General features: G+C 44.9%; 1 protein-coding gene across 1 annotated transcript; it reads right to left on the bottom strand.

Moving 5' to 3' along the window:
• Positions 1-224: 224 nt before the first annotated feature.
• MARCHF11 (membrane associated ring-CH-type finger 11) lies at positions 225-96214 on the bottom strand. Its single transcript, XM_072757298.1, has 4 exons — positions 95834-96214; positions 94258-94413; positions 21892-22084; positions 225-684 (listed from the first exon to the last, which is right to left on the bottom strand). The coding sequence occupies exons 1-4, from the start codon at positions 96212-96214 to the stop codon at positions 362-364; spliced, it is 1053 nt and encodes a 350-aa protein (XP_072613399.1). The 3' UTR covers positions 225-361.
• Between the last annotated feature and the right edge of the window lie 25682 nt (positions 96215-121896).

The raw sequence follows: 121896 nt of genomic DNA, 5'->3' as shown, positions 1-121896 counted from the left end.
GCCTAAAAAACTACACATGGAGCAAAAAGTTTGATAAAAATATATTTAAAACAAGCAAGAAAAAATAGTTTCAGCCTTAAGGATAACTTTCATCATTCTTTTAACCAAGTAGAGAGTTAAATTATATGTAAAATGATTCCAAGTACCAACTTATAAAAGATGTGATAAATCAGAAAACAAAGAACCAGAGAACTTTTTTTTTTCAGAAAAATGTATTTGCAATTCAAATGTTCATATAAAAAGCATAAATTTTAAAAAGTTCATAGATGTATGTTTTTAGAAGTGCTATGGTTTCGCCATTCATTGCAATTACATTCCAACATGTGCAGGGTGGTCTACACCAAGCCGCCTTACGCTTTTGTCACACAGAAGTCACTCTCATCACAACCTCCCCTGAGCTATTATCTTCTGACAAATCTTCACGGGGCCTCATCCGATTGAACAGATGCAATAACACATAGCCACACTGAAACCTCGGGGAGGTCAACTGGGTTGGGTGGACCAAGTTCCTGTTCCGTAGAGCCGTCAATGGCAACCATAAAGTCCTGCTTGTGGAAGACTCTCCCCGGCTACTTTCTTCGATGTCTGTGGCTTTATCATAATTTAATACATCCCAGTGTAAGTTAACAGCTCGCCAGCGCTTAAATACTCTGTAAACTGCAGCTCCTTCGTGGACAATGAGACCTAAAATTCAAGGGGAAAAAAAGGGGGGAGCTGATCATAATCAATAAAGTGAAGAATATTATTCTGTATACAAGTGATTAAAGAAATAGTCAATTCTCACTTACTCATCATCATCAAAAAATATGGTATCCTGATTTCTCAAATATTATGGCTAACTTTCCAGATTATACAGGAATAATCAACATCCAAAGAATGAGAATACATTGACACGCACAGAGCAAGATTCTCAAGGACAAATTAACTTGCTCCATCATGGTGGAGGACATACATCGGGCACTTACATTGCCTTAAGAGAATCATTAGGTTTATTGATTCATTCACCATCTAATTGAGGACCTACTGTGGGCCAAGCAATATGTTGGCGGCTTAGTCTCAACTGGTAGTTAATTGGGAAAGAGACATATTAAAGTCACTACCATCTTCCCAGTTCTTCAAAGTGTCTGACACGCAGGAGGTATGCTACAACTTTTTCTTATTTTTATCTCTTCAACAGTTCAACAAAAATGTATTTAGCACCTACTTGTTTCATGTATATGACCTTGTTCAGTTTTCACCGCAGCCTTACGAAATAAGTTTGAGCACGTCCCTCCCATTTAGAAACAAGGAATGAGCTCAGGAGCAGACAACTAGTGACAGTGGAGGAGGGATTCCAACCCAGGTAGCCTGGCACCAGAGTGCTTGATCTTTGCTGATACAGTAGATTGGATGATTACACATTTCTGAGACAGACTCTCAGGAAAATAAGCAAGGTAACGCAAGAACCCCTGGGACCATTAGCTGGCAGCCTGTAAGTAGGATGCAGCACGATGACACATGGCTCCATCTCTGCCATCCAACCCAGATCACCACACCATGCGTTTTTCATACATTCATATTTGAGCATGTGGCCCAAGAGCTTTTGAATTGGTGACGCCTCACAAGAAGAAATTCCTTGGGGAGGTCCCTCCAGATTGAGATGTGAGAAGGAGCTCTTCTCCTTCAGGAGCTGAAATGCCATTGAAATTTGGTAGACAGGGGTACCTGGGTGGCTCAGCAGTTGAGCGTCTGCCTTTGGCTCAGGTCATGATCCTAGGGTCCTGGGATTTAGCCCTGCATCAGGCTCCCTGCAGGGAGCCTGCTTCTCTCTCTGCCTGTGTCTCTGCCTCTCTCTCTGTGTCTCTCATGAATAAATAAAATCTTATAAAAAAAAAAGAAAATTGATAGAGAGATCAATGAAGAGCCTTTTCTCAGATGGAAAATGGCATGCAAGTACAATATGTCAGTCGGCCACAAGCACTGTTTAATGATAAAATGGGAAGTGAGCAGATCCTACCTCCCACTACTTAGACCTTGAGTAATGGCTTAGAGAAACTCACAAATGTGAACAAGGAATCGTGTACAAAAATGTTTATTATGTAGGGGCGCTTGGGTGGTGCAGTCCGTTGGGTGCCCTACTCTTGTTTCAGCTCAGGTCATGATCTCAGGGTCGTGAGATTGAGCTCTGCATGAGACTCCACGCTCAGTGGTGGGGTGGGGGACGCTTGAGATTCTCTGTCACCCTCTCCCTCTGCCCCTACCTTCCTTTTCTCTTTTTTTCTTTCTAAAAGATATAATCTTTTAAAAAGATGTTTATTATGTAATTGTTCGTATTTGATGGGGAAAATCCCAAACAATACCCAAGTGCATTCGGAGAAGAAGGAATAAACTGCATTGTGTGGATGAATGGACACAGCAACGCCACCTAAGAGAACAAAGTCACTCACACTAACATGGAGAAATCTTACAAGAGCAGAAATCTCAAAGTTACGTGAAGAAAAAAGTGCAAGTGTCAGAAATAAATGACTCCGGTAAAAATATGCTACACATTTTTATATATTCAGATATGTATGTAAATCATATAAAAACATGCATAAAAATAATAACCATGAAAGACACGATAGTGGGGAGCAAAGAAACAGGTCCAGGAGAGGCTTCAAATAGGCCTTTCGACTGTATCTCTAATGTCACATTTTTTTATGCTGGGTGGTGGAGATGTGGCTGTTCAACATACTCTGCTTACTTCCTTGTGCCTGAATAATTCATACTTTCAACAATTATAGAGAATTTATCAGGAAAATTTATCTCAGATGTATTGAGGCATAGACAACTAAAGTTGTGGAGACAAATAGGGAGGTTAGCACATTGCTTGTGGGGAGCAAAGTAGAAATAGTGAGGAGACTATAGAAGAAGAGAGTAACACAATGTCAGATTTTAAAAAATTGATAGAACAGTAATGCAAGAAGCAGTAAGAATCAGAGTCTTATATTTTTAAGGCTGGGTGAATGGGTGATTGAAAGCATGATAGTAACTTTCCCTTAGGTACAATAAGTGTTTTGAACATGGTGTTGGGGGGGGGGGGATTACTTCAATTTTTTTGTCAGCTAAAACAATGAGAGGTCGGTGATGGAGATACCCAGTTTTTAAAAAATCACAACTACCAAATACCAGAATTTAAGTTTTACATCATCTCTTACTAAAAGATAAACTTCCGGATACACATAACTTAAGAACATTCCAAGGATGTGAACATAGATCACTAAAACACGCATGCAGTCTAATAAACAAAAATAGCTAAATAATAATTATGGAATGCCACCAAAATAATGAGAAGAAATGTAAACTTCTGTTAATCGCAGCAATTGCAAATAATTGTTTTGATCGATTCATTTTCCTAAGGAATAACTGACACGACTGATAGATATTTTTGGGAAACATCCAGAATTAGAAGTAAAGACTACCAGATATTAATTGATGATTCTATTATTAGCCTTCCGAAATCTCCGTGGGAGATGATTTAACTTTTCTGGCTCTATTTTTCCTCATTAAAACACAATCAGAGTACCTAATCTATACTTTCAGTAGGATAGTATGAAGACAAATTGAAATTCATCAATTATAAAGCACTCAAATTTCCTCAAGATGGTAGCTCTATAAACACAAGACATTATTATTAATTAAAAAGTCAATAGTGGATCTATGTGGTGAGAAACATTCATTCACACTAATCACATAACCATTATAGCTTGTAACAGGTTCATTCTGGAGAAGTGCAGTGATGCGGGATGGCTTCACCCCAGGAAACCACTCATTTTGCAGGATCCTATTCTTTTTTTATTGATTTCCTTTGAGAGGCCAGAAATCAGATCATTTACTAGAGCTTAAAGCCACTTTCTGGGAATACATTTCTGGTAGCCCTTTTCTAAATACATAAATCTACCCAGTGTGCAGAAATAAATCCCACAGGTCTTTATGGTACATTCTGAACTGAATTTAGAGAGGGAGCTACTTGAAGTTTTCGTGAAGACATAGTCCTCTTGAATTTCCAGCTCCATGTGCTGCTTCTTAATCGCATTTCAAGTTATGAATGATGCTTAGATTTTGTTTTATTTCCCATAAGCGCTCAGAATTACTCCATGCCCTTTAGAAGCTTCAATTTTCCTGAAATAGGAGGAATGCCACCCCACTCCCAAGGTTGTCCTTTGTAATGTGCATTTTCCTCTTTCTTCTTTAAATCTTCTAGAATTACAGCAAATGCCGTTTTCACTTGAGGTAATGAGAACATAGGACAATTGCTGAAATCCAAGAGTAAGGATTCATTCAACTTTAGCCCATATGCTGAAAATCCAACTATTAAAAATCATACTGCCATACTTTTCTTACTGATGCTCTTGTTTCCTCTTGTTTCACAACTGAGAAACTCCCTTTCTCCAGTCACTCTGCTGAGTAATATCTCAAGTTAAGTCTTAAAATGAATTTGTCACCTTGACATTTCAGGTCACATAAGAACAGGCTTAGATTTATTTTTGCATCTGAGTCACTAGACCTAAAAGGAAAAGCAATGATAATGTCTATAAAATGTAAATATTAAATATTTCAGGATACTTGTTATATTAATAGCATGAACGTCAACAAAGTGTGATTCATAGGAACTTGGGAGTTTTGAGAGGTGTGTGTGTGTGTGTGTGTGTGTGTGTGTGTTTGGTTCTTTCTCTATCATTTTCCTTCCAGTAGCATCTAATTGGAGCATCCCCTTATTGATGTCAAAGGAACATTTTTGTTAGGGAATAATCTTCTTAAAAAAACGTAAGTTTAAATGTTTCTGGTTTCACTGGAATAAAAGCACAGTGTTTATGTATAGACAAAATATATCCCAAATCTGTGAGTGTTGTATTGGTTGAAATTCTCATATTGTAGTAGAAAATGAATTAATTACCCAAAGAAATGATGGGGGAGGCTATCAAGGTACATATGCTCATATGCACACACAAGTGCATGCACACGCACACACACACACACACACACACCACCACCACCACCACCACTTGTGTTTATTTCAACACAAACCAATGATGTGTTATAATTAACAGAGGCTTGAAAAATGTATAATCAAATACTAAAACATTTTTGATATTAACAACCGAACTACTGATCAAATCATTTAATTATTTGTATTACCAGTATCAGCTCTTGTTCAAATAATAGGTTTGGTTGTTTTCAAAACTTAAATTTTTATCAAGGATCTATTTTGTGCCAAACACCGCACTAGGTGCTTTATGTGCAAGATTTCCATTTAATCTTGACAGCAACTCTACAAATAGATACCATGACTGAACAATTTCATGGCTGAGGAAATTGCGACTCAGGGATTCAATAACTGTCCAACATCAGGAAGATATGAGAATAAGAGAAGAGATTGGAGCTCAGATGTGTCTACATATAAACCTTGAGTATTACAGCCCTATTCTTGATAGATTTCACTGTAAGGCAGTCTCTCTTAGTCATAGAATTAAAAGCAACTAATTGCCATGGACTGACTGTCTCTCCAAAATTCATACATTGAAGCCCTAATCCCTAATGTGATGGTATTTGGAGGCGGGACCTTTGGGAGGATAATTCGGGCTATTTTAAGTCATGAGGGGGAGACTCTCATGATAGGATTAATGTCTTTATATAAAGTAGAAGAAACACCAAGGAAAGGCCACTGTTACATCTGTAAGAGGGCCAATGAAACAGCCCCTCCTCCTCACCACCTGCAACAAGAAAGTTGTTGAAGGCAACACTACAAGTGGTGATAGCCTCATCTGGGGAGCTGCACCCACCCTGAGCTTTCCCAAGAAGTGCAAGGTCCACAAAGGAATAAAGGCTAAAGCCCTGTGTGTTGTTCAATCAAAACGACCTTTGAGAGCACTAAAGGACTTGCAACACACAGCAGATATCTGGCCAGAAATGGCTCTTGACTGTGAAGATGTCCGAGATTTCTAGATTAAGTTTCACCACCGTCCATTGCTAAGATTTCTGTCTCTCTCCCTCTCTCCCCACCTTGCTCAGTGAAATCTACACATATTCTATAAAACATAACCAATGTCATTCTGAGGAATCATTTGTACTTTGGAGACTTTGGGTCCCATTTAATCCCACTTAAGAACAATTTAGAGTCAATCTCATAAAGTGGACCCAACTTTGGCTCCTTAATTTCTATTAGCTGAAGACCAGAGCATGGCTGCTCAAGAAACATTTATAATTAAGACTGGGGTCCAAGAGACCCCTTGTTGCATGATCTTTGCTAGAGTGTCTTAAAATATATTAATCTTCCTGGAGTATTTTCCCGATTGACACCCAATTTAAATGCCCAACAGTTATGGAAACTTGGATGTGACGGTAGAGGTAAACGGTTTAAAAGTCACTCCCTCATTGTTCAATCGTGTTAATATGAATCCGGAAGAAATAAACATGGGTGAATCCTTCTTTGTCTACTGAATACTTTTTGTTGAACTGAACATGTATGGAGCTTAAAGAAAAAAACAAAAATTCAAAAATATAAAACTTACAGAGATGAAAACTGAAAGACTATATATATATATATATATATATATATAGAGAGAGAGAGAGAGAGAGAGAGAGAGAGAGAGGGAGGGAGGGAGAGAGACAGGCACATATTTGATGACCAGGCCAACAAGACCACGGAGGAATCAGCTGCAGTTAACTGGGACCAAAAATAAGCCCTTGTAAAGAATTTTAGCTCTTCGCCCCATATATATATATGCTGAAGTTACTAGATTCACAAAACAAAGCCATCATAAATTGGTATCTTAAAAGCCAGGTCTTTGGGAACTACAATGTCCTGATTATATGGGGATTTTTGTGAAAATGTATTTCCAGTGCTGTTCATATCAGAACAAATAATGTAAAGAAATATCCCACATAAAAATGCACTTTCATCTATAAAAGATGAGTTGATTTTTTCATTGTTGAATATAAATTATATACATATATATACGTATATATGTATGTATGTATTAATTCACAGATTCAACTCGAGATTGGCAGGTTGATCACGATGGCAAAAAGTTCAGAGGCTCAAACACTCAAACTACTGGTAATAAAATCTTCTGTTCAAGAAATGTAATAAGAATAAGAATTATTCACAAACTTCCCACAGCATGAAAACCCTTGCAGCTAGAGGCTGGGTGATTTCCCAGTACTGATGACCTGATCCTCCCAGCCCCACGGTAGAGGACATAACAGTACCCTCGGCCACCCTGCCACTCTCTCTGTCCTCCTGCCTGCTCAGGGAAGTCTGCAGCCATCAGCCTGGATGCCAAGAGCACATCGGTGCTGGATCTTCAATGTTGATGACATCACTGCCTGGCGATGGAACAAGACGGCAGAGCCAAATTTTAATAAGGAGCGTGATAGCTTACTAATTGGCAGGGAGGGAAGCATACTCTTTTCTGAAAGGTCCCGACATAGGTTGAATTTGCTTCTTGACCTACCATCCCCGTTGCAGTTAATGACCATCTTCCAAGTCAATTAAGCTAAAACCTTGGAATCACCTAGACTCCTCTATCCTCTCGCACAAAATTCTGCTAATTCTATCTTCTCAGCAGCCGTAAGACAGACTTCTCTGGAATGATCGCTCCTACATTTTCACAATGAACTATTATAAAACGTGCTTCAAGACCCACATTCTCTTGTGATTTCTTCTCTGACCCATTCAAAATTAGTCCTTCCCTCCCGCCTTCTACCACCACATAGGAATTACCTGCATCGTTCTACTCGTTACCCGTTGTGGAATAATTTGTGTGTATGCCCGTGACCTCAATCAGCTGTGTGCTCCCTGAGGACAGGAGCCCTATGCCTACTTTGACGCTTCAGAGTAGAAGCTCAACAAATCTTCACTAAATGAGAGAGAACGAGAAAGAGGAGAGTAGTCGTTCCTGGAATCTAAAGGATAACAAGGGTCAACTTAAGTCTAGTTGTGATGGTGCCACAAACACAAAGGTCTCAAGTATTGTTCTTTAAAATGGTAGAGAACTAGCTTAAGATACCAGATGGAGACATGCACTCCAAAGGGTTTAGGAATCAGGGCCCACGTTTCATACATATATGAGCATACGTATGTGTACACACACAGACACACACACAGCCTGGCAGGGGATGGAAGAGCTCAAATTCTTTACAAGGACTTATTTTTGGTCCCAGTTAACTGGGACTCCTCCGTGGTCTCGTCGGCCTGGTCATCTGATATGTGCCTGTGTCTAACACTCATGAGCCGAGGTAGTCACAGAATGACTGCGCTTAGGCCTAAAGCCTAAGAGGCGGATATGGAGTCTTTTCTGCCATTTCCCGGCAAAACAGGAAGAATCAAAGAGATGCTGCCCGTTCATCTGACTACTTGCTTCTCTAAGAAGCCAATCCATCAATCAATTATTTTAATGATTTCTTTTATTCCTTAGTAGATATGAGACTCCTGATCTTTCAATCACTAGCCCTGCCTCTCAAATCTACCTTTGGCATAGCCGCAGAACCTTCCTCGAAAGTTGCAAGCTTTGTTACACGTTATAAAACACGCGATGCATTAATTTTTTAAATGGATTAAGAGGATTCACCAGAGAGAACTGTTACATCATCTAAGCTTCTACCCAAAGGGCCTGTGAAAAGAGTGACCTATGGATAGGATTATTTCGACAAAAGGAATAAGTAAGCCCAATGCCCTTGATGATGACAAAGATATCCTGGAGTCCTCCTATGACTGGGAGTGTGGATTAGAACTAGTTTAATTTCAGCCGAATATAACTTGAAGTCTCTCCTTCGATTCGTGAACTGATGAAACACCTTTTGGCAAAGGGGTGACATCATAAACAGTGATCGGCAGTGGACATAGTCACTTAATTTCAAAATTAAAAATTGTCGGGTGTGATTTAATCTAACTCCTTTTGGGGATGAGGACTCTGAGGCCCAAAGAAGTGACACGGCTCGCCCCAGGGTTCACCGCTAGTGCTAGAGCCCAGGATCAGAGCCAGACCTTTGAGGCCTGGTCCAGTGTGTTTTCCTCTGCAAGAACTCAGACCTCAGGAGCCATCCTTGGCCAAAGCCAGTCCACCCTAGTGTCTCGTTGCCCCAAGGGATGTTATATTATGAAGCAGATAGAATCACAGTCCCTTCCGAGGCTGGGATGGCACGTTCTTCTCTGGTCTTTATCTTGAAGGGTACGCTGCAGCGTTGGGAAGGATTACAGTGACCCTCACAATTTATAAAAGTAACTCCGTAAACCCCAGTGTAACAGTATTGGGTGAAAAAAAGACCCTATCAACGTCCATTTTCTGTGCTAAAGTTTTCCGAATGGAGACTCTACTTTGGTAGATTTCTACTTGTTTTCCACGTTTTGGTATATGGACTAAAAACAGTTCTTTTTTTTCCCCCCCTTAAGTAAGCTCCATCCCAGCACGGAGCTCAATGCAGGGCCCAAACTCACATCACTGAGAACAAGACCCAAGCTGAGATCGAGAGTAAGATGCTGAGCTGACGGAGCCACCCAGGCGCTCCAGACCAGACACGGTTCTTAGAAGGAAAGTGTCAGTGGGCTCTTCCCAGCGGCGGGCAGAAACAAGCACAGCTAATTTTCCTCCTTTTCCAATGGACGAACAGTCTACGGCAAACTCACAGAGCACCATTTTATTAATCTCTAGAGTAAAGCAAACGTGTATTGGTTGTTCTATTTTTTTCAGGGTGAGAATGATACGTAAAAAGATCTAAACTGAAATATCTAATTAAAACCCGTTCATCTTTGCATCTGTAATAGGCTACTGCATCTTTGTTGGCTTTGTTTCTCATTTCTCTTAAATCGTATAGGCGGTGGGTGGAAATTCCACACAAAAGCAACCACCTAAACGTAAATAAGATTTCTAACTCTTTGGGATCCCTGGGTGGTGCAGCGGTTTAGCGCCTGCCTTCGGCCCAGGGCGCGATCCTGGAGACCCGGGATCAAATCCCACGTCGGGCTCCCTGCATGGAGCCTGCTTCTCCCTCTGCCTCTCTCTCTCTCTCTCTCTCTCTCTCTCTCTCTGTGTGTGACTATCATAAATTTAAAAAAAAAATTAAAAAAAAGAATTCTAACTCTTTGATTTCACTCACATGACATCAGTAAGATTTTTTTTAATTGAAAATACTAATGGGATTTTTTAACCTGAATATTAAAATGCTCAGACCTTCAGTTTCCTTAATATTCTATACTGTGATCCAGCAACAAAATTCAAGGTTTAGATGCGATTCTTTACATACAAATTCTTATTAGAAAATTGTTTCACTCACATCATTGGAAAGAGATTGGTCTTGGGACGCTGTGTTAGACGTTGCCCGTCCTCTACTAATGTTTCAGCATGTTCTACAGGCTCTGTTGGCTTAGAGAAGTGAGCAAAGACTTCACAAAATGGCTACATTGCTTTGGATTGGGGGGGGGGACAATTTTCCCTCTATTTCTGATCTAAAATCAGCTCCCCCATACCTCAAAAATCTTCATTTCTATCGTTACGCCCTAGATGTTTGTGACTGCAACTAGCATGGTTTTGCCTCATGAACAAACATCATCCTGTAAATGAATCATTCGAGCTCAGAGTATAAGGAGGGGCATTTGCTAAATAATAAATAGAATTAACTGAATCACGTAAATATTCGGACACAGACTCTGGAGCCACAAGGTCTGAATTCCAGTATCAGGTCCCTCTTCCAATCTGTGTGACCTTGGGTGGGGGGGTGGGGACTACTTACTGGAGCCTTAGGTGTTCTCGTTTCTGAGATTAGAAGAGCAACAGTACCTACGCCTCGTCGAGTGTTGGGAGGATTAAATGGGGAATTTGAAGAAAATTGCTTTGAATAATACCTGGATTAGAAAACATAACCTGAGATAGCACTGCAGGTATGGTCTTTAAAACCTTATTTCTATGTATTTGGAAGCAGCTGAAAACACGTACAGGCTTCAGTTCTGTGCTCATATCTGTGCTTCCTCGTGCCCTGAGTTCGTGTCCTGCTCCCTGCCGGTCCCCCCACACCCCCAGGCCTCTGTGTTGTGCAGTGAAGCATCATCTAGCAGAGGGGTCGTGCTCACATTCTCTTCAGTAAATAAAGTTCTTGGCTGCAAAATAGTTCAAAGCCAGGAGATTGCCCCAAAGAGGCAGGAGCCAGTTTGGAAGAACAATCCCCCGGATTCTAGGTTAAGGGGCTGCGTCTTCGAGCCGGGGTTCCCACCGCCACGCAACCTACTGCGATCTCTGCCCCCAGGAAACTTCCCATTGCGAGCGCGGTGGCCTCGGGACGAAGCCGCTGTCCAGGTGGCCGGGGACACGCTCCAACCTGTCTGGGCTGCTCGGTGTGCAGGGCCCGTGCCCTCTGGCTCCCACCACCGTCTCCCAGGAAGCAGTAGCGGCGCACGGAGGGAGGAGTGAAGTCGCACAGACGGTACGCGGTGCAGCCCTACAGATGCCCCTTCCCGCCCCGCCACTCTCGGCCATCACCGGTGACTGTCCCCGGCTCCCGCGAGGCACACACGGCTGCAGGCCGGTGCGGACGGGCCCCCCGGAACCTGCTGTGCACCCCGGCCTCCACTGCCTCCGGCCCCCGGTGCTCTTGCCCTGGGGACAAGCACCCCGTCCGGGCTCCTCACCCACTGTCGCAGGCTCAGCCCCCCGCACCTCCCCTTCACTCCCCAGAGCCCAGGACTCACACCCCACCCTGTGGTGGCTCTCGGGGTGCTGGAGGCAGAGGTGGGTCCCTGGGCCCCCCGCTCCAGCCTGGGTGCCAGCTGTGCCAGCGCTCGGTTGACCCCCCCACAGCCTGCTGCACGTCAGGGCCCCTCGCTCCCCCACGGTGCCTGGGCCCGCAGCCCGGAGGTCGTGGGCCACCCCTTGCCGCAGCCCAGCTCCGCTCCCACGGGCACCCAGCCGCCGTCCGGGGCCTGGTCCCTCACTTCTCCCGGGGTGTCTTCCCGGGCCACCAAGCATGGCTCTACCATTAGAACAGGCACCTGCCCGGCTCCATGCCCAGCGTCAGCTTCTGCCTTGGGCGCCCTGGTGCCCCCCCCGGCCCTCCCCAGTGCCCCCAGCCTGCCTTCCCGCAGCCTGGCCCACAGGGTCCTGCACCGTAACCCTCCTCCGCCGGCTGCCGGGTCCCCCTGGCCTCGCCTGGTCGCGGCGCCCTGCACACCCTGCCCCACCCGACAGACTCTCGGGCTCCGAGCCGGTGCGGAGCTGCAGACCCTGCACAGAGCCCCCCGGCCGCACCCCTGGGCCCTGCAGACATACGGTGAAGATGTTCCCACAGACCTACCGCCCCCCCAGCTGCCCGTGGGCCTCCCACACTCCCGTCCTGTGCCCCCCATCCCACTCTGCCTCCATGACTCCCACTGCCTACCCGGGATCAGCGCCCTGGGCCCAGCGGCCGCCTGGTCCCCCTAAGGCAGGGCCCGGGCTGCCCGGATGGCCACCCCTCGGCCTCGCACACGCCCTGTGCGCCCGCGCCCCCGCTCCTTCAAGCCCCCGCTGCCAACGCTCTTTCTTCAGTACCAGGCTGACCGGCCACCCGCAGCGGCCGCCCTCCCGGGGTCCCCACCCGTGCCCCGCCCACAGGCCCCTCTACACGGTCAGACCCTATCCCCGCTGTGGCTCCCCAGCGAGCATCTCTTGCTCTCGTCACGCCGAATTACGTGAGTCCTCAGAAATACACGATCTCGTTGCTGACGGGCTTGGGCGGCCCCTTTCACGCTCTTTGGCCCCTTTCACGCTCTTCAAAATTTAGCTCAAGATTTCTCCCTCCCCACAGATGCTGCTGCCCCCAAGGACGCTAACCAGGCTCCCACCTGCTCTCACATACGTTTGTCTCCTGGAACCTTCCATTTTCCACTTGAATCGCTCATCCCCCTGTCTCCCTCCAGCAGCTGGAGAGCAGGGAAACATGCTATATTCTGGGCTCCACAAACCTTTTCTGGAAAGGGCCAGACGGCAAATGTTTTAGGCTATGAACACTCCGGTGTCTCGGCGACGAGGCTGTAACTACTCGTGTCTGGGTTCCAAGGAAGCTTTACCGATGGGCCCCGAACTCTGCACGTGGCCTAATGACCGCATGTCCCGAAGTACTACTCTTCTCTCGATATTTTTTAAAGACATTTTTCGGGATGTTAACAAGCATCTTTGATCACGGGCTGTTCGAGAAGAGTCGGCGGGCCCTGTGCTTCCTAACACGTCTGTCCTGCTCTCTAGGCTTGTAACTACATGGTCAACACTCGGACAACCTCGGTTCCGGAGACGACTGGTTCCCTCTGGCTCACGTGCCGCCAGCTGAGAGAGACACGGCTGAGGGGACCACGTTTTCTCTGCAGACGATGGAAGTCGACAATGTGCGCGGTTTTGGTCTTTGCTCCGCTGACTGTATCCACGTTTCTCCAAAAGAGCTTGAACTTCACAAGGTCCAAGGCGAGGAGGGCAGTGGGTCGTCTTCTCCGGCGTGCGGAGGCCCAGAGGGTCGGTCTGCAGGGAGAGCCCATCTCAGGGCCGGCTCTGAGGGAAGGCCCGGTGGCGAGACCCAGTCCCTCCGGTCTAGGCCCTGGGCTTTGAGGGCAGCAACCCCTCCGGAGACTCACCTTGAGGATAATCTCTAGAGAAATCGGCCAACGCCCGTATGGTTAAGGCGTGAGAAAAGCACCTAATCCTGCCTTCAGACGGAGAGCCAGGGACGGAGCCCTTCGGAGCACGTGCGAGGTGAGGACGTGCTCCTGCTCCGACGCTTCCGACCTAGAGGCCCCTCGGGCCGCCCTCTGGGAGCCCACAGGGGTGTGCTCTGGAGCCAGAAATGCAGTGATCGTGCGGCCTCCTGCTTCAGACTCTTGCTAAGTGAGGCCGAGCCATGTCCGGGCCTGACGCCTGCTTAGACCCTGACGCGGCCCGCACGAGCCAGCCCCGGCCGGGGACAAGTGTGGACGGAAGCCCAGGAGGGCTCGGGCCCGGGAGACGCGGCCTTGCGGCCTCCCTGCCTTAGCGCCTGGGCCCCAGCTCCCAGCCAGTCCCCGTCACTCTGCCAAACAGCGAGGGGCTTTGTCACCCGCCTGACGCACCCCCGTTACAGCCTCCCGGGCCTGCGCGGACGCCTCCAGGGGCACCCCAGAGCCCTGCCCGTGGCTCCCAGCGGCCTCTGCTTCCCTACGTCTGCGCTGAAGGCCGACGACGGACCTTCAAGCTCTGTTCTCTGAAACGGCTTCAGTAGCTCAGCTCCCAGGCGTGGTGCTGGTGACCGGGGTGGGAGAGCCTACGGGCCCAGGGAAGGCCGGAAATGGGTTCCCAGCATTTTGTGATTAAAAAAAAAAAATAGGGCAGCTCAGGTGGTCCAGCATTTTAGTACCACCTTCAGCCCAGGGCACGACCCTGGAGACCCGGGATCGAGTCCCACGCTGGGCTCCCTGCATGGAGCCTGCTTCTCCCTCTGCCTGGGTCTCTGCCTCTCTCTCTCCCATAAATAAAAAATCTTTAAAAAAAAAATAAAAATTTTTACATATATTTGGAGTCTTCTGATCAAACTTGCTGACCGTGTTGAGTGGGGTGGGCTGCCCTGCTCATGCGGACCTGAGAAGAGGTGTGGGGGCGTCGCTGGCTGACATCCATCCTCCCCGCTTTCCAGAGAGGAGGCCCACCCAGATCACCCTGGGGTCTAGGGTCGTGGCTCTCCGGCTCCACCAGACGTCCTCAGTCCCTTTGAGCAAGACGGTGCCTACCCAGGCCCGGGAGAATGTGCTGAGCAGGACTGTTCTCTTGCACATTTTTCACCCGGACAGATTTTTGCATTTACCCATAAATATTGTGTCTCTCTACAATGACCCAAGGGCTGCACACTTTATCAACTTTGCCTAAATTTCTCTTTTAGACACTTTCATTCGCATGGTTGACCACCTCCCCCCCGGGACAGTGTAGAACCCAAGGCTCTCCTGTAGTCTCCAGAAAACTTCTTTTCTTTCTGCTCTAAATCACGGCATATTCCAACCTCCAATGCTAATCTCTTTCAAACTCCCTGAGTAAATATGTTGTTTTTCACCGAAAATACTTCAGGAAATATTGTCAATTTCTGAATCACGCTGAGAAGCGCCAGAGAGCATGGAAAATTTTAAACAAGAGATAGTCCAAAAGTCATTTATATTTTGCTTGGAATGCATTTAGGATTCCTTCTCCTTAGTTGATTTACTTTCTTAATCATGCTTTGCTTATGCTAATTGGCTTGTATTTGTTGAAAGCAAGCCACAGGGAGGAAGACAACCTAAAAGCATCATTTTAGGAAGAAACAACCCTGGCACATGAAATAGACCACTGGCCATCCTCAATGAGAAGAACTCATCTGTGATTACCAGGAGTTGGATTATCCTGAAATTCTTGGCCAAAATTCTTCACGTTCCCTCATAAAATATCACAGAATTAGAAAAGGTGCATTTTTAAGTTTCATGTCAGTAAAAGGTTCGATCACATGTGTAACTTTTAGCTGCTCTGCCTGGGGGAAGAAAAACCCAGCACAGGGAAACAGTATGGAACGCGAGAGAGAAATATTACCTTGGCTTTCCAACATGTAAGCATATGTCTGATATTACCAAAGACCACAGGGATATGTGGTATTTATTTATTTGAACTTCTATAATGAAATGGGAATATATTACCAACTGGGTTCTCTACATTGTTTATCTGTGTGTGCCCAGGAACCTTGAGCTCCTAGATCATCAACTATGGAAAACAGATTTTTCAAAACTAAATAGCTGTAAGAATCCACATGATTTTTAAAATTAATTAGATTTAGAATAGAGGAAAATAAAACCTGACGTTGGAGAGGATGGAATTTCTGCAAAAGGAGCATTTTTTTTTTTTACAGTATTGACTATAATTGGTACATTAAGGAGAAGTTACTTTGATCTGATCCTCATCCAAGCCTCTATCAGGTTCTTTTAAAAAAAAAAAAATTCCCCAATATCCACAGTCTTCAAAAGCAGGACAACATAAGCAATCAGGTTATACTTAATTTCATTATTCCACAACGGCCCCGGAGAGACGTGTGGCTCCGGGTGGGTCCGCGTGCCTGTCCTCTAAGCTGAGGCGCGGCGTAACCCAGAGACGGGCAGGAGCAGACTCAGTACTTCAGCCACAGACCCAAGTGCCAGAGGAGGCAATTTTCCTAAAAGCAATTTCTGGGAGCACTTCCCACGTGGAAAAAGAGACAGACTGAGAAGTGAAACCCCTTGAGCGTTTGATGGTATCACAGATACAAGACGCTGGTCCTGCGCTCCTGACCTGTGCGGGGAGGGGCGGGGGGAGGGGAGAGGCAGGAGCCTTGACCTGGATCCCATCTTTGGGCTTCACCTACAGGAAGAAGAGGGGGAGTGTTTACAGGGCACAGCTGGTGTGCGCCCCTCCGACCGCACCCCCAAAGACGCCAGGCAGGACAGGCCACACCCTGTGAGCCCAAACAGTCATGAGACAGACTTTCGGGAGAGCAGGCTACAGGGAGACTACCAAGGAGAATGGCAGGAAAGCGGGGGCCCCTGTGTCCAAGCGTGGGGAAGTGGGGTTCTTGGCTGCCCGGGGCAGTGCGAACCTAGGGCCCTCGGAGAGCAGTGCGCGCGCACTTACTGCTGAGCCACTCGCCCCCTTGCCTGCCTGTGCCTGCCCACACCTGCCCCCTGCACCTGCCCCCACCTACCCTCGCCTGCCCGCACCTGCCCGCACCTGCCCCAACTGCTCCCGCCTGCCTACACCCGCCTGCCTGCGCCTGCCCTCGCCTGCCTGCACCTGCCCTCACCTGCCACGCCTGACCCCGCCTGCCCGTACCTCCCCGCACCTGCCCGTGCCTGCCCTCGCCTGCCCGTGCCTGACCACACCTGCCTGCACCTGCCCCCGCCTGCCTGCGCCTGCCCCCGCCTGCCCTTGCCTGCCCGCACCTGCCCCACCTGCCCGTGCCTGCCCGTGCCTGCCCTCGCCTGCCTGCACCTCCCTGTGCCTGCCCGCATCTGCCCGCATCTGCCCGCCCAAGGAAACACTCCCAGGCCGTGGGTTTCTACCTGTGCAGGTGCTGAGCCTGAACACCCACCAGGACGAGGACGGTAAGCAGTCACCCGTGGGCCCCGACGGGGAAGACCTCTATGTCAGGCCGCACAAGGTGACCGTGTTTCCAACGAGCTGAGCAGCACGATCTGCTTGCACCGAGACACCCACATATCTGGGCCCGTGCACACCCGGTGAGAGTGAACGCCTCCCCCTCCCCCCCCCCCCGTGGACCGGTGGAGGCTGCAGGGCTGGTCTCCCTGGAGGCCTCCTGTGCTCACAGGACGGGTTGTTCAAACATGGTCATGTTGATGCCACGCGGACAATTAAGGACAATGTTTTTAAAAGAACAAGCGTGATCTAAGTTTTTAAGTTTTAGACGCGCAACTGGTCTCTTTTCGGGCATCTCAGGGAAGACCGAGCCATCCTGCGGGCACGCGGTTGGCCCCGATGTGCCGCGTCAGCGCCGCGAGGCCCGGGCTCCGCTGTCCCTGCTCGGGAGGCCGCTCACGCAACGGGCTTGCGGTCTGGCTTCGCCGCTGGGCCGTGGTCACCGGGTCCTCCTGGACGCGGACGCCACCCGCGACGCCACTGTCCCGTGTCAGAAGCCTGGTAGGGAGCGGCCCCTGGTGCCCGTGGCTGGCTCCGTCCCCCGCCTTCCGTTCACCACGACGGGTACTGTCCTCGTGGAACGAGCTTCCTCCGAATCCGGCGCCAGCGCAGGGGCCGCCTGCCCTTCTCTCCATGTGCAAAGGCCGGGGCCAGGGGCCAGCCCCAAGCCCCCCAGCCCCACGCCTTCCGCCGGGCACCTGCCGCCGACTCAGCGTTTGGAACCTTCCTTGGTCCGCCGTGCACATCTCAGGAGGGAGCCAACCCGGCCTGCTTCGGTCACTCTCCGTAAATTACTGCCCCGGGCTCAGGGATGTCAATCCTGGATTGCGGGTTTCCTGGGGACAAGCACAGCTGCGTGCCGCTGTCTAAGTGTTGAGAGGGCTCAGGTGTAATGACGCGTGATCGCTCCACACTCCGACCTCCTTAAGGCACACACGCCCCCTCCCCGCCCCTCCGACCGCCCCCGGCCACCGCCTGCTCAGCTTTACCAGCTCTCCCTCAACCCTCTTCAGTCCTAGTCTTACTTTCTTCACCTGTCTCGGCACAGAGCTTCTTGGTCATTTAGGAAATACCACCTGTTTATCCAGGTGAGGGGACCGGTGTGACTCGAAACCCTTACACGTTTCATTGCGATCATCGTCTAGGCTCTGCGCTGTCCAGGGTGATAGCCACTAGCCACGTGTGGCTACTTTATTGAAATTTAAGTTAATTTAAAGAAAATTAGATCGGAAGTTCAGTTCCTCCTTTTCACTAACCACATTCAAGTGCTCCAGAGCCAAATGTAGCTCGGCGCTGGCGTCTGCAGTGCTGGACACCGGATATACATTTTTATCATCACGGTAAGTTCTACTGAGCAACCAGAGCCCGGGCATCTCAACTCTCATAGAACCCAGACCCCTGCGACAATTCGACACTTGAAAATGAGAAAAAAACTGAATCTTGGGAAAGGAGAAAAAGGCATGAATTAACAATAAGGAATAAAAGCAAAAACACAATTTCACTGTGTGTGGAAATAAGTAAACAAATTTCCCCCAAGTAAATACGTTTTCGACAAATCTTTGCATTTTCCATTCAACAGTCCAATAATAATAATGTCTTCCTAAGCGTTTACAACCCCTGGCTGGATTATACCATTTCTTCACCCAGGAACAATCTTCTCTAGATTTTCAGAACTATTTTTTTTTTAAACAGAACGCTTATGAAGCCATCAGTCTGCTCCTTCTCATTTAGGTATAAACAAGCTTGAAAAGCTTGAGCAAATGGGGATGTGGGAACGTCTCCATGCACTCGAAGGCCCTCGGAACGGGGGGAGCCAATCTTACATCCTCCAACGGTGACAAGGGAGCCGCCTCCCCACTGGCTAAGCATCTATTCACCTGTCAGCCTGCTTGGCCGTCCCTTCCCCTTGGACTCTGCCTGGAACCACCCCCACCTCACATCAACACCCCGGCACTCACGTCTCCCTGCTTGTCCAGCTACCACCCCCTGCACATCCTTCCAGAACTGCACATCCCACCGTCTTCCCATCACCTACTGACGTGCCTGCCCCCCTGCATGCCCGGGAGCTGCTTGGGGGCAAGCCAGTGACCGACCCTGATTTGTGTCCCCGGCACCTCGCCCCGTGTCCAACACAAAGAAACTTCTCATTGAGAACTGAGAACTGAGCTGAGCAAACTGGACCCAAAGCTATAGACGTGCTTTCCACCCTAACTCAGACCCTAAGTCCTGCAGGGAGGGGTATCTGAGGTATAAGCAATGCAGTCTACTTTGTTACCGTCTACATTTAATTTAACAGACATTGGAATTAATCTGAAATGTCAGCAGGAGCGATTACTGGCTCGGATCCAGTTGGCTATGGATGGTCCACGTGTATTCGCTAACTTGACTAAAGTAGTTTCCCAACTTCTTGAGAAAAAAAAAAAAAGAGAGAGAGATTTTCTCTGGGCCCAAACAGGCTAGTTAATGTGATTACCAAGTGAGAGGAACAATGCTGTTCAATCTGAATTCTTTGACGTTTTTCAAAAATACAAATAAACCCTTAGGTGATGAGATGTGGATTTAATGAGTCAAAATGTAATGAAAGGTATTGTCAATATTTAAAACTTCAATAAAAATTCACCCTCCAAAGTGCAAGCCAGGAAAATATCAACTGGTTCTTGTTCCCAAGAAACGTAACGTTATAAAATGGGCAGATACCCAGATTTCAAAAGGGGGAGCCCAAGTGGGTCATATTCTGCCAAAAAATCTTTAGCTCATATATGCATGTGCTTTTAAAACCAGAATGTAATGATTTTGATTAAAAGACTGGCATTCGCAATCAAAATTTAAGACACGGTGACTCAGCACTAAAGGCAAGCTGTGAAAACCAGGAAAGTGATTTCCTAATCAGGACGTGGGTCTGCGGGTGTGTCCTCTTTCGTGCCTTAACGATGTCAAAAGTCACCGGGGCCCTTTCCCTCCAGCTTGGCCTGGGAGCCTGATGGTTCCTTTGTGTTTTCTTTTTTCTTTTCTTTTTTTTTTTTAAATTTATTTAAATTTATTTTATTTTTCCCTTGTGTTTTCATCTCTCCTTTTCGTAGCAACGGGATATATCACATTTCATATGACATTTATGTTGGAAGACCAAATACACATATGATCTATCTCTGAACCGACTGAGGAATTAATTTGTAGGACAATTTTGCGACTCTCCTTTATTTGGAGCAATACCCCGGAGAGTATATTTGTCTAGAGACTTAGCATTTTCAAATGCTTACAAGTGCATTACCACATTTAATGCAAACTGTTCGTATACATGATTAGCTCAATTATTCAGGCAACATCTGCTCAGTTTACATATTATTCATGACATTTCCCACCTCCCCCCCTTTCTTTTTTCCTTCCTGGCCTGAAATGTGATCATTTTCCTTCCTATTAGTCTTGTACGAGTGGCAAGGGAGGAAGGAAAGGAGAGGAAATTCAGGCTAATCCTATTTTAAAATTTATAGAGTTCTTTTAGGAAAAGAAGTCACTGAGAATATTTAAAACTTCTGGTTAAATTAAGGCTCTGGTGAGTAGAGGCATTAATTTAAATGATTCAAACTATTTTAACATTTGTGACTTATTCAAATTTATAACTTCCAATTAATAACGTAATTGTTTATGATCCTGATTTCCTTTATTTAGGCCTCTGTGCTAGAGATGATTACTTCCGCCTTCATGGGTGAGAAAACAGGACACAGAGAAACCGCGGCCCCGCCCCGGGGAGGCCAGGACTGGGAGCCGGGCGCGGGGTCCCCGGTCGCGCCACTCCCCGAAAGCAGTGGTTCGGGCGGCAGCATGGCAGTGGGCTTGGGAGGCACAGACGCCAGGGGGCCCTAACCTGAATCTCCTACCTGGGCGGATGGCTGGGGCCCGAGAATGAGCATTGCTTAAACAGCAGCAGCGGGACCGCACTTTGGGAACCGCTGTAAAGCAGGGCTGCCTCCCTGCAACCTCCACGCCCCGCAAAGACACCTGCACCCCGAGAGGACAGCGAGCGCCCCTCTGTGTCCCCGGCCCTGCCGCCAAGCAGCCACCACCCGGCGCTGGGGCAGCACCTCACACGCCACGTGGCGCTGCGTGGATCGGCTTCCGTTACCTCCTGGGACGGGGACCCGCAGGTCGGCCAAGAGGAGCGTGTAAGCAACCTTTTTGGTAGGATCTGTTTAAAATATTTGATCCTTTTCCTCTTCTAAGCCACTGAAGTTATTAAGCAAAAAAAAAGGAGCCCAAGACAGAGAGGAAAGCTGACCCCTGGTCCCCACCGCTCAGAGAGCACTTCATGCCCCCAAGGAACCGAGGCGCCCGGCCAAGAGGTGAGGCCTGCAGGTGCCCCTCCGTCCTCTCCCCAGATGCCCGGAGCACCCAGCGTCCCTCGATGCTTCCTTCCCGGGCTTGCGGGAGGGCGGCTGGTTGGCTCTCACGCCGTAGAAACAAATGACTCTCCTTATCTCGCCCCCCCACCCCGTCCTTCCTTCCACTCCTCCTTCCTTTAAATCACTTTAAATGGGCGTCATCCCGTTAATTTTTCAGACTCCTTGGGAAGAGAGATATTACGCTTTTGGAGGGAGGCGGGCAGATTGTGACACCCCAACAGTCAGGTAACTGGAGAACCAAGGTCACGTGAACCACGACATGCTATGTCAGATCCCCCCGGTGGCGACACGGCAGCTGCAAGAAATGCGTTACTGACAGTTAATGTTTAACGTCATGGTCTTACCTATGCACACTAGATCCATAAAACCATACATTCCATAGCAGATTTGAAAAAGGATGTCCTTCCTCTGCCACACTGCATAGGGGCTGAACGCTGACCAGAGGAGCCAGGTCACACTCGCTATTAAGAACAGGGATCCTAGGATTACAGCAATCATCTGAACTTTCTCAACCAGTGTTATAGAAATGCTTTGCCACTAAAAGAAAAACAGAGGCATGTGAGAAAAAGGTGCTGTGTTTAATTTAAAAAGAAAAAAAAAAAAAGAAAACATTTTCAGCCCCATGTTTCTCTTCATAACATTAGACCCTTTTCAATCTGATCAGCCCCCAAATGATTTTTTTTTTCCATTTCATCCAGGCTATAAAAAATAGACAAGCAGATAAAGATTAATGAATTGCCTTAGCTTCGTTGTTTTCAGTAATTCACCGTTCTGCAAATTTAATCTAGTTTTATTCCAGATAACAGGGCTGAGAGTGAACGGCTGAAGAATATTTAGTGCCCGGGATCACATTATTATCTTTCACGCATGCACAAAATTAAATACACTCTGAAGATACGTGTGGAAGACTCCTTTATTCGGAAACTTATTTTGCTCTTCAACACATTTGGCAAGTGCAAAAAGGGGAACTGTCTCTTATTTTTGCAAAACAAAAAATGCAAGAAACAAATATATAAGTTACATAGAACCGTTAAGGCAACACACTAGAATCATAAGGGAACTAGAAGATCGTTCATTATCCGTCATTGGTACATTTCATATACTCAGATATTGCTGAATTTTAATTATCTAAAGGGTAATCTGTAAAGCCATTTTGTCGAGATTTAGAACTTGAAAACAAACGGACTATCTTTCAAATTCACAAATGCGTAAGTAGCACACTATTCAATGGGGAGAATAATTTGGTGTCCTAAGTATCAGTGTTTGTGAGGATTTTACAGTACAGATGATCAAAAGTCTTTCAAGGGTGTTATCAACTTGAAAGAATTAATTAGTCATGTTCTCCCTTTTGCATAATTGAGACAGAAAGAAAACTAGAATTGCTATTATGGTTTGTCAGTAAACAATGAAACTCAAAACAACCTGCACAATTTCATTCTGTGTGAAAGAGCTCTGGCTGGTGCAACATATGGCTTGTCAGAAGAATTCCTAAACAGTTTAAATGAGCCTTAAACACAAATGAGCTTGAACAACCAGTATCCGTTGGGCAAATCGGACATTTCCTTAAACTCTTTACTTACCTGAGGTCTGAACATGTGCATCCCAAATGGCAAGTCGATCGCGACCCATAACCCCCCTCTCTCCCTCACTGCTTCTCTCACCATAGATAATTTGCACATTGTATTTAAATGTGCGCCTTACCTGGCATATGCATGGGAGTTACTAAATTCTACATTTGTTAAAGATTAAATACAAAAATGGACTTGAAATATTTAATTCTCTGAAGTCATTTATTTTTCCTTTAAAAATTTCAGAACCAGAACAGACTGGGTGGCTCAGTTTGTTGGGCATCTGCCTTCAGCTCAGGTCCTGATCTCAGGATCCTGGGATCGAGCCCGGCATCGGGCGCCCTGCTCAGTGGGGAGTCTGCTTTTCTCTCTCTCTCTCCCTCCCTCTCCCCGACTTCCCATCACTCATGTTCCCTCTCTCTTTCATAAAATAAAATAAAATAAAATAAAATAAAATAAAATAAAATAAAATATAAAATAAAATAAATAAAATAAAATATAAATAAAATAAAATAAAATAAAATAAAATATAAAATAAATAACATAAAATAAAACATAAAATAAATAAAATAAAATATAAATAAAATAAAATAAATAAAATAAAATATAAAATAAATAAAATAAAACAAAATATAAAATAAAATAAAATAAAACAAAATATAAAATAAAATAAAATAAAATGAAAATTTCAGAGCCAAATGAGAGTTTGGTGGCATTCTACAACAAGGGTTTAATATGCAGATTCCTTTACTGAAAAATGGATTTTACTTTTACAATTCTGGATGAGTAATAATTAAATTTGTTGACATTATTTTATCATTTCAACCGAATCAACTTATTTCTAGCATGTATTTGAAGTTATTTTTCTTCTACTAGTTTCCTGTCATGATTTTAAACACACTGATTTCAAACTGCCAGGCATTTGAATTTAAAGCCGTTTTTTAACTTTGGTGTCATCGAACAAGTATGAAGTGTCACTGTTTGTTGGTTTTGTTTAGTGTCAGGGCTCACTAAAATGTGCATTGAAATTCAACAACATGGTAAGCAACGCAGAAAGCTACTTCCAACTAGCAGTCATTCCAGAGGGATCCTACCATGTCTGTACGCATTACAATACTCTTTATCAATTTATTAATCACATCAGATACATGAGAACAAAGCATACTTTTAAATCCACGAGGCAAAGATACACAGTCGTGTATATGTGTGTGTGAAAGAGATTTTCACATGCTGAGCCTTATGTTCCAAAATACGTTAAGTCTGAATCACAGGAGTCTTGGCTGAGCAGTGGTGAGTAAGGAGGATTTATCAAGAATGGTATTGGGCACCTGACTGGCTCAATTGCTTACACATCTGCCTTTGGCTCAGCTCATGATCTCGGGGTCCTGGGACTGAGCCCCACATCTCACTCTGCTCAGCAGGGAATCTGTTTCTTTCTGGCTCTCTCTCAAGTAAATAAATAAAAATCTTAAAAAAAAAAAAAAAGAGAGAGAGAGAGAATGGTCTTACGGAGATCTACTTTCCTTTTCTAGAAATCCTTTATGTTCCAGGTTCATACTGTAATTTCAGTGGAGTTAACTTTGGACAGCTCAATATTGTACAATTAATTATATTTAGCTTCAATTAAGCTTACTAATTAATGGATCCATGACTCCCTGCATGACAATTTAGAAAAACCTGGTAGCCACAGGCCTATGTGGTGAGGTCCTACTAACCGCTTAGAGTTTGGTGAGCTGCTCGGGACGGAGGGATGAGGCTGAGGTGTCTCCGGGGACACGGGAAACTGTGGTGGTTTATACCTGAGTCGGCATGACGGCAGGCCACACTGGGCCTGGAAGCTTCTGATGCATGAGGCTTAGCTGTTCCTCGGCTGGGAAGGAGAATGAGCCAAGGAACAGACTTACCGGGAATAAGAAACATTGTGTTTCACACTTGTTTGATGACACCAAATTTAAAACGGCTTAAAATTCAAATACCTGTCAGGTTGGAATTAATGTGTCTTAAAGTTATGTCCAGAAAGCTAGGGGATAAAAAAAGAGAACAATTCTCAATTTCAGCTCACCGAGATGCTTATTTATTATTACCATAGAAATTGTTTTTTTTTTTTTTTTGTGGTAAAGATAGGAAATAATTTGAGATTTCTGAAGCTTATTTCTCAAGAAGGATAAACCGCTCAATCTATAATAAGCTCCCTGAAATTTTTGGTTTTATATCACTCCGGTAATAATGCAAATATGCCAGCATGTCTGAAAGTGCATCGATGTTCTTCATACACTGATGAACCTTAAAATTAGCACCACTTCACTGCATAGCTAATGAGGGCAAATCATTATTGAGACCAAAATCATTAAACTGATTATGAACACAGGGATTTTCCCTTTGAACGCTGATATCATCTTGGTAATTTCTTTGCCCATTACATAATGCTCTTTCTTACTGTTACCACCATGTGCAAAGAGTGGGATTCTTCACATTCTTCCCCTAGGAAAAATAATGCTGCTTTCCACCACTAAGAAACACCCACCTGGCGTCTTTGCCCTGGAAGCCACGCATGATCTAAGGGGCTCAGCCTCAAGAAGCTGTGTTAATGGACCATTAGCTTAGACAATAAAAATAGAAAATGAGTCTCTCGGGGCTTCTCTCTCTATCCCAATGGTATCCAAGGACTGGATTTCAGTCTGTAAGATATTCCGGAATCTTCAACAGAATTTGTCAGCTGTGGAATGTATTTTTCACTCCTAAAACTTACTACATATGGTTGTATGTATATATGTATGTGTGTCTGTATCTGTGTGCGTATGTAGTTATTTAAATTTCTTTCCAAGTTTAGAAAGGTAAGCACTGTACCAACAAGCAGATTGACTCTAAATAATTGCTATTATTTCTTTCTTTCCATAACATTTGAATGTATTTAACTTTTATATTCCTGAAAAGATGTTCACTTCTACACCAACTATTGGATGTATTGTTTCTAGCAAATGTGGGACCAAGTGGTTCCTCTTCTGAAAGTTCATCCTCATTTGGTGTATAGAAGCAGTTGAATAATCAGTCTATATTTATATACGGCCAATATGTCCCAGGCACTTTTCTAAGAGGTTATGCATACTAATTCATTTAATCCCACAACAACTCTGTGAGGAAGGTACTATTATAATCTCTGTTTTAAAGATAAGTAACCTGAGGCAGAGAGAGGACAAACAAGCCAGGCAGTCTGGCTCCTAGGTTCATGCTCTTACATTATAGGGCTGATCCTTGAACAACACAGGGGCTAGGGGTGCCAACCCCCCGCCACAGCCAAAAATCCATATATACCTTCTGAATCCCCCCAAAACTTTACTAATAGCCCACTCTTGACCAGAAGCCTTAGCAATGACAGGGGTGCCTGGATGTCTCAGTCGTTGAGCGTGTGGCTCTTGATTTTTGCTCAGGTCGTGATCTCAGGGTCGTTAGGTCCAGGATCCACGCTCAACAAGGATTCTGCCTGGCGAGTCTTGCCCTCTGCCCCTGCCCCCCTTCACCATGCGTGTCTGCATACTCTCTTAAATAAATAAATAAATCTATAAAAATAAAAAAGAGACCTTAGCGATGACATAAACAGTTGACTAACTCCTGTTTTGTAAGTTATATGTATTATATGCTCCATTCTTACCATAAAATAAGCTAGAGGGGGAAAATGCTAAGAAAATCATAAGGAAGAGAAAATACATTTGCAATATTAAACTGGATTTATCCACAAACATCCACGTATAAGTGACCTCACGCAGTTCAAACCTGTGTCGTCCAAGGGTCAACGGTACTATATAATAGTTCTACTGAGCTCTGATGACAATTAACTACATATACCCCATCTTTGTGGTGACACCACAGTTTTCCTGGTAAACAGCTTCAAGGCTGTCTTCTCTGGCCTCCTGAAACAGCTATCCAGCTGGACTGCTAGCCACGAGTCATTTCCCGATCCCCCATGGCACCCCCAAGTCTACACTCCTAATGAAAGGAGCCCCCTGAAAGAAGGCTATGTATGCAGCTCAGTAGATACCCCCAGTATCTACTATATATGCATATAACTGTTGCAGGAGGGAAGGAAGGGATAGAGGGATATGACGAGGAAGAGAAGAAAAGAAGACAGAAGGGAGGAAGAAGGAAAGAAAGGAGGAAGGGACGGAGGGAGGTGGAGAGGGACTTGTACATTCCCCAGTTCTGCTTGATCGGCCTCCCTGTGTTGTCCCGAATGCCATGTACTCCTCATTTTGGTCCCTCTCTGCCTTTGGGCACTTTCCTTTCTCAGCGGGCCATGCCCTTCTCCCCTCTCTCCTGGGTGGAAATCTCTCACCCACCCATAACTGGCTCTCATGCCCCAATCTCTCCTCGTGCAGAATCCCTCTATCGGGACCCCATAAACCACTGTTTATACTTCTGCTTAGTGTGGATTTCTCTTGCATCCCAGACGATTCTCTCCCTGTTGTCTACAGACTGCAAGACTCATGAAGGCAGAAGCTGAGTCTCAGAAAATGCTTGACTGCTTGGTGTCCTGACTTCGGTTTCCATCATCCGACTGCTGCAACGTCATTCTCTGCACGTCCATTCTATCCTCACTAGAGGATCAAGTTCCAGCTCTGGCCAAACCACCAGCAAGTAGACAAGCAAGAATTTAAATTCTGATCAGTTTTCAAAGCCCAAGTACTTTCTAAAATGCTCTTCTCTCCACCTACATAAACTGACACATCCTACATCTGAAAGCAAAAACAAACTGGGCATAATTATACCTCTCTAAAAGGTGGTTGTACAGTTAGGGAAAAGTCAACAAATGCAAAAAGCAGTTGAGCAGAGCAGAGTGCCAACGAAATGGGACCAATCATTTTCTAAATGGCGTTCTCAAATACTTCCTCAGTCTGAAAGCTGCAATTTGTTAAATGAATATTAACATAAAGAAGACAATCTCAAGCAGAGAGACCTCTTTCATTTTACTAAAGTTTGAGAGGAATTAAATAAATTCACTTTGGAAATTACTTAATATTCTCACTATACAAGCTGTTCAGAGATGCACCAAGCTAGGTCCACCAGGCCTAAAAAGACACAGACAACGCACATGGCCTGGAATTGGGTATCACTGTGTGTGACGGTCCATGTCAGTGTGAGATTCTTCATGGGAAATTAAATAACTACCCCAGTAATTACCACAGACTTCTTTGAAACCACGGCAAAATGGTTGCCTTTCCCAATGAAATCTAACTAAGTAACACAGATTTATAACTTCCACAGAGAAAGAAGGATGAAAGAATAAGCTGGGAATTTTCTGTTAAGAAATGACAGGAGCCCAAGCCAAGGTAAGACCAAGTCATCTCCTCATATAAATCACTTCCAGCCAGTAAGATAAGAACTGGAGAAAGGCATATACTCCATCAGGTCTCCAGGAAGCTATTTAGAAAGATGTACCTGTCATTCCATTGTCTGAAATAGTTAATGTACCTTCTCAATTTAGAACCCAATTTCCTCCCCGAAAATAACACGTGCTCAGAGGGAATGAAATTGAACTCAAAGAAAGTAGATTCGTTCAGTGTGCATTAAATCCTTCATTCTAAAGTACTGTTTCACCTTTGTTTTTAAAAGGCAGGCCAGATATGAATCATAAGCTAATAGTTTTGTGGTGTGATGACTTATAGCATGCAATATGACAGGTGGGATTACTTACCAGTGTCACAGGAGAGAACACCTGCTCTTAAGAAATGTCCTCTTCAGAAAAATGAATTTAGCTAAAACCTATTTTCAATCATTTTTAGATGGTGTTTAAATTGAACCACTATAAGTTGGGATTTGAAATACTGGCAGAAACATCTCTATGTGTAATCAACCTGACATGTGGATACAACACTCAGTTAATTATATGCCCATTCTTTGTAGAGTTGTATTTATAAGCTGCATATTAAACATGATTTCATGCTTTGGTGTGGGTCTTCTCTGCTAGAAAAGCATCTTCATAAACTTATCAGAACTGAAATAAAAATCAGACAAAAAAATTTTGCTTTGCCTGAAAAAGGTGAAATTTTTTTTTTTTTTTGAGAAAGGTGAAATCTAAACAACTCAGGGAAAATAAATAGGAAAACATGAAATTGCTTCTTTAAAATAATTATAAAAACTGATAAAACTCTAGCAAGGCTAATGAATAAATGCAAAAGGAGGTATAAAAAAACTGCTCCTTATGCCAATTCATTCAATAACATAAATGAAATAGATAAAACATAACTTATCAAAACTGACTCAAGAAGAAATAGAATTTATAACTAATCCTTTACAAAATAATTGAACTTATAATTAAAAGCCTTCCACAAACAAATGAACAAACACCTCAAGGACCAGATGGTTTTATTGGAGAATTTTATCAAACATTTGAAAAAAAATAATATCAAAGTTATATATACTCTATCAGAAATAAAAGAGGGCAAAATATTCCCAACTTATTTTATAAGGTCATGCAAAATCCTCATACCAAAACCCAAAAAAGAAAAAGAAAAAGGTTATAAAAAAATTAAGGGCTAATATTCACTATGAGAATAAATGAAAATTAATCCTCTACAAAATATAAGCAAATCAAATCCAGCAGTATATAAAAAGAATAGTGCATCCTGAATAAGTAGGATTTATCCTAGGCTTGAAATGTTGATATAACAGAATGTCAATCAATGTTAATTAATGATATTAAGAAACTAAAAAAAGAAAAAGATCCTCTTAAAAGATGCAGTAAAATTATATGGCAAACATTCATGATGAAAACTAGGAACAGAAAGAAAACTTCTTTACCCAAAAAGGGCATCTACAAAATACTTAAAGCTAGGATCATAGTTAATGGGGAGAAAAAAAATGCTTTTCACCCTAAGATCAGGAACTGGGCAGACATGTCCACCCTTATTATTCCTATTCACTAGGGAACTAGAAGTCTTAGTCAAGGGAATAATTCAAGAAAATAAAAATGGTATAAAGACTGTAAAGGAAGAAATATAAAATTATTTCTATTTGAAGATGACATGATTCTCTATGTAGAAAATCCTAGGGAATCTACCAGAAAACCTAACAGAATTAGGAAATTAATTTAGTAAAGCCTCCAAATACAAGGTCAATAAACAAAGGCCAATTGTACAAAACACCAACAGCAAAGAGTTGGAAAATGAAATTACAAAAAACAATACTATGTAAAAAATATCATAAATCATAAATTACTTAGGACTAAAATGTTTTAAAGATAATCTACAAATCGCTACTAAAAGAAATGAAAGAAGACCTAAATAAATGGTCATTATGAAGACTCACTATTATTCAGATAATTATTCTCCCCAAATAATTTAGGTTCTACAGTTAACCTAAATTAACTCATTAATTTAACTTTAACTCAGAAGCAGAAGAAAAACAGTTAAAGCAGAAGAAAAGCAGTATCAGAAAAATAAGATTCTTTGTTACTGCTTACATTTTCAAAACAGAGGCCACTGGTTTAGAACGATCACTAATCAGAGTTGACATTATCAATCTAATTTTAACTCACAGTGATTAAAAATGAAAAGCAAATCTCCAAAGCATTGGTTGCAATTTCTGCAAGAGTTCAGCAGAAAACCCTCCAGACTCTCTCGTAGGGAACAATCTTTCCCGCCATTCCCTTGGCTGGTGGGAGTGTCTCTCCTGCGAGGTACCGTGTCTTGGCCACAGAACATCACTTTGTTTAGTTAAAGTGCTTGGGACTAGATCACGTGACCAACAGAAAAGCAGAGAAGTGGGTGGGCAGCTCCCCATGTGTCCTAAGGGATGTCATGAGGGTTTCATTTTATTGTACAGACCTCAGAGCACCGATGAAGTTTTTTTCTTCTGGAAACCTGGAGATACCAAGAGGTTTGACAAGCAATGTTCCAGGACCACAGAGATCGTGCTCAACACGGTTTGCAGCTCAAGAAGAAACTGAGCACCTCATGGGGAGGGCCACCTTGGGGGTTCCTGGGATGAGTGTCAAGGACTATGGGTCTGGGTCCTGAGATGGAATGAAGTAGGAGAGAAATGTTCTTTCCCCAGAATAAAGCCCCTGGGAGAAGACGGCCTCTAAGACTTTCCTCTGGTAGGAAGGTTCTTCCCACTTTTCCTCATGACAATTGGGCTCAACTGCGCTAGATGCAGAAATAGGCAAGGCTGCACTTTGACTTTGGGGTCAGGAGAATAAAGTCCCGGATGAATTGGGACAAAGGTAAAACTGGTCCAAGGCCACAGAAGGCAGCAGCGGGATCACCCACCCAGAGTCAGGGAGGCCAAAGTGACCAGAAAGTCTGCAAAGTTTGAAAATGTAGTTCTGGCAGAGGGGCTGGGGGAGGAAATGAATGTAAAGTAAAGGTTTGGTTACTGGGAAGCAAAACTAGCAGAGCCCAGAGGTGTGGGGTGGGAAGGGATGCTGCATGGGAGGGGGGCACCCGTGAACGTCCGGGGACCAGGACACTAACTACACAAGGGAGACAAGCCTTCTAAAGAAATGTGTGCCCAGAAAAGGCCCTCGAATAAAGGCTACCCTGTATCCCAATGCCAAATCTCCAGAATAGGAGACGAAGTCCTGGTGAAGACCCTATCTGGCTGTCTCCAGACTCACAGGACGATGGTAGATCAAAGGGGTGGACGCTGTGAAACGTTTTCTTACAAGAGATGAGTGTCCTTAATTGCAAGGGTCTGTCTGGGAAACATCTCTCAAGTGACCATTAGCAGACGCAATGACGCTTGAGCTAACAAGCATCACTTTAGCAACTACAGGGCACAGGGTCCACAGCAGAGACACCAAAGATTCCAGGTCTCATGTAACCAAGAGCACATGGAGTCTCCCCTTTTTTTCCCTCTTAATTCTTCCAGAACTGTCCCCCATCTCATCTCTCAATGTTCTCTCTTGTTCAGTTGCTGTGATTGTTATAGAATATGCCATCATTGTCGGAGGCTTGTTAATCCTCACTTCAAAGTTCGAAAGTTAAGGTGGAAATACGCTTTAGCTCTTCGGTGTTCAAGAGCTTATATTGCTTTCTCCCTTTCTGCTAATTCTTTCTATAACAAAAGCAGGTGCAGGTCTATTATTTCCAATCAGGGAAACCTGCTCCAAGTCCCAACTGCCTTATAGAGTTTCGTCTTAGTAACTAGATTTCGTCCCATATGAATCAAGAGTGCGCCTGGTTATAATCCATTTTTAGCTCATTATTCTTCTCAATATTCAATATTGTGTTTGAAACCAGATTCCCTGGGAGACGTCTATCCAAGTAATTAGTAGGTGGCCATAACCACATTTAGGTGTTTTTCTCCACAAAGAGTTGAAAGCTACCTTTGCTAAAGTTTACTTAAACTCTCAGTGGACTGTTGCTGTTTTCAGTCTTGATTTTGGAGAATTGTCATGGCAAGCAACTATCCTCCCATTTGAGATACCTGAGCTCAAGTTCCCCAGGCTCTGGGTACTCTGGTGGTGAGAACAGTGCCCTTGGGAATTAGGGACCATCACACCTGTGCATCACCTCTTCCATGGAGTTTGTGCAGACTCTTTACCAAGTGGCTTTCTCTTAGCTACGGGAGACAGCGTAATGTGCTGGGACAAACACAGCTGTGAACCGGCTCTAATAACAGGTGGAACTATCCTCGTAAGGATCTCAGTGTTCTTCTCTACAAAATGACATTTGACGTGGTCTCTCAGACACTCCATGTAGCGACACTCCATGCTTTGCTCTCCTTCTTCACTGGGTTCTGGGGACTGAAGGAGTGGCTGCAAGCCCATGAGGCCAGGAAGTGGCATCCGTAATAGGAGGCCAGCCCGTCACACTGAGTATTAAACGCACAGTGTCTACTCCATGGCCCTGGGCTTCGCCTCAGTTCCCTCTAGCCCCAGACCCTCCTCATCACCATGAGATGACACCACCACCATCAAGGTGTGCACAGACCAGAACCCGCTTTAAATTTATGATATGTCTAAATGTATCCCTTCAACATATACGTACCAGCTGCCTATTATATGCCAGGCCCTACAGCAGTTAAGTAGGCTGAGGAGAAACCCTATTCTCAAAGGAATCACTATCTAAGTATTAAAAAGAAACACAAGGGGCGCCTGGGGGGCTCAGTTGGTTAAGCATCTGCCTTGGGCTCAGCTCATGAGCCCATGTTGGGCTCCCTGCTCAGCATGGATCTGCTTCTCCCTCTCCCTCTGCTGCTCCCCCTGCTTGTGCTTTCTCTCTGTCAAATCAATAAATAAAATCTTTTAAACAATGTTTTAAAATAAATTAATTTTTAAAAGTTAAAAGAAACACAAAAGGCTTTTAAGACAAGGCAATGGGTGACCTGAGTTAGAAAAGATGGGCAGGAAGCATCTGTTCAGTGGAGAGTACGCTGAAGACTTGGGGGGGGGGATGGGAAAGGCAGGCAGGAAGAAGCATGTGCAAAGGAGCTGATGAGTCTGGAAAATAATGAGATTTTTTATTGTTGCTGGAGAGAGGAACCCGTATGGGCAAGCGCTGGGAGCCAGCTCCTGAGGGGCTTCCAGGACTGGCTGTGGAGTTTGAGCTTTGTGCTATCAGGCAATGCCGACCAGACAATCACAAGGAAGAACCAGGTCTGAATATGGCAGGATGACCCTGAGGGGTTTACCTGCCCGGTTCTGCTCTTGCTCCTGGTGTTTCCCAAGGAGGGACACAACACGGCCCACCCCACATGCTCTTCCACCACGTGGCCTTGCCTTGCCAATCCCCGTCAAGGAGAACCGCTTTCTCTGCTCCCTGAGTAATGGAGGCTTTAAGCAGCAGATTATGTCAGAAATGACCCTAAATCAATTCCAAGTACAAAAAAAAAAAAATTCCAAGCACAGACGGTACCTGTCAGGGCAGCTTTTACTTGGGAGGGATGTGGCCACCTCAAGGCCGCCACGCTGTAAGGATCTCGAGCCCCGAGAAGCCCTGGGTAAGGACGATGCCACGTGAAGAGGGAGACCAAAGGGCGCTGGGGTACCAGACATGTGAATGAGAAGCTATCTTGGAAGTGGCTCCTCCAGCCCCAGACCCTCCTCGGAAACCACAGCGATCACAGCCACCCAGCTGAAGCCTTTCCAACCACAAGGTCACGAGCAAAAGAAAATGATTATTTTAAACCACTATCGGGATAGCTCTTTCAACACAAGACACTAGTGGAGCCGCTCCCTCCACTGATGATTCTTTGCATCGTGGCAACTGCAGGAGCAACAGGCTGAGGATCAGAAAATCAGACTCTCGATGTGCCACCAACTCACTCTCGGGTTCCCCAACTTCTCAACCCTTCTCACCCTCACTTTTAAAATGAAGATTTCAATTAAAGCGCCTGTAAAGGTCCTTCCTGCTCTATAATTCTCTCAGATACCCCTTTTTATTATGTAACCTTACCTTCCCACTGTGCCTCTAACCCTCCCCCATATCCTCGCCATGACACCGAGGGGTCCCAAAACAAATTGTCCTTAAAAGCATGAGGAAAAATAAATAAATAAATAAATAAAATAATAAAAGCATGAGGACTTCTTGGGGCAATGGAAATTATCTAAAATTGGAATGTGTGGATGGTTGCCCAAGCCAATGTGTTTACTAAAAATCATTGAATTGTGCACAAAAAAAATGGGTTATTTTAGTGGTATGTAAGCTATAGTTTAAAATTTTTTTTAAAGATTTATTTATTTATTTTAGAGAGAGAACGCTAGCAGGAGGCGTGGCTGAGGGAGAGGGAGAGAAGCTCAAGCAGATTCCCTGCTAAACGTGGAGCCCGGCATGGGGGCTCGATCCCAGGACCCCAAGGTCAGGACCTAAGCCAAAGCCACCCAGGTGCCCCTCAGTGAACTATTTTCAACTCCTCAAAAAATCCTTAAGATAGCAAAATGAGTGAAAATTTTTCAGCAATACTTGCTTGGTTGGTGTGTGCTATCTTTTATCATAAAATACTTGAAATGTGTTTAATTTGTTCATCAAACATAATTCCTAGTGCAACCTGGGACAGAGCCCGTAAGGAGGCCTTCTACCCAAATTCACTCTGCTTAGCTTTCCAATGCCCACGAAGGTACACGCTGGAGAAGAGTTTGGGCCCTGGGATGAGATTTGAATACAGGGTCCCATATTTCTACCTCTCTGCTGTGTGGCTTGGGACACGAAGAACCTTTTTTTTTTTTTTTTTCATTTAAATAGAGGTAATAGTAGCTATGTCAAAGGTCGTGGTAAGGATGAAATGAGAGTACACGGACAGACAAGCAGACGGGCAGACAGAGGGCACAGGACCACTGCCTACTTGGTTCTGATTATTATCACAAAGGCCAAAGAGCCCTAATTGAGAACTTCTCTGAGAGAGGGAAATCCCCGAGCTGCCTGCTTCTAGATGCTTCTAGATGAAGTCTGATGGGAGAATGATCACCGGAGTGTGTGTGTGTGTGTGTGTGTGGGCAAGGCTGCTCTGCCCAATCCCCAGTTACACCCCAAACCACGTCCCGCTGCCTCACATGCTGCCATCACCAGCACACCCCTCTGCTTGACTGTGAAGAAATCCTGTCCACGGACGTAGGAAATCTCTTAAGTGAGATTCGGCAAGAGGGGAAGAGGGGGGAGGGGGGGCATAGCTAGGACAGCTTCTCAGATTTATTTATTATTTTGAGTGAAACTTGAATAAAACACACAAATGCCTTCCCCCTGATTCCAGGAATTCCTCACTCGCCCTTAGTTTTCCATTAATAGGGGCTTTATAGGAATAACAAAGAAGAAGCCTTTCCTCACTACCGAGATCCTCCCCTCACTCACATTCTGATGGGGAATCCATCACGCCACGCACAGCGACGCCACGCACAGCGAGGCCAGGGCGCTCCCACGAGATGCACCCGCCCCTGCTCCACCGCCTGCCCGTCCAGTGAGGGGCCTGACCCACGGCCAGGGGCCGCCGGGGACCGCCCCGCAGTCACGGCTTGCACACGACGCTGTCACAGCAGAGACACTCTGCAAAACTGGAAGCGACGGAAAGCACAGAGGAGGAGGTGACCTGTGCGCTGGGGTTTTGAAGCGTCGGGGGAAGTTCATCAGGTGGAAAAGAAGGTGCCGCACAGGGGACCAGGTGCCTGTCATTCTCTAGCTTCAGGTCGGCCTCAACCACTGCCCTTTCCTAATGGTTTTGAGTTCTCCTCCCGCACCAGCTTTTGCGAGCCGACGGCAGTCAAATAGTGACTCGCTTGGCCGCTCGTGCGAATAATCTAGGCTCACCTCTGGCTTGCACCTCAGGTAGCCCACGCCCTCCCGAGCCATTAGACCGATGCCTGGCAGGCAGGGGGCCACACGCGGTACAAAGGGCACTGCCTGTCCTCACGCCACAAGCTGCGTGCAGGGGTTGTGTCCTGGAGGGGGTTTGGTGGACCGTCATGGGCCTAAGCCAAAGCAATCGGGAAGGGCTTCCTGGGAGAGACAGGGAGGCCTGCCAATGGCGGGAGAATGCAGAGATGGGAGAGTCTGAGCGAAAGCCTAAGCAAGAGCAACGTGAACAAGGCTCTAAGGTGGGAGGACGAGCAAGAGATGTTTCTGTGGAACAGGCCTGGGGAGGCAGGAAGCTGGGAAAGTCATCTGAGAAGGGGAAAGCGGGGTCGGTGAGAGTCGGCTTCGTAGGACTTGGCAGAATGACTGTCTTCTCCCCGTACGTCCTGTTGCGCGTGACCCGTTACACACCGGTCCCCCGACGACCTCACTGAGCTCTCTGCACACGGGGCCGGGCCTCACTGACGTCGAGTCTCGGTTCCCGGGCAGCGCGGTGGCGCGTGGCGGCCACTCGAGAGACACTGGGTCAGTAACCGCCGCTTGGGTTTTGCTTTGTCTCTGTATGTGACTGACTTGTTGCGGCGGCATGGAAGGATCCCGAAGTCCCGTCAGCTTTCTGCTTCAAGTCTGGCGGTTCTCAACCAAGGATGGTTTTGCCGCACCCACTCCCCGGTATCTGGGCACGGTTTTGCTTGTCGTTCCTGGAGATGGAGCTCCCGGCATCTGGGGCCCAGGAGCCAGAGCCACTGCTCAACACCCTACAATCTCCAAGTCAGCCCCCGCCGCAGAACAGTATCTGGCCCAAAACACCGCAGGTGCCGAGGTCCTGAAGCCCTCTTCTAGCCTATCGCACTGAAGACTAGAACAGACGCTGTGCCCGGACTGTTGGCATTTTAGTTGTATTCTCTTCTGAACATAAAGCAAAAGAAAGGAGCGTGTGGGAAGGAGCTTGATTCTTTTCAAGATAATTGAACTTAGTTTCCTGGGAAACTTAACAGCGGAGACATGCAGGATGGGCCATGGGTCATCTCCTCGGCCAGCAAACTACATTACATGGTCGCTGAGTCTGGAAAACGTGGGAGACACGGTGCAGAGAGGACGGTGTCAGAGGGTGGCTCAGGTGTCCGGCCCACACAAGCTCACATTCCCTACGAGCCGGCGCAGCCAGCTCCACGGATCTGTGCTGAGCTTTACAGTCCGTGAGACGTGATTCAGCAGAGCATGGACGAGGGAGGGAAAGGCAGGCTGCTTAAGGGGAGATTTCTTTGTACCATAGGAGACGTGGACGGGGACGGACGGACGGAAGAAAGCGAGCGGAGTTGGGGGGGGGTGGATGGATGGATGGATGGATGGACGGACGGGTGCCGGAGGGACAGACGGGAGCCAGGCCGCTGTCGCGGGAACAGCGTGCTGCTGCTCGGCCTCCTGCCTGCTGTCCCCGGGGTCCCCCGAGGCCCGTCCGCCGCAGCCCGGGAGGAACGCACACGATTCACAGCGTCTCCTGCGAGCACCTGCAGGAGGCAGGTAGGTCCTCGGCGCTTTCCCTTAGGCAGAGAAGCGGCCCGGCGCCAGGTGCGTGGTCCCTAAGCAGCCCCCGTGCTTCCTGCACCAGCTCTACCTGGAAAACATTCCCACGTAGAGAGTGAAACCTCCTCTGACAGCTGCACCGGCTTCGAAGCAACTTTACTGATGAGCAAGATTTATCTGATGGAAGCAAATTTTCTAGGGTTTTCCCTCCCCGGAAAGATGTTTAGAGTGAAAAAAAAAATCAACAAAGTGGTTTGAAGATAAGAAGAGGGCTCGAGGGAAGCACTATTGATATTTTTGGAAATCGTATTACCATATTGTTGCTTTTTAGGAGGTTACGTCCCTAGCGAAGGATAATTTATTCTTCAACAAATTTCTTTGACGAGTTTTGCAACAGAAGGACCAGAGCTAAGCGCGCTTTGCAAACAGCAGGATGAGGCAACTTGTGCCTCCACGTACCTCCTCCAAGTATTAAATGGCTGGAGTGACGCTCGATGCCCCTCCCGCCACACGCACGAGGAGAAATGAAGCGTGTCCCTGGGCACTGCGGGCAAAGCCGAAGTGAGAGGAGAGGGTGGGCAGGCCTTGGCTGGCCGCGGTGGCCTCGGAACCTGGACCATCCTGAGCATCTGCCAGGGATGGGGCGGGGCCTGCTGGTGGCAGAGCTGTGCCCAGGGAAGGACAAGCTCCGGGGGGCGGGGGGAGGAAGGAGCCAGGAGGCCAGATGCGGTCACCTGCACAAGCCCCGGGGGCCGAGGCCAGGGGAGGCGGGTGGGGGGACTTCCAAGTCAGAGACTCAGAGGAGGCTCCGAGGCCAGCCGCTATCACCGCGGGTGACCCCTAAAGCTGCCCCCCCCCCCCGACGTTAAGAGGCTGGGAAGGGGGAGAGTGGGCGACGCCAAACGGGGCGAGTGTATTCCCAGGCAGCTGTGCTGGGTGGGAGGTGTCCCTCCTGCAGGGCCCTGTGCGAACAGCCCGATGGAGACGACACTCGTGCAGTGTGCGCGTGTGCCCTCATGGCCACAGGCCTGTGTCCTCCGACGGGCGCTCGTGGCGCTCAGCGTCAGAAGCCTCAGTGTAGCCGGGCCTCAGTGACAGTCCCGACGGCATTTTCTGTATAACCTGGGAAATCGGTGGGACATTTCAGAGCCTCATTTTGCAAAATAGGGATGATAATACCGACGTGCACAACTGCTGTGAGCATCACAAGAGATAATTTGTATAAAATGCTTAGCAGCATCCCCGGCACATAAGGGCTCAGGGAGCAACATCTCGCTATCAGCTGTTAGGAGGACGGACTTCCCAGAAACTCACCAGCTGGGCTCTGAGGGAGGGCAGGCCCAGGATGGTTTATCACATGCACAGAGACACAACTACCCCCTCATAACTTATCAGCGGAGGCCCGTTTTGGAGAATATATTTTCTCTCTGGTTCTCTAGAAAAACTGGGCAGATTATATTCATATATTTTGTTACTAATTTAGAAAATTTTAGAACATATGCAATTTCGAAGGTCTCCTTTAAAAGACAAGAAAGACAGTGCATAGATTTTTTGATTAGGACACCAAGTGAGACCAAGATCATATAATTCAGTTTCAGTATCTGTAAGATCATTTTTTTAAGGTGGGGAGGGACAGTGGGGGAAAGAGAGAGAGAGAGAATCTCAAGCAGGCTCATGCCCAGCCCAACACAGGGCTCAATCTCAAACGAAGACATCATGATCTGAACCGAAACAAAGAGTGGGATGCCCAACAGACTGAGCCGCCCCGGGCACCCCCGTAAGATCGATTTCCACAAGTGAATCCTTAAATCGTGTCACTGACTCAGCGGGGATCAGATGTAATGAAGGCGACCATTCATCCCATATGCTCTTGCACTTTCCCACCAGTGACATATGGGCCAGTAGTTGTAGGGAAGAGCACAATCATAATACACTATGATAGAACCATAGCATATACAGTGGGTATTTGTTTGGACTAGAGAATATTAAAGGTTAAGAAAAGGTACTTTAGAAACAATCTAGTCCAAATCCCCATTTTACGTAAACTGAGAACAAAGGTAAAGCCACTCGCCCAGGATCACACAGCTAGTTAATGGCCAATGTAAGTCACAGATCTTTCTCTGTTAGTATTACAGGTCTCGTTTATTATTATAATTAATGATAAATAGCAGACTCAAAATGATGCGATTTTATATTTCTAATCTCCAGCCTCTAGAGTAATGGTTACTGCTCCCCTTCAGGTCCAACAAGAAGACGATTCATTCCATATCAAAAGCAGAGGAATCAAAGAAAGACCCAACCAGAAAGCATGGCGGTTACAGTATCCACGGTAGGAAACTGCTCGTCGTACCGTGGCCAACACCCCTAGGAAACTAAAGTCTTTGCAATATGTTGAATATCTAAAATAGATTTGTCTCTGGCAGACATACTCTTTTTTCCTTAAAATTATTAGTAGCTTCACATAACTTATAGAAAGCTCTTTATATATTCAAGGTGCCTCATTCATGCTTTCTTTTCCTTTCGGTGGTGGTGGGGGCGGGGGGGGGGAGTTGAGACTTCCCATCCGAAGGAGGTCACCTCTATCTAACCTATAGCTACACATTTCAATGCAACAACCATAACTGATGTTAAGTAGTAACCAGATGAAAAATATGACTAAAATCTGGAATATTCCTGAGCATAGTGAAGAAATTCACTATGGTATTATTGCTCCATTTTTAAAAAGATAGGATTTATTTTATTTTTTTTAAGGATTTTATTTTTAACATGGGGCTCAAACTCACCACCCTGAGATCAAGAGCCATAGGCTCTACTGACTGAGCCAGCCAAATACCCCTAAAAGATAGAATTTTAGAAAGATAGTTTTTAGATCAGAGTCTATCTTCCCCAGTCAAAAAACAAAACAAAACAAAACAAAACATGTATCTGAGTGAGGGTTAAAAAAAAGGGCATAATTAATGATTGACACGGTATTAGAATCTCAACACCACACGGTCTTTGAGAAATTGTTAACAATACAATCCATTCTCCTACTTCCAATATTTTATATCAGGGGAGTATTTTTATTTTCAAAGGAAGGTCATTATCTTACTTTCTCAACAGAGTCACAGAGACCTTGGTTTTAAGATGAAAACAGAAATTAAACAACTAAAGAAAAATGGTATAGAAAGAGTTTAGAATCTGAAAGAGATTCCTTTGTGTTCTGTTTTTGTGCTGATTATGTTTGCCATCATTTCCAAAATGCCCTTTTTTGCTTACTTCTCATTTGTTCCTCACCCAGAAAGCATCCTTACTCTTGGGAGAGTGGCAGGCTCCCCTTCGCATCCACAGTTGCTAAGTTGCACAACCAGGAGACGTGGAGGACCGACTGGCATGAGTACCAGGGCTGACAGTCCTGGAAGTCTTTCTTTTATAATCAAGAAGCAATGGCTGCCTTAATTATTCATATGAAGATGAACTACAACATGACTTCTCATATTTTTTTTTGCCAAGATTTAATTTACTTCCATTATTTGGATTATTGTTCTTAAGAATAAAACACTTGAGTTGTGAGATGAGAACTGAGCTTTGCAGGTTGACAATATCCACCCACAGCATTTAACTGCACACCCCGGCTCACACCGTTGCGACTGTTTCACCCTTTTCCAGTAAATAAATTCCCGTCACCGGTGAAGTTCGTGAATAGGACTATGAGCCTTGACTTGGCAGTGACATTTTTAACGAAGACTGAGGTAGAACTCTGCAAAGGGCATTTTGCACTAAGAATCACGGAAAATTAAATATTTAGTCAATCTACTCATTAAGAGAAAATTTGTGAGTCTGATTTAGAACATTACTTTGTAGTGAGTGCCCTCTCCTTCCCGAATCCATCCATTTCGGTCATAACGCTCACACTGGATATGCACTTGGATTCTCTCCCCGCGTGTCCCCCAACGGCGTATTGGGCGACGCTGGCTTTCTCCTCAGCTGGGGAGCACCGTCAAGAGCAGCCTGATGCCATAGCCACATTGGTTTATGAGAAAAGAATGAAGTCTTCAGGAAGGCTGAATCAGGAGCTCTGGAATGTGGACCACAGCTCGGAAACAAGAGCACGGAAGGAGAATGCTTTCCTTGGAAAGAGCTTTCCTTGAAAGTTCTCCATGAAGGGAGAATCACTTTTATGATTCGCTCTAACAACCCCAAATATCTCGAATGGCTTAGTTCAGTGAGACCCCTACCTACCCCTAAACTGCAGAGAACTGCCGTCATAGGTAAGACAGAAAAGTTTCTGCCACCGTATGAATTTTGGGGGAAAATAAAAAAAGAAAGCACTGTTGAGCTACTGGTTACACTTTGCCTACCTTCATACAGTAAAGAGATCCTATAACGATGTTAGAGAAATTAATCCTACTGGAATCGCCAGCAACACCTGCTATCCTGTTGTGTATGATGACAAATATGTTGGAATATTTTGAGATAATTTGAAAATATATCCTCATGCGCTGATGAACAGTTGCACAAAGCTGTCTCACGTAGGTTTAGATATCTTAGCTGAATGTTTAAGAAATTGGAATTGGGTAAAGTTCCCGAAGAACACCTCTGTAACAGAAGTTGTTTTCTCAGAAATAACGTCATCACCTCACGCGGGGGCAGCAGAGGGACGAAGGCTTTCGGAGCGTGGGGGCTGCCCAGCGAGGACATTTGAGAAGGGCGGGGACAACGGAAGAGAACTCAAGTCTAATGCAAAATGTCGTTCTGGCGATCAGAAGCGCAGAGCCATCGTCAATCACACAGAGGGGCGTCTGGGTGCTTCAGGCGGTTAAGCATCCGCTTTGCCTCCGGCTCAGGCCATGATCTCGGGGTCGTGAGATCAAGCCCCGCGTTGGGCTCTGCACTGAGCAAGGAGTCTGCTTACGGTTCTCTCCCTTTCCCTCTGCACCCCCCGCCCCGCCCAGTGCTCGTTCTCATTCTTTCCAAAATAAATAAATAGAAAAATACCAGCAAGCCGGAAACACACTGAAGAGGACCCGAGAGCAAGTCCTGCAGAGTAACCGCAGCGGGGATCCTCCAGGAGTCGGCCCAGCACGACGAAGGATGAGTTAGCAGCTGCTCGGTCGAAAGAGAATCACCTGACTTTACGTGTGGAGGCGGGCGGGGGGGGTCAGCTCAGCACCAGGATTGCCCTGGAAAGTTTCTCAAATTGATTTTCTTCAACACAGAGATTAATAAAATATGACCGGATCGGCTGTGCTCTCATACGGCTCATTCGGGAGGCCGTGCATTATTTATTCCCGCCCGTACCCACTCGGCATGTTTATTCACGAACCTCTAAAGGCCATCCGATAAAGGGATGCAAAGCTCTTCTTAAGCTGATTTATTTGGGCAGGATGCCGCAGGACTAGCTTCTTTCTTTGCTCTCTGGAAGAGTTTCCTCGGAAGCCTCCGGAAAAAAAAAAAAAAAAAAAAACCACAACACAACACAAGCTCATGTGTCTGGGAGGCGGGCCACACAGGCCAGCAGGGCACAGTCCTGGGCCACTTGGACTGGCCGGTCCCTCGAGGAGGGCGCAGGCCCACAGACGCGAGGGCCGCTTCCTTCCAGCTCCGCTGTCTTCCAAAACAAACGAGGAAACAAAAGTCACTGTTCACCCAAGAACAATGTTCACACTGCACCTGGTGCCCGCAGAAGAGCAGAGGCCCAGACACCAGGCCCAGGGCCCCCGAGGGCTCCCGAGGGCCCCGCACGCGAGGGCCAATGGCCACCAGGGCCCGGGGCCCGCACGGTTGCCCCGACGGAGGAGGGCGCCAGGGCTCCCGTGGCTTTGGGTGTGAGGGGTGGGCAAGAGGCCGTCCTTAGCAGGAGAGGGGCCCGGGGCCTGGACACCTGCGCGCCCCGAGGTGGCGGGAGGAGCTTGGTGCCTCGGGCGCCCATGGCCGGAGGTTCTCCCCCACTTCGCTGGGGCACCAGCCACTGCCGGGCTTTCAGGCAGAAGGCGACGCTTCTGGGGGCCCGCGTAGACAGAGGCTCGGGCAGGGCAGAGATGGGAGCCCAGGTACAGGCCATCCGCTGTGCCACTGAGAGGCGGCCGTGGTCCTGGCCCCGCGGCTCCAGAGGCGGGTGTGTGGGGGGCACACGCAGGCACGGGGAGCCGCCGGGGGCCAGGGGGCCAGGGGCAAGGTGCCGATGGCCAGTCAAGGTTCCCACAAACACTCAAGTGGGACGTTGAGTACATGGTTCGACTTTGAAGCACGAGACAATCACCGTAGTTGAGGGAGAAGGAAGATCGAGAACCAGAACGAAACAGAGCAGCGGGTAGGTCAGGGAAGCAGGAAGGGGGGACATGTGAGCAGGAGGGGGCATCTGAGCTGGGGGGGCATCTGAGCGGGAGGGGGCCATGTGAGCAGGAGGGGGGGCATCTGAGCGGGAGGGGGGGCATCTGAGCGGGGGGGGGCCATGTGAGCAGGAAGGGGGCATCTGAGCAGGAAGGGGGCATCTGAGCAGGAGGGGGGCATCTGAGCAGGAGGGGGGCATCTGAGCGGGGGGACATCTGAGTGGGAGGGGGGCATCTAGGTGGGAGGGGGGGCATGTGAGCGGGAGGGGGGCATGTGAGCGGGAGGGGGGCACGGCCACGGCGGCGGGCCCTGCACAGTCGGGGACTCCTGGGCCTCTGCGAGCACAGCTCGGGCCGCAGCTTAGAGGGGGCAGAAGAGGGATGGGGGTGGGAATGGCCTCAAGTGGGGGCCCAGGGAAGGAAAGGAGGGCAAGTGGCCCGACGGTGCGCCCTCCGGCCATGGCCCACACCCCCCCACCCCCCGCACCCACTGCGGGCCGGCTTCACGGGCGGGACACACAGAGGCCTCCGGGCAGAGAGCACGGCCGGGTGCGGGCCGAGCCCCGGGGAGGAGGCGCCGGGCTGGAGGGGGGGGCTCTCCAGGGGTGCGGGGCGGCCAGCCCCGGGAGGCAGCACCCCACAGTCCCTGCCCGCACGACTTGAAGGAAGATGGACCAGAATTTTTCCCAGGTCCTGCAGCCCCGTGATCGGCAGCCTTGCGACGTTAGGCTGTTAGGGGACGTCTGCGGAGTCCCGATCGGCCCACAGAACCGTGTTACCACCGAGCGCCCAGCACCGCTTAAGGACGCCCCAATTCCGAGTTCACCCCACCAGGTATCCCTCTGAGGCAAAGACCCCCAGGCTCTGTGTTTTACTACTTCTCCTGGTAGTAATAAAACGCGCCCGCAGACGCGAGTAAACATGCAGAATGCAGCAGATGAAGTAGCTCAGCACGCGCTGCCGACTAACCCCTCACGGGAAGACCCCCGAGGCCTCCTGTGCACGCGTCGCCTGCGCTCAGTCCCCGGGGACGACAGGAAGGGGCCCGCGTCCGCACCAGCCGCCCAGAGCCCGTGGGGCCCCGCGGAGCTTCCCGGAACGGGGTTCTATTTCTCCCTGCAGGTTCACCTTGGAAGTCAGAAGTTCGACAGACTCATTCACTCAGTGAAGAGGTGCTGAACGTGTGCGATGTGCCAGGCCTGGCCCTGGGCGCTGAGGGCGCTATGAGAAATAAGGCATCCTTTGCCCACAAAGAGCTTTCGACCAAGGTGACAAAAAAAAAAAAAAAAAAAGCCACAGCAGCAGCAGCAGCAGGAGACGGTACCCAGTGTGCATGTAGACTGCGGTCACCTCTCCCCACCTTCACCAGTACCCTCGGGTGCAAGCTGCTACCAGGCTGCTGAGGTCATCACAACAGCCCCCTCGCTGCTCATGCGTCCTGGCCCCGACGGGCTCCCGTCCACAGAGCAGCAGACAGAGAGCTTCCAATCACGAAGTCACATCGCGTTAAAGCTCCCTCCAGACTCCCAGATGGCTTTCCGACCCACATTGTGAATGAAATCTAAGCTTACACCGTCCGAGGCTGCCCCACTCTCTGGCCTCCTGGGGGGGCAGACGGTAAAGACGGCTCCGAGGCTTTGCGGGTCTTCCCACCCAGGGGTGGAGCCGATTCCCCACCCTTGGAATCTGGGATTGGCTGTGAGGTTCGCTTTACCCGAAACAACATGGCACAAGTGACTTGGCCTCGTGGGCCAGCATCCAATGTGGACCAGGGACGAAGCATCCGGCCAGAGATCCCCAGTCAGTACTCAGCTTCCTGGCAGCAGGCAGAGAGACACACAAGGGCCTAGTCAAGACCAACGGAACTGCCCAGGTGAGCCTGGCCAACTGCCAACACGTGAGTCACTAAGTTTATGAGCTTCTGGGGCACCTGGGGTCTCAGCAGTTGAGCATCTGCCTTTGGCCCAGGGCGTGGCGCTGGGGTCCCGGGATCGAGTCCCACATCGGGCTCCCTGCATGGAGCCTGCTTCTCCCTCTGCCTCTGTCTCTGCCTCTGTCTCTCTCTCTCTCTCTCTATGGCTCTCATGAATAAATAAATAAAATCTTAAAAAAAAAAAAAGAAAGGAATGTGGCAGGGATAATGGACTCACTCAAAGGCAAGTCTCGGTAGTGTGAACAACACCGACCCTTCCTCTATTAATCGAGGAGAGGGCAAAACCGTGAGTCCGGGGGCAAACTGTGGCCAAAGAAGTTCGACGTGAGATAGAGCGTTGGATCTGGAGTGTCATCCAGCATAACGGATGACAGGGGACACACGGGGAAGACGAGAGTTTCTTCCTTTAGGAGCGGAGCCAAAACTAGAGTCCTGGCCTGTTACCTTCTATGCTCCATTAGGAAAGATTTCTACCCCCACGGGGACGGTGACACACGCTGCCCCAGGGAGCCTCGCATGTGGCCACTGTGGTGCCAGCCACGGGGCCCGGGGCCTTTCCTCTCGGTGGCACAATCAAATCAAAATCCAAGGCGGCCAAGACTCTGGGAAACGCAGTCACCAATCCGGGGCAGTGAGAGATGAGAGCCGTCTGATGCACGTTTGCAGACATGGTGAGAACAATCAGCTTTTGTAAAACCTCCAAAAAGTTTCCAAGCTTGTGAACAAAACTGGTCTGCGCTGCTCAAATGGGATTTGAAACTATCTTTGTAGAAACAACGTAAGAGGCTTGTCTCCCTCTCCTGCGTATCAGACTCTGAAAGAGTCTTGGTAAGTGTCACGGGTTTACAACTCAGGTTCCCAGATTTTCCAGATTCATGAAACCTTTTTTTTTTTTTTAATTTTTCTTTTTAAGATTTTATTTATTCCTGAGAGACGCAGAGAGAGAGAGAGGCAGAGACCCAGGCAGAGGGAGAAGCAGGCTCCCTGCGGGGGAGCCCGATGCGGGACTCGATTCCGGGACCCCGGGGTCACGCCCTGAGCCCAAGGCAGATGCCCAACCGCTGAGCCATACAGGGGCCCCGGTTCATGGAGCCTTTAGTGTGACAGTAAATTTTCTTACAACACTCTGAGCCTAAAAGAAATAGCTTATAGTTCTTTTTATTAAGTAGTTGGATCCAGACAGCTTAATAAGTATTTATTCCTTAACTTAGTAGCCGTTTGAAAAAGAAAAATTTTGTAAGTGTCACTATTAAATGACTATGACCACGTGTAACAGGCCCTGTGACCCTGCACGTCTTCTCCATCTCGGGGCTCAAATAAGACACCGCCACTTCCATTCCCTGTTCTACTTGGATTGCCGAGGGGCACCTGCGTTTTGTCACAGCAAATGTTGAAAATTTAGCTTCACAGATGTGCGATATCGTCAAACAGGATGGGCACGATCTGAGGTTAAAATCCGAAACCCCCGAGCTGCCTCGCACGCGTAATCCAGCCAGCGCCCGGCGGGTGACGCCGAATTTTCCTTGACATCTTCTAGTAGCTGGTGGCGCCCCTGGGAAGTCCTGGCGGTAAGTTTCCCAGCCAGGGATTGGTGTTTATCTAGTGCACGACGCTGCACTTAGCGCAAGGTTTGCAATTAACAGTGGAAGGTGCAAATCCACATTCGTAAAAAACCTCTTACTTGGTTCTCGGATTTTGGCGTTTTGTCAGGTATGATTAGATTTGTCTTTTTTTCTTTTTTTTTTTTTTTTTTCCTAGAAATATGACTACACCGGTACGAGGAATGCCCGTTTGGCCATGTTCTTACTGTTTGCTTAGGTCTGCATTATGATAGTTTCCTTCAACCCAAAGTTTCTTTGCAGGAGTATTTTTCAGCCTCTTGCCAGTTAGGTGATGAGAAAGTGCAGTTTAGAGCTTGCACTGTGATGTGCAATATCAGCCTCAGGGGGCCCTGATAATTGAGATATTACGTGAAGTGCAGGCGGTGTACGGCGGTGAACGCCAACAGCTCCCCCGCAACGCGGCCGGGCCACCTTCATGACCCTCTCGGGTCTGAACTGAGCACTGGCACAGACGCCCGCCGTAGACTAAGCGTTGGTACTGCTGTGGCTGCGTGCACTGGGATGACGCACGGAACTAAGAACCAGGATGGCATGTGGCTCAAGTTCAATAAATCCCAATATTATCATTATCCTAGAGCCCTCGGTGCTAACAGAGTCCCCAAAATAGCCCCCTGCCTTGTGGCTTTAAAATGGTTGTTTAAGGACTTATTCACTCATCAGAGAGAGAGAGAGAGAGAGAGAGAGAGAGAGCAGGAGCAGGGGGAAGGGCGGAGGGAGAGAGAGAGAATCCCAAGCAGGCTCCCCATCAGCGTGGAGCTTGACGCGGGCTCCATCCTACAGTCCTGAGATCAGGGCCTGAGCTGAAACCGAGAGTTGGTCACTCAACCAACTGAGACACCCAGCGCCCCTGCCGTGTGGCTTTTGAAGCGTGGAATCGCTGCCCGGCAATTCTTGGGCTGCCACGAAGACTCTTTCCATCATCCCAAGTCTGGCGTCCAGGGATGGATTTGGAGCTTGAATAATGAGTAGCCAAGGTCTCACGGTGGGGGGGGGGGGATCATCCATGGTCAGCTCTCAGCTGGTGGGCCCTGGCTGTCCGACCACTGCTTCATTTCAACCCTTGTCAAGAAACCCAGAATACGTGGCCTGGTTATGAGGAAATCTAGCCATAGTTGCTGTGCGAGAGAAAAGCCACCTAAATAAGCCAGCAGAAACGGAGTACAAATCCTTTTCAGGTTCGGTTGATAAACACCAGTAGGCCTGAGGTAACCTACATTTTTACTTATCTCAGGAGAAGAAAGTTACAGCAAAGACATGATGCCCCTGAAATCTACAGATACTAAGTCAACGTGATGAGAATTTCCTCGTTCTGGTTTGTGGGCATAACTTCTTGCTTGCAAATCTTTAGAAAAATAATCATTCTGAGTGTTCATTGTGAAGATTCAGATGAATCCCTTAGCTTCATAGTTGTTAGTCAGGATTTCTTAAATAACATCACTCTGCCTAGCAGCTACTATGCACACTAAGCACTGCAGGCTGGTGCAGTCAAGGAGAAACCGTTAACGAGCAAAGAGCGTCATGTAAACCATGGATGGTCTTACATCGGGGTGGTGGATGGAAGGGGCACACGAGGATCTTGACATCTAATAAAAGGAGAATCAGAAATTCAGATAAATTATTTTCTCATTTGCACGGTGCTCACCAATTCCATGAATTCACATGCCAAGAATGTACCATATAAATGCTGCTAATTAACAACTAAAGCATTTACAAGAAAATGTTGGCAGATAGACTAATTTTTAACACATGAATTATTTTGTAATTTATTTCAAATTATAATACTTTGCATCTGGATTTAAAGTTCTTAATTGCAAAGCCCCCATTTGATAGCATTCTTATTGTTACAACAGCTCCCTTTTTTAGTGCCTTACGTAGACATTTTACAAATAAGAACTAGCAGCTTGTAAGAATGGAAAAAATAGCATCAGATGGTGGTCCTATATTTTCCATGTCAAGGAAAGCTAAATAATATGGTCTTCCTCTGGATTTCTCTATGGTCCTAAATATTTAGTTTCAAATATTTCAAAATCTCTCATGTAGTAGATATGTAGAGTTAAGATTCCAATTGCAGAGTTAAGATTCTAAAAGTACTGACATTAAATCAATTTGCCATATTAACTGTTCCCATAATACCATTCATTGTTCTAACCTTAAGAAATGGCATCTACGATAGTCCTGCTTTGGTTAGCACCTACTTGTAGCAGGTATGGACATTTTATTAGAAGTCCAATTAAAATCTTGATTAAAGCATTAATATTTGCTTTAATTAATACTTGTAGGAATATTTTAAAGGACTATAAATCTTTAATAGCATAAATCTACCTACTTATGTCATCTCAACCCAGTCCAAAAAAAAAAAAAAAAAAAAGCACCTTCCATGGTTCTTCCAAATAACGAATGGTGTATATAATTAAAGTTGCGTAGCACTTAAAACTTAGATAACTAAAGTAGCACATCTAGAGTAACTGGTCAAACATTTCACAGGGCATGGTGCAAATTCGTAGGTCAACAGGAATTAACGGATATGTGCACACATGGGGGCCGAGTATTCGGTTATCACGTGTCAAGGAGAAGCAGCTCACTCTGGATTATGCTCATTGTTGGGATTCGGGCCAAAACAGGGACTGTCATGCTCTTCAAACGTCCTGCCTTTCTTTGGATTTAGGTTGAAGCCATGTGACTACATACATAGTCAATAGGATGTGAGTGACCAGATCAGCCACATCAGGCCAGGCCATATAGTCACCTTCTATGTTCGTCTCTGCTTCTTCCTTCTCTTCCTTTGCAAATTTCTGCTTGGACCGAGCTCCTAGGATCCATAGCTGGTGGGCACGGGACGGGGAAGAGGGAGGAGGGCCGTGCGCCAAACACTTTTCATTTACCCCATATCCATCCTTCTCTGCCCTGATCTTTATGAGACCATATTAGCCCCCTACCCTCTGGTCCCTGGAGGGATGGGGAAGGCGGAGTACCTGCCCCCACTCCCCGGATGACTATGGGGTGGCTCCAGCCTCACTCATCACTAAGTCCCCACCCTCGGCCACCCCTCCACACACAGCCCGGGGGCTGTCACCTGCCCTTCCCCTGCCGGGTAGATCTGCCATCTTCTTGGTTCTCCTAACCGGCTCATCCCACCCACGGAACCCACTGAACTATCCGGCCTTTCCCCACGGGGGGCTGATGCGGTCTACATGTAGCGAGCAAGGCTACTGTCTTCACCGGGGCTCAGGAAGAGCCGAGGCCCTCCAGGGCGGCACCACCACGCCAAGGGACCCAACTGAGGAACTGAGGGTCTCCTCCGGCTCAGGCTCCAGGCAGGGGCAGCCCACCTGCTGGCTGGCAGAAGTGCCCTTGCCCAGCCCCCCAGGGCCCCAGGGCGTCTGCAGGCCAAGGGGCCCCCGGGATAGGAGGGGGGACGAGGCTCAGATGAACAGAAGTCAGCGCTCTTGACGCCTCGCACCACCTAGGTAATGCTGAGCCTGGAAGATACTCTCCCCTAGTCAGGTGGTGTGGGAAAAGTCTCTGAGTAAGGAATGTGCCCTGACAAAAGAAATAACCACCTTGAAATGGATGTTAGAGTTCGCTGGTCATATGCCAAACTGTGCACATGTGCGTGTGCGTGTGTGTAAGAACACCACTTTCAAATGCATATTTCAGAGCTCATAAAAAAATAACTGATCCAATATTCAAAAATTTAGGAAAAAAAATGTGAGCAAGCTTGGCCATCTGTTCATACAAGTAATTCATAAAACATCAATTCCAGATGGATATTTAAACCCTAGACATTCACTTTTTCTACCCTTTTGTGCTTCATTGTTTTCATTTTACCAAATAGTCTTTTAGTTTGGATGTAAAACCACTCCCCCTCTCAACATTTATTTTTTTTTTATACAAAGAAGTCCCGTTAACCCTTGATTCGCAAGGGTTGACTAGAAGATGCGCTTTACTACCATCGTTTAGTCCTTTACATGGTGACGCAGAATGTGTAAGCTGCTCGCCGCGGTTCACACTGGCCAGGTGATTGCCGCAAGCCAGTACTCTGCGGCTTATCTAGGCACGCTACTTTTTTTTAATTTTTATTTCTAAAGAGTCATATGTCTTGCAAATATAACAGTGTATGCTGGACTGTCCAAAGACATGTATAGGTTTAAAGTTGCGGAACAGGTAGGTATGTTTTCCATCGTCTTCACACTTTTACCAGTGTTTCTTTGGTTATATTTTCACGGCACTGTTCAGGAAAGCTTTTACTAGCAGATAGTTTGCACCCTTCTTTTATATATATATATATATATATATATATATATATATATACATATAAAGCAATGTATTAAAATAAACAAATTTTAAAGTCATAGTTTACTAAGGGAAAAATTTATTTTCTAATTCAAGTGTTTTATATTGAAATAGCTATGTCGAATTTAACTTTACTTAATATGAAGATGTCCAAATAAAGACATTTGAAAGATTTATCTTAGGGTTATTTTACATTCCCAGTATGCCGTAAGTAAATTATTTCTCCAACAACTTGCTGGCTTAGCAATACTTCATTATTACACTAAGGTTTAGTCACCCAGAAAAGATTTTACAGAATTTAATGTAGAATTGAATAAGATATTTGTAATACCCTGCTTGAGTTTGTCTTTGGTATTTCAGTAGAGAAACAGTGATTTCCAAATGACATTCATTTCAATGAGCTACAGAATTCTTTTGCTTAAGGTCATTTTATGACACCTGTCCCAACCTACTTTTATCTGTCCATGGCGCTGTGGGGATGTTACCCGAGTGAAGCATACTTATCAGTGAGACAAGGACCTGTCCCCCAAAAAAATAAAAAATAAAAAAAAAGTACACAATCAAATTTGTGCTATGAAATCCAAAATAGCTAAGATTTTCATGCCTTCTCTTTTTTGGCACTTTAAGGATACATTTTTCTCTGAAATTAATACAAAAAAAATACTTCATCAGTTACAGAGAAAATGGGAGGTGATTATTTGCTGCTCCTAAGATTTTGTCTAACTGCATTATGTAAATACACATAAAATTTCATGTTAATAAATTCAATAATTATATCTAGATTCGATTTTAGAAATTTGGTCTACCTCTCAGCTAACAATTCATATTAACTGTGGTACAGATGAAAATACCATAAATTCTAGGTGATCAACACACACACACATATAAATAGGTGTGTTCATATCTTCATCAAACAATGATTAACCATTAGCCCATGTTTCTAACCAATGAAGATCACAAACTCTGCAGGGAGACTGAGTGTGCACAAACCCTGAACTTAATTACTTCTGCTATGCTAAATATGCTTGCAAATTAGAATATTCTGACACAAAATGTTGTGCTTGTGAGATCTGGGCATTAGAAGTGGTTTTGTTGTTATATGGGCTTCTGCAGAGCTGTGGGCTGTTAACAGAACATAATCAATGCAGGGTGCTACTAAACACAGGACAAATCCCTCTTTGGAAAACAAAACACCCTTGGTTCTGGTTTAAAAAATATATATATCTTGATACATTCATGAAAGGAGCAGACATAAAAGGGCAAAAGGCAATAACAATTTCATAGATGGAAACAATAAAGAAAACACTAGTAAAGGACATTAGGGGTGTTGAAAATATGCTCCCCACTTGTAGTTACTAGCGTAGAAGACAATCGTCATCACCCACAAATCAATCCAGTGTCACATCACTGCCAGGGTTGGAAGCTGTCAGCCTATCTCTAGATATGTTTAGGAGGCACCACATTTTCCCCTTCTCATTGAAATTCACTTCCTAAATCTTTTCCTATCTGGCAAAATTTATTTTAATCCATATGCCCGAAGCCTCATGTTAATTCACCATGCAAATATGATCTGATGGAGCCTTCGTTTTAAATACACGAAATAATGTTGAATATTTACACAGGCCTTGAAATACACATTTTAAAGCCAGCAGTACCTTGATTATTCCACTTAACAGAGGATAGCCTGAGGAAGTAAATAGAAGGGAGGGGCAAATTAACACGAATCCACATGTAATATTGGGGCCGGGGTTATAACAGTTAAAAGTAATTCTTTTAAAAAAAGTTCAAAATACTCTGGGCACCTGGCTGACTCGGTAAAGCATGCGACTCCTGGTCTCCAGGTTGTGAGTTTGAGCCCCAGGTTGGGCGTAGAAATTACTTAAAAATAAAATTAAAAAGAAAAAAGTTCAAAATTCTAACCCCAATGGTGATAACTCCGAATTCATCTGTAAGGAAGAACTCAGACAGCCAGCATGAAAGACAGAGCATTTGGTTTGATATGTAGGAATATAATCCCCATCAGAATTACCTTGTATGGAGAAATGGAAGCGGAAAATTACAGTTTGTTATTTATTATTTTCTAGACAATAAGAGAAGACTGGAAATGTTTTCAGTTTTGAAATATAATAAACAGACAAATGTGTAATTATACTAGGACAAGGGTGAAGAACTTGTACTGTGGTAGCAGAAAGAGAAGGGGAAATACAATAGAAGATGAAATGCGACATTATCAGCAAAGCAGTGTGAAGACCTGGGGGGTGTGGACAAGGAATAAAAGGCAGCAGACTGAGGGGACCGGGGTGCACTCACATATTCTGGGAATACGGCCATTTCACAGAGGACGACTTAAACAGAGAGCTCATTTTACTTTGTGCTCAGGAATTCGAATACATGTCCTTTTATCCCCCTAGAATTCCTAATTTCTGCCAACTTCTGACGTGGGATAGTAAATGGTGGTGACGTGGCACCGTTTAAAAGAGAGGCTCAGTAGTTAGGCCACAGATGCTCTGAGGTGGGGTCAAGTTCACGGGCAGAGAGAAGGGAACAGGAAAGAGAAGCGGAGCTGAAGCCACCACCTGCAGTCCGTGGGCAGAGCCCAAGGCCACCGAGGACTCCTTTCACCCCTGAGAGGAAAAGCCCCACGGCCAAGGCCAAAGCACCCGATGGGCTGGAGAAGGCACCTGGGCGGCTCTCCCTCTGCCTGCAGAGCATGTATGCTGCCTTGTTGAGAACCAAGAATAAAATGAGTTATTCTCAAGGTGTTTAAATGGCCTATGAGCAAAGATAAGGAGGGGAAATAATTATACAGCTGAGAGGGAGAAGGGACAAAGTGTGATGAGCAGCTGTCTGGACACGTTCCTTTTGGCCTGATATTATCAACCTCAGCTCAGTCGCATGGGGCCTACCAGTCAACCCAGCACCCCACGCCTCGCTTGTCTGGGAGCTTCTACTTTGTGTCCATCTTTGGCTTCTTCCTCCTATGAAGCAGCCCTTGTAACCTTCCCCGCTGCATGGATTGCCAAAACAAGAGGAGTCGATGATGGAAAGATTATGCGTGGCTATCAGGAAGGCTTTCTTACAAGCAAAGCACTAGGATATGGAAAAAGTTTGAGTAACAGGAAAACAAAGGACTGCATTTAGCTGCAGATGATTTTATATTCAAAGTGTCGGAGGAAAATACAGCATGGTGGGCTAGCCTGGAGATAGAGAGTATGACAGCTGAGGTCTTAGGAAAGGAACCCAAAGAACATTTTAGAAGACTTCTTAGAAGCTTCAAAAATATGAAAGGAGGGGCACCTGGGTGACTCAGTCAGTTAAGCATCTACCTTTGGGTCCCAGGCCCTGGGATTGAACCCCATATCGGGCTCCCTCCTAAGCAGGGAGGCTGCTTATCCCTTCCCCTCTGCCTCTCTGTCTGGCTCATGCTCTCTCTCTCTCTCTCTCACTCTCTCAAATAAATAAAATCTAAGAAAAGAAAAGAAAAGAAAAGAAAGAAAAGAAAAAAAGAAAAGAAAAGAAAAGAAAAGACCTGCAAAAACTGGAATTAGAAAATAACAAGGGGACCAAGTCCTTAGACAAATAGTAGGAACAGAGATAAACAACCAGCTACAATAGAGATAAAGATAAATAACTGCAAGGAAATAACACATAACAGACAAATCAAAATTCCAATTGCAGTAACCACTTGACATTATGACAGACAACAAGAATAGAGGATAGAGGAATAGAGGCAATAATCAAAGACATGCTTTCCTGCACTTAAAAACATAAAGCAAAATTAGTTTTTAAATGTCTCTTAAATACATCCTTTTGAAACAAAAAGGTGAAGAGATATCCTAAAAAGATCCAGGAAAGAAATAATAATAATAAAAAAAACCCCACCACCAAAAAGCCATCTACCTACTGTGGAAAACTGAAAAAATGGCCACTATTACCCACTCCTCCCCTTGTCTTTTGCAAGGTACTTTGTAGTTCCTCGCATCAAGAGGTAAGAGTCCATTTTCCATCCCTTGAATCGGGTCTGGGTCTGTGACTTACCTTTCCCATTACGAATGTCAGGAAAAAGGAAAAAGGAAGAAGAAGAAGAAAAAAGAAGGAGAAGGAGAAGGAGAAGAAGAAGAAGAAGGAGAAGGAGAAGAAGAAGAAGAAGAAGAAGAAGAAGAAGAAGAAGAAGAAGAAGAAGAAGAAGAAGAACAGGATTGCCAGAAATGTCGGAAATAGCTGTGTACCAGTTCCAAGCCTCTCTCGGAAGCCTGCGTTTGGACAAGCCACGCCAGCCTGCAGACAGAGGAGCACCCAGGTCATCAGAGTCCAGCCAGCCTTGCCCAGGCCTTAAGTGTAGGAGATCTCAACTAAAATCACCAGAAGGATCTCTCTACCCTACGGTGGACCACAGAGGCAGGAGAGAGTCCAGCCAAGACCAGAACAACACGTAGACTACACAATGAAAAGATTTCTGTTGTGAGCCACTGAGTTTTGGAAGGTTTTGTTACACGGCATTAACTAACTAATTTACCTGAAGAGGAACAAAAAAATTGTAACATATGCACATGGACACACACACACACACACAGATGCAAGTACACGTACACATCTACAAAAACATGAAAAATGTTGAAATATTGAAAGTGCCTTTAAAGGAAATAAGCAAAACTCTAATGCTCCAATAGATATTTTGGCAAAGGTCTCTTTAGACAATTCACAGAAAAAAATACATATGAACATCAACCATCTACTCAACTCTATTGGTAAACAAATTAAGGCAAAGAAATGCCGCTGTTACCATATTAAACTGACAACAAAATCTAAGACTCATATAAACGCTGAGGTTGGCGAGGGCAGGCAACCACACAAACACACTCCTGGGGAGAGGTAAAAGGGCACAGCCATTCTCATCGGTCTCACTTTACATCTTCAGCCTACAGATGCTCACACTCATGTTTTAGTTCTGTGAGTGCAGCTTTTCAAAATAAAACACGTGGAAAACAACCCAAAAACCTGGCACCAAAAAAGTCTTCATGCTCACCTATTGATTCTACTTCTTAGATGTTATCTCAGTGAAATACCTCTAAATGTGAACAAAATTTGATAACAAGAATTTCAACAATGAGGGAGTGACTAAGTAAATTCGGGTATAGCCTTATAATAGCCTTATAATCTAAAAATTATGTGGTCATTACAAAAACCACATGTAAAGAATAACTCACCAAAATGACATAGCATGGCAACATAAAGAGAAAAACCCGATACCAAATTTTAGGTGTACACAGAAGGACTATAATTTAATAGAATTATATGTTTGTAGGCATATTTAAGACTGAAAGGAAATGCAAAAGCCATGGTAAGTAATCTTTATACCCTTAGGATCAGGATTATGGGTGATATATCACACACACACACACACACACACACACACACCGTTTTCAAACTTCCTACACTAACCATACATTAATTTTATAACTACAACCAATAAAGTCACTTTTTTAATGGTTGGTTTCGGTTGTGAGTGAATTTAGAGGTCAGTTCCTGGTCAGGTGCATTTTATGATCTTTTCATCTTTTCATCAGTGATGACACGTTGGACAGTATATAAACTTAACAGCTTTGGGTCTTCTACTGGACCAGACGACTTTATGAATTCAGAATGACATTGCTAAATGCTGAGGTGATCAGAAACAAAAAAGATGAGATGCGGGGCTCCCTGGGTGGCTCAGCGGTTTAGCGCCTGCCTTTGGCCCAGGGTGTGGTCCTGGAGTCTTGGGATCGAGTCCCACATGGGGCTCCCTGCATGGGGCCTGCTTCTCCCTCTGCCTGTGTCTCTGCCTCTCTCTCTCTATCTCTCTCTCTGTCTCTCATGAATAAATAAATAAAATCTTTAAAAAAAAAAAAAAGGATGAGATGCCAAAGGGACCTCTGATGGGTCATTTACAGAGGACTACAGAGGATAGGTAAATCACACAACATAATAGACAATGGGTACAGGTGTGTCTCAAATAGATCCAGGAGTTAGTAAACCAGAAACTGAACATGAATTTGAAAGCTGTGTGTAAAATCAAGTGCATTATTGAAACCTAAATCGACAAGTAAAACATGAGATTAATTCCCCCCCCCCACCCTCTGGTCATTATAGGCTTTTATGAATATCATCTACAGTTTCTATAGTTACAATTCAAGAAGAAAGAGTCAAAAGAAAACATTATAAATAATAGTGTTTCTTCAGAAATGAGATCATGGAGCTCCTCCCACCACCAAAACCAAAACTAAAGCAATCCTTTATTTCTTATTTCTTTAAAATAATTTAAGTTCATTCTTTAAATAAATTTCTTTATTTCTTTAAAAATCCTTTTTTTCCCAAGATTTAAATCTTGGGATAGATGATAAGTAATTACCATGTAGCTGGGAATGGCCAGGTGGTCTCCATGTCTACTAATAAAATGCCCCCCCAAAGGGCAACCCCAGTGGCTCAGAGGTTTAACACCTGCCTTGGGTCCAGGAAGTGACCCCGGGGTCCCGGGATGGAGTCCTGTGTCGGGCTCCCTGCATGGAGCCTGCTTCTCCCTCTGCCTGTGTCTCTGCCTCTCTCTCTCTCTCTCTGTCTCTCTCTGTGCCTCTCATGAATAAATAAAATCTTTTAAAAAAATGTCCCCCAAAAGTATGAGTAAATCATGTGATAATCACATCATCTCCCCCTTCTCACCACCTCTAACCCCCTACCTGGCCCCAAACAGACGCATTTTTATATTGAACATGTTCCCCAGCACACAAATGTGAAAAGGCAATAAAAAAGAATAAAGGAATGGAGGGGGAGAGAAATAAGAGAGAGAGAGAGAGAGAGAGAGAGAAGTCGGAGGAGTAAGGAAGGGAGAACGAAAGGGAGGGAGGGTCTAGGGAGAGAAGGAGGGAGGATGGGACAAACTTGGAAAGATCTGAAGTAGGAAGCAAGGTGCTCATCTGGAAAGACAGAGGAACACGCACCTGGTTTTGAATCCTAACCAGTCCTGCGGCTCACAGTGCCTCAGTTTCTCATCCCTAAATTAAAGAATATGCTCTCAAAAAAAATTCAAGGAGAAAGTGGTAGCAGTTAGACAAAGAGAAACTATATTTGTACAAATGGTGGCCCGGAATAAGAAAAGAGAGCAAACAGGACAGAGAAAGAAAGAAAGCAGGGAGAGAGCGAGGCAGGGCAGGAGAGAGTGTAATACAAGAAAATGCTTGAGAAATAAAGGAACCGATTGAAAGTACACGCTGGACACCAGAAATAAATGTGATATATAACAACAAACATGAAGTGAGTAGACTTCGGCGATAAAGAACAATCCTTTGGGCATCCGGCCAGGAGAAAGAGAGACGTTTATCTTGAAGGGAAAGACATCAGCTAACCTTGGGCTGCTCCCAGCAACGTTCAACACTGAGACGTGGCACGAGGAGTCAAGCCCTCAAAGAAACTCAAGAGACAAATAAAAAACCCTGAGCAAAATGAGAGCGGGGGACCCCTGGCTGCATTTGCAGGAGGAACGGGAGGGAGTTAGGGAGTTAGGGGCACCGGGAGAACTCCCCCGACCAGTAGAAAGACAGGAGGCGAGTGCCTGACTGCCTCAACTCTCACGGCTCGGGCAAAAACATAAAATTTAAATCTGGTAAAGGAAAAAGGAAAAGAAACGTAAGCATATTAAAAGCATAAAGGTAAATAGAGAAGAGCTAAAAATATATAGTATAATCAACTAAAATAAGGTGTAGAAGGAAGGAGCGTAGAGTAGAAGGGGAATGATAGTTACTTCTTGGTGACTCTTGCGGGCAGAAATAGATACTGTCTAAAGAAACATCATTAACTAAATATATCTATGAAGCTATAGTTACAAAGGTTGTTACTAAAAGAGTTACACCATAAAAGATAGGAGCTTTCCAAATAAGAGGGAAAAGCATACAGTTAAACCAAGACCATCTAATAAGAAATTAAGAAATAAAAGAATAACATAAAATATGATCACAGAATTAAGATTAACCACATCTATTTTATAAGTAAGCATATTTGCAGTATATTAAGAGACCCAAGCAAAAAGATCCCCAGACTGGCTCCCAGAGGGGAAAAGAACCAAATGGTACGCTCTTACATTATTTAAGAAGCACCTAAAATAAAATGACTCAGAAAAATAGAAAATAAAAGATTGGGCAAAGACCTACCAGGTGAGACCCAATCAAATGTTGTAATTTTGGATTTTTAAAAAGATTTTATTTATTTATTTCAGAGAGAGAGAGAGAGAGAGAGAGAGCATGCACACGAGCAGAGGGAGGGACAGATGGAGAGGGAGAAGCAGCCCCCCCCCCAGCAGGGAGCCTGATGTGGGACTCGATCCCAGGACCCTGAGGTCATGACCTGAGCCAAAGACAGATGCTTAACCGACTGAGCCACCCAGGCACCCCTAAACCTTGGAATTCTGATCTAAATTTCAGATACATTGAATTCAAAGCAATTTGCATCCAATAAGAGAAAACTGCTTTAAAACTGTAGAGACTACGATCCACAACGAGCATCTAACAGTTATAAATACGGCATCACCGTTTGTATAGCAAAACCTGTATGACGTACAAAGTATAAGAAATACAGAAGTCTTGAAATTTATCTCTTTTGGCAGAAGCATGATCACATAGACAAAAAATAAGAATAAAATCACAAGACTCTTATAACTGATTTATAAATGTAATTCCATATCTTAAAAGATGCAAGTTCTTCCCAAATCCATGGAATATTCTGATCATTAATTAAACAGAAAATAAAGCTTCCATCAGAAGTGAAATAAAAAATAACTTCTGCTCACAATGCAATAAAAATTAAAATCTACAACAAAACCGGAAGATGAAGGAACCCTACCATCTGAAAATTTTTAAGCCTTCAAAATAAACTTTGTGTCAAAAATAAAATTAAGACCAAGAATACAGAATATGCACAAAATAGCAAAAATGGAATGCTGTAGATCAGAAACTCTGGGATACAGCTGTGATGGGCTCAGAGGAAATTTCACAGATTACATAACTTATATTAATAAATAAGAGACAAAGAGTCTGTTTTTCAAGTCAAGAAATCTAAGGCCATTATATGAGATTAAACCCTTAGCTCACCAAAATAAAGAGGAAAAAATAATCAAGAACATAGAAATAACCATGCATTTTTCAGGGACTATGTGAATCATAAAAACTACTGTGCTCCAAAATATTATAATAAATGCAAAAACCTAAATGAATGGATGACGTTTATTTCATACGTTACCAATGACCACAAACGACACGGCGGAGTGTTTCCAAAGAAGAGCCCCTCCCATAACGCACCATCGGTTTCACACTCGAGAATTCTGCAAATCCTTAAAGGAATGGATAATTTCGATGCTATTTACAATGCAGATAGAAAATGAGGGGCCGCTTTTGATTCCTTCTAAGAAGCCGGCATGACATCGACACCGACATCTGAACGAGGCAACACATCTACACGAAAGGAAGCCACAGACGACGTTCACTTACGTTCTTAGTGCAAAAATCTCAGATATGCACCAGCTCAATTATGCCGCACAATGGAGCTCGCAACAGGTGCGCAAGTTGCGCTCAACATCATCAAATATGTCAATATGATTCTTCATATTAGTAAGTAAAAGAGAAACTTTATGTTGTCTATCAATGCTGAGAAAGAATGGGACAAAATTTAGTAAAAATCTCAAATTTATCCATGTTTTAAAATTTTCTAAGACATTTGATAAAATAGAAAAATATGGAGATACCACCAATATCACGATAATGAGTAGGATAAGGAGCATTTACGGAGTGCGCATCGGGCGCCTGGTGTGCTGTCAGTGGACGTGGGCACCTACTCAGAACTGTTCTTTTTCCCTTCTTCTTCTAAAGTCATGGTTAAGCGAGGCAATGGCAGGGGCAATGAATCAAGGCAGGGGCAGCGGGTAGAGCGATGCTGCGGGACCCTTGATTTATTCTGAAGGTTGAAGGAATCATCTAGATGCCAAACTAACAGAGGAAGCAGCCTCCAAAGTCCACCGTCCAGGATTCTTTCAGCCGCCGTGACAGGACACCTGCGGGACTGTGCGTAAAGCACTCTGCTCTATCTAATAACTGGCGTGTGACACGTCGGAGAGCCGACACATTCATTCGGTGTGCAAATATTTATCGCGTGCCTGCTGGGTGCCAGATGCTGTTCCAGGGGTTAGAGATAAACCAGTACCGATGAATTACCTTCATGCAGCTCACTTTCTGGTCCTGCACCGAAAAGCAGGAGGAACTTAGCAACATAAAGTCTCTTTATTGGTGGTAAACACGCCCCAGATCTCAGGTACTGGGTAAAATAACAACAAAAACGTGGGCCTTTCCTGTGAGGAGCCCACAGTGTCCACAAAGTCGTGAAGGCGGTCTGGGAACCAGCAACCTGCAACCACCTCAGCCACGTTCTTTTGGGAAAATCAAAGAAGGATGTCCTTGGAAGGTCATCAAGCGAAAACGTGAGACGAACACGTCCTTAGAGGCTAAAGAGCTTGGGATACGCTCATCTGCACAGCACGTTCACTTTAATATTGGGGGGGATGACATTAAAAAAAAAACATAAAATCTATTTTCCGTTCACCTTGAAAATGTGAATTGAAACTCAAGAGCCAAGAAACACATGAGAACAATATATTCTGACCTTGAGCCAAAAAAAAAGAAAAAGAAAAAAAAAAGGTGGCATTGCCTCCAAAAAACATCTATGGTGTGGAAAGTCCTTTCCAGTGTCCAAGTTCTTCACGTTCATTATGACCTCATGGCACAAGGACCCCCTCAGGGCGTTCAGCAACCAGGATGTTGCCTGATTTTTAGAGGGATTTTTTTTCCATCTTCCTGGAAAATCACTTTACTAATACAAAGATTGTAAAAGGCAAAACAGAGCCACCCTACGGTTTCCACATGACTCACTGCCAAAAAGTTAGAAGACAGCCCTGTGATCATTTTTAAGAGGAAAAACAGCAGATTCTATCTTAGTCTCACAGTATCAATACGGGTCAAAATGACTAAAAACCTCACTGGGAGGAGTTGGCATCACTATTTCCAAAACCAAAATAATTATCAACACGTATTTACACCTGGGGGAATTCTTAAACTGTGCTCTATCTAGTTCCCAAAGGCAAGCGATTCCTACGGTGAGATTGTAGGAGGCAAAAGCGTCCAAGAACAGGCAATCCCAGCACAGTTTTCTGCATGATCCAGGGCGCGCCTATGTAACCGTCTCCTCCACCCGAGCTCGCCGCCCTTGTGACAATAATGACGTCAAAATTAATTCTGCTCTAGGACCATTGGGGCAGATTTCAAAAATCCCTCCTCCGAACTCAACAGTGTCTTCAGCCAAGCAGACGGCTCCCAGAGGACCAGGTAACAAAGCACGCTGTGGGGTGTGCCAGGCGGCCTGGTGGTGGCCTGGGGTTCAGGCAGCCTGGAGCCCTGGAGGCCAGGGTTTCGGCGGAGGCCAGTGCGCTGTGCCATCCGGGGAACCCAGGGAGGTCCACCATCATCGCTCCCGGGACCCGACTCCCCTCCTTTGTTAGCACCGCTCGGAGGGAGAGCAGGGCTTACCCCCTGTGCAGGTACCTAGTAACGCGTACAGGCAAGGCCGTCAGACCTCCAGAGGGGGAGGCAGGGGCGCCGGGGGGCTCAGTCGTTAGGCCTCCAACTCTCGGTTGAGGCTCAGGTCACCATCTCACGGTTGCAAGACTGAGCCCCAGCAGTCGGGCTCTGCGCTGGGCTGGAAGCCCGTTGAGACCCCCTCTCTCCTCGTCCTCTGCCCTTCTCCTGCCTGCCCCCCACCCCAGCTCACGCTCTCGCCCTCTCTCTAAAAAACAAGTGGAGACACCCTATGCCCCTCTGTCTTCTTTCTCCTTTCTGTGTTCCTCAACTGCCTTATCTGTCCGTGGACCTTCGTTCTAACCAAGCTCACCTCGCTTATCCCTTTGTTCCGTCTCTGAGTCCGACCTTAGCAGAGAGAGAGACGCGAGGACACCACCGAGGTGGAGGCAGGCAGGGAGGTAGGAGCCGGGTGGGAGAGGGTGGCTGATGGGGAGACATGTCTTGACCTGCCCTCTGCTTCTACTGGCCGGTTATTCTCTGTCCTTGCAACAACCCTACATCCGCCCTACTGGGCCAAGGCAATGCCACTGCTCTGTACCGTCTCGCCATCTTCCAGGAGCAGGCTCAGCGGGCCACTAGACGTCAACAATCCCCTCTAGGGTCATCTCTCAAACGGCTCATCTACAAGAACGTGCCCGTGGAAGAGAACTGTCCTACCCAACCAAGAGCTGGGCCCAGTTAGTGTTCCAAGGAACACAGGCCTTTTTCCTCAACTATAATTTAATCTTTTCCCCTAAACCAGAGAGACTAATAACAGAGCAAGGTCAAAGACAGGGAGGTGGGCATTTGGGAGAATTTTGTTCAGATCTAGGGGAATAAGAGCAAGGGGTGGGAGGTGCAGTCATAATCCTCAGGCCTTGGTTTGGGTAAGCACCCCTTTCACCAAAAAAGAGAGGTGGCTTAAACATCTTGATAGCAAAATCTCTTTAAAATACTGGTAGGCTGGGATCCCTGGGTGGCTCAGCGGTTTGGCGCTTGCCTTTGGCCCAGAGCATGATCCTGGAGTCCTAGGATCGAGCCCCACATCGGGCTCCCCGCATGGAGCCTGCTTCTCCCTCCACCTGTGTCTCCACCTCTCTCTCTCTATGTCTATCACAAATAAATAAATATAAAATAAAATTTAAAAAAATAAAAATAAAATAAAATAAAATACCGGTAGGCTTCAGGAGGTAGTTTTATTTAAATGAAGGCAGTAGCTTCATGGATGCATGACTCTCCCCGGCCCAGCAAGGAAGGCCGCTGCCTCTCCTTTAGCTGAAACAATGGGCCTGAATTGAAACAAACTGAAATTCCTGGTTCTTGATCCCTGAATAACTAAGTCCTCCTTAGGCCTCAATGGACCCATGTGCAAAATGGGACCGATGATAAAATAAAATTAACACCTCGGCAGCTTCTTCTTCTTCTTCTTCTTCTTCTTCTTCTTCTTCTTCTTGGTAAGGGATTAATGAACTAACGCATATGAAAGGACTTAATCCATGGAAAAACAAGAAGCAGATGTTTGTTACTATTTCTCAGAGAAACTCAGAATGAACACCGTAAAATGAGTTTAGTAAATACAGAAGCTGAGAACATGTTCTCGAACACTCTCTGAATATCCGTTACAGTGACTGTGGTCTTTCAAGCAGAATTTATCAAATTGCACCCGAATGCCCAGGTCACACATTCTCTCCCAGCGTCCCACCCCCCTCCACGTACCAGCAGCAGTGGTCCCCCCCCCCCCCCACTGCCACAGAGTGCTTCCCGACAGCATCACCCCACACACTCCCTGTTTCCTCCTTCATTCTCTCATTAACTGCGAACCATGTGCTCACTGACCTTCTCTCCTCTTCATCCTCTAATCCTACCTCTTGTCTTTCCATCAGCCTGTTTGATTGACTTGGGGGTTTTAGCTTTTAGTTAAAGCGTGCGTTTTGATTCTTAATCAAAGCGACATATTGCAATCTGTTTATCGAGCACACAGAGGAATGCTCACATGAGTCACATGGCTCCACATCCAGTGAAATTACATCCTAGTTTAATAGCAGAGCGAGGCATTCACGGTGCCAGAGTAAGCATATCACTTAGCAATGCCAAACACTGTGATTCAGAAATGCTTTTCAGGGCGTTATTTGAATTTTTAGGCTATTAGGCAAACATTTACATTAAGTGGGAACATGGGGATAGCTGCCTAACTTTTTCAATCTTAATCTAGATTTTAAATGCCATGTGCACACAGCAGAAAACCTGCAAAATGAAGAGTGACAGCTGACAGAAATGAGAAAAAAAAAAAAAAAGATGGCATGTAGAACTTGTGAGAAAATCACTAGACAAAACCTTCCCGCTAAAGTGTTAGAACTGAGATGCTCTTATATGTTGCAAGTTAACAGAAGAGACAGGAATATGTTCAGTTTAAAAAGTTCACGATCTTCTGCCCTTTGAGTGTGGGCTGTACTGACTGACTGACTGACTGACTGGTTTTCAAAAAGTTTATCCTGGAGGGGCAGAGAGGACAGAGTCACTTTTGGTGAGAAACCTGACAAACATGACCGCAAGCCAACCAGTCAAGGTCACCATCCACACGGACCCCATTGACAGCACGTCCCCCTGATATGATGGGATGATGGTAGCGCTTCATCTAGATGGACTTCCCCTCAAAAAAAACCACAATCTCGGTCCACCCTAGAGAAGAACACAGGCAAACCCAAAAGGAGGGACATATTAGAAGATACCTGACCAATAATCCACCAATTCAAGGTCATCAGAAACAGGGGAAGTTGGGGAAACGGTCACAGCCAAGAGGAGCCTAAGGACACCACAACTAAACATAATGTGGGACCCTGGAGAGGTTCTTGGAACCGACAAAGAATATTAAGGGAAAATTAGAGGAATTTTAGTAAAATGTGAAGCTTAGTCAATAATCAGGTGCCAACATTTCTTTCTGTTATAACAGAAAATGTAGTAAATATGAGATGTTAACAAGGGAAGCTGGATGTGGGGTGTACAAGAACTCTCTGTACTACCTCTACAACTCTTCTGGAAACATAAAGCTATTCTAAGATTAAAAATTTATCAAAATTTCAAAGATCACCAACACTGGAAAAACTAAAATAATTGCTTTCTTTTTTTTTTTTTAATTTATTTTTAAGCAACCTCTATACCCAGCATGGGGCTCAAAATTACAACCCTAAGACTGAGAGTCCCATTCTCTACTGATTGTGCCAACCAGGTGTCCCAAACAATCAGAAGCATTTTGTAGGGCTGGAATAAATAACAGGTAAATTATGTCCTGCTGTTGTTTTGTTTCTGTATCCTCAAATTCCAGATCAGGCCTCATTTTCTTCTTCTTCTCGTCTTCGTTTGCACCCTGGTGCGAGGCGTCTTCTGCTGCCACCAGACAGGCCTCTGTCTCTATCTAGCCAGCTGTCACTCACAGGACCCTAAACTCAGTCCCTTTCCTGATTCCCTCACTTTGACCTTCCCTCTCTTCCCCGGGGAAGAGCTGATGTTAATGTATCAGCAGCTCTGAAGTCAGATCTACGATGCTACCTGGAATAATGTTTAAAGGCAAAGAAGTGAATTGAATGTGGAAAGGCCCATAAATTTGGGGAACAAAGCAAGATTCTCTGGATTTTTTTTTCATCATGCCCAGGGAATGTTAAAGAGCTTACTCTTCACCAAGACATCTGGTTGGAATTTATGAACTAAATCTCAGTATCCTTGCCAGACTTTAAATGGAAGTGCCAACGAAAAGGCTTTTGTTTCGTAGGTATCCACTTTCAGTGCAGCGGTACTTGCTGTAGACAGAACTGCGTCCCCCACAAAAGTCATCGTTCAAGCCCCCATCACCAGTGAGGCTATACTTGGAAATAAGAACTTTAGGAGGTATTAAGGGGAAAGGTCACAAAGATAGGGCCCTAAGCTGAAAGAAATGTGACCATATAAGACGACAGTCCTCCATGGAGAACATGGGAAGAAGGGGACCTTCTGCAAGCCAGAAAGGGAGCCACACCAGAAACAGAATCAGCCGGCACCTTGACCCTACATTTCCCAGCCTCCAGGACTGTGAGAAATACATGCCTGTTGGTGAAACCCCCCAGTCCGTGTGTTTAGCTACAGCAGCCCAAATGACTAATATAGTTCTTTATCAAAGAAAAAGTGGTTTTAGAATACAGCACCAAACACAGTCATGCCATATAAAATGATATGTGGGTTGAAAAGGTCAGTTTGTCAATATTGATAGAAATATATTTGGGAGGAAAATATAAAAAGTGACTATTATTCCCCTTTCCAGAAGATGCCTTTAACCAGATAAATGCAGAAAGATGTTTTTCTTCTTCATGAATGTCAGTGGTGCTACTTTTCACAGACTCACTATCTCCACATTTCAATATTCATGCGTTACATGGCCCCCAGATGGGTGCCCTAGAAATAAGTGTCCTTCCACTTCTACACAAGATTTGCCCATATTTGTTCTAGGGAAATAATTATATATGACTTTACCTTTTTTTATGCTCTGGGTCTTTAAGAGGGCTCTGTGTGGAAGCATTTTGAGTCTCTTCTACCTAAATTCAATGAACATTCTTCCAAATTTCATAAATGTGGCCATCTTTCAAGAACAGCACAAGATTGCTTGAGTTTGTCAATAATCAAAAGAATTGGAACATAAGGTCAACCTCCTCAATCATGAGCAGGTGATGATGTTAATCTCAAGACTCGGTTTGTTTCTATCTTCTCAAAATAAAAGGCCAGGCAGTGTTCCCATGGCCTCTCACAGTGGCTTTCTTCATATTTACCAAATCATTCCAACTCACAGAAGATGAGGCCTGCTACACATGAGTTAAGATCACAAATTAAAAAAAAAAAAAAAAAAGGTACAGTTAAGCAAAACCTTTAATTTGCTAACAGTGTTCTATTTTTTTCTCTTTAGCTCTGATGGTTGAAATAGTTTCACAAAGAATATTCATGCTGAGAGAGAAAGATGCCAGCTCAGAACTGGAGAATGTCCTCTGGTTCACTACCACTTAGAGAAGAGAGAAAAGACCCCTGGAGCCCAGGAGCCAGGACTTTGGGGCTCACTCCACCAGCTTTATGACCGTGGGGTTTGGAGTGTGTGATGACTAAGGTACCTACAGCTCTAACAGCTAAAAATCTCAAATTAATCCAAAGTTCTGATTTGAAAGACTGTGAGAAGCAGAGAAATTCTTCAGGGTGGGCTGTTTCCAAGTTTTTAAGTTGGTGGCACAGGAGCTAAACTAGGGGATCATCAATAACCTCAATGTAGGCCTTCGGGTCTAACAGTTTAAAAGCAGGCCGGCCTGTGCAGAAATACAGGCTTAGCACTCCTATGCTGTAAGCAGTACAACTCTTGCCTTCCATCATAGAGTACCCCGGAGGAGACTAGATAACTGGAAAGTCTAGCTTAGCTGTTCCGTGCTAAAAATCTTAAAAACAAAAACAAACAAAAAACCCCCACTATATATAGAGACAGACAGACAGACACAGAAACAGAGACAAAGAGCAGATGCTTTGTTCAAGTGTACCGGAGCGCAAATCCTGGAAGTGTCTCAATAGTCCTTCCATCAATTTTCTCAAAGGAGCAATATTTCGAAGAACCCCCCTTTCATTTGATACTGTGGTAGATGCCATGTTTGAGGGAACTGCGTGTAAAGTAGGGCACAGCCCCAAAAGAACAGGTTTTCGCCGGTCAATCTAGAGGGACTTTCAAGAACACCTTGAATCAGTACTTAGTCTTTCTCTGCCTTCCACCATAAAGCCCTTCGTTTAGAAACACTGCTAGTGACAGCTGACATTTATGGAGTCCTACTGCATGCACCACTCTGCTAAATGCATTGCATGCATAGTCTCCTCTAATCCTCCAAAACCGTATGACACAGTTTCTGCTATTATTATCCCCTTTTGACAATCGAGAAAACTAGGGCACCATGATGTTAAAAAGCAGGCCCAAAGTTACAAAAACAATTAATGTAGAGACTCAAAACCCAACCCTTGGGCTTATTAAACCATGCCCTTGCCTTACATCATGCTTCTTGGAAGAAACAGGAGACCCTGGTTCTAGGCAGGGCTCAGCCACTGTCTCTGGGAGCTTGGCTCCCTCATCTCCTCTTTCAGTAAAGAGGGCTGGTCCAGAAGGTCTTTAACATGTATGTTAAATGACCATGAATGGCCCCTCCCCCAACCCAAGAGGAGCCCATCCTAGATGGCCGAGTCCACAGGATCTATTTTTGCTAACTAAATAATGTGTGGCACACACAGCAATTCTGAACACTCTGCATATGGGTTTGCAGTTAGTCATTTGGGTTCACGAAGTCCTGAGTCTGATATTCATTCAACAACCACATGTGAATGCACAGAATAAGCTACAGAACCCAAGGAGGGTCAGCTGGTTCATAGTTTATACAACCGTACACCCTAGGAAACATCTACACCACCTGCAAGGCCATGTAGTACACTGTTGGCCATGAGCAAACTCCTGTAAAGTGAGTCATTTCTTCATCTTCTGCCCCTGTTTTATATTGCACATTTTAGGGAATATTAAGGAAAAACTGGGGGAAAGGTGCAATCGACAGCAGATCCGATAAAGAATCAGAATATGAAGTAAGTGCACTGTTAGGAAACAGAAGGCATGAACCTACTTTCTGTTGAGAGAGAACCCACTTGTAGGATATATATATACACACACACACACATATTTAAAAAAATATATATATATATAAATACAAAAACATTCATCCTACAAGGTTTGTGTGAAGCAGTGAGGCAGACACTAGGAATCACCGGTAAGTTATAGCTCCCAGCCTGGAGGAGCTTATAGCCTACTGGAGAATAAAAGCACATAAATCACAATCCAGTGTGGAAAACCCATCTCTAAAGGTCCTGTGAGAGTAGTAAAAATGCGTACTTCAGTGTGGTGAACAGGGGTAGACAGTGAGGGTTGTGTGAGGGAGGTTTCTAGAAGAAGCGGGCATGTGGCTGTTACTCTTACCTATGATGCGGCTCCTGCCTCCCCAGACTCTGCTAAATGAATCAACTCAAGTGCTTCCCACTGTGTGAACCCCTCTTTGATCTCGTGGATCTTTCCTTTCTCTGAAAACCTGTGACCTTGAGTCACTGTAAATATCTTCCATTACTCTCCGGCAGCTTCTTTTTTGCACGTATCTTGCCAGCAGGATTTTAATGACCAATGTCCATATTTTAGCATTTCTTTCTCGCTATCCCTGTACTTTCACAGACGCGCTGGGATATGTGGATAGAGGTCTACTATCTATTCCACTAAGTGGAATTAGAACACACACATGCTCTGTGACCTGCTCTTTGTCCCCAACAACAAGTTGCGGAAATTTTTCGAGGCAACACATTTCGTTGGCTTCACAGTACTCACTGCATGACCATTCACCAGTCCTCTCGGAGGAGCATTTAGGTCTTTTTCACTATTTCTCTGCCACAAACAAGGCTGACACCAATATCCTCATGCATACATCACTTCAGACTTGTGTAATTATATCCTTAGAGTAAACCTCTTGGGGTGTGATTGCCAAGACAAAGAGCTGAACATATTTCATTTTATATTCAGGTAAACATTTTCTAGACCACTCTCTGAAAACACAGTATCAATTTATAGGCCCCAAATCTTCTTCCCGGAACCACTCCCCCACCATACCCCGCTCTTTGAGACTGATTCACTATTTTGTCTCCTAGAAGGATAAAAACCCGGCAGCCTACAGTTTTGCATCTTTGCCTTAAGAGCCTGTGTGTGTGTGTGTGTGTGTGTATGAGAGAGGGAGAGGGATGGAAGCTTCCGAAAGCCAATGTCAATTAGAATTCTTCCTTCCGTGTCTCGTTATTGCCACAAGAAAACGTTTCATACCTCACTCTTAACATTGCCAACAAAACATGGAGAGATACCTAATCTCCCCACTAACCAGAGGAATGTAAATAAAATAATAGTGGCTTCTTTTGGGTTTTGTTGTTGTTGTTGTCATTTTGGGGTGAAGGCAAAGGGTGGTCCTCTTTGCTGTTGCTGGCTGTGAGAAAAAGAAAGGCACCTATGCCCGTGTTCTGGCTCTTTCCTCAATGTATTAGTCAGCACTTCCAGAACAAACTCAGAGACCAGGGTGCCAGCCATGTCCCCAATATGTGAGTCACAGAGCACGAAGAGGTTTTCAGTTGAGTTTTATATTTTTATTTCTATTTCGCTTGCGGTTCTATTATACACAAATGTCCTTTACCAAATGCATCTTGTATTTATTTATTTATTTTCTTTTTAAAATATGTATATTTTTTATTGGAGCTCGATTTGCCAACATATAACACCCAGTGCTCATCCTGTCAAGTGCCCCCCTCAGAGCCCGTCACCAAGTCACCCCTTCCCCCTGCCCACCTCCCCTTCCACCACCCCTAGTTCGTTTCCCAGAGTTACTAGTTTCTCATGGTTTGGCTCCCTCTCTGATTTTTCCCACTCATTTTCTCTCCTTTCCCCTATAATCCCTTTCACTATTTTTTTATATTTCCCATATGAGTGAAACCATATAATGAACATCCTATTAAGGTAAATACATAGTAATTAATATGTTTATGATGAGTGCGATGCAAACCAGACCGTCTCCACCTGCCTACCTAGCTAACATCTCTACCTGGAGACGAGAGAGGTATGAGACCACGAGATGAGACTATCTACAAACAGCTCTCACGGTAACATCGAGGATCCACTTCTTACCCTCCACAGAGACACAAATGGGGCTCAAGACGTTTCATCACCCCCCTCCCAAAGCTGGTGAAATAAAGTGTCCCCTGTTGAAGCCAATGGCCGGAACTGGCATTGTTTCTAAATCCTGCTTCCTCTATTTGGCAAAGAATGAGTCTGTTAAAATATTAAGATCCGGTAAGTGGTATCATGCTTTCCCCTGCCACCTGCAGCTGGTTACGCGATCTTTGAGCTAAATGCACCTCTCAGCTTATTACGATGATCAAGCAGCAACCGTGTCACTCGGGCCACACAGAGCATAAGTTCTGTTAGCGTAGCATGATAATGTAGACTGGATAAAATAAATATTATGACACTAAATGCACACATTTTACAAGCAGTCAATCATTCACTTAATTTCCTTTCTAGATGTATTGTTCAGTGTTACTATACACACGGCTGGGCGCTATGGAGAATGGAATACTGAGGAGCCAGCCCTGCCCCGAGTGCCAAGGTAAAAATGCGTGCACAATCACAGAAGCACAGAATAGATAAAGCGCTGCGGCCGTCGCAAGGTGGAGAAGATGACACACATGCTGGAGTGTTCAAAGATGACTTGGTAGACAAGTGTCCTTTAGATTAGACTTGGAGACCAAGAGGAGCTTCTCCATGTAGAAAACAGAGAAGGGGCATTTCTAGATGAGAAGGGAGTGTCTTCAGCTCAGGAACTAAGACGGGACTCCTGGTTTGTGCTGGAAAAACAAGGATAACTCCTTGGCAGGAGCACGGAAGTGATCAGAAGCAAGGAAGTAGGCTCACGTTTGGCAGCTTGGTTGCGGCTTGCTGGGAGCATGAACGTCACTCTGCTGGCGACCGCGAGCTGCCAGAGAGGCTCCTGAGAAGCATGCTCAGAGTTGTGTAGGAGGGTGCAGAAAAGGTGAAAGTCTAAGTGTTTTAGCAAAGATCCTACACGAAATTATTTTTTTTAAGATTTTATTTATTTATTCATGATAGAAATGAGAGAGAGAGAGAGAGGCAGAGACACAGGCAGAGGGAGAAGCAGGCTCCATGCAGGGAGCCCGACGTGGGACTCGATCCCGGGTCTCCAGGATCACACCTTGGGCCAGAGGCAGGCGCGAAACCGCTGAGCCACCCAGGGATCCCCCCATACATGAAATTAAGTGTGGTTTTCTTTATACTTCAAGACACTTGATTCAATAAATTGAGTATTAATTGATGGATGTACAATTGACAGAATTGGTGGTGGCAGCGACTGCTAGTTGATGCTCGGTACCTACTCATTCCTTTCTTGTTAAAAAAAACTCCCAAAATTCAGTTGGTCACAGGCTGGCAAGAATGAAAACTACATAGTCCTTAGCTTGCCCTGATGCTAAATGGCCTCCAGATAGACATTTTTAGACATTTCTAGAGGGATGTGCTTTCCTTTCTTTTGCCTTCTTCCTGGCTGGCATATGGATGTGATGTCTGAAGGTGAAGCAGCCATTTTGGGCCATGAGATGAACCTGGGAATGGAGGTCACATATTTCAGGACAATAAGAGAGGGAAGAGCCTGAACTCTGACCATGGAACCCCTTCACAGCTCAGGAGCATCATCTCTGACACTTCTATGAAGGAAAGAAACTCCTTTCTCTTCTGAGTTCCAGATAGTCTGGGTATCCACCACCGGCATCTAAAGCAAACCTTATCTGACATGGTTAGGAAGTAACGCAAGGAGCTTTCTGTAGCTCCATGTCCAGCAAATCTCTTAGTTTCACCTTACATGGGAGCTCAAAGAATTCTGTAGGGGCTGGTGCAAGCCCTAACGGACCGTCCAATCAAACCTGAGAAACTACATCCAACAACCGGAGAAAAGATATTCTTTTCAGCACAAATGACACAAATGTAAAAATTAACCACACACTTGGCCGAAATTCAAGTCTCAGCAAATGCTGAAAGAATGAATTCATAACTTCTCTATATTTTCTAGTCACAAGGCAATTAAGCTAGAAATCAGAAACACAAGGACAATCCTGATATACAGTTTAAAAATCAATGGCATGACGATCTGTTAATTTCTATTTCCCCATTGGATTGTAAGCTACGTAACAGAAATGGACAGATCAAGGGGACCAAAAAAAAAAGGGGGGGAAACTCTTTTAATGATGTAAATATAAATTTTTAATTTATTTAATTATTTATTTTTATTTAATTTAATAATTTAATTTATTTAATTATTTAATTAATATAAGCTTGACTGCAATGAAAACAAAGGATATGAACATATAATTCCCAAGTACAGAGAAATACCAATGGTCAGTAAGCATAGAAAGCGAAGCCCAACCTTACTAGTAATCAGGGAAATGCAAATCAAAGTAACAAGGTTTCACTTTTATGCAACATTAATCGTTAATTTCTTAATAATTAATACTTGGTAATTTCCCATGTTGGTCAGAATAGGGAAATGGCCCCTGTCCTACAGTGCTGATGGAAGGTCATACTCACAGGGTGCTGACAGTGGGCAATTTGGAAGTATTTTTCAAAATTTTTTTTTTTTTTTTTTTATGATAGTCACAGAGAGATAGAGAGAGAGGCAGAGACACAGGCAGAGGGAGAAGCAGGCTCCATGCACCGGGAGCCCGACGTGGGATTCGATCCCGGGTCTCCAGGATCGCGCCCTGGGCCAAAGGCAGGCGCCAAACCGCTGCGCCACCCAGGGATCCCTGGAAGTATTTTTCAAAACTGTAATGGTGCACACTCCGTAACCCAACACGTCCGCAGCTGACCCCACTCTACAGTAATACACCCAATGTGTGTACAGGGTTCACTGCAGTGTGTTTACCCCAGTGAAAATTTATCAACTACCTAAATGTCCCTCCACAGGAAAACTGTTACATAAATTGTTGGATTCATTGTGAAGAATATACGCATCGGTTAAAAAAAATAATAGGGGGTCACATGTCAAGTGAAAGAAACCACAGAACAAGGCAGGCACTAGGGAAAGAGAAATACTATAGATACACAGAATCCGTGTATACATGTGCATGCATTCTTCAGAAAGTCTTAGAAGGTGATGGACAGTCTTAACAGGGATCACCCGGATTGTGCTAATGAACGGGGAGTGGGCCCGGGGAGGTAGATAAAAGGAGGGATTACCCACTTTTCATTCCACTGCTTTCTTTCCTATCTGAATCATTTAAAATCTAACATACATTTTAACAATATTACATTTTCCTGAATTATTTGTGTGATTCAAAACAGTCTAGTAAATCCTTAGACTTACCCTGAATCCCATAGTGATGTGGGGCAACTCATGGACCAGTAGGGTTCGGGCTTCCTCACTGACGGGGAGGCGTCCCTCCCTCCCTTTTTCCCAAACTGATTCAAATGTAATCCTGTAGATCTTGGCACAACTTAAGCTGAAGCACCTCATTTTTCTAGACCGCACATTCTTGGGGCAGTTTGAGGAGGAAACGGGCCAATGCCTCTTGAGCACCTTGCACGGGGCCTGGCGCCCGAGTGCGCACCAAGTGGCAGCTCCTATCTCTCAGTGAGGATGCGCCGAAGCAGCCGCTGTGACACACCTCGTGTGACACACCTGATAGTCACCGTGCCCCCTCCCGGGTCATCGGCGGCTCAGCCGCGGGCACGGCCAGCAGGTGCGTCCGGCCGAGTGCCCTGACTTCTCTGGCCTCCTGCTCCGCCAGGCCCCCAGCCGTCCTGAAGCGTGGCCAGGATCTCCCTCCCATCCTGGAAATGACACGCTGCGATTCGCTCAAAGTAAACGTGTGTCTCATCCACGACGTCACTTCCCACGGCTGTTTACTGTGCAGTCAAGTCCGCTCGAAGCCGTATCTGGACGTCGCTAGACTGGACGCCACTAGAGCCACAGGTCGCTGCGCGGAGGGCTGAACGGACTTGCTCCACGAAAGTCACAAAGACAACAACCGTGTGCTCTCATCACGGGGTGGGCCCTTCGCTGGCCCCGCTAGGTTCAGACCAGACTTCTGGAAGAGGCTCCGCTACCACTGACAGCGCGAGGAGTGAGCCCTCCCCTGTCCGAAGTGCTAGGAAAGCCCAGACCCCTGCTTGGCGAGGAGCGCTGCGTTTCTTTTCGCATCACACAACTGTACCCGTGTCTAGTTGGCGCCTTGTCTCCAAGTGACAAACGAAAATGCCTTAAACCACGGCCAGTGTTCTCAGTCCTTCGTGGGCCTAGTGATCTTCCGGAGACGGTTTCATACAGAACACGCGGCGCAGAGACAGTCTCCGTGTAAGCGTTTCTCTCCTTACGCTCAATGAAACCTTATTCTATCTTGTTGAAAACTGGCCCAATTTTGTAGCAACCTTTTGCTGTACTAGTGCCATAAAAATTTTAAATGCTCAGCATCTGCTCAAGGTTTAACTGCTAAAAACCTGCTATTGACCATGTATCAAAATCTGATATTTTTCAAGCCACCCAAACTAAAATATACACTAGCTACCGAGACGTTCAGCTGCAAATTAACGACACTAATGTATACGATTATTATCATATTTAGCCTTTCTTTTAAGTATTCTCTGGAATTTATTTTGGCCTACAAACGTATTTCAATTTTTTATAAGGCCAAAGTACTATATGTGCAGTTCTATGTCAAAGATACTGTTTTTATTTTATGTATTTATTTGTTCGCTTCTATTCGCCCACACTTTAACCCTATTTAAAATACATTTAATGAAGGTTATGGCCGTATCATCATCCAACGGCAGCTTCATATTCCTACAGTCCTCAGTCCCACCGAAGACTCTTGGAAACGACAGTGGAAGTGGTTTTCCCTGACCAAACGTAACATTCCTTGTACCTTTTGCCTTGTACACTCTCCTGTACTATTTAATAAAAGAGTTACTTAGGGAGGCAGGGACAGCCTACAAACCAAGGTCTTGGAGTCTCTATGCGTCCTTTACTTTCAGTAACTAATACGTCCTATTTTCTATGCATCAAAAGAAGAGTGGTCGTGGCCTCCTTGATCTGGGAGGGACATACACATGACTCCAGACCAACAGCATTTGTCTAATGCTCACTATTAGTGTTCTTGAAATGCTTGTACCTCTAAACTAAAATATATTTCCCAATTAGAAAGAGAAATTTCTACTTATCTCTCCTTTTTCCTTCTTCTGTTTCTTTGTTATTTCCAAGGTAACGGAGACCTTCCTGGGGATTCACAACCAGCCAGAGAGACTCGTTCTCCATATCCCTTCCCGCCAGTGATGAACCTCAGGAGATGGCCAGTGCCTAGTTACGGCTTAATTACAGTTCCTCTGGTTGTTAACTAAGAACTCAAGCTGCTTGGAAAAATCTTCTCCCTCAAGCAAGATGACTTGCCATTAGTAAAACAATCAGCAGTAATTAAAAACCTCATTTTCAAATATAGTTCATAAGTTTTACATCAAGAAAATTGTTTCTCATCTAATTCTGTTTTAAAATGTTGCCCTGAGCAAAATAAAAGGCCCTCTTAAAAAAAAAAAAAAAAACTAAAACCAAACCAAAAAAAAAAGCCAAAATATTATCACTGTTTTTCAAAAACAAAACTGCCCCAATGTTTATGATTCCAAATAAAGGATTTTTTGTCTTGCTGACAAAAATATCTAATATACTTAATCATGAATATTGCAAATATTTTGGCAGAGACCAAATAGGTGGTATAATTATCTTCTATTTAAGCTTGTGCACACTGCTGGGGATTTACCCCAAAGATACAGATGCAATGAAACGCTGGGACACCTGCACCCCGATGTTTCTAGCAGCAATGGCCACAATAGCCAAACTGTGGAAGGAGCCTCGGTGTCCATCAAAAGATGATGGATAAAGAAGATGTGGTCTATGTGTACAATGGAATATTTCTCAGCCATTAGAAACAACAAATACCCACCATTTGCTTCAACGTGGATGGAACTGGAAGGTATGATGCTGAGTGAAATAAGTCAGTTGGAGAAGGACAAACATTATATTGTCTCATTCATTTGGGGAATATAAAAAAAAGTGAAAGGGAATAAAGGGAAAAGGAGAAAAAATGACTGGGAAATATCAGAAAGGGAGACAGAGCATGAGAGACTCCTAATTCTGGGAAACGAACTAGGGGTGGTGGAAGGGGAGGAGGGCGGGGTGTGGGGGTGAATGGATGATGGGCACTGAGGGGGGCACTTGACGGGATGAGCACTGGGTGTTATTCTATATGTTGGCAAATTGAACACCAATAAAAAATAAATTAAAAATAAATAAACTTGTGCACAGATACTCAATGAGCAATCAAAATGTGTATGCACTCCCCTAAATCACTTTGTGGTTGTTTTCTTAAGATTTTATTGATTTATTTGCGGGGGTGGAGAGCAGAGGCAGAGGGAGAAGCAGAGTCATCCACTGAGTCGAAGTGGAACCCAGTGGGGCTTGATCCCAGATCTCTGGGATCATGACCTGAGCCGAAGGCTGACGCTTAACTGACTGAGCCACCCAGGTGCCCCCACTAAAATCACTTTTAATGGATTTAACATTCTGCTTGAGTTCACATACTTCATAGTCTTAAACTATTTAAAAAGTGGTTGTGCAAAATCTTTGAACAGAGTAAAATTTAACTTCTCCAAATTGCAAAATACAAAGAAAGAAAGAAAGAAAGAAAGAAAGAAAGAAAGAAAGAAAGAAAAAAGAAAGAAAACAGAAATGTTTGATTTAATCAAATAGAATCAAATAGAAAAATGGGCACAATTTTTGAGACAAATCAGGTGAACCAAAACAGATGTCAAAGACTTTTAAGTAAATGGCACCTGGGCCAAATTTATTTTCAAACAAGATGGGAAACGTAGGGAAACACCTCAAATGTGATGGAATTCTGTGCACCATGAGACACATTTCAAGAACACAACTGGAGATAACAGGAAACACTAGAGGGCGGAGTTGCATAGTGAAGCTCTTCTGACATTTAACTATAAATCTTAACTCCCCATGAAATGACCATCACTTTTCTCCTGAATAAAGGATTCTTCATAACCCACTTTGCTTATGGCCTCTGAAAGCCAAGGGTTGTAAGTTCTGGATGACACTTCCCATCAAATGTGGGGAACTGATTATTCCATTTTGGTTGACTAAGTACCACAAGCTCAAAGAAAATGTCTTCATATTATTAAAAGTTTTCCGAAGAGAAGGAAGGAGTGTTCACCCTTCAAAACTTCTTTATATTCATATTCTCTGTCGATGGCAGAGATTTAAAAAGATGGGCTGCCCAGCATCCCACTGCACTGATTAATGGAAACCATTTATTCCAAGCCTAGATGTCACTTTCCGTAGCTCCAGAAGCAACATAAAAAGTCATTTCCCGTCTTCAAGTCAATGTATGACCTTCGTAGTGGGCAAGTCACGTCTAGTATCTCCCAATCATGTTACCTTGAAAGTCACAGCCTCAAACATTCATTCTCCAAATAGCTAAGTTTTCTAGATGACATTTAATGAGATGATGGAGCTTCTCTTCAAAACAATCCACCTCAGAAACTGTATGTTTTTCAAAACCAGGAGAAAATCAGCCCGATATTCACTTTTTACTTGTTTTATTATCACTATACTTATAAAAGTCATTATTAGAAATAATTATAATGCAGGGGTGCCTGTCTGTTTCATTCGGTGAAACATATGACTCTAGATGTCAGGGCTGTGAGTTCGAGCCTCATGCTGGACATAGAGATTACTTTTGAAAAATAATTGTAATCCAAAATAATTTGGATTTCTCATAAGTCTTGGGTTTTATTGTAAAATCTTAACCCCTTGATAATTCTGTAGATTGAACAGTGAATAACTCAGGAAGAACAAATTGAGCATCTGTGACTCTAAAATACAGCTTCACTATTCTTCTTCTCTTAATATCTATCTGATTCTACTTTTTCCTTGCTTCTAAAACCAATGTATTGAATCTTTACCATAATAACCTGGATATTACAATGGATTAAGGAAACTGGCCACTATCAAGGCTTTTAATATATTGATGCAAATCATAAAACTATAGGCTATAAATAACAACCTTTCCAGTTCATAGAAAGCTAAAACCGAGAATTAAATGTGTTTCAGCAGGAGAACTAGTCACAGTGAATATTCACTAGCATATCCTATTTCTAGAAAGACATAAATTTAAAAATTCTGAGAATCAAAGTCAAAGATCATGGATTGGTAAGCATTCTTTGACCCACCTACCTAAAAATTTAACCACCCTTTCTGAGGATTTAATATCTCTCCTTCTTTGCCCAACATTTTTTTCCTTAGGACTCACCACCAATTAATTTGCTGATTATTTTAGTTGGAATTTATGTATTTATCCCTTTCTGGATTGTATGCTTTCTGAAGGCAGGGATTTTCTCTCTTTTGTTTCCTGTTTTGTTCATCCCCAGCTACTGGAAGACTCCCTGTCAGTTAGTAAATATTTGTTGTATTATTTAGAGAATGAATAAACAACAAATACAAAATATGGCAGAATTCTCTGTGTTCCAGCTCTTGTTCTAACAAGGTTAGAAGTCGGGGATTAGTAAGGCACCATCACATGCCAAGAATTCTGAAAATGTTTCTTGATTCCCAACAACCTGATAAAATTAATACATATGGCATCACTGCCGGCCACACAGCTGTGTGAGTGGTTGGGCTAAAATTTGGGCCCTGGTCTGCATATTGCTGAAATCCATGCTTTTTTCTCTTTATATCACACTGACCCTCATATAATCTGAACCCCTCCGGAAGATGTGTAACAAATTTTTTAAAGTATGGGCTTAAGTTACAAAAGCTAATTTGTCAACATACTCATACTCAGGAGGCTCTCTGGAGAGCTGGAAGAAGCAGCTGAATATTTATGAATGGCAATAACCATCTCCTACTTATTGGAAAACACAGAGACCCACCACTCCTCAATTACCCACATCAAGTCTCAGGTGATTGGGGAAAAGGAAGATAATGAAAAATCACACAGTTCCTTCATGATTATGGGAGAGGACAACTGTACAAATACACGGGTTAACGGATTATTTGATTAGGGATTTGAAACACATAATCTCATTCAGCACATAATCACCATGATTGAGGAATCACAGACTCTCCCTAAATTGATAACTTCACAAGGAAGCTAGCTCAACAATATTTATTGATTTTCATAAGGCTCGGTTCCAGGAATAATCATAAGCAGGTCCAGGTTCCCTTAGCTGCCAGCAATCCAGCTATATATGTGCTGTCTGCAAGGATACACTTTAGGTTCAAAGACCAAATAGGGTGAAAGTAAAAGGATGAAAGAGGGTATATATCCAAGCAGTAACCAAAGAGAGCGGGAGCGGCTATACCACTCTAGTGGTTGTTACCACAATATCAGACAAAACAACTTTAAGATAGAAACTGTTACTAGAGACAAAGGACATTTTGTCATCATAAAACAGTCAATCCCTCAAGAAGATATAAAACTCCTAAACATATTTGCTTCTAATAACAGAGCCCTAAAACACAAAAAGCAGAAATTGACAGGAGGGATAATAATAGTTGGAGATTTCAATAACCCACTTTCAACCAGACAGAAGATCAACCGAAGATAGGAGCCTTGAACAATACTATCAATCAACTACACCAAGCACACGTTTATAAAGCACACCACTCAACCACAGCAGACTGGGCTTTCTTTTCAGAAGTACACGGAACATTCTCCTGGACGGATCATGTATTGGGCCAAAATCCCCTCCCCGAAGTACTTTGGGCCATGTATGTTTTGGAATTTAGAACTGTCCAGATTCTTAAAATGTGATATGGTACATTTTCAACATAAATGGAACATCCCACATCCTCAGCAAGGTCTAGCCAACATCGTATTAAGTAACCATAATATGTCTATGGCAAAACATGTGAATATTGGCCTTAACTGGTGGCAGGTTAAGGCCAAGTCGAATCAGATATTCTGTTATCAAATAAATTACAAAAAAAGAAATTAAAGCACCTATTGCTTCAACTTTCAAACATCTTTCAAAGGGATCCACTTTCCCTCATCTCTGCCGCCATCATGACCTACTGTCAGGTCCTTCCCATCTACTCGCCAAGGAAGCCTTCTAGCAGCATTCCTGCCTCAGCCCATCCTCTCTCCAATCCAATCTCCACAAAGCAATCAAAGACATCTATTATTACTGCTAGATTATTCCTCTGCCTGAGACTTTCCAATGTCTTCCCCTTGCTCTTAGAATGAAATATGAATTTCTCATGAGAGCCTGCATGGTGAGGTGCACCTCTACTTCCCCAATGGCATCACTTGCTCCTCCTCAGTCATGGTCCTCTTTTCATTCCCTCAGAGAACACACCGAGCTCTTTCCTACTCTCTTGAATCTTTGCTTTAGCCGCTTTCCCCTTCAGCACGCTCTTCAAAAAGTTTTTCAAAGGTGGGATTATCATCAACCTTTAGGTCTAAGCTCAGATGTCACCTCCTCAGAAAGACTTTCTTGACCCCTTCTACTACACCTGGATAGACTTAGACATCCCCATAATCTTTTTTCTAATAAAATGGATTTTGGAGTATTTTTAGGCTACGTTAAAGTTACTAAGATAGCATAGAGAGTTCTCACGTACCCTGCACACAGTTTCCCTCAGTGTCAGCATCTTACATTACTATGATACATTTGTCACAACGAAGACGCTAACACTGGTGCGTTACTATTAACTGACAAGCTCCCCACTTTCCTAGGATTGCACTAGTTCTTCTCCGGTGTCCTTTTTTTTCTGTTCTAGCTGCCCATCCAGGATACCACAACATTACATTTAGTCATGATATTTCTTTAGCTCCCTCTGGTCTGTGACAGTTTCTCAGACTTTCCTTGCTTTTCCTTCACAGTGTAGAAGAGCCTTGGTCAGGTATTTGAGAAGAAGACCATAGAGGTTAAGTAGTCTCATCTCATCGTAACAAGATGTTATGTTATGAATATGACTTACCATGGAAAATGTTAAACTTGATTACCTGGCTAATTTGTAGTATTTGCCAGGCTTTTCTACTGGAAGGCCACTCCCCTGCCTCCTTCCACATTGTCACCTATTCTTGGGAAACAAGTCACTAAGTACATCCCACACTCAGGAGAGTGGAACTCCTGGAGCACAACTCTGTTGTATGATATGAAAAAAAAAAAATATATATATATATATATATATTTGGAATTCTTCAGTTAAGGAGATTTGTCTCTTCTCCCTCACTCATTCAATCATGTTTTACATCTATGCACTCGTGCATGTTAATGTTACAGTTTGAGTTATAATCCAATACTACATTATTTATGTCATTGCTTCAAAGTGTTCCAGATTTAGCCATTTCAGGTTGGCTTTTAAGTTGCCTCGTTATGCCTCCACCCTTTTGTTCTGAGCACTTCTTTACTTTCTGGTACAAGATACTCCAGCCTCATCTTGGGTAAGAACAGCATTTTGTATGTGACTGGTTCCCTTTATTGGAAAATGGTATTAGAAATCAAGGTCTGGTGCCAGGTGAGTTGACTATTACTGGAGTGTCACTACCGTTAGGCCCTTTCACCAGACAGAGCTGGGAAATGGATGTGTGCGTACTAACCCATGCCTAAGCACATATCTATTAATATTTGTACCTATCTTAAGCAAAACATGAATTTATACTAATGTCTCCAACTCTAATCCAGTACCACATGGCTCATTCTAGCATGTCCTGTTTTAACCACAGGAGAAGTTTATTTCCAGGAGAAGTATTAACATGATCTATAATTACCTAGTTTTCAAATTCTATATGCTTACTTGTTTACAGTCTGTCCCTCACCATCAAGGGTTTAAAATAAGAAGCAGAGGTTTACCTAACTGTGTAGCTCTAGGGCCTAGAACAGTGCCTGCTACATAACAGTGGTCAATTTGTTGAATGAGTGAAAAAATGATCAACAGAAAAGTATTGATTGCGTAATTTTCAGTAGAAAATAACAAAGATGAAGTGTTTTTAGGCTAACCTCTGAAAATCATCTTTTAGGCCAAAAATAAACACATATTAATCCATCGCTGTGCCCTATTGTATTAATAATCTCCATGTATCCATCACCACTTAGCAGTGAAATTTTCCCTACAAGCAACTCAAGGAATGGTTGTTTTCCCTCTAAAGTTTGCTGTCGTAGAGCTTAATCATGTCCAGAATGAAAGTAGCATATTTCCAACTCAAATTTCCTTTTCTGTAACAACAGTAGGGTGCAGACCAGAGAGAAGAGGCAGGCAGGAGGTAGGGAGATGAGTCACCCATTGTTACATGTTTCACCAAATTACTCAAACAGTTTTCAATACCCAAGAGTCTTTGCCTCCATAGTCTAAGAATCATATGTCTTCTTCCAAAGCTACCCAACAAATTCTGGCACGATTACTGATAATCTTGTTGGCTTAGCATTTTTTCACCTCTCTATACTACTTCTCAAATTGCTGAGAAGTCTTGTCTAGATCTGAAAATGAATTCAATAGAAACTATAGGAGTAGGACTGAGACTCCACTGCGAGAGGTAAAGGAACACAGTGTCAGAAGGGATGAAAAAGGTGATTTTACGTTCAAGATTTTCTTTCAATTTCCAGATATGAGTTTGCGCATGCTTGGTCCTAGAAGAAACAATGTGAATAAGGATCAATAATTTTTCCTCTCTAAAAGGACTGGAAAACCCCCATCTACTTGTTCCCACTAAAAAAAATAAATAAATAAATAAGGGGAAGATGTTGTCAAGAAAAGGAAGAAAAAGATGGAATGAGTATAAAATAAATATTTACTGAATACTGAATATATTCCTAGTAAATCTCATGCTGTGTTCTATTCCACTATAAACTTTTATTTTCTCTTTAAACTAAATAGAGATTCCTCTTACATACATATTTACGTAAAAAAAATTGCAAATGTAACATAGAAAAAGTTGATACTGGGGAGGTAGCGGGGGGAGAGGAAAGAGCAAAAGTATTTTCTATGGTTTCTGGAATATTCTCTCACAAGAATATAAGTAAGATTCCCTGATACTGGCGAGAAATGTTATCATTCCTAAAAATCTTTTTTTAACAGGCTGAACAAACCAAGGCGAGCCTGTATAAATATCTTGAAATAGTTCCTTGTTTATTTGAACTATAATGTAACTCAGAGTCATGACCCAAATGAGTGTCATGGCACAAGTGCAAGTCCATATATAACAAAGGAGTGCCTGAGGGTTCCTGTAATAAGAGCTAGACGCATAGGGGAGGCCCCCCTGCGCCCGAATTAAGCTTTGGCCACTTGCACATAATTAGCATACCAAAATGAGAAACAAAACCAAAAGGCACATTAAGAGAAGGATTACTAAGAGAAGGATAAGGATACACTGCCCAAGTGTTATCAAGGTGAACGGTCTTGAAGAGATAAAAACTAGAGAGAGAGAGCAGGTCTTTAGACAGGAGTTTCTGGAGCAAAGTATCCCTAAAAGGAAGGATGGAATAGGAAATGTCTCCTCAGTAAATTTTCTTATTGACGTTGCCTACAGAGAAATGCTTCCAGGTTTCTGTCCTGTCTTCCCACGTGACTGCTTCCTGCTGAGGTCGTCTGCCCGTACTTACATGGGACTTTGTTCAGCTAAATCATGTAGAACAGCTGTTGAATTAGAAATTATGCTCACAGGGAAGATCCTGTCAAATATTCAAGGATACAGAAAGCACAAGCCACAGTGCAGTTTTTCCTGGAAACACCTCTGAGTCCAGCATCCATTTACTTGTAATTGTAGGTGACCATCTCCTGTGGGCCCACTCCCTACTGCCCTCAAGGGTCAGAGGCACACTCGCTTTGCCCTCAGTTACACCACATTCTCCTCTTACAAGGCCCAAAAATAGAAGGAAGTTGACTTTATCAGTCACATCACAGCAAAGCCACATGCCAAGCAGGAAATGAGCAAGGAAGAAATAGTCTGTTCTCTTGCTACATCTCCCTGTGCTGGAGTATTGTCATCACCAGTGGAAAAGCACTTTTGAAGTTATGTTACAACTGTACAATCTGTCAAAAAAAAAAAAAGAAAAAAAGACACCTTGTTTTCAATCTGGTGACAGATTCCACACCAAAAAAGCTATACCCAATAGACATTCTTACAGACATCCTATACCTATGATCATACAGCAAAATTTCCAACAAATTTTTTAAATTCTCTGAACAAACCCTAGATGAAATCCTTCAACCAGTGACAACCTCAAGAAAGCAAGTGTGTCACACATGGGTAATTTCACATTCACAGAGTCTTTTTTCATGACATTTGATTTTGTGAAAAGAGCAGACATGTCTCTCTGGAACTTTTTTTTTTTTTAATTTTAGGTTTTTAAAAATAGATCCTTCTATTACTCTTAAGACTTTCTCCAGTGGTCTGAAGAACTGAACATACTTGCCCAAGCACACTGAAAACAGAATTATTAGAAGAGCAATTTAAGAACAAGTTGGGAACTAACAGCCAGTAGATGGTTGATGTGTGAGCAATGAACACAACTCATTTTCCTTAAGACATATTCTCACTGCACAAATATGAACATGACCCCCATGGTTCTGCTTGTCTTACAAGATGCTCACTTACTCATTCATTCATTCATGCATTCATTCCACAAGTATTCACTGAATGACCACAGAGTGACCAAGAAAGAGCAGTTTTCCCAAGCTGTGTCGAACTGTGTTACGGAATTTGTTCTAAAACTCTTCCCACTCACTGATAAGCTTGCCCTCCCAGAAGGTAAGCTTGGAAACCCCAATCAAACTAAATATCATCTTAAGACATTCAAAAGGGGGTATTCTGAGCATACCTGTTGAGTTGCAGACAGCCTGGGAGGACTTGCTTTAGGAATGGATCACGAATACTCTAAAATGCATTCTACAACTTAAGGAGATAAGAAGGTGGCTCTTTCCAGGGATGCAAGGGGCTAATTCTGGGATGTCTCTGTCTTCTGCTTCTAACTTAACTAAAGCTGCTCCTGGGAATGGAGGATTTGAGTCTGGTACAACCAAGAAACAGTTTGGAAGAAGGTCATAGCATTTTGTTACGGAGCTATCGTATCACCATTTTCTAAATGAGATAGGTTTATGATGATTTCACTCGAAATTACAAAGAAACACATAAAATCTTGGAAAACTTCACCCATTTCATTTTCTAAGAGATAAGAAGGCACCTAAGTCCATATCAATACTCAATTTGTTAATTTTTAAAAAAGATTTTATTTATTATTCTTGAGAGAGAGAGAGAGGGAGGGAGAGAGAGAGAGGCAGAGACACAGGCAGAGGGAGAAGCAGGCTCCATGCAGGGAGCCCGACGTGGGACTCAATCCCGGGACTCCAGGATCAGGCCCTGGGCTGTAGGCAGCACTAAACAGCTGAGCCACCCAGGCTGCCCCTCAATTTGTTTAAATCAGGGGTTGGCAAGCTATTGCCAAATCCACGTTGGCCCAATCCAGCTCACCACCTCATTTTATGTTGCCCACGAGTTTTAGATTTTAAACGGTTGGGGTTAAATGGGAGGAGACAGAGGGAGGATATAATTTCCTGACACGTTAGGTTATACAAAATGCAAACTTCAGGGTCTACTAAGTGAAGACCAACTGGAACAGAGACACACTCATTCCTTCATACAAGGTGTATGATTGCTTTCATGCGAGGCCAGTAACTATAGTATTTTAGGCCCTCGAAGCCTAAAATATTTACTCTCTGGCCCTTGATAGAACAGATTTGCTAAAAAATAAAACAAAACAAAAAACAGATTCGCTGACCTCTAGTCTATATAACAAGATAAATGTCATCAAGCGAAGACATTCTGTAGCCACAGCAAGGTTCCTCTACACAACCACTACCAAATTTTCTTGCCACCGTAACTTGCTTTGACCAAAAAGTCTGCCCAGTCCTATCCCAGTGGGGGTCGAGTTTCTTTCTTCTACAGGTAACTGGGTGGAGTAAAGAAGAGAAAGGTATCAAAATGGAAATACACTTAAGAAAAGGTAAGGTTGTAGAAAAGCAGATGCATGTGGAAGACAGTTCTGGAGAGCATCACCCATCTGGGCAACACCATCCCCAATCCTCTTTCGATAAAAGGTAGAGGCCGACACCCTCACATGATGCCTAAATGGACTCCATCTCCTTTTACTATCATCTCAGAATAGTCTGGCCTGAGACAAATTGTAAAATCCCTGTACATGTGGCCTATACAGTAAATAAGATGGCTTAGAAGTAGTACACAAGGTGTAATTTACATATTTTATTCAGCAGAGAACCATTAATCTGTTCTAGTGAGTAAAATGAAGATTCATGTGTTTTGAGAATTAGTAAGCAAATGAAACAAAAATAATTTCAAAGGCGAGCAAATTGCCTCATGATGTGTTCTTTGTTTATTTTGACATTTTAAATTACCTATAAAATATGCCAACATATGCATTTAAATATTCCATTTTAATGCTGTTTCTCAGTTGTTCAGGCATGGTAATGAAAAGCTTCTCCCCAGCAAGCCTACAGAGAATGTCAGTAAGAGCAACAGTTAGGGAAAAGGAGGAGAGGGGAGAGGGGCGGCTCACCACACCAGCCAGATTGTATGTGTGCGGACATTTTTAAGCCATAAAAGGCAAATGCCTTGAAGTATCTCAAATGACAGCATGCATTACAGATAGAGTTCATGCTCTGATGTTTTCTTATTACGTTTTCAAAATCACAGTCGATTTTCTATGACAACTTGCTGCCTTCTGGTGTATCGGCTATATCGTGAGAACACATGGCTTCTGGGGGCAGGCCGCCCCGTTCACGACACAGCCTCACTCAGAGAAAACAGTGACTACGGGGTTCCTAGAGCAGCTAAGGTTCTATAAACACTTTACGAATGAGGTCCAGAACATTAGCCAAGAGGAACCCGCCTGGTGCCAACTTCCTCTCTAATCTGGAACTGTCACGGTGAGCCCCAGGGTTTTAAGAATATGGATAAAAAGGAAAAACACTCTCAGGTCGTTCTTCCTCCTAGGAGACCTTGCAGTCACTCTTACCGCTATGAGAACACCTGTTGCCGACAACGCACTGTAAGTGTTGAAAGGAAAAGCCATAAGGGGAAGGCTGATAAAAATGTTACAGGCCAGTAAAAACGTCCAGGGGCCTAATATTCGCAAAGGTATACGGCCCGCACGCAGCTCTCAATGCCACCCAAGGCAAGTTCCTTCCCCCTCCTTTCCTTGGGTGCTCTAAGTAAGGGAGGAGGAAGGAACGCTGATGGACGCCGCTCTTCACTCTGACTGATGCTCTGCCAACTGTCTGAGCCTCTTTGGGATCACCCCCCAGGGATCTCTGGGGCTTCTCCAATCTCCTCCTACTCACACACACATCCCACTCAGCAGGGGGATTTCCAAAGTGTAAACAAATGATGCTTCAGAAGCTGAACAGCACTGCTCTGTGCGTGGCCACCTGTGAGCTGAACGAACAAGTAATAAGCATCAGAGCCAACGTTAAAATGGCACCTGCTATGTGCTGGGCCTTACCCCAACCACTTTGCATTTATTAGGCGTCTAGTCCTCAAAACAATGGATGAAATAGGTGCCATTAAGGTCTTCTGAAGATGAGTTAACTGAGGGACGCCTGGATGGTTCAGCAGGTAGAGCCTGCGACTCTTGATCTCAGAGTCATGAGTTCCAGCCCAATGTTGGGTTTCGAGAACACTTTTAAACACCGAGGCACAAAGAGTTAAGTGAGCTGTGCAAGGTAATACAGCAAGCACCTTCCAACTAGAGTGTACTCTCCTATGCTGAGGCAGTGCGCTCAGTCTTCTAGCACAAGTCTTAAGCTTCCCATACAATATGTCACTATGTCACCAAATAAATGATATCTCTTCAAACATCTATATTTCTTGAAAAAAAAAGGACTGAAAGCATTCAACATATAGCTTGGATATAGCTTAATTAGTCAACGTCACCAACATCTCCAGAAAAACTTGATTTTATGTATTCTTAGATTCTACTAACTTCATACCATACTATGAGATTCAAAACAGACCTAGCTTTTACTCTTAAAATATTATTAGTGCACCATCTTGAATATGTTAATCAATAAAATAGATCCTGCAAGTAGGTAGGAGGGTAAATGCATGTTAATTACTTGGAATGTCTTAATTAACTCCTGCTGCTAATGACACAGCAATTAAGGTTTAAATATGTTTAGAGGATACATCGGTTTTCTACTGGGTCATGTTGCTGAACATCACTGAAATCCGATGGAATGGGGTGTTTTAGACCCACGTTCTCAAATAACTCTAATCTCAATGAGAAAAACAAGTAAAACTAAAGTTTTGGACTCTTTGCAGCACGTTGCCCTCACACACACTCCTGCTTCCTGGTTAGCTGCTCCTTTCCCTCCTCTGTCCCCACATCCCCCTGAGCACCCGGAGGTACCTCAGGGTAGTAATCACTCCTGAAGGCACTTGAGGCTACGCATCAAGCATCACCGATGAAATCAACCTCCCATACGTTTTTTTTTTTTTTTTAAAGCTTTCTTTATTTCTGAGCCCTGGGAGGGAAGTTATGGTGGCGTCTGTTGACCTACCTTACGAGTACTCAATGCAGAGACCAGGGTAGGCCAATGGAGCTATTTTTAGAAGCTATCTCCTATTGTGGATTAAAGACAGCCACTCTCTTTAAAAGAAGGACCGATTCCAAAGGTGAAATCTATTTTCCCTTCTCCTCAATGTGGGCTGGCCCTGTGATTTGCTTCAGTCGAGAGAATGCAGCATACATGACACTGTGCCACTTCCAAGATCGGGCCTTAAGAGAGCTGCATGTACTTGGAACTCAACCAAAATATTGTGAAAAATCTGAGTCACGTGGAAAGAGAACTGAGGCACCTCAACCACAGCCCCAGTTGAGCATCCAGCCAACAGTCAGCACCAAGAGCAAGTCATGCGAGTGAGCCATCTTGGATGCTCCCATCTAGTCAAACCTCTGGATAACTACAGTTCCAGACGGACATCGTATACGGAGAAGAACCTTCCAGCTGACCTCAATTAACCCAGGCTCTGCAGAGATGGAAACCGATTGCTGTTTAAACTACTAAGTATTTGGAGCAGTTTGTTATATGACAATAAACAGTCAAAGCCCCTCTAGATCATCTTGGAGACCCTGGCTAAAACCAGCTCCTGACTGGCTCAGTGCTGCACAGGACGAGCCATGATAGGCCCAGAAATGGCTATGATGCAACTGAGAACAGTTTTTACTATGGGGCATGGACCTCGGAGCCAGACCGACTACATTTGAATCCTGGCTTTGCCTTTGACTGGATATATCCCTAGTAGAAGTTACGCAACTTTCCTGTGCCTACCTCAGTTTCCATTTGTGTGAAATAGTGATTACACTGTTCCCTACACCTCGTAGTTTGTTATGAAGATTAACCATCGGTATCAGCATATGTAAAGCACTTAGAACAGTGCCTGGCACAGCTTAAGTGTTCAGCAAGTGTTCTCTATTAATATTATTATTTATTCTCTCTTCTGTTCTCCATCCAAGGAACCACCCACTCACAGCTATGGAGGGCTCTATACTTAGGGCAGAGGGATGGGGAAAGTGAACGGGAGTGCCAAAACATACTTCCCTTTTGATCCTACACCAGGAAGAAATGGATTCCTGCCAGGTCATAAAAGCATCAATGTGATAAATGCTAAATCTGATCGGCCTCACAACAGCAAGGGAGAAAAACCAAAAATGAGAGTTAGCGTTCAGTTTGCAGGTCATCCATAACGGAAATGTCACATAACTAATGAAACTTTATCTGAGAATAAATTGCTCCTGGGTAGAAGAACCCATACTCCAGGAACCTCGTAACTGATTTCCACTCATTAAGAGTACTGAGCTTCTTATGCACTTAGCATAGTCCTGGAAAGTTATTTTCTTGGGTATGATCTGAGCTATCATCATCACATTAATAGCAACTTTGTTTCCAATTATTATTTTGTACTTCACTCTCACAAACAGGTCACGTTACAGATCATGGTCGTATTTGCCTATGTCATAATAAAATTAATTCAGTGTATTAGCCACACTGGGTTAGTTTTGGGGTTTTGGTTGTTGTTGTTGTTGTTGTTTTTGATTTCTTTAGCTTTTTGGTCATATCATAAAACACATTTTAGGGAGCTGCTCTTGTTAAAATGACATTGAATGGTTTGTTTTATTAATGAAGCAAAACATAGTAGAAATCAATTCATTTTGCTATAGAATTAGTAAACAATACTTTTTGCCCCAGCCCTTTGTTTCTTCTCTATTTTAAAATTATATCACGGACCTACTTCTGCTTACTTCAAAACTAATCACCTCACATGAGTTAATATATAGTTGCCATAAGTGTCTGAAATACTTGGTATTCCATTTGAGCTCTTGAATATCTGGCTGTAGTGCTTCTCATGCGGCTTTTCACTGGAGTCCCAAATCTTCCTTTTTTTCATCCCCCCATGTTTCTAGTCATAGAATTATTGTAAATCCAGTGATACTACTCTTATCATTTATCTGGACGTGGTTCTGTCTGCTTTCAAGACAACTGTGATAGATCCATAAATTGATACCCAAGTAGTTCAATCAATTAGAAGTCCTGGGAACATGTGCCAGGTTTGTGCCTATCTCCAGCATGATAGCATCATTCATCCACATTAGTTAGTCTTCTTTCCAAATTATTTATAAGCTTTCGGTCAACTTGAAAAAAATGCATATTTTCATTTCATGCCTGCTAATCATGCTTTAAATGATGACTATCTGAGATGCAAATTAATTGCAAGCCATATGAAGGATGCACAAATTAAAATCTATGAAATCTAAACTATTAATGCGATAGTAATTCAGCTTCCAGGCTCCTCTGAAATCACCAGGTTTCACCTATTTTTGCATTACTCAATGCAAACTACATTTGTTAATTTAAACAAAAACAGGGAACACTAGATTTTATGACTTTCTTACCCTCCTAACTTTTCAATCCCCTTCCTTCCCTTTCTTCCATCGTCTCCTTTGTCTCTGGTTTGAACCTACTCTTTTATGTCTGCTTAACTTCACCCCCATGTCACTACCAGATCTTATCAATTATACACTATTCTGCTTTAATTTAATATGTCATTCTTAACGCTTTGAATTTTATATCCCACCAGTCTCTTCAAAGAGCCTGAATCAGCTCCACCATGAAAAAAACCAAAGAAAGCTTATATTTTCAAGGGCATTCGTAAGGTTATGGGTATTGTGTTTTATATGACTATACATAAAAAGTTTAAGGATATACACAATTTTAGTGATTTTATTGAAACTGTTGGAAATACTTCTGCATCCACATGTAGCAAAGGATGAAAGTAGCCAAAGCTTCTAAGCATGTCATCATATGAAAAAGAGCCTATTTCAGTGAAAAAAGTTTTCAGATAAAGCTAATAGATTCAACTGAAGTTTCCAGACTAGTAAAGTCCTGCTTCACTTGCATGTATTTTCCGTAAGTGGATCCCATTCTGGGCTTCAATGTTAAATCAAACAAAATATTATTAGTAAAATAAATTGTGTGGCATTTCTAATTAATAAAATTAATGCAATTGAACTACAAGACGGTTTACCAACTTTGCCCTTTTAGAAACAAAATGAGTATAATTTTATCAAAAAGCAACAAACTAATAAGGGAAACCATTTGAATAAAATGTTTCTAGAATTTCTCAGATAAAAATATCACAGATTTCTCAAAGCACAACTCAACAAATCCTAAATCTTTGATTTGTGTAAAATGTTTTTAGGTAGCATATGTAAATATCCTTGGTAATAACTAAACTCAAGTGCACACACATGTTTAGCAAAATCATTTCAGGGAAAAAAAAAATGTCACAAATGTTTACCTGGCAAGGTTGTTTCATTTTAATGGCTATGACATGGTATCTGTAACAGCAGAGCTCGCAGGTCCAGGAACCTCTCTCACTGATCCACTTTAGCAGACACAGCTGATGCGTGTACCGAACTGACCCATCACATCGGCAGGGATTTAACAACTCCCCCTGGGAAGAAAAAAGCTCATGTGAATATTTATATCTGTGTCTCTATTAAACACACACACACACACACACACACACACACACACTTGCTTTTGCTTTTAAAAGCCGTTTACCCAGAAGGATACAGCATCAAACTACCCTAAAAAATGAAATTAAATTTTTATACCTTTGATGGGAAGGAAACTAAAGACTTAAAACTATTTCAAAGATATTGCTTAGAGTTATGACATAAATGTTGTACTGACATACCAAATGTCTGCAAGATATAGCTCCCAATACCCTTGGGGGAAAGCTGTACTATTAAATCTCTTTAATAACTTTTAAGTGGATGGTCAGATGCATTTCCTCTGCAGTTATTCTTAATCATTGCTAAAGAAGAAATGCCTGGCATCCCAGAAAGTAGCTTCCAATAGCATTATGCTTTTATTTTCTTCTAAATGTAGCATCATAAATATTGACTTGGGGCACTATATTCCTGAAAGCCTGCATATTCTTATGCAATTTCCTTACTTTTAAAAATATTAAACCTAATGTTTCCTCAGACCACACACTTTGCGGGAGATATGTTATGCTGTTGTCTCCACGATTATTACTTCTTGTGCAAGTCTGCATGCACCTCTAAGGGGAGTTTTTAATTACTGATGGAATACAAAACGCATTACTTCTTGTGTAAGTTTGCATGCACCTCTAAGGGGAGTTTGCATGCACCTGTAAGGGGAGTTTTTAATTACTGACGGAATACAAAACGCATTACTTCTCCTGCAAGTTTGCATGCACCTCTAAGGGGAGTCTGCATGCACCTCTAAGGGGAGTTTTTAATTACTAACGCAATATATAAAACGCATTACTTCTCCTGCAAGTTTGCATGCACCTCTAAGGGGAGTTTGCATGCACCTCTAAGGGGAGTCTGCATGCACCTCTAAGGGGAGTTTTTAATTACTAACGCAATACAAAACGCGTTACTTCTCCTGCAAGTTTGCATGCACCTCCAAGGGGAGTTTCTGATGACTAACAAAATACAAAACGCCTATAGTTAGCCAAACAGCCTTCCTCTCACAAGGTCAAAGTACATCCCTAGTCTTCTTGTAAAAAAACGGTGACGAGCTCTTGGCGTCGGTGAGATTAGGTCAGCCCAGTGCGCAGTGTGCAAAGAGCCTGCCCTTTCTGGTTCCGACATGACTCATGCTCCGTTTGCAGTCTAAGGCTACCTGCCTCGGGATGCATTTGGAGAGAAAGGGGATGTGGGTCACTGTCCGCCCGTAGAGCGAGCAAAGGCCACTTAGCGGCCGGCCGGGAGGTGCTCCGGGCGCTCCCATTCAGGCACCTGAGGAATGCAGGACGGCGAACCCGGTGGGGGGGGGGGGGGGGGCGGCTCGGGCGGCGCTGTCCGCGGTGCTGAAGGCCGGGCCGCCGCGGGCCTTACCTGCTCGGCGCCCTGGAAGCAGATCTTGCAGATGGGCTGGTGGTGCTGGTGCGGGAGCCCCGCGCGCCGCTCGCCCCCGCCGCTGCTGCTGCTGCGGCTGCTGCACACCGAGCGCGTCTCGGGCGGGTCGCCCTCGGGCTCCGCGGGGACGCCCCGGCCCCCCCCGGCCGCCCCCGCGCCCGCCCCCGCCCCGGGGTCCCCGGCCGCCGCCCCCTCCGGGCCCGCGGGCAGCTCGGGGGGCGCGGGCGGCGGCGGGGGGCGGGCGGGCGCGGGGGCCGCGGCGGGCTCCCCGGGCTCCCCGGGCGCGGGCGGGGGCGGGGGCGGGGGCGGCCCGGGGTCCCCGCCGCCCGCTCCGCCGCCGAGGCCGCCCTCGGGGCTCATGCCGGGGCCGCCGCCGCCCTGTGCAGCCCCGCGGGCCGGCAGGCTCGGGCAGCAGCCGCAGGGCACCGGGGGGCGGAGGCCCGGGGGCTGCGGAGGGCGCCGGGGCCGGGGCGGGGGCGGGGGCGGGGGCCGGGGCGGGACTGGGGGGCGCGGGGGCCGGGGGCGGGGGCGCGGGGGCGCGGGGGCCCGGCGGCGGCGGCGGCACAGGCTGCTGCTCCTTGGAGCCGCCGGCTCGGCTCTGATGGAGGCGGCGCCCGATTCGGCTGCGCGTGAGAGCCGCGCCGCGGGGGGGCGGGGGAGGAGGGGGGGGGAGGGGGATGGAGGGGGATGGAGAGGAGGGGAGGGGAGGATGGAGGGAGGGGGAGAAGGGGAGGGAGGGAGAGGGATGGAGGAGAGGAGGGAGAGGGAGGAGGGGGATGGAGGGAGGGAAGGAGGAGAGGGATGGATGGAGGGAGGGAGGAGGGGAGGGGAGGGGAGGATGGAGGGAGGGAGGAGGGGAGGGGAGGGGAGGATGGAGGCGCCGCGGGGGGGCAGGGGGAGGGGCGGGGATGGAGACCGGAGCCCGGGGGGGGGGGGGCGGGGCGGGGCGCGGAGGAGCGGCCGGGCAGGGGGTCGGGGAGGGGGTCGGGGACCGGGCCGGGGAGGGGGAGGCGGGGAGGAGCGCAGGGGGCGTCCCGGGGGCGGCGGCGGGCGCGGGCGCAGGCTGGGCGCCGAGACGCGGGGCGGGAGCCCAGGGACCCAGGGAGGGGAGGTCCCCGCCGCCTCCGCGGACCCGCCCGGCGGCTCACGTCGGTCCCGTCTCCGAGGCGGAGGGGCGCGGCGGCCGCGGGCCGGGACCGTTAGGGCGGGGGCGGGGGCTGCGGGCGCGCGGGGCGGGGGCGCGGGCGGGGGCGCGGGGAAGGGCGCACGAGCCGGGGCGCTGCAGCCTCCTCCCCTCCCCTTCCTCCTCCCCCGCCGCCCCGGGGTCAAGGGCAGCGTCCCCGACCCTCCGGAGCCCCGACTCCTGCGCTCGTCGTCCCTCGGTGCTGCGGCCAGGACCCGGGGGCGCCGGCACCCTCGGGCCTCCCCGGGCCGGGTGCCCCCGCGAGGCCCTTCCCCAGGGACCCCGCACCCCGAACCCTGCACCCCGAACCCTGCACCCCTACACCCCGCACCCTGCACCCCGAACCCTGCACCCCTACACCCCGCACCCTGCACCCCCCGCACCCTGCACCCCTACACCCCGCACCCTGCACCCCTACACCCCGCACCCCGCACCCCGCACCCTGCACCCCCGCACACTGCACCCCGCACCCTGCACCCCTACACCCCGCACCCTGCACCCCTACACCCCTACACCCCGCACCCCGCACCCTGCACCCCCGCACCCTGCACCCCGCACCCTGCACCCCCCTCACCCTGCACCCCTACACCCCGCACCCTGCACCCCGCACCCTGCACCCTGCACCCTGCACCCCCGCACCCTGCACCCCCCTGCACCCCCGCCCCCCCGCCCCTCACCCCGCACCCCCGCCTCCGGGCCCCCGTGGGCAGGCAGCGTCCCCTCCAGGGAGCGGACCGAGCGGCACCTGCTGCGGCCTCCACACCCGCCGGCGCCGCCCGGTGCAGGGCGATGTGCCCCCAAGTCACCGCTGCTCATTCTTCTAACTACGCCTTTGGCACAGGCGCGTCTCTGGGCCGGCGCTCGGGCTGCATTTCCTAGCTGAAGACCCAGGATCCGACGGGCAGCAACTCGTTCAAGGTCACCGGGCTGCGAGCAAACAACTTCTGGGCTCCCTGACTTCAGGTTCTCCAGCTCAAACACCCAATGATTTTTTTTCTCCCCCAGTCCTCTGTCGTGTCTCCTAAAACACGGTATGTTTTATGGCACCGACTCCCATTAATGGATGATCTGAAACGACTGAGATAAACTACCGGCTTAAATTAATTTGTCTGTTATACGTTTTGGCAGTAAAGAGTATATTTGCTTTAAAACACACACACGCGCACACACACACAAAGAGCAGTCCTGCTTCTTTTGACATAAACTGGTTTGGCTGCAAAGCAGAGGAAGAAGGTAGTAAAAAGGAGTTCGGAAAATGCTTTGTCACAAATGGTCCTGAATGAAATAGTTCCCAGGAATGTCCTCTAACGCTCAGCCTGCCTAAGACTAGCTTATTTTTGGTAGCAGAGTGGCAGCCAGCAAGCATATTTTTAAAATAATAATCCCCGAATGCCCTCGGAACTTATCACACTGAAGAAATGTGGTTGTGGATATGCTTTCATTTTCAGCCTGCACCTGTCAAAATGACATTGCCGTGCGTGTACGCTGCCACGGTCTTAAGATAGTCATAAGCCTTGATCCTAAATTAATGAATTAAAAGCTGCCTATATTGTCTTTAAAAAAAAACGAAATAATTCAATTTATAACAAGTAAATTTCTGCCAAGTATGATAAAGTCCATTATTATTTAAAGGACAGCATAAAAGCTGTGGGTTGTGTATAAACACTGTGGAAAGATTTAGACAGCAGAGTAGCACGGATAAAGGAGGAAACAGCCACAGTGCTAGAAGAGTCCTCTTAATTGATTGTTTCTGAAAAAAATAATTCCAGTAAGAGAAAATTAACTTTCATTGAGACACCGAGTGGCCACGTAACAGCATTATTTTTTGTAGCTTCTATGACCTCCAAAGCTGACCCTTCCCTGAAAAAGGGACATTTGTTCCTGATCTTTCTTCAGTTAACTGAGTGAATCTTAAACGGATCAAGGAAAAACACCTTCGTAACTCTAAATGCATCCTTTCCTGTAAAAATAGAGAAAACATCCGGGAGCACAGAAAGGATGAACCACTCTAGCTGCTGGCATCCGAGTGAAAGAGACGATCGAGACACAGACATCTGATAAACAACATCAGGGCACAGCAGCCACTGACAGGCATCCAGTAGCCAAAATGCATCTACCAACTGAAAAATGAATGAGAGGAGAGGCACTTCTATCAATCGGAGCAAATACTGAAAGGCACATCCGACCAGCGTCAACCTAGATAGAGAAGAAAGATATAAATAACTTAACAAATGCTTGAAGAGTCTCCCTGTCTGTCTCCCTCCCCTCACACGCACACAGAGTGAAATGGATCCTTCACCAAAACAGGCCTTTCATTATGAAGTTGCAAACCCTTTAGATACCCGGAGCTTCTTGAGCCGAGTCCAAGAATGAAGGATACATAGGAGGGGCCCAGGCAAGCATGTCCCAAAAGTTACGTGGCGATATTAGCGGATATCTTTAAGAATTCTCCTTGAACTTCCCCTGTTACCCCATCCTGAACCTGTCCTATGGGGTCACTTCAGGGATTTTAGATAGAAAACAATTCAGGCTACACTAGGTCACGATGGGTTCCATGACCTTGAAGCTAGATAATGTGTGATGACTGAAATGCCCTTCCATAGGAGGGTTAGCCTGGAGAGCGCCTCAGGATTGCTTCTCAGTTCTTTTACATTAGACCCTTTGAGGTGTTCCAGAATTGTACACTTGGCACCTTGGGGTACACTCATTTGCTTTGTTTTTTTTTGGGGGGGGTAGCTTTTCTCTCCTTTAAATTCCCTTTGTGTTTCTTACTTGTGCCATGAATCCTGACATTTAGTTTAAGATAGTCTTGCGTTTTCACGAAATTATTTAATGGAGACACTTTTCTCTTTCCCAAACTGATGACGAATGCTCTTTGAGCTGTATACTATGCCATATTTGTAAATATAAATTCATAGCAAATATTCATTGTACATATTGAATAATTTAGTGATTAAAAGATGAATAAATATATGCAAGGTGCATGGTGGTTACATATTTTTGAAAAATGTTTTAGAGAATATTTACTTGGCTGGGGCGCGCTAATTTGTCTCCGTGGTCAATGAGTACAATACACAGAATTCTCAATTGCCTTCAAACACTTAGGAGAAGAGAACTCTATGTTATAGAGCAATTAGGTTATGTTGTCTGGATGGGAGGGTGACTTTTAAAAGAGGATAGTGAAGTGCAACGTGTGTATCGTGAGTATCCAGTGCAGAGTGTAGCTTTGTTGTACATCAATACAAAAATAGCTTCAGTATCAGACAAAACGCTGTATGCAGACCAGGCCACAATTTATTTCTCCTATTCTCTCCTCTCCCTAGGGCCTCACATTCACGTATCAAAGTGTCTCCTTGACTGCTCTCCTTAGACGCTGAAGAGCCATTTCAAACGAATCCAGTCCAAAAGCAAACAACATCCCAAACTTGCTCATTTCCCAAATCTTCATGCCAGTAAGCGAGTCGTTCATTCGCCCAGTTACTTAAGTCAAAATCCTTGGAGTCATCCTTGACTTTTTCACATCATACATTCAGGGTATCAAGAAATTCTTTCAGATGCGCTTTCAAAATACACTCCAAATCTCACTCCTACTTTTCATCACCCCAATTTCACCACCATCCCAATTCAAACCACCATCACGGTGCTCCGGGAAGGTCAAAGTAGCCTCTCCTGGCTCTGCTCCTTACTTTGACTTCATCCCCTGCAGCAGCCGCCGTGATCCAATTCAAATGTCGGCCTGATCACGCAGACCCCGCCCAGGACCCACCAGTGGCTTCCCATCGTACTTTGTGCAACATCGAGAATCTCAGCGTCCGGCCAAGTCTTCGGTCTCTCTAGCTTCTGGCTACATCTCTGAAGACGTGTCCATACCTACCCTCCTACCCCAGTCCCCCTCCCTGTCATTCATTCCTACTACACTGAGCTTACAAATTTACCACTTCCCAAGTACACTCCTTCTTCACTCCTCTCTTCAGTCAGTTCGGATCTCTCTCACTTCACTCAATCACGGCTCAGACGCACCTCATCCCAAGACCTTCCTTAGCCTTCCTATCACAGATGGAATCCTCCGCTGCCATTTTACCTCTAACCCTTGCCTAGTTTTATTCTTTTTCATATTGCCATTCAGCCTTATATACAGGCATACCTTGGTGTACCGCATTCACTTCGCTGTGCTTCACAGAGAGTGTGTTTTTTACAAATTGAAGGGCTGTGGCAATCCTGCATTGCGCACGTCTGTTGGCACCATTTTTCCAATAGCAGTAGCGTTTTTGTTACATTTCGCTAATTCTCACAATATTTTGAACTTTTTTTTTATCACTACTGTGTTTGTTACGGTGATCAGTGATTACAACTCACTGAAAGCTCAGATGATAGTTAACATTTTTGAACAATAAAGTAGTTTTTAATTAAGGTATGTACTTTTTTTTTAGACGTAATGCTATCGCATGCTTAATAGGCCACAGTATAGTGTGAGCATAGCTATTATATGCACTGGGAAACCAAAAAACTACTGGGCTCACTGTATTATGACGTTTGCTTTATCATGGTGGTCCGGATCCAAACCCACGATATCTCTGAGATGTGCCTGCATTTACATATTGTGTGTATTTTGTTTGCTTCTTTTCTTATCTTGTATCTTCTACTGAAACACTGGCTCCATTGGAGACTTCTGTTCACTGTTCTGTCCCCCATGCCTAAAACAGTGCCTGGTTCCGTAGTGTTCATAGAACGCTATTTATTGAACAAATAGATGAATAATTCAGTCAACCAAGCAGGTAATCACTAACCAGCCTCTGTCTTTAAGGCACTGTGTATCTGGTTAAACCATAGTTCCCAGGTGGAATTGCAACCTGTAGGACAATGAAGGATACCATGCACCATATATATAGTATATTTTTTTCCATTGCTTAACCAAATTAACTAAAATTATGCTATTCTCTTAGCAATTTGTAGCTGGTTAGTCATTTTCTACCCTATAGAAGTGAAATCAAAGTCTTGATTGACCTTTGATGGTGAGCAGATTACATGACCCCAAAATATGTCATTTTGGTATGTACATTGTTATGGGGTGAAGGTAGACGAGACCCAGCAGATTCAAGAAAAACTTTTCTCTCCCTTAACTACCTAAAGAATTTAGGTAAGGGGCACAGCCCAGAAAGAGAACTATTACCAGAGATCATTTTATCTAAAAGTTAGGTGGCAAGGCAAACATCTAATTATAAAACATCTGCTCTTCATATTGTCCTATCAATTGCCCTCATTCCTTCTGACTCCTCATGCCCCTATCCTATTCCCTAACACAGGATGGCCTGGTAGCCACACTGCTTCACTTGCCTTTGGGTATCCTGTTTTATGGGGTTCCCATACTTACATAATAACGTAAACAAAACAAAAACAAATTTATGGTTTTTTCCTATTAATCTGTCTCATCTTACTTTAACCAGTAGACCAGCCAAAAGAACCTAGAAGGGTAGAAGGAAAAATATTGCCACCCTACACCTTGAGTTTGTAGTCAGTGAAGATGTCAGTAATTTGAAAATGCATGTCACTGGTCTTAAAGGAAAGTGAAGGGGTATGGATGGATGGGTCTCCACATTTGACCAATCTAACGGATCACCCATGATGGACCCTATATGATTTTTCACAACACTGCATTCTAGCATTTCTCAATTCTACCCATAAATTTGGTCCCATACTTTCCTTCAAGTCTTTCTATCTCTGTCACTTTCATCTCTCCATCATTCTCTGTTCCCACTGGCTATTCCACTCCTAAACTATTCCAAATCTACACTGACTGGCCAGTCATCCCTCTACCTTTCCTAGGTGCCTTGATCTTCATTTAACCTCCCTTCACCCGTCATCTCTCCCAGAACTTGGTATCTTCTCTGGACACTCATTGATATCTAAATTCTACATACAAAATCATCAAAGTAATGGAATAATTAACTTCCTAATTTCTACCCAAAACACTTCCTATATCTTCTCCCAATACTCTGAAACCTTCAAAACAATAAAATATTAAAGGCATGTGTGATTTTTTTTAAGAATCATATTGCATTTTTAAAATTACAAAAAAAAAAAAAAAAACCCACACACATTACTTTCTGTCTTAGTCTCACTACCTTGAAACTTGGTAATGCAAAAGGGATTTTTACCAGATAAGTTGAAGGCAGAGAAATCTGTGGGATAATTATGTATACTGAATATCCTAAGGCTGACTGAGATCTGGAATGCAGTCAAATCAGCATGACCCAGTAGGGTCACCCAAGCTTTAGAAGGACCTGAAATAAAGCCAGCCTTGATTCCCCTCAGCTGAAAATCGTCTATTTTTATACCAAACTTGCATATTAAATTAGATAGATTTTTATGACCTTTTTCACATTATGCCTTGCATTGTGGTTAGGTATGTACACTTATCTGGATTTTTTTCACTTTTGCGCTAGATTGTAAGCTACTTGGAATTCAAATCTGTCTGTTTAAATGGAGTTTCTCTGAAGCATGTATGATGGCTGATATTAGTGGGAACACAATAAATGTGGATCAAATAAGCAAAATTTAACTGAAATCTCACTTCTGTTAAAAGTATTATTTACTTTTTCTAAAGTTTTTGATAGAGTTCCCTAAATAAAAGGTAGCTATGCTTCTGTGATGTTTGGATGGAGAGCAGAAAATTAGTTTGCTAGACAGACAAATTCTTCTAGAGAGACTTTCATCAGAGTCCCTAAGGATCAATCTAAGATTAATAAGTACAGTGAGGGGCACCTGGCTGGCTCAGTTGGTAGAGCATGCAACTTTTGATCTTGGGGTTATGAGACCGAGCCCCATATGGGGTGTACAGATTACTTAAAGATAAAATCTTTTTAAAAATTGAATTAATTAAGTACAGCGAAACACTCCCGTTTCCTTTTCCTCCTCCCTTTTCCCTGCCCACTCTCCCTTAGGATGCTTCTCTTACCACCTGGGCCACCACGTGGTCAGTTCAGCACCAGTCTGAGAAGAGCGGGGCCATGAGGCCAGAATCATCAAGGATGCTATCCTGGAGCTTGGCTTCAACTGGGTACTGACCTAAACCCTGGTTGCTCTGGCTATAAAAATCCTTGGGCCTCTGCCTCCATGAGGAGAACTGGTCTGCTCTTATTCCCTTTAGAGGGTCCTTGCTCAGAAAAGAGGAGGAGGCCCCTCCGTGCTTACACCAGATCATAAATCCCATGTCCCGCCTCCAACCCTACCATGACCTACCCCTTTTTCAGACTTTAAAAGTTTCTGAAAATGACCTGAGAGACTCAGACTGGCCAATCACCAAAGGTAGACTTTGGCAGAATGACATGGCTGGTATGGCCAAATTGCTACTCCTCGAGGGAAGAGAAATGTTTCCAGGGACATGACTTTTGACAGATACGAACAGATGCTAACCCTCCCCCCATCTTGGAATTTGACTTTTAGCCCATTGGATTTACAGTACTTGTCAGCTCCTACCTCCTGCCCAGCAGAACGCTCAAACTTAGCCCCTCCCGGCTAAACCGACAAGGTGACATTGCACTCCAAAAGATACTGAAATGCAAAACCTAGAGTATGAAGGTTTCTTAAATGCAGGAAGTTGTGAATAGGTGGACTAGGTTAATACAGTTAAAAAATAATTTTTGATGCTATAAGCGTGAGCTCAATGTGTTGGCAGGGGGGATAAGTGAGTGGGGGAATTGGAGGATCCCACAAATGATAGGCATTATCAAAAAAGGATTGAGTGCAAACCATAAAACACCATATTTTGTAAAATCAACAATTACCAACTGACAATTTTTTGGGTAATGGACTTTGAGAGATGAATGGACCTGACTTCAAAAGAGCCATAGTCCAAGTAAAAAGACAGGCATATAGACATGAACATGTTGTGCAGATTAAGAGTTACAGGAGGAAGATTAAAATCATAATGGAACTACACATAGAAACTATTCTGCAGGAGAAACATGATTATCGTAAGAAAAAGTTTCTCCGAGCGAGTCATTTGAACTGGGCTTTGCAGGCTAGATAGGAGTATGCCGGCTTTGCCTCCATCTCAGCAACTCAAAATCAAGAGGCGAGAGAAACTGCTATGGGTATTAGACTCACGTATGAGGACTGCAGGGACGAGGAAGGGTGACTGAGGGTACAACTCAAGTTCATAAGAAATAAAGGCAGAGATAAGCAGGATAAACGTGAACATGGTGCATGGTGAGATAGTGGAAGACTGCTGTTGGAACAATGTCACTACAGAAGACGGTAGACACTTAATTACTGAGAAGTCACTATTCCGTCGAATGCGACCTCGAACCACCTGAGAACCAGGAAATAAACAAATCGGCCCCCAGAAGACCATTGCGGCCCGCCCCACGCGCTTTACTTTCCTATCAAGCGAAACCACTAGATCTGTTATATTTGATCTTAAATATAATCCTAATATCTCTGCTCGCCTTCCCCATCCACAGCAAATTACAAATAATGAATCTAGAAACGTAAGCAGAGTAGGAGTTTTGCAAAACAACAGCTAATGTTCCAGGTCTCCTCCCAAAGAAGCAGAGCCAGTGATTTAAGAGACCTTGCTGGCTCAGTCGGAAGAGTATGTCACTCTTGATTTCGGGGTTGTGAGTTCCAGCCCCACGTTGGATGTAGAGATCACCAAAAAACAAATAAATAAACTACTTTTAAAAATAAAGTACTATAAAAATAAATAAAAACCTCAGCAGTAAGAGTTTATTTAAGAGCAAACAACTCTATAGGCAGTTTACTGAGCCACTGGAAGTAAGCTCGCCTTGTGGCTTTGCATGATCACTGGTGTTTACAATGAAGGGCATGGCACGAGTCTCCAAGAAAAATTTACAGCCTGGGCAATCTGCAAAGAATGCTGAGGCAAGTGTTCAGAAGATTCCAATATTGTTGATGACAATTTAATTCAAAGATTATTGTCAAATTTTTTTAAACAATATTGTTGATAATTACGAATTTCCAATATTGTCCATCATTGTTAATTATTAATTACAAATTATTGTTTCCCAATTTTGTGTATTACAAACCTGTTAAATCGTCATTGTTAATTACAAACTTGTTTCGATATTGTTAATTACAAATTTCTACCACTTAGAGTAACCAGATTTAAAAAGTTTTGTTTATTTTAGAGAGATAGTGGAGGGGTTGCAGAGGGAGAGGGAGAGAGAGTCTCAAGCCAACTCAGAGCTGGACACGGGGCTCGATCTCAAGACCCTGAGACCATGACCTGAGCCAAAAGCAAGAGTCAGATGCTTAACCAACCGCACCACCCAGGCGCCCCTAAAAACTTTCCTTACAGTCCTCTGGGCAGCCCTCTGAGCCCCCCTCCCAGGTGGGGCAGGGATCACGCAGGTCCCTAGCGAGCCTGGGCCTCAGCCCTCTCCTCTTACTCTCTCTACTTGTCTCTCTCCACCAGCAGATCAGAAGTTATTGAAGCCAGATCATTTATGTACCTGTGAAATGTATGGTTTGCTCCCAGTGCTAAGTACAAATGCGTTGGTGTTAATGGGTAGCCCCCCAAAAATTTATATAATGAACAAAAGAAATGAAGTGATTTTTAGCACTTTTAAAGATCTATGTTAAAACTGAATGAACCTTTAACTACATGAACAATTCTCTTGCACTTAACCAATGATAACTGAGAGTGATGGATCGTTTACTGGGTCAGGAACCATTCCACGCGCTGAGCACGTGTTAATTTATTTCATCTTCTCCACGGTGCTGTGGGGCAGGTGCCGTTATCCTCACTCTCCTGATGGGAGAGGAAAGCCGGAGAAGGTGAGTGGTGCCCGTTCAGGCAGCTAGTCAGCGGCAGCAGACCATCCCCTGACCTACTCGCCTGATACCTCCGGTGCTATCTAACTGATAGCAGACCAAAAAAGAAACTTCTGCTCCTAGAGGTGGCCTTCTCATTAAAAAAAAAAAAAAAAAAAAAAAGAATCCTTAGTTTTTAACCACTCTTCTGTGACTTGGACATTTCTGGATTCCATATACACGTGAGACCGTACGGTATTTGTCTTCCTCTGCCTTATTGCACTTAGCGTCATATCCTCCAAGTCTATCCGTGTTGCTCCAAATGGCAGGATTTCTTTCATTTTTTGAGGCTAAATGATATTCTACTGCGTATACAGAGCACATTTTCTCCATCCATGTATATATCTCAGCTATTGTAAATAATGCTGCAGCGAACATGGGAGTGTAGTGTCAAAAGGTAAGTGGAGGCATATTAAAAATGTTAAGCTTGAGCAAAAATCGACGCTACCCTGGTAGCACCCAATGCAGCAGATGGAAAGGAGCTCTGAGCAGCTCTGAGCAGCCGTACAAAACGAAAGCCTTGGCAGGAGAGGACGGGAGCAAGGAAGTTACACTGAGCAAAACAGTGGGTTGGTTATTGCAAGGTCACTTTCCCTTCGGGCTGGCGGGGGTCCATGAGGCAGATGACCTGACTGGTGCTGGTCGGGAGATTCCTGATTGACAGGTTCAGATTCCACCTCTGGGAGAACAGAAACCATAATTACGTCTTGGACTGGTAATGTGGTGGTTAGCAGGAGTCCCCACTGGGGGCCTGATGTCTTGTTTCTGATAGAGGTAAACCTGACTTTCATCCACACTTTCACGTCTCTGCTCCTGAGGAGCAGGGGGTAAGGACAGGGCACCGGGGAGGTAGGAGTATGATGGGCCCGACCTTTGGGTATTGAAAGCCTGAAGTATCAGGGCCATACTCTTTCAAGGTTGTGTTTTGACGACCAGTGGCAGGGAGAAAATAACTTTGAGTTGAGTAAGAAGGACACCCTCCTAGGCTCTCAGCTGTGTACCGCCTTAAACAAATATCCGGGTGTAAAAGGCTGGTTCACTTTCACGTTTCAGAGAACAATTCATTTAGAAATCATGACTGAGAAATGGCGGCACAAGCCTAAAACCCACCCTAATTCTGTGGATCTCCCCCAGGAGCGATTTTGCCCACTTGTGTCTCCTCCCATCCCAGGGGACACTTGTCCATTCTGGAGACTCTAGAGCCGGCTTTCAGGCAACCCGGTTGAGCAATGGCAACTTGCTCCAGGCAAAAGGGCCCACAGCGATCCCTGAGCTGGATACAGACAGCCCATCAGGCAGCCCCCCAAGATACCCATAGGGCTTGACTAAACAATGTGTTACTTACAACCAGGCACAACCACCAAAAAAAGCGACCTGCATTCTCGTTCCTCTTCACCTTCCTGCTTTAAATACAGCCTCTCTGGGCACCTGGGTGGCTCAGTGACTATCTTTCTTCGACTCAAGTCATGATCCCGGTCCTAGGATCGAGTCCCATGTCGAGCTCCCTGCATGGAGCCTGCTTCTCCCTCTGCCTGTGTCTCTGCCTCTGTCTCTGGGTCTCTCCTTAATAAATAAATCAAATCTTTAAAGATAAACACATCCATCCATCCATCGAGCCTCTCCTCCACTGGCCCCTTGGGGTGTGCTCTGTCTACGTCTATCTCCTTTGTCCTGCCTCGGCTGAATCCTTTCACCACCCTTGCTGCAGGCTTCCAACCTTCTGGGTCTCCACACACTTGCAGGCCCCCGTCCGATCACGCCACAGAGACGAGATGAGGGTGTCCCAATCAGTGGGCAGTGCTTCTGGAGAGGAGTTGGGCTGCGAACCACGGTGCTGCTGAATCGCCTACCATACACAGAACAGCTCCCTCAAAAAAAAAAACTGTCTGGCCCCAGACGTCAATAATGCCAAGGTCCCATCCCAAATAACTGCAAAACTCTTCTGGAAGTATGAGTATAGGAGAAATAGTTAAAATTTTAAAAAGCAGCACTGAAAAGGAAATTATAAACTATTCAAACAAGGATATTATGAAAAGTTTTAGAAGTAAAAAAAAAAAGAGTAGTTAAGTATTAAAGTTCCTTCTTTTTTTAATTCTGAAAGAAGTAGAAACAATTACGAAAGAAGGACAGGGTCCAAAGACATTAGCCTTTGCATAATACAAGAACACAGGCTTAAAGAGCTAATTTAAAATAGATTGAAAGTAATGCACGGGCAAAAGGTAACTCCTCACAAACTGTTGAAAGTCACTTTTGGCTTAATGTTTCATCTTTTCCAGTGCTCAGTGAACAAACTTCCCACTGATTTCAAAGACTATTTTGGTTCTGACATTAGCTTCATGGAAGCTAAGAATTAGATGTGAAGAATTATGAACTCACAATAATATAGACTTCAAAACTCCGAAAATAGAAAGATATGCTTCTCTAATTCATCCTGAAATTCATGTACTAAACAGTAAGTATTTTGATGAAAGCGATGGGAATGACACCTGCATTTCTAAGAGAGTCAATAGTGATGAAAAGGAAAAATTTGACTGGTAAAGGAAAATGTAATCCTCATAGGGTGGGTTTAGGAACAAAAACACTTAGAAAGAAATCCCTAATCACCAGATGTCATATTAGTAACCCTTAAGACAAGAAGAAAAAAAAATCTTAATAACATTGATAATATTTTTTTCAGATTTTCTGTAAGAAGGGAAGACAAACATGCCACCCCAAAACATATGCCTCTTTGGCCTAAAGATTATCTTGAACTGATTTTTTTAAAAAGAAAAAGCAGCCACAGCAAAAGCCCTGGAAAATAAAGAGGTTACCCTCATTTAGGGGCCTTCATATTTCAGAGGGAAATCTGCAGGCGTAAGGGTGTTTCCTCTGGTACCAGGAGGATGACTCTAAAGCCCATGGAGAATCTCGTCAATGCAGAAGGCTTCAGTTTAGATGAACATAACAAACCTCACCGTATTTCCGAGCTTTCCCTGGGCCCCTCCCCCCAGCATCATTGTGTCTTTAGCTTTCAGGTGACGTTTTGGGGGAGGGAGGTGTCTCCCATGTATCTACAGGATTAACCTTCTGTTTGCTTTTCTCCTCTTACGCTTTTATTACAGGGAGGGGGGAGGTTCTCAGCCAAGAACCTGGAAGAGTAGAGGGAAATTTATCTTTCCTTCCCTGCATATGTTTTTTGTTGAAATTTTGAAAAATACAGAAAATAGAATAGAAAAAACAGTGATGTGATGGCTGCTTCTATACTCAGGCGTAATAAACATGCCTTTGCGGTGTTGGAGCTTTTCTGTCCACTCCAGAAACCCCTTCCCAGGAGGGGCGTTCAGTAGGAGCAGGAAAAGAGGCAAACTCTCCACTGTAGGAACAATGCGGGAGGGGGTGGGGGTCAAAGAGGGGTCCCCCAAAGAGGGGTCCCTGCTAAGGGAGAAAAGTTAGGGTATGCAAATAAACACTTCCTTTTTGTTTCATCAGTGCTTCTCCCTGAAGGGCTGGAAGGCATCGCAGCTCTTCCCCAACACCCTTGGGAAAGAAAGACAAAGAGAGATTTCGGTGTGGGGCAGGGGTGGAGGGGTGAGGACAGGACACCAGGCGTTCATAATAGGAACACCTATTAGCAGAATATGAAATCTCCACGGCTGGTCTTGAGGAATGCGTCCTCATCAGAAATTTCCTTTAGTGAATCAGCTAGGCCCTGTCGTCTTCCCAAACATTATGGCTCAGCCAAGGGAAGTCTACTCTACAGACAGTATACTTTGATCATTTCCTCATATTCCTCTAAGATAAGAGGTGAGATTGATGGTGAGATTGATGAGAGTGCAAAAGGCAAGGGGACAGCCCACGTACCACCCAGCGCCCGCCACAGGTGCGGTAACGCGGCACATTCCTCAGGCACTGGTGACTGCCCAAGAACAAAGGGCAGGGAAGAAACAAATGGTCAACTGATAAAGATCACAGTCCTCAGGACACGAAACTCCACCACAGTTTGTAACTGTCTTAATGATTTACAAGTAAAACACAAGCTTAATAATAGCCGGACCTCCAGGAACCTAGAGACTCGACTTCCTGGAGCCCTAAAACCAAGTTCCCCTCCATAGGCTAGAAAACCCTATATAATCAGTCGCTCCTCACGATACCAGCACCATTCTTTCGGCCCACGGGTCCTGTCCCTGTGCTGTAGTAAAAGCACCATTTTGCCTCATAAACCATCTCAAGGATTCCTTCTTGACCATTGCACTCGACGACCCCACATCATCAAGACGGCACTAAACCATGTGGAGGTCCCATTTATTTTCTCCAAGGACATTTAGAGTATTGTTCATTCTTCTCATTTTTTTCTGTGTTTGTCATTGTTGTTTATTTGGGTTTTTATACTTCAATAATAGTTGTATGAGCAAAAATAGATAAATTTTTCTTTGTGTTTTCTGATTATTTCCTAAAGAAGAATCACTATATGAGAACCAACAGGCCAAACAACACGGAACAGAACCGCTCTTGTATTAATGATGGAGACAGTACAAGTGTAAAACCAAGCTACAGTCACTCTTTTGAAACAGCAAAATAAGTAAGAATCCTAACTTTGGGAGGGTCACACTGCTAATTCCATAACAGCAGTTATGGTGCCATTGCCGTTGCTCTGCAGCGCTTCAGCTGCCTTTGCGCTTGACACATTTGCTCATGACGTGATCAGTTCCACGTCCTGAGCGTTCACATCGGTCGCCTTAACTTCCTTTTCTGCATCCTCCTCTTAAGCAGTTGGAGTCTATTTTTCTTGACTGTTCTAGGCAGCTTCACCTTGAACTTTGAAATTCTCAGCCGCTGCTAGATGCGCTTTCTGACCCTGGCTTCTTCCCCCCGAATTCTGTAGGTGTCTAAAGCTGGGCTCCTGTAGACCTGCGGCCTTGTGATGACCAAGAGAACGTTCTAAGACTTCTGGAGAGTGACTCTAGCAACCTGTGTAAACCGTTGCGGACTTAGTTTGGAAATGGCCTTCCGCTGACTTCTTTTCACTCTCACTTGGTCGCTCTCCTTTTCCTGGCGGGTTCCTCCATTTCAGGTGCTAGTCCCAGCCGGGCCTGCTATGTGCTTGCCTGTAGGGGTCCTGTTTCTCCTCCGCTGATACTGCTTCACCCATGTCAGGTGCTGATCTTACCCTGCAGGCTGGCGCCGTGGCAACCGTTGGCTCTGGGACGGGGACAGTGCTGGGCGGGGGCTACAGACCCAGGATGGCAGCAGGAAGAGTACGAAGGCTTATGGACACAACTTTTGGTACCATAGCCAAATGGCGTTCTAGAAGGAGACCTAAAATTACATTAAACGTCTCTTTCCAAAATACCTTGGACATAGTTCTTTTTAAAACCGTAGGCGTTAATTCATATTTTGAATGTGCTTAATTTATTTAATGGTTTAGGTGTCCACTGTTTTTCATAGGAGGCTTCTACTAACACATTTTGTTTGAATATTTCCATACAGAAGGTCTCTGGAAGTAGAAATCTAAAATAAAAAATAGATGGCACGGTTTAAATTTTGATAGGTGCTGCCCCAATACATTGCAAACTGGTTCATTAATTTATCTTCCACCTGTTTTCCTTCACCTCGCAAAGAAGAGGATCTAATCCAGCTCTTGAATATTTGAAATTATAATGCGGACAGAGAGAGCACCGAACCAGTCTTCTGGTTTTTATCTGCATTTTCCTGATGACCAGTGACGTTGTGTTACTTTCTGTTTATTATTCATTTTTCTGCTTTTCTGTGAATAGCCTACTTACATCTTTTGAATATTTTTAAAAATGTTTAGTTTTCTTATAGGCGTCTTTTAAGGGTAATTTGTATACGTTGGTCACTAATCCCTAATGCTACATGTGTAGCAAATATTTTTTTTTGCTCTCTCTTTGTGAGCTTTCCCCCCTTATGTTGTTAGCCTCTATTATTTGAGGTTTCTTCCCTCATCTTGTATTTCCTTAGAAAACCCTTTTTCGTATAGATTTTCAAAGATAATGATGCAAAGTTTCACATTTTATTTGAAAAATATTTATAATTATGTCCTTAAGCCTAATAGTTTATTTGTGCTGTCTCACTTGTGACTTCTCAAAAACTGAAGTTTTGGTTCAATTAATTTTATTTCTGTGGTTGTTGCTGTATTTTGAAAACTATAAATAATTTTTGAAAGTATTGCCATAGCAGAAATCCACTGCTTTCATTCAATTCTACAATGTAATTTCTGTTTTATTTTTTCTTTCACTTAGATAGTATTTTTTAATAGTTTAAAAATGTTCAGAGACCATATATTTAAGAGAAGAGCATACCTTTTTATGATTTATTTTTGCTTTTATATCATTGTGGACTGAGGACGTGGTTTCTTTGCTTTGGAAGACTTAAGATTTTCTTTGTAACCCGGTACTTGTGGTGAACATTTGTAATTTTTCCATAAGTGCTTGAAAAGATTTCAAGTTCTTATTTTGTTTGGTACAAAGTCATGTATATGCTGACAATTGTTCTCTACTTGACATGCTGATTTTCAAGATAGCTCTGAAAATCCCCCAGTAAGTCTGTTGGATTTGTATTCATTTAGTTTTATATTGAAACTCTCTGAACATGCTGATGATTATTTATTGAGCTTATTCATTATTATGTTTATATGATATACATTTATATTTTATTTTTAAAGTTTTATATCTTTTAATGTAACAGATATATATGTAGTGTTTACATAAACATGCACATATTATGTAATATAATTATAATAATTATTTAGCTCTTTCTGTTGCCTAATTTAGTCTGGAAGGATCTTTGTTTGGTTCATGTTTTCCATTCAACACAACAGTTGGTGCTGAACGGAGTAGAGGGAGGGTGAGGGCTGGAGGGAGGGGAGGCAGGCAAGGTGGAGAAGAGAGGCATGCGGACAGACAGACCCACAGACACAGGGCTGGACCGGCTCTCCACGTGCGTGGATGTGAGCTCTCCACGTCCCTCAGGGGGTCTCGGAGATGTGGGCTCCTGGGGCACCTTGGGAGCTCCGCGCCGACGGCCCAGCCCCAGAGCTCCCACCTACACCTATGCATTCCTGGGAATGCGTTCCAGGGCGGCTTGTCTCTACCAGTGGGGACAAGAGGGCTCCTGTCCGGCTGCTGCCGTGTGTCACCTGGCACGCCACCACCGCCCCTGCTTCCTCCTGTGCCCGCTGACCTCTTGGAGCTCAAGTTCCTGTGCGGGAAGGTGTGGGTTGGGCGTTCTCAGCTCTGTTAGCACTCACGTTCCAGAATCCCCTGTCCTGTTACGCCGCTGGCACCCCCTCGGGCCTTCCAGTGTCGCATGGGTCTGCTTGCATATTTGCTACGTTTTTATAGGGTTGGAAAAGAGAAAGTCTTTATTAGGCCGCTCCTTGTCGTTTATAAACTGGACCAGAATTCAAAAGCTCTTTATATAAAAAGAAGTTTGCCTCTGTTCAGATTTGGGCTCTGTCACTTAGCAGCTGGACGACCTGGACAAAATCCTGGGCCTCAGTTTCCTCATCTGTAAAGTGTGGATAAAAGTACAGGGTCGCGTCATACAGAGACATCTAGGACACCCCGGAAACACCAGCTGTTATTGTTCTGTTTGTCATACATACTGTAAGTTTTTCTTGTTGTACCGTCTGCTTGTACGTGTGTAAATATAGGAGCATGTTCAAGTATCTTTACGCTTTCGATGATAAGAGCGAGAACTTACACAGTGCTCACCCCGTAGGTACCTATTTTAGCCCTTCACGTATATCCATTTATGGTTCTGGAGGAGAAATCACAAATGGCAACTAGAAATTATTCTTAACTGGTAATTAAAACACAACCTAAGAAAACTTCTGGGGTGCATTTCCCACTTAGTGAGCAGGTCTCCTAAATTAGCTATTGTTGGCATCTTAAAAATGTTTTAGTTTCTGTTCATTTATTTTGCATCAGGTGTCAGCACTGAGCGGAGCCTCAGGCAGAGGTCTCGGGAGCTGCTAGTTTATTAGGAATTAGCATTCCCAGGAGTCGGAGTGAGGCCCAGGGCCCCGGCCGAGGCCGTGGAGCGTGGCTGTGGAAGGGGCCGCCTGCACGTGGGCAAACTGCACCCGCCTGGTCTTTCCGGGGAGGGAAGGGCGAGGAGAGGGAAACGGTTCCTCTACCAGCTTCCAGCTTCTCCTTCCTCTCTGGGATGTTAGCCCCTCAGCTCCCAGCCTGGGCAGAAATCCAGGTCAGTACGTTGGCCTCGCTCCAGGAGCTTGGCCCCTTCCTTCCAAGCTGCGTCCACGGCCGCTGAGTCCTTCCAACAGCCCCTCTGCTTCGCTGCAACCAGCCGTGGCCGCCCCCGCCGGGCCCGCTCGGCCACAAACTCTACCTCCGAGGTCAGACGTAACAGCTCACCTGCATGTTTTGACACGTGGTTTCCTTTCAGTGCCCCCCCCCACCCCAGGAATCAACAGCCTTAGTCTTGGTTACCTCTGCACCTAAGACTCATAAGAAGTAGTTCGGTCTGCTTTGGACTTGGTTTTCTATCGCTTCATAACAAGTCCTGTAAAACCGGGCAGATTCGAGCCGCACGGCCTGTGTCACCGTCTCCGTGGGGCGGGAACCGGGGCGGCCCAGCCGGCGGCTCGGGCCCAGCCTGTCTCCCAGGACGCAGTCAAGGTGTCAGCGAGCTGGGAGCTCCCTCCGGTTCAGGTGGGGCAGGATCTGCCGGCAAGCCCCGGGCAGGGGCCGTGGGCAGGGGTCCGCGTTTCCACCAGATGTTGAACCGAGAGGGACTCAGCTCCTGGCCTGAGACGCCTCCTGTTCCTCGGGGTGGGGGGCAGCTTAGCCCGGCAGCCTGGGTCCCTAAGTGAGCAGGGGACAAGCGCCGGGCGGCCGGGTCCAACAGCAGCCAGTCGGCCTCTGGGACCTGGCCGACCCAGGGCCAGCCCTTCACTTCTCTTGTTTTCTGTTTATGAGAAACACGTCTCGGAGTCCAACCCGCACTCCACGGTGTTTCTGTTTTTAGTGATGAAGGTTCTCCCGCTTTGGCCAAGCCGGTGCCCCCGTACAGGCCGAGGCGCACAGGCACCCGGAGGCACCGCTCCGGGCCGCACCCAGTCCCCGGGCCCAGGCGTGAGCTCTGGGCCGACCCGGCCACCAGGCCTCCACGCCCAGCGGGGCCTCCGCAGAGGTGCCCGAGCTCAGCCTCCGCCCGGGGCTCCTGGGGCCCCAGAGCTCGCAGCCGCCGCGTTGAGGCCTAGACGGCCCTGGGCCTTGCTGCCCGCGGCCACCGCTGTCCCCATCCCGGGCGGCCCGCGGCCTCTGCGCGGCCACCTCTCCCCGCGGTTCCCCGCGCCCCTCGTACTGTATTTCCGTCCTCTCCCTGCCTATTCCGAGGTATCTGTGTTCTCTCTCACTGGTGATTTGTCTGCAGCAGCAATTAGTCTTCCAACGACGCTCTTACCTCCCTAAGTTCATCTTGGCATCGTGTTCATTCCTCCCCACCGCATCCAGTTATCTTTTATTTCCACCCACCTCTCGGGTACATGCCTATCCGGACAACGCTGGGACTTTCTTTTTATTTATTATTTATTTATTTATTTATTTATTTATTTATTTATTTATTTATATTTTTTTAGCACTGGGACTTTCATCTTGTCATCAGCCTCTTATTTCACAGAACTCACGTGCTGCCGCACTTTATTGGGCACGGAAGCAAATGTTTCCCCAAGGTAATCTCTGTTGTTCACAGTAAATATTTTTTAAAAGATTCTATTTATTTCAGAGAGAGAGAGAGAACACTTGAGAGAAGGGGGAGGAACAGAGGGCTCCAGGGGACCCCTCACTGAGCCTGGAGGCTGACGCAGGGCTGGATCTCGTGACCCTGAGGTCATGGCCTGAGTGGAAACCCAGAGTCCAACGCTCAGCTGGTGGAGTCACCAGGTGCCCCCACAGTAAATATTTTCAAATGGAGACTCATTTCCTGTGTCTTAAGTGCTCTGTTCTTTATCCTTTAAAATGTCAGTAGAACTTTCTCAGAGATCAACTCTTTGTGGTCAGATTCTACTTGAGTGTGCTCATGCCCACTGGCCGCTGCTAGAATCTTCTTGATTTCACCCAGGAAGCATGCTGGCACGCACAGTTCCCAGCAGACAGTTTTTAAAATTCAGATTAAATCAAAACTCTCAGAACAAAATAGTGTTGACTCCCAGACAGGGAACTTCAAAGGTAGAACAGGTTGCTTATAAAATAAATTAATGGGGGCACCTGGGTGTCTCAGTCAGGTTAGCGCCTGCCTTTGGCTCAGGTCATGATCCCAGGGTCCTGGGATCCAGCCCCACATCGGGCTTCCCCCTCTCCTGCTTCTCCTTCCCCTGCTTGTAGTTTCTCTCTCTCTCTCTCTCTCTCTCTGTCAAATGAATAAATAAAATCATTAAAAAAATAAATCAATGATATAAAAAAAATCCCACCACAACATGATCAAAGTCAACAGATAAATAGGAAACTGCAAAAAAATATTGGCCATATTCATGTAAAAGTTAATGTCTCTAACTATATAAATAGATATATGATGGTTACTATAAATATTATTGATTTATTTAAATTTTTAATAACAAAACAATAATCCTAGGCACACAGAAAAAGTTCATGAATAGGTAAATTCTCAGAAAAGAAATATGAATATCGTTATACTTAGGAAAAGATAGTGACCCCAAAATAAGACACTTGCAAATGAAAACTACAGTAAGATACCATTTCTCACCTGTCGTATTGGCAAGATTCTGTAAGACATTGAGCGGGCAAGAGTTTGGAAAAATAAGCACATGATACATTGTTATCGGTGGTACAATTTTTTTATGATCTCTATAAAATTTATCGGTAGATATTAAAATTCAAAATGTGTGTATCTCCGCAATTCTGTTCGGGTGTTTTTATCCTACAGGTACGCCTGTGCCTAGGCAGTGTGGTCGACTACTAATTGTGGCACGTTCTATGGTAGCTAAAGATTAAAACTTAAACATCCATCAATAAGAAAATGATAAAACATCATATAATGGAATCGTAGGCAACGTCGAAAACAATGAGGAAGTGCCAGGCATTGTAACACAGAACGCTGGCCAGCGTACGCTGGCTACGGTGGGAAGAGGAAAGAGGGTGCCTGAGAGCGTGTGTACCATGTTATCGCCCGAACGAGAGGAAGAAAACAGAGGCCCCTCCCCGACGCTCGTGTGTGCCTTGAGTATCTCTACAGAGGGACGAGAAACAACTCAGATTGTTAACTCTGGGAAAAAGCCCTGTGGGACTGGTGGGCAAAGTACAACATAGGGCTCCTTTTCACTACATATCCTTTGTAACATTTGATGTTTGACCATATGCATAATTTCAAAAATATAATAATTACAGTTTCGATGAGGGTGCGTGATACAATTACCTATTTTTTATGCCCAAGTTTTGTTTCAACTGTTTTGCTTGCCTATTTTAATGGTAAAAATTGAGGCAGGAATAATATGGCCTTTACAGTCTCACACGTCTTGATCCTGAGATTCTCAGGTAATTTTGTAAACCGAAGAAAGTCTATTAAAAAAATATATATATATGGAAGCAACAGTCTGCAGAGGTAACTTGACAGTAAAGTCATTGGGTAGTAAAATAGTTCTGAGTAATAAAGGGCTGATGCTCAATGGTGGTCCTTTGAAATTAAACTTCATTTATAACTTGAACCGATTCCATTAAAAGAGTCTGTTCAATCAAGAGGATATAAGCCCAGGCCTCCATATGCGTGGACCCACAGAGCACATATGGTACATTCTTTGGCTTCCTCACAAGATATCAGGCCTTTGATCTTTCCTCTGAAATAATTTCACCTGGGTTGATGATTTCACATGAAAAAAATAATCTTGGTCTTAATCTTGCATTTTCTTTCTTTTCTTCCTCTTTACCAGTTAAAATTAATTGCCTTTTTTTCCCCCATCCAAATAAGAATTTTCTCTTTATTCAGATTTCTGGACTGAGTTCACAGTGTGCAGTTAATCTAGAGCAGTCTTTAAAATGGTACACCAAGATTTTGAGAGAATTGGAATTTTATGAGTAAGCGTGGCTGCTTCATTTGTAGTATCACATTCAGGAAAAAATTAAAAGGCCTTCAAATCATTTTTCTCTCTAACAGACCAAGAATCAACCGAGTTAAAAAACAGGCAGGCACACCTTGTGTCTAATGGGGTGGCCAAGTTCAGAAGGTTGAGAAATGTTTTCACTCGGAATAAGTGAAACAGTATGGGTCATAAATTTATAATTGTTGAAGAAGGAATTCAAGTTCAGGAGGAGGGCATTCAACCAGTCCCTCTACCCCTGTGCGGATTGAAATCTTCCACTCTTAAAAAAGTGTCAAGCGTTGTTCACCCCAGGTCACCTAGATTTGTAGTCCCCTCACTTCTCCTGATGCCTCCTCCTCGTCCCTTTCTCCAGGAAGCAGGAGGAGCAGGTGAGGCTGCTCTGTGAGAGATTCCCAGGACCATCTCATTCATCCAACATATATTTCCTGAAGGTTTCCGTGGGTGGCTTCCAGACTCTGTTCTCAGCTTGCCAACCACAGTGTAGACAAGAAGCTCCCGCCTTCGTGAGTCTAAATCCTAGAAAGGAGGACAGTGACTAAGGAAATCTTCATACGTAGTTTCAGCTGGTGATAGCTGTCTGTCTCCCATTGCCGTTCGACCCCAAAATTTAGTAACATAGCATGGCAACCACTTATTTTCTTATGATTCCGGGCACTGGCAATTTGGGCTGGGCTCAGCTAGGAACAGTCCAAACCGTTCCAGACCACGTCAGCTGGGATCGTGTATTTACTTGCAGTTAGTTGGAAAATCGCCTAGAGGCTGGTTGGTCCCAGAGAGCCCCTTCCCAAGTGTGCCCGTTGGCGGGGCTGGAGGCTGGGACACCTCAGTCCTCACCACCTGGCCTCTCCAGCAGGCAGCTCAGCTCTCAGAATTCTAAGCCCAGCAAGTGAGAGGCAAGACAGAGGAATTTTAAATCTATGCCTGTGTCATATTTGTTATTCTTCTATTAGCCAAACAAGTCAAAGTCACTAAGAAAGGCAACTGAACAAAGGCACGAACACAAACAGGAAAATTGTTGTACCTATTTCTGCAAAATATATATGTATACAGATATAAAGCATAATATAAATATTATTATATAATATATATGATATCACATATCACATTTTTTCTACAAAGCACTTTGGGTTCATAGCATATATTTTATGACGATATTTTATATGTGTATATATCATATATATATATATATTTCACATATATCATGTACCAAAGATCCTAGATTTAGGCACTTTCATGCAAGTGCAAAGCACAGGCTCTCACGAGGGCCTCCTTACATTTTGCTTCTACATGTCTCAGTCTTTTTTTTTTCAAAGTCTTTTTTTTTTTTTTTAAGGGAAAAGTTTTCTTGCCCATCAGAAACGTTGCCTTAAATAAAATTACACAGTGATTATTATCATTATTGCCAGCATGATTCAGGGCGTGCCAGGGAGTTTAATAAGCCAGTGTGCTATGGGGATCCCTAAATGGGGACTCTCTCTAGTATTTCGCAGACTTTTTTGATGCTACCGGATTCTGACAATTGTTGCTGTCAAGATGTGGACCCAGTATAGCTAGATCTCCTAGGCTTTCAAAGGAAGCAAGAAAGCTTTTTTTTATTTTTTCAATTTTGTGTGAAATTTCTAATTTATAGATGACAACTTGTTTTAATGTCTTTTAAAGATTTGTAATAAACACTTTTTAAAAATAAGCAAAATACAACTGCAAATAAAATTTGACTGGTTGGTGACTTACACAGAGGCCCAAGGAGCCTCTTGGAAAAGAACTCATGTTGACAGAAGGCAGAGTGGAGGCTCAGCGGTTTGGCCTCACAGGAGATCGGCCCTAAGGGGAAGGCAACACAAGGATGAACACAAGCCTAAGAACTGTTCCCCATAACCTCCATGGGTACCAAGGGCTCAGAGAGTATCTCTGGTGAGAATATTGGTGGCCTAAGGTCAGTGACCTCAGCATCAGTGTTCCAAGGAACCAGCAGGAGGGGAAGGCCAGGTCTTCCCAACAGACACCCCTGTCACTGGTTTGTTGCACGTCAATCATACCAGAGATGGGGGAGAGGTAGTCTTCCCTCCTGGCTTTTTCAATAAAGCACATTGACTGGGTCCATTCCCTTCCCCAACTGCATTTTATATATATTCTGGATCCCAACGTTTCTGGCACTAACTGCTCCCCTCCCACATCTGTTTTATGTTTCCATCTCTGTCAGAGTAAATTGTGATTTCCAAAATTGTGCTGTCCACATCTCTTGCACAAAGTGACCTTGCCAACCCCCCATCTACAGGTGGAGTCCGGTCCCTGTCCCTAGCCCGGCTTTGTGAACCTCCTGTAAGCAACGGGGGAGAAGTGACCCTGCGTGGCTTCAGAAGGCCTTACCACAGCTGCTGTTTCTCTTGGGTCCTTGGATCTACTACAGAATCTCTCAATATCAGCACTATGGACATTTCGGGCTGAATAATCCTCTGTGAGGAAGAGTGGGTGGGGGTTGTCTTGTGCATTGTTGGATGTTTAGCATTGTGAACCCTCAGACTAACCCACCTGCTGACTGAGTGCCGCTAAGTAACCTCAAGGTCCACCAGAAGCGCAAGAATCACCCGGCTGAGCCCTGCCTGCATTCCTTGCCTGCAGAATCTGTGACGTTTACCCCTTGAAAGGCTGCTGTTTTCACCTACTGTGCTGGGATAGTTACGTAGCAATAGTGACTACAGCACCCATATAGATGGCGTGAAATATAATATTACTTTGGTATTTTTAAAAAGTTAGTATCCATTGGTTGTCCGTGGATGCTTCTTTTAATTTTTCTAATTTGCTGTACAGAAAATGAAGTTGCTCTCACTCGTTTCATATATTTATTGAGGACCCCTCTTTGTGCCAGGAACCAGTTTGGATCCAGAAGTGTATAAATAAACATAACCTTTTGTAATTGTTACAGCTGTATAATTTCTGTCTCCAGTATAC

Source organism: Vulpes vulpes, chromosome 4 (assembly GCF_048418805.1).
Source record: "Vulpes vulpes isolate BD-2025 chromosome 4, VulVul3, whole genome shotgun sequence".
Classification (NCBI taxonomy): Eukaryota; Metazoa; Chordata; class Mammalia; order Carnivora; family Canidae; genus Vulpes; species Vulpes vulpes.
This window is presented reverse-complemented; position numbering and strand designations above follow the sequence as displayed.

Excerpts from the sequence above, each read along its gene's own strand:
- MARCHF11 (XM_072757298.1), bottom strand. The coding sequence starts at position 96,214 with ATGAGCCCCGAGGGCGGCCTCGGCGGCGGAGCGGGCGGCGGGGACCCC. Across the intron at positions 22,085-94,257 it reads AAATGAAACAACCTTGCCAG|TGGCAAAGCATTTCTATAAC; the intron begins GTAAACATTTGT and ends TTTTTCTTTTAG. Across the intron at positions 685-21,891 it reads TATGGATCTAGTGTGCATAG|GTCTCATTGTCCACGAAGGA; the intron begins GTAAGACCATGA and ends CTTGAATTTTAG.